Consider the following 140,098-nt stretch of genomic DNA (forward strand, 5'->3'; position numbering starts at 1 on the left):
GCAGCACTTACCTGACTTGTTGCTGCTGCTGCTGCTGTGGTGGTGGTGGTGCTGAAGCTGCAGGGGAAGCAGTTTTCAGCAGAGCCGTAAATCACGCTGAGCCCAGCAGAGTCACACTTATTCACACCCCCCTCTCTCATTCATTCACACCAATACATAGAGCTGAGCAGTGAGCGGGGAGGAGCGTCTGGAGGAAGGACGGGGCTGGGCTAAAGCTGAGACTCAGGCAGAGCACAAAGCAAAATCCACTTCAGGCCAGCATAGAAGGAGCAGAAAAACAGCCTGCGTAAAGGCAACTGGAAACAGAGAAGATGAGAGAGGGAAAAGAGGGAGAGCAAGAGAAATCCACCTCTAAATCTGTACACGTCATCTGATCATTTAATATAGAAACAAACAAGTGCAAACCAGACACAAACAATTTAATGACAAGTAATGATAGGGAGGAGGGACCGAAGCATTTTGCAAGGCAAGAACAATACTGAGCCATTAGGACATATTGGATAAAATCCTGGTCCTGCTGCAGTTGATGGGACTTTTGCCATTGTAGACACATCTTACTGTCACTGACGTGTTGATCATATGGCAGCGTAAGCTGATGTAAGTGTAGTAGGGTTTGCAAGTTTGTATTTTGAATTATAGCAAGGATATGTCTGTGCTACAAGCACTCCAGCAGCATAGCGGCCACTTGCTACAGAAGGGGTTTTCCCCCTGCTACAGTAAATCCACCTTCTCAAGAGGTGGTAGCTAGCTTGAGGGAAGAATTCTCCCATTGACCTAGCTACATCTACAGTGGGAGGGAGGGTAGGCTGACCTCACTATATTGCACAGGACGTGACAGAGGCACAGGACGTGATAGAGGTAGGGGCTTTTATAGTGACTAAGGCCCCAGTCCATGCTGGTAGACACCTGTTTGTTTGGCTGCCATTTGCAGGAATGGGGTATGGCTACACTAGAGAGTTTAGTGCGCCACTGTAAGCTCTCTAATGTAGCTGCTCTAAGAGGAGAGCTTTCTCCCATCATATCAGCTGCTGGGTTGTGAACCTTGACAGAAAAGCTACACATATAATAAACTACACGTTACCTGTTCCAGATGAATGGATCCTGGTCGAATCACAGCACCACTAATGGTGGGATGACCTCTGAGACCACTTTCCACTCGGCTTCCCAATAACTCAGTTCCAGCTTTCGTCACTCAGGTATCTTTATTCATTATACAGCAGTGATCTGCTGATTAGATTCAAATGAGCGGGGTGCGGGGGGGGGGGGGGGGAGGGAGAGATGAATGCAGGGTACATCACATCTCCAAAGTTACATAGTAACCCTCTCCCTTTATATACATTACATATCTCATTGCATTCACTATACATTGCATACTTTTTGGATTGGATTGGTTACTTCGCAGGAACCAATCCCTGTGCAGCATGTGCTGTCCATGTACTGCCCATATTTCAACTTTCTCTTTACCTGATGTCTACATTCCTAACTTATTATGTCCCTCGTTATCTAGCTCATAGTAAATAGTTCCCTGGGTGTTCTCCCTCTTCTCTTAGTTGGCTCAGACATTCTGTCTTTTTAGCCTATTGACATATTTACTTATCTTATTTAGCACAAACATTCTGTTTTCAACCCGATGATTCATTTATATCCCTAATTCTATCTCCCAAAAAATGAGGCCTCCCTCCATGTGTTAATTACTCATGTCAGGCCAGCCCTCCGCTATAATAATAGATTAGACATTGATCCCTTGACTAGAAAATGAAATTTTTAATCATTTTATAATCTTGACCATTGAACATATTTTTGCAAATTTTGGGAGACTATATTAAGGCTGAATATGAAGTGTAAGTTTCTTGGAATGATAGTGAAGTATCTCTGTTCTAAAATGTAGTGTTTGAGACGGGGCGGCCCTAGACTAGCTGCAAGCAACTGGCGCCCTAGGCGAACCATGCAATCGGCGCCCCCAAACCCCAAGGGCAGATCTAGGCTGAGGTTTTTAGTAAATGGGAAACATTTTGCCCCTTTTTTCCTTTTAATTTTTTTTAAGCTTTAGACAGAGGCTTAATTATTCGGTTTGTCTGTCCATCCGTCTGTCCAACCAATGTTTCTGAGATCAGATAAAATAGAGACACAAAATTTTCAGAATAGATTTGTACATGACAGCTAGATGATATTTCAGTCCGATTTCAAATAAAAATGCATTAAAAATGTTAATTATAATTTTTATTATTACAAATCCAAAATCATCCATTATGCTATCCTGCTTAAACTGCCATTACCACCACATCCAATATAAAAAGAAATAAGAAAACTCTTCAATGAACTTTAACCTGTATTTACAAAACACTCCGAATAAAAAACACTCTGTGCTCTTAAAACATGACTTTTCTTGCTTTAAGTTTTGAAAATTCAGTCACTAGTTCTTTTAGATCCAGTTTACCAGCTATTTCATGCTCTATTGACATTGTGGCAAGTCCAACAAGTCTCTCTTGCACCATTATTGAACACAGATATGTTTTTATCAATTTTAACTTTGAGAAGCTACGTTCCCCACTAGTAGGGTTACCATTCGTCTGGATTCCCCCAGACATGTCCGGCTTTTTGAGCTAAAAATAGCGTCCAGGGGGAATTTGTAAATGTCCGGACTCCCCCCCCCCCACATGCAGAGCGCGCGCGGCTAACAGGGCAGCCAGCCGGATGGTGCCACTTACATGGGGCTCCGACAGCCAGAGAGAGCCCCTCCTCCGCTTTCCCTGCAGCAGAGATCACTCCGTCCCTCCCTCCCTCCCTGCATTCGCAGATCGCCTCCCGCAGTCTGGAGCTCCTCCCCCGCTCCTGCTGCCCAGCATGCCGGGACAAGCAGCTCAGGCCGTTCCTGAGCAAGTTCACAGAGACGTTAGGCGAAGGCCAACAACAAGGGGGCCAGGGGGTCGGAGAAGGGGCGGGGAGGTTTTGGAGGGGGCAGTCAAGAGACGGGGGGGTCGGGAGTTCGGGGGAGGGCTTTTGGGGGGGAGTGGATAAGGTTTTGGGCAGTCAGGGTACAGGTAGGGGGTAGGCTCCTGGGGGGCAGTTAGGGTGGGGGGGTCTTAGGAGGGGGCAGTTAGGGGACAAGGAACAGGGAGGCTTAGGTAGGGGGTGGAGTTCTGGAGGGCAGTTAGGAGCAGGGGTCCCAGGAGGGGGCAGTCAGGGGACAAAGAGCGGGGGGGTATTTGGGAGTTCTGGGGGGGGGCTGTCAGGGGGCAGGAGTGGGGAGAGGGATCGGAGCAGTCAGGGGACAGGGAGCAGAGGGGTTTAGATGGATCGGGAGGTCTGGGGGGGGCTGTCAGGGGGTGGGGAGTGGTTGGATGGGGTGTGGGAGTCCCAGGGGTCTGTCTGGGGGTGGGGTGTGGATAAGGGTTGGGGCAGTCAGGGTACAGGTAGGGGGTAGGGTCCTAGGGGGCCAGTTAGGATGGGGGAGGGTCTCAGGAGGGGGCAGTCAGGGGACAAGAGGCAGGGAGGCTTAGGTAGGGGGTGGAGTCCTGGGGGGCAGTTAGGGGCAGGGGTCCCAGGAGGGGGCAGTCAGGGGACAAGGAGCGTGGGGAGGGTTGGGGGTTCTGAGGGGGGTGGGAAGTGGGAGGGGCAGGGCAGGGCTAGGGCAGGACGGGGGCTGGGCTAGGGCGGGGCTCCTCCCGTCCTCTTTTTTGCTTGCTGAAATATGGTAACCCTACCCACTAGCTACGGAAACTGGCAAAGTTAAAACAATGTGTAGAGCTATAAAAATGTTTGGAAAACTGTCTGAGTTTATTTTCACAAACAAACTTCAGTACTTCTTCAGGAGTGGAATGTTTCTTAAGTTGTCTTGAAAAAGCCTGAAGCTCACTACACAAATCTGTAACATCAATGTCTTTTGAATTTTCATGAGTCAATGCCGACTCCAGTTTTATACAAAATTCTCTTATCTGTTTTGCTGTTTTCTTTTGCAAGCTGTGGATATCATATAGAAAGCCAAATACTGACTCTAGCTGCTGCATCTGTTGAAATCTTTCGTCAACTGAGTGAATAGCAATATCAAGGACTGCAAAGTAGAAATTCACTTTGACCCTTTGTTTTGGGTTCTGAATGGGTGTGTCTCGTCCTTCATATGAAAACTGCTGTTTCTTTTGCCGAATGCAAACTGGCTCTGGTTCAAATTCTGTCGGAAAGTCTATTTCTTCAGCAAGCTTGAGAGAATCTACCAGTGTTCTTTTGAACCCTTCATCACTTCTGAATTCCTCCAGAAAATTTTTAGTTTGCTGCAGTTTTTGAATAGCAGAATGTATGTTCAAGTTCTTTTCCTGAAGCTGCTTACTAGTGAGGTTAATCTCAAAAAGGATATTATACCACAAAATGAGTGATGTCACAAATTTGAACTTGGAAAGGCCATTTGCAAGAGCTTCTGCATCTGAACGTGCCGTATTGCCAGATGATCCAGTAAAGGTAGTATCAGAAATTTCAATTAGGGTATCAAAAATGTTTCCAAGTTCATAGCAAAGAGGCTTCAAAGCATCAATGTGACTCTCCAATCTTGTCTGACTAAGTGGTTTAACAGTTAGAGAATTCACATGGTGAGTCAGAATCTCCCGACGGTGTGTTGTCTGAGAAAAACACATAAACACGTTGCACCAGGTCAAAGAAACTGCTTGCCTCCAAACAGCATTTAGCAGCAGCATTGACAACAAAATTCAGAGAATGCGCACTGCAAGGAACAAAAAAGGCCCTAGGATTGATTTCCATCCTTTTCCTTTGCACACCATTGTCTTTACCCTTCATATTACTCCCATTATCATAGCCTTGGCCATGTAAGTTTTCAACAGATAATGACATTGTTTCAAGCTCTTGAAGAATAGCTTCAGTCATAAATGCTCAAGTTGTCTCCTTCAGTGGTATGAAACCCAAAAAATGTTCCTTTATGAGCACTTCAATATTATCTTTTTCTGCAGACTTTTCCATATCCACAAAACAAATGATCGTCATTTGTTCAACATGACTCACATCTGGCGTAGAGTCCAGTATTATTGAAAAGTATTTTGCAGAATGGGCAGCTTCTACAATTTTCTTTTTAATGGCATTTGCTAGGATTTGAATCAGTTCATTCTGCATATTTTTTTCCTAAGTCATGAACCTGTGTTTCATGATCAGTTATTTCACGTAGATGCTCCTTCATGACTGGATCAAACAAAGCTAAGTATTCAACAAATTTTAAAAGGTTTCCATTACCTGGAGTGTATAATTTTTTATTTCTACCACGGCCGCGGAATGCTAAATTTTGCCCACTGAGAACTGTCACTAAAGCAATCAGGCGCTCTAATATTTGTTGCCAATATTCTTCTTTTTCCTTGATCACGTAAATTTTCTTTGTTTAGTTTTTCCTTTTTTCAATCGTAATTCAAGTTCTTTCCAATTTTGAAAACATTCCAAATGTTCTGTACTTCTTTCATGTGAAGAGAGAATTGAAGATATGTTTTTCCAGTCCTTTGAACCATTTTCAGTAAGTAATGTACCAATTGCTTGATTTCTAAACAACTTGTAGCAAAAGCAAAACACAGAGTCCTTCGACACTGAATATTGTAACCAGTTTCGATGAATTTCTTCCCCATTAATGAGTTTCCTCTTGTAATGCTGAGGAGAGAATTTTCTTTTATTTCCATCCTTAGGGAAGGGAAATTCATGAACTTGTTCGGGTCCATGTTCCATGAGAATTTGCTGCACACCGTGATCAGATCTGGGCCATGAAGCTGGGTCCCCATATTGTAACTTGTTTGTAATTTCCTTATCCTTTCTTCCTTCTACTTCATTTACTTCAATTTCTGTATGGGTCTCTGAAGGTGAATATATTCCATATCAGTCTGATGCTGTGAGCTGCCTTCATCTAGAAGTAAGTTTCCATCATCTTGATGTTCCAAACTGCTTCCAAGCGGATGTGAGCTAACCTCCTCTCCAAGTAAAATTCCTTCATCTGGATGCTGTGAACTGCTTCTTTATTTGGATTAAAGAGAAGATATTTCAGGAAGGATCCCTGCTGTTTTGCTTGGTCCTTTTCCTTCTCAGCCTTTCATTTACGATACTCAGCTCCTGAGGGTTTTCTTTTTCCTCTTTCTGCCCTGGGGCATTTGAAAATTGCCATGTACTGTGCTCCCGACTGCAAGCATTATAGTGTTAAGGATGGCTGACACAACACATGGTTGGCAATTTAAACCACATTGCAGCCATCCCAACACGTCTTTTCACTGTTTAAAGGTTCAATGATTAGTAACATACACTCACTTACCTATTAAAATAGTTAGTTATAGCGTTTACATGGAAACAAAATGACCTTTTTTGACGTTATAACCTGACACCGGTTGTTTGGAAAGTAATCCCCTTCCTCACGGTTACCCGCTTGGAGTGTGATGTCATCACTTTCCTAGTCTATTAAGCATTAACGCTGTTACTTTTCTTTTATGGACCTTATTTATTACATGTGAACCAGTCATAATAAAGAAAAATTCATAATTATACAGCCCGATCATAACGCTAAGGTTTAATACCACTTAAAGCTACTCACATTTTGGATTTATAATGCTGAAAGATGTTATTCTTTATTCTTTGGCACCAAGAAACACAATTTTCCACAGTATTCGCTCGATTCTTAACCATCTACCTGCGATGTGTGTTAAAATGACCGTTTGACATGTATCAACTCGCGATATCTCTGCTCTACATGAATTTCCGGCTATGCGACCTTGATGTATATTTGAGTTAGGTGTCACTAGCATTGCAGCTCTTGCTGCTGGTGGATGTGTTGCATTGTGGCTGAGTTATTGCTTATCAAAATTGCGGAGTGGGTCATCTTGACCCTACGTTGCAAATTGAAAAAAAAATTAGCTAAAATATTATTTATTTTTGCAGTAAATAAAAGATTTGACATTAATAAATTCTCAGAAATGTAGAGAAATGAATTATAATTCATATTCCCTCCATACGCACACGGGAATTGAAATAATGACATCCTCGTTATTTTATTTGTATTTTTTTTTCATTTTTTCATTTTTTGTTTCTTTTTTTTTTAAATTTGATTTTCCCCCCTCAAATTTGGTGACCCATTTAACTTGGCACCTTAGGCGACTGCCTAGTTTGCCTATATGGATGGGCCACCCTGATTTGAGACCATTATTGTCAAATGTTATGGGTTGGTGAGAATATCTTTTATTGGACCAACTTCTGTTAGTGAAAGAAACAAGATTTTGAGCTTACACAGAGCTCGTTGTCACAGCTAAATACGAGATGGAACAGATTGTTTAGCATAAGAAGTTAACACATATTCTAAGGCCTGATCTACAGGGCGGTGGGGGGGCAAATCGACCTAAGATATGCAACTTCAGCTACGAGAATAGCATAGCTGAAGTTGACGTATTTTAGGTCGACTCACCTCGCGTCCTCACGGCGCAGGGTCAATTGCCGCTGCTCCCCCGTCGACTCCGCTTCCGCCTCTCGTCGCGGTGGAGTACAGGAGTCAATGGCAGAGCGATCGGGGATCGATCACTACCCACTGATTTGGCAGATAGTGTAGACGTACCCTTAGAGACTGGTCAAGGTGAAGTGGCCCATTAGCAGCTCTGCAGTCAGAGGACAAAAAATGGGGGTTAGTGATTTACAGATTGTTGTAGTAAATCATAAATCCACATGTTGTGATAGGCATGTGTAGGACCCATGGATCTTGAATGGTGTATTGTGGGGGTACTAATCCTGGTAGCAGTGGAGCTATGTCTGCTGGTTTTACATCTGTTGTTATTGCAGAGTCTGGTGCTTCTTTGAGTTGGTGGGTCCTGGTCTGTGGGGAGCTTGCTTCTGATGATGAGCTTGGTGAGGTTGGGGGTTTGTTTGAAGGCCAGAAGAGGGGATTCGGGAAAGATTTCTTTCAGGATGAGTATGCGTTTTAGTTGTTTAATGATACCCCGTGTCACGTGTTATGGGTTGGTTTTTTTAATATGGGAGAGAGAAATGTTCAGCATTGGTATAGTACATTTATTTAATAAGTGAAGTATTGACATAGCTCTAGACATTGGAAAATAGGGGCACTCTGATCAATGCCTTTGATGTGATTAAGGCTAAATGATTCACCAGAACAGTACCTCAGAGGAAGTTATTCCTGTTGAAACTCAGAGCATCATCTTCTAATCCCTAAAGTGTGTGTACTAGCCAGGATGAAACTTTTTGTAGGAGCTATTTGTCCTCCATTATGTTTGTCAAAAAAGTGACAATCTGACCTTCTGCTCTGACCAAGCATTACCAACAAAAGGAAGGGGACAAGAGCTGAACCACGAAAAGCTCCAAAGCCATGCATTACAACCTTAACCTTTTTGGGGTTTGTGGGAGGCTAACTTTGGAAGTATTAGTGACCTGATACTGTCCCTACTCTCTCGCATGTTCCCCTTTACTGCTGTTACTTGTCCCCCCCTCCCCGCCCACACACACATATTGCTCCACATTGGGGGGCAGGAGCATTCAATGGTGCCACTCAGAGGCTGGACTGAGTGTCACAGGTGTGCCAGGCTTTAACTTGGGCTGTCAGGGTGCTACATGAGCCTCCATCTGTGTACTCAGGAGCTTTATTTGGCTACAACAGGGACCACCATGGAATTAGGAAGGGAAAATAAATGGCTTACAAGGAGCCACTTTTCAGAGTAGCAGCCGTGTTAGTCTGTATCCGCAAAAATAACAGGAGTACTTGTGGCACCTTAGAGACTAACAAATTTATTAGAGCATAAGCTTTCGTGGGCTACAACCCACTTCTTCGGATGCATATCAGGAGCCACTTGCCAGTTTACCTGAAACAGCAAGGTTGGATCTAGGCTCCTGTATCTCTCCAACTCCTCCTACTCCTTTCCTCTTCCCTGACTTCACAGGGGCTACTGACATGCTTAGAGTGAAGTATGTGCAAAAGTGTTTTGATGGATCAGGTCCTTAGAATGCATGTTTAGTTTTCTATTCCTAAAGTTAACAGTATTGGCGAGTAGCGTCCCCTTCATATGCCAATAGGAGTTGTGTGCATTTTTGCAGAGAGAATATACTTCATTCTCTTCATCTGAGTTTAATCTACTATCATTTAAATCTGAAATTGGCAGAATCTAGCACTATCACCTAAATTACCCAAAACCCAAATTCACACAGCTACAGCATATGACTCATGTTTGAAATCTTGCCAAGAGATGGGAGGGTATTTTTCAGGTTATTTGTATGCACAGCTTTTAGTCAAGATCTTTCTAAGCACTTTAAGATTTCCAAAAAAGTGTAAGTCACACAATGGTGTAGAGTGCCAACATATGGGGAGATGCATGTGAGGGGGAGAAATAGAAGTTAAGGGTGCTCAGCATTTACTGCAGATTATTGAAACAGGTAAATTAGATTTGTAAAATTATTTCTCTGTTTATGCTGTTTGTTTCCTTTTTAAATTTCTTTCAGTCTGGACATGTCAGTTTCACTTTTGTTTATAGTCACTTCTGCTGTCAGGTTCACAGTGCTGCAGTGTTTGAGCTGTAAGGTGAAATTTTTTTTTTTTTTTTTTAATTTTTCTAGTGGTAGATTCAGATTCAGTACGGTCTCTTTGGCTTCCATTCACTGACATCGCCCTTCCGGTTTTGTTTTGTTTTGTTTTTGTTAAAGGGGTCAGAAGATGGGGCTGAGTGACAGAATTTTCAGATTTTTACCAAGGTCTTCACTGTGCTACTCAGGGCCCCAGTTATTTTCTAGGTATAGTCAGGTAGACTTGAGTTTGCTGTGATTTTTAAAATATTATGCTACAGTATTGATTTTTTTTTTAAACTGAGAAATAGATTTTCACTGTAAGCTCAAATACTGGTCAATGGACCCAACACTGATCTCATGTCAGTTTTATACTAGTGTAGCTACACTGAATTCAGTAGTTATTCCTGATTAATACCAAGGTAAGTGAACTAAGAATCTGGCCCAGTATTTACTGCATATCATTTACATATAGGTGTATGCATGTATTGGTCAGCAATGGTGTATTTTTTTCAGCTGTAGCATGAACAGGAAAGTGCAGTATTTTTCTTTGTAGTATTAATGGGAAGTAGTCACTGTCACAAATACACATGATAATTTGTAATACTGATCCCTATCTGTTACTGATACTGGGCCAAATCCTGAGTTCATTACTGAGTCCATCCTTAGTGTGTGGAATGGGCATTTGCCAGAGTACTGATGAACTAAAATCAAAGTGAAGGCTTAAGGGTTTTGCCCATGGAATTTTTAGCAATTATTAATTACTTGTATTACAGTAGCACCTAGGATCAGTTCCCCATGCTAGTTTTGTGTACATATATACTGTATTATACATAAATAAAATGAACTGTTCTGCAGTTTGTTACATGAAATATACCGACTTGAAAAGATAAAGAATTTTTCCAGTGTCTTTCTGCCACAATAGTTGAGGAAAAGGTTGCCTTGTATCTGGAGAATTGAAGATGAGAAAATATTATTGTACGTACTGGCTCCATGTTGCTGTTTAGCCAAGTGCACGCTGTTTTTTAGGGGAGGTATAAGTTGTGCATTTAAGTTAATTATTAAAAAGCTGAGTTTTGGTCATTTAAAGACAATTTACTAAAAATAAAAGAAATCTTTCTATTTCAAATGAGATTTGTTGTCAAGGCAACAAAGGGACTGCAGATAGCAAGAATTCTATGAATCCTGTAGCATTTTGTCAGGCCAAGTACGTCAGCAGCGTCCAGCCCTTCTGTGGATTCTGAGAAGTGATTACTACTCTCATAGGTAGTCCCTCTGTGGAGCTGACTGTGACTAGCTTTCCTCTTCTGAGCAATTATTGTTTCATGCTTTTCTAAATAAGAAAAGGAATGAGCCATTTTCTTACTAGATGTTATGAGCAGTGTGTCCCATAATGGATGATTTTCAAGAAGCCTCAATGTTAGTGGTTCTAATGTGGAGAGAAGGCTGTGGAATTACTTACAAGAGATAAAATAGGAACAAAAAGGAGAAAAGAGGTGTCAGTAATGACTGGGCTTTGCATTTTGAGGTTCTTGATTTTTCTCAAATGAGCTAGTGCTGCGGCAAAATAGTCAAATATGGCAGGGGGGGAAAATCCCACCCACTGAACACCTTTCATCCAGGACACCAAAAATCCCTGGGAGAGAACCTTCTCAAGAAGAGCCAGAGAGATACTTCCCCCGGTCTTGCTCAGGAATTAAAAGTAAAAGTAGGGAGGGTGCAATTTGGTTATTTTACACTGTGCTCAATCTAAGGGGAAAAGTGTGTGCAAGTGCCTTAAGCATGCAAGCATGGTGCAAACACCTATAGCCTAGTGGACTGAGTACAGTACTAGGAGACCAGGATTCCATTCCAGACTATTTGACTGATTCCCTGCCTGACCTTGAGCAAGTTACTTAAATTCTTTGTGCCTCAGTTTCCCCTGTAAAATGGGGATGATAAAACCTAGCTCTTTTCATCATTAGAGCTTAAAGTGCTTTACAAAGGTTATTAGTAGCATTCTTCCCATTTTACAGATGGGGAAACTGAGGCATGGGGAAGAAAATGACTTGCCCAAGCTCACCTAGCAGGCTAATGGAAGAACCAGGACTTGAACCCAGGTTCTCTAACATCTTGTCTAGTGACGTATCTACTAAGCTACAGTAGCTTTACATAAACTACTATTTGAAGTACTTTAGGGCAGGGGTTCTCAACCTTTTTCTCTCAGCCTCTCCCCTCCCGCAACATGCTATAAAAACTCCACGGTCCAGCTGTGCCACAACAACTCATTTTCTGCATATAAAAGCCAGGGCCAGCATTAGGGGGAACTGCAAAGCTAAGTTGCTCAGGCTTTGGTTTCAGCCCCGGGTGGTGGTGCTCAGGGCCCCAGGCTTCAGCCCCATGCGGTGGGACTTTGGCTTTCTGCCCTGGGCCCCAGTGAGTCTAACACTGGCCCTGCTAGGAGGACCCCCTGAAACCTGCTTGTGGCCCTCCAGGTGGCCCCAGACCCCTGGCTGGGAACCACTGCTTTAGCGTACTCTCTGAAGTGCTTCTCATCCACATACAAAAGTGTGTAGAACTAAACCAGTTAGAGAACTGTTTGGAATAGATAGTGCATTTAACAGGCCTGGGACTGGTTCAATCTAAACCATTTCAGTGTCAGTGTGGACATGAAAAAGCCAAAACAGTTCACCTTGTCCTCCCACTGCTGTCCTCCAGTGGCCTGATGGCCTTTTGAAATCTCCCAGAACACACTGCGTTTGGGAACTGTAGGACATTGTGACAGAATACACTCCTGTATTCACACCCTACACACTATTGTAATAATCTTTGCACAAGGAATGCCTTGTAAGGTATCATTTTAAAATGCATAATTTGCTAGTCAGTATTGTCCTGATAAAATATATGTGGCAACATTGCTTGTGAAGTTATATGATTTTTCCTGTATGATATTAACACGTTTGAAACCCCAAAGCCCTGCCCAGGCAGAAGTCAGGTCTGTCCTAAACAAAGGAAGGAATGTGTGCTTACCTTAATTTGCATTTAAGCAGTAAACAGAATCATCAAGCAGGAAGGGAAAACAAAGAACGCTCAAAACAGGTGAAAAAAGCCAGCAGGGAACATCCTTCCACATAGACTCTTTGTCTCCTAGTTCCCAGCTGGAAATACTTTTCAAAGAGGAAGAGGAGACTATAAAAAGGAGCAAACACCCCAAAAGGAAAAAGCTATTGGAGTTTGGGGGAGGGGTCCAGACCTGAAGAGTTAGGTCAGTAACCTTGCTGGAAGCATATGGTGAGGAATTTTGCTTTAATCTAATATAGTTTGTTAAGTTAGGCACTAGTAAGCATTGTGTCTTTATTTTTCTTGTAACCATTTCTGACTTTTATGCCTCATTACTTGTACTCACTTAAAGTTTCTCTTTGTAGTTAATAAACTTGTTTTACTGTTTTATCTAATCCAATGTGTTCAAGTTGAAGTGTCTGGGTAACTCTATTTAAGATAATAAGATGGTGTATTATTCCCTTAACGGAATAATGGACTTAATATATTTCTATGGTCCAGGAGAGGGCAGTACAGGACATACATTTCTGGGGTTAAATCCGGGAGTGGAGGTGTGTTGGGGTCACCCTGCAGTATAACCAAGTCTGGTGAGGCCAGGGTGTAACTGGCAGGCTGCAGTTACACACAAATACTCAGGGTGTGACTTGCATGCTGGAAGGCTGTTTGTGAGTGGCCCAGGAGGGAGCTACTTCAGCAAGGCATTGTAAGGCACCCAAGGTTGCAGGGCAGAGGTGACGCAGCCCCCCACTGGTCTGAATTGTACCCTGGTATGTAACAGACACATACCTAGAGGGCATTGTAACTTGAAAAGGTTTAGAATAGCTGTAGTATGGATGTAGGACAAACCTGTAATTGTTCTTAAACTAAAGCAGTATGGCTAGAGTGGATGCAATGAACAGTTTTTGCTTAAATCAGTCCTGCAAGTTGAATTACAAACAGTTCAGTTACCTATTGTACAACTAGCTAAAGGTATGTGCCCCAAAAGATGAAAGAGCAAAGCAGAGGAGTATAATTCACCATAAAGAATGGCCATTGCTGCCAGAGTTCTTTCAAAATGAGATGAGATCTGCTTAACAGAACAGGATCTTGTTTTTGAAAAAAAAAAAAAAAAAAAAAGCTGCCCCACACAGCAAAGGAAAAAAGAGAATGAAAGAAAGCAATAAGGCATGTCAAAATATCTTTAAAGAAAGATTTCTCCCTACAGCAAAGCGTTTTCCTCATTGGGACTTATTAAAATATAGACATTTTCTGCAAAAGAAAAAGAAATGAAAAAAGCACACCATCAAAGCAGAATCTTGAGCAGTTTCATTCTGAGAGTGCTCCTCTCTAATTAAGATTGCCTGGTGAGGAACACATCCCTTTAAAGGTTTCATACCAAATATCTTCTGCATATGTAGGAACTAAATGTTAAATAAATCACACTGATTTCCCTAATGAAAGAAATCTGGCTTTCTTATTTTGAAGAAGGCTGTATAAAAGGAACTGAGAGTTACCATCTGCAACTAATTAGTTTGTGTTAGTATCTAAATCACAGAAGCCAAGTTTCTAAAATTAGAAATGCAATAGAATAATGTAAAAAGAGCAAGTCTACCCCCAACCCCCTCCCCAAACCTGTGGTGACTGTCCACCTCCATATCAGGGAATGTGGTGTGCCGCCTCCACCAAGCATAATGTAAACTGTATGAGTCTGTTTCTCCTATTTCCCCCCCCCCCCAATCCCACCTCCCTGAGATCTGATTTGTATGCAGAGGAGACCCTCCTCTTTGTGTTCATCTCTTCTTAGAGGGAAGTGGGAGCCAGATGCCTCCACAGCATCATTGCTCCCTTCTCTGGATGTTGTACATGTCTGTCTGTAGGTCCAGACAGGAAGGAAGAGGGGGTAAGCAATGGGTAGGATCTGGGGTGAACATAGGGTGACCAGATGTCCCGATTTTATAGGGCCAATCCCGATATTTGGGGTTTTGTCTTTTATAGGCTCCTATTACCCCCCACCCTGACCCAATTTTTCACATTTGCTGTCTGTCACCCTAGATGAACACACTTTGTACCCCCCACCAACAGAAATTCATGGCTCTTGGAGAAGTCGCTGCAGAAGATGGGAGTATTTGACAGGATATAAGGGAACATGGAGAGGCCTCTTCTTGACAACAAAAAGGGCCAGAGTCTCAACCAGGTTTATATGGCACTCAGCAGCCACTGTTGGAAGGGCATTCCCTACTGGCACATCTGCACCAAAGCCAGTCCCTGCTCCTCTTCCTTATCTTCCTGGTTTCAGGGGCATGTTGAGGAAGAGAGAGGACATGTCAGGGATGGGGTACAAGAGAGCACTGCTGTACTGACATAAGGTCCATTAAGGATCCTGCATGAGTGATGCACATCAGAGCTGCCTGGAAGTAGCTCTGAGTAGGAATGGCCCTTGGACTCAGGGAACTATATGGCACTGCCCCCTGCCCACGACCTGTGGTCTGGCACTGGAGACAATCAATCCCTGTGTCTACAAACCCATCTAAAATAATAGTGGTTTTACTGGATGCCTGGGGGAAATGAGCAGTAAGATGTTTCCAAACTTCCCCTCCTTCAGACCCTCTCTCCCCACCTTTCCTTCCTTGCTTCCTTCTCCTCTGTGTTGTTGGTATTTATAGTTTCTATTTTGCATTTGGTGTGAAGGACTGTGGGCCCAATCATTGCTCCACCGGAAGAAAGGTTTGCAGGATCAAAGTCCCTGCACCTGAAAGGTACACTAAATGAATGGCATTAATGAACCTTTTAAACTACAAGTTAACTAGAGGAAGGCCATTTCTTTACAATAACATCTTCAAAAAGGCTCAGTCAAACCAATGGGCTTCCTATAGGATGAGGAAAAGGAAGGCAATAAAAGGGTGGATTTAAAAGGAAAGTATAGAGTGCTTATTAGCTCCTAAACATCCATGAGATGAAAGTGCTTGGTGCTCTCAGGTATTAGAGCCTGGACTGACATTAGTGTTCAATATTCATGCAGTAACCAAGTAACAAGTCAAGCCAAGAAAGAAAAAAGCACAGCAGTACAGCCAATTAGAAATTCTTTTCCTCTTCCATAAAAGGTTGCTTATATTAATGATGGAGACATCATGATGCGAAGAATAAGAACAATTTGATAGGCACTGAGGGTGAAATTCACCTTGGTGCAGAGGGCCAGCATAAAATAAAAATATAAATAAATTAATGGAGATATCCTATCTCCTAGAACTGGAAAGGACCTTGAAAGGTCATTGAGTCCAGCCCCCTGCCTTCACTAGCAGGACCAAGTACTGATTTTGCCCCAGATCCCTAAGTGGCCCCCTCAAGGATTGAACTTACAACCCTAGGTTTAGCAGGCCAATGCTCAAACCACATGAGGACTATACATCATTTAAACCCTATTTTGATCTTAGTACTGCATAGGGCTTGTGTTGACCTTCTGCACTGGAGTAAATTTCAGCCAGTTATCTATTTAAAACATTGCTGTTTCTAGGGCTTGTCCCTGTAACCTTTTCCCATGAAAACAATTCTTAGGGAAACAGTCCCACTAAATTCAGTGGAACTTCTTGCATGAGTAAGGTTGGCCCCAATCCTGCAGTGAGACCTATCTGAGTGACATGGTATGTCCGCACAGAATTTATTGCAGGACTGGGCCTTTGGTTACCTTTGCCTTTTGCTTCAAAATAATGCCCAAATAGTACAACGTTACACACAAGAGTGATGAGGTTAACATTGCAATTTAAATGCATTTTAATGTATTGGTTTTCATTAATTTTACTCATTAGAATTCTTAGATCTGTTTTGGTCGAAACAAGCTGGTGGTATTATCTTATTTCATACTTACTATTTCTAAGACTCGTACCAGAAAAATGTCCGCAATTTAAGTTGCTGACATGGGCAAGTGATTTTGTGCACAAAGAAGTTTCAGGAATTGGAGATGTTCTCATTTAGATGGCCTAAAATGAAATACTGAAGACTTCAAATAACAGATAACATCCAAGACCTTTTCAAACAACTGTATGCTAAGCACTATTGCAGACAGTTATAAAAGACATCAATCACTGGATATTACTAAACAAACATGTGGTCTGATGGTGCAACGAAAGTTGAGGGTGTTCATCATCTTGAAAAATCAAGCCCATGTGCAACAAGATTCTTCACATGCAAAATAAACATTTTTAGGTCAAATTCCTTTTTCCATGCAATATGCTGGATACAGTCTTGAAGGCATGTGTGATTAACCACATCTGGCTAAATTTGAGATTGAAAATTGGAAGAATGTGGCTTACCCAAAGGAAAACGCTGATGCCTTTCTTTCATATTTTGTTGCAGGCAGATGCCTGTTAGCTCAATATAATTTGGACCTACAGAACAAGAACAAATTGCCCACATCAAAATATGCTTTGCTCCCATATCCATCCCCAAATTAAGTGACTAATTCTTTTGTTGAATATATATTACCTGTTTTGGAAAAAAGTAATTAGGAGTGTGAAATATTCCCCCATTATTTAAATTAAAAAAATATTATATACACCTCTACCCCGATATAACGCTGTCCTCGGGAGCCAAAAAATCTTACTGCATTATAGATGAAACCGCGTTATATCGAACTTGCTTTGATCCGCCGGAGTGCGCAGCCCTGCCCCCCCACCCGGAGCGCTGCTTTACCGTGTTATATCCAAATTCGTGTTATATCGGGTCACGTTATATCAGGGTAGAGGTGTAGTTATTTAAGAGAGGAGGAAAACGAACCTAAAACATTTCTTAATTTGTTAAATGGCTTTTTTTTTTTCCAGGTTGAAATAGTGGCTGGGAAGAGTAGAGACAGTGCTCTAGAATTCTAGTTTGTTTTTAAAATAACTTTATTTACATAATTATGATGACTATACACAAATTCTAGAAAATCTGTGCAACCAAATATGGATAGACTTGTGTGTCTCTCTCTCTCTCTCACACACACACACACACACACACCGGTTCTTTTTTATTCTTCAGGATGAAATGGGCTATAAAAATGTAAGATACTATTTATTATTGCTATTATTTATAACTGAAAACAATAAAAATGAAATAGGATGTTGTCTCTGCTCATATAGCAGATCATGAAACAGTTAGAAGGACCATAGAAATATCTGACAACCCAACCATAGGTAAAATGTGCTCACTATTAAATCTGAGCTTTATAATAACTCTGAATAAAACAGTTCTTCCTCAGAGGCAAAAATAGCATAATTAGCACCTTGCAGTAAGAGCATATACACATCTTGGATAGAGTGGAAACTTATCCTCTTCCTGGGGTTTGACCTTAATGTTAAATTAAATAACAGCAAAAATAGCTTGGTTGTGCCTAGCGTGAAATCCTGGCTCTATTGATGTATTATTATTATTTTATTATTTGTATTACAGTAGTACTTAGGAGCCCTGGTCATGGATCGGGACCCCACTGTGCTAGGTGTTGTACAAACATAGAACAAAAAAAGATGGGTCCTGCCCCGAGGAGCTTACAATCTCTGTGTAAAACAAGCTGGATACAGACATATGGGGGACTACAAGGAAACAATGAGGCAATTTTGGTCACCATGATAGGCAGTCTAACTGTTGTAGAGCCAGGATTTCATCATAGAATTTTCTTGGCTTCTCTCTTCCCCTATATCCATCTGCCTGAGAGAGATACAGTCTAACCCCTCTTCTACCAGAGCAGACAAAATTGATCTAACCTCAGACTGACTCAGCAAAAATACTACTTCATCTCTATAGCATGCTCAAGCATTTGATATCAATATGACTAGGCTTGGCAGAGCAATTTTTTTTTTTTATATTTTCAACAGATATCTGTTTATTTTTAAGCATTTAGTTTTATCTGTTTAAATTTTCAAAGTTGGGAGAAATGGGGGGGGGGGCAGACAATTATTTAATGACAGTAGACGTTGAGATTCAAAAAATTAAAACTTTATTGCCGTTAGCTGCAAGTTAACAACATAATATGTAAAAATATACAAAGTCAATATTCTTAAATCAAACCCTAATAAGTTATCTAGCATTGCTTATTATTATTATTATTGCTTATTATCAAAGGAAATATATTATTTGTCTGTTAATGTGTGTGTGTGTGTGTGTGTGCAGTGAAATCAACAGTTACTGACATTTGTCCATAAAAATCTAATCCTTCCAAGCCTAAGGATGACCCACCCAGTCTGGCCCGTCGGAGCAGGCTGCGGCCATGCTGCCCAGCCTGCCGGAGCAGCTCCAGCCAGGCCAGAGACATCCTCCCCAGATAAGGGATGGGGAGAGTGTGGGGGTCCCGGGCTAGGGGTGAGGTCATGGGGGGGTGGTCACAGGGGTTACTCCCCTGACTCCCAGCTTCTCTCCCCGCAAAAATTTCCCCACCAGTTGCTGTCCCGGCCCGTCGGGGTAAGCAGCTGGTGCACCGGAACACTTTGTTTACTTAGGTTTACCTCCGTGCCTGCGGGCGCTTGAGGTAAACAAACCATCTCGGCCTACCAGTGGCTTATCCTGATGGCCCGGGAGCCAAAGTTTGCTGACCTCTGAATTATAGGGTCGGCTTATGAAAGGGTTATAAAAAAATTCCATTTTTACTTATCCATTTTGGGGGGGTCGGCTTATAAACGAACCGGCTTATGATCAAGTCTATACGGTAAGTAAATATCTCTAAACTCTCATACAGACAACAAAGCAAAAACCTCATGAACAACACACATCCCATCCTCCGATTTCATATGGCTTCATAATGCTGCAATGAACACAACCATTCAAAGAGTACAGCTTTACCTCTAATAATGTAGGATAGAGAGAAGGATAGTAGAGTTCTGACTTAGCAGGAACAAATAGTAGAAAAGTAGAAGCTGGAAACCTTCCAAACGGAAAACTAACAGTCAGCTCCCAATTTTAAAAACTATTTTTGCTGACTGGTGTTATGTCTTTAGAAATAAAAACTCTGAACTACTCTGTAACATCTTGATATATACACCCTTGGGAAAGCACAGAACTGATAGTTTGGAAGTTTTACCTGAGTAAGGCCTGCAGGAGTAAGACCCATAAATAAATCTCCAACCACAAATGGTTACCATGCTGATTTTTAAAAAAAAAACATTATTTAGTAATGATTTATTATTTCTCATTGGGAATTTACTTACATACACCAATGTAACCTTTTACCTTAATCCTTTCTATATCTCCTCTCTTTCCTTTTGTCCCGCCAAAATGACAGAAACTCATCTATGCAGTTCACAGCCAATTCGTGACTTAGAAGAAGCTAACAAAAATAATAGTCTTGTGACTAGACAGCATATTTATAAAATTTGTATATGCAGATCAAACAAATTCACTAAAATATAGATACCTTAGACCCCTAAGTATAACTAAGATAGCTAATGAGGCAAACTAATTGCTTACTGAGTAGAAACAACATTTCTGCAGGCAGAGTGATGCTTTTGCACACGATTAAATATTCCTACACCAGTGGCCCTCTAATATCCTGCCACTCATTCACAAACTATATCACAACAATCTAGAAGACTTTAAATGATGAGGTGAACAAATAGTATTTGCTCCTGTTCATTTTTTCACTACACATACCAAACAGGTGCTGTTTCTTCCATCTGTTATCTGAATTAATAATTGAACTGTTAACTCAGAAAGTGCTTTCTCAGGGGCATTCTTTTTTTTTTTTTTCCAACCATTCCTAGAGCTATTACCATATATATTCTTCTTCAAGTGATTGCCCACATGGATTCCACTTCTGGTGTGCATGCGCCCCATGCACACAACATTGGTTTTTTTGGCCAGCAACGTTTTGTGGGACCATGCCTGCACCCTGGATGCTCTCTCACACACACACACCTCTATCCAAGAACATAAAGGGTGGAGCAGGCCCAACCATCCCTTGATTCCTTCTTACTGCCGTGTTTGTAAGAGAGAATCCTTGGCAGTGTCCGCTTCTCGTGCACACTGTGCAACTCAAATCCTTTTTGTATACATAGTTAATTAGTACACCGCTACCTCGATATAACACGGCCTGATATAACACGAATTTGGATATAACGCAGTAAAGCAGTGCTCCGGGGGGGCGGGGCTGCGCATTCCAGTGGATCAAAGCAAGTTCGATATAATGCGGTTTCACCTATAACGCGGTAAGATTTTGGGGCTCCCGAGGATAGCTAGATTCTTAAAGGGCCTCATTCATGTGTCCTCCCCAGGCTGGGAGCTCCCTCCTACATGGGATCTTAATATAGTTTGATCTGGGTTATTGGGTCCTCCCTTTGAGGCCCTGGAAGTATTTTGTAAATAGACTGAACATCCACTGTCTATGAGGTCACTGCTTCTGAATCACTAGATGTGGAATACATATTGACAATCACTCGAAAAAGAGAAAAATGTTATGTACCCCACGGTAACTGGTTATTTGAGATGTGTTATCCACATGAATTTCATGACCCCCTTCCTTCTGACTACTACAGAGTCATATACACCTAGATTCTGTATTGGCAAAGGAACTGAGGGACAGTTGGAGCTGCTTTTCCCTTTATGCCCTCAGATAGGGGCGGGGAGGCAGGGCATGAGAGCATCCAGTAGACACTGCTGGCCAAAAGAATTTGATCTCATGGGGCGCGTGTGCAACAGAAGTGGAATCTGTGCACAACACTTCTCAAAAAAACCCAACACAGTGACAATGGGGTAAGAAACTTTGTATGAGCAATTTTAGTATCTAAAGCAATGTCAAATTGAAGTTCAGGACTAGAGATGTAGTTGCCTTAATTATGAATATAATTGTTTGACCAACTCAAAACTGCTTTCCAAATTTTCTTGGGAAGATTATTTGTAACTGTATATTTCTATTACAAAATATATTCTGACTGCATTTATCCAAAATAAAGCCATTTGCAAGAGGCTGAGCTATCTAGTCCTAGAGTAGTCCCAATTTCTGGATTCTATATGATAGGAGAAAAGCACATGCTAATAATTATTAGCCTTATACTGTTTTGGTCTTTTAATATTTCTGCTAGAAATATTACAAACTACAGATACTACCAACATCTTTTATTGATCTGGTAAATCTCTGATGTTGCCGTGAATACTGTAGAAAAGCACTTTCTTAATTTAATTTAATTTCCATTGCCATCTGGAATTGCAGAAGCAACTAGCAGAGCACTCCAAAATTGTAAAACTCTTGAACAAAAGATGGGCAAACTATTACCCATCAAACCCTCAATGTCCTTTCTTCATCCATCATTTCCATCTTGTTTGAATTAGGTTTTAGCCAGCTGTCTCTCATCCAAAGGATGACGTTCACCCTCATAAAGGATATCTATCCAGGTCAAGACTGAGGCACACACATGGAAAGAATTTTAAAATGGAGATATACCTATGTCATAGAGCTGGAAGGGACCCTGAAAGGTCATCAAGTCCAGCCCCCTGCCTTCACTAGCAGGACCAAGTACTGATTTTTGCCCCAGATCCCTAAGTGGTCCCCTCAAGGATTGAACTCACAACACTGGGTTTAGCGGGCTAATGCTCAAACCACTGAGCTATCCCTCCCCCCTTTTTGTAATCAGCATGTTTTATGGACAAAAAGCTTGATCCACTGACTATTTAGGTCCATGGAAGGACTCTCATTGACTTCAACTGTTGTTGGACCAGGCTCAAATAAAAGCTGTTTGTTGCTAGGGCTAACATCTGCCTCTTTAAATTAGCACTAACTTTACTTTAATAAGAAGCAGAAGAAGATCAAAGTTGAACTAAATTCCTTTGGTGATAAATTTGTGCCATTAGCTGTATCTAAAATGGTGGCATGTGATGGTAATCCATAGTAACGCTTCCTTTTTCAGTTTAAAATTAAACTCTGAGAAATCAAATGCTATAAAGCCTTGCAAATACTTGCCTATACAAAGATTTATATCTGACGTATTTCCACTTAGGAGAATATCTAAACAGAGTACAGTATGCGTTGAACACATTTCTGCCAGAAATCTTTGATATTCAAAGAGTAGGTGTAACAAGCTGTGGGAACCAAGAAAAATATTGCAATGCTGTCAAGAGTAAGCGTAGACATTTTATACGCGCTAAACTAAAAAGAAAGGCCTTACATTTAGAATAATTTGCTGACGCAACACTCAAACAGAGCAGTAATTTAGATAGATAGTGATGTTTCCTCTACTACCCAACTTCTCTTCTGCTAAAAGAAAGCTAAACCTTTTAATCATTGAACTGCTGTGATGTACAAACAGGTGGTAAATAAAAGGATGGTTTGAGGTGCTGATTCTTCTGAAAAAATCTTCTGCCTGTGCACTGCCAAAGCCAGGATATGGATCCTGGGCCTAATTCTGGCCTCCTTCTGCTGTTTTGTGCTGCTCCATCTCCAGCAGAATAAAGGAGCCAGAGGCTGGTTTTACTGACTATCTAGAAACTCCACTTGTGGCATAGGGCCAGCACAACAGCTTTATGCCGCTCGACTGCAAAGGTGGCATAAAGCCCCCTTCATCCCCAGTTCAGAATATCTGCCAGTATCTCCACAGAAGGTCAACCTAGTCAGAGAGTTAATCAAGCCTGGCCTGCAAAAACAAAAACTCACTCTTTGTAAAAATGCAATGTAAAAATATCAATCCCACATTTATTTAAGAGAAAAGGAATAACACTTTTGTTGGGAACCCTCTTTTGACGTTTTATTTTTTAACTTAAACATCTTTCAGCTCAAATGAATAATAAACCCTGATTTTATAGCAAAACTAGGGGCTTAGTAAATAAAAACAAATTACAACCAAAGCAAATAGAGATGGAACTGAATGAAAGACTACATTTTGAATTTAAAATGTTTCTAGTATAAAATAAAATGATGTTTGAACCAGGCAGGAAAAAAATTGACTCAAGGAGAGTAGTAAATATTCACATTCATTGGGACCCAGCCATACTGTGATTATACACACACAACTTTCATTGATTTCTTCTTGGTTCCAATTCAAGTCAATGTCTGTTAAATGTGTAAGGACTGAAGGCATGACCCCCTTTATGCTATTAATAGAATCACATTGTGGGGTCCATTAAGGCGGATTTGACAAAGTGTGCCTCACAAGCATTCTAATTAGCAATGTAAAATTCTAGCAAGGCTCCCACAGAATCCCATTGGTTGTCTTCACTACAGGGGGAAAAAAACCCTCTTTAAGAGATATTAAAAGAGTAGTTAATGGAGACTGGCCTCACTTGTCCTTGCAATGATTTTTCACAGCCACACACCCACATTGTTTTTGGCAGAACCATTCTGGTGTGCTCTTGAGACATGTATCCTGTTAAACTCTGTAGTATTTCTGGAAGCAAGTGCTCCTGGGAAACTTGAATATAGGTTGATTTGTTCTGGGGTGATCGATTGGAAGAACCGGCTAAGTTGTAAAACACCTGGAGCAACTATTGGGTTGCAGATGCATGGTGTTGTATCTGCATTGCAAGTACCTAGGGTAAAGCCGACAGACCCTGATCGAACCTGGGGCCTCTGGCGCTTAAAGCATGAGCCAAAAGCCAACTGGTTGTTAGCTAAGGCTGTAGAGTAAACTCAATCTCTCTCTCTAATTGGTCTCGGTGCCACTAGATGGGACAGAACACCACACCCAGGAGGTGGTGTGGGTTACATACTTTCTCTAGCTAAGGAAGCACATCCCGAGCTTCAGAGACTTCCCAGTTGAAATCCCGGACGAGCCCCCACTCGTAACGTTGACAGACCCCGGTCATCGGCAGGCAGGATCAAACTTGGGGCCTCTGGAACTTAAAGCATGAGTCTCTACCGCATGAGCTAAAAGCCAGCTGGCTGTTAGTTATGGCTGTAGAGCAGATTCAATCTCTCTAATTGGTCTTGGTGCTTCTAGATGGGACAGAACACCACACCCAGGAGGTGTGTGGGTTACACTTGCACAATGGGGTCCTGGCCTCTAGGTGCTACCAAAAGACAAATAAGTAATAATTAGCATGTTCTTTTCATTGGAATCATGTTACGGGTTATGCAGTATCATAACATGCTCTGTTTAACAGTTTGGGATGGGACTAAGAACCGCTAGCCTTGTGAATCAATTTTCAAAGCAATTCTTAGAAATCATTCATACTTATGGAAACGTCCCCCAAAATATTCTGCTAAGTCTGTGGTTTAGTATTAAAATATGTAGGGGATGCAAGTTTAGTACATGGATCTTTTTTGCCTAGGCCAGTAGAGCCCTGCCACATTGCAGTAAAGATGATTTTAAATTTTGGGAAGAGGTGGCCTCTCACAGTGGATGAAATTCAATCCAGCATAAGGTCCTCTGCATAACATAAACTCTGCAGTTGGGCTGTATAAATGGGCTGTGCTGTGGCCTAACATACAGCCTTCTGCATCTTGAGTGGGTTTCTCCAATGAATTTAAATATGCCAGCAGTGAGGCTAGTTCCAAATGGTTCAGCACAAATGGGATTTTTGGGGCTCAAGCCATGCCACCTGTGGCTATATAATCTAGGGTTGTCAATCCCCCCCAGAATGTGCAGTCACCATTCTAGTCCATACACTGGGATAACAGCAATGGAGGAGCTATGTTGTAGCCTGGAGCCCACTGCATGTTGGGGACCGAATACCATACTTTCTGCTCCCACTTAGTTCCCCAAACAGTTACACAGACTTCTTGTGGGGAGGTGTGAATTCCATCCCATATGGGCTCTTCATGCCAGTCGATTCAGAGTTGTGTTACCTGCTGTGCAGAAAACAAGCACTGTACCCTTCCGCTTAGACTGTAAATGCCATGGGACAAATTTTACTCTCAAACACGTATGTGTAACCCTGATGAAGCAATGGGGTTTTAGATTCTCTAAATCACATTTTTGTACTTTATATTAACATATTGTCCCATCCATTCTGTCTTCTCCATAAAGCCATGCCTTTTGCTACTAACAAGAAGTATTTATCCCACTCCAGCATTCAGCTGTGTCACAAATGCTAACTTATATTTTCTGAAGAAATGTGGTTTCATGAGAGTAAATTGGAATTATTATCTAAGGAAAGGCTTAAAGGGAAAAGCCAAGGTCTAACAAATGAGAGGAAGAGGTAGTACTTAGAAGCCCAACCAAACACGCTGTGGAGCAAGGTTAGAGTTGGTAAAGGAAACCCGCCTCTGCAAAACCGCAGCAGACAGAGATGGTTTCCATTCTTATGAAGTTAAATATGATGAATAATTACATGTTTAATTTTTCACAATACACATAACTAGCAGAACTAACACAATTACTGAAGTATCATCACATTAATATTGCATAATTAAAAGGAAAATTGACATCCCAAAAATACAGTTAAAAATTGATGTATTACTTCATTTTGAACTCTGACTACATATGGCACTCCTACTGTTAAAAGCTCAGGAACAGTTGTCTGTTTTCAGTCTGTTAAAGAATATTAATCTGAAAGAACTGGTATTGACCTATTTTAGAAAAAAATAAGATAATGAATAGTAAAGAAAATGAATATCAAGAAAATTCTCTCTTGAAACAGGTCATTATTCAACTTTGATTGATTTTCCTGGTTAGACATTATGAAATTAATAGATGTTTCAATAATGTTATCCAAGTATTCAAAATAATGTATTTTAATGATGCATGATTATATTCTTGATGAATATACTGGCTAATACTCTGAAAATGCAGAACTTTATTGCAAACACCACAAATATTAACTGTAGTAAGGTATACGTTTTGTTATAATTTATAAATATTGGCATCCTGTCAATTTCTATACCTCCACCCCTTCACATAACTTTATCAGCATTTCATTTAAGACTCAATGTCCAAGGATTTGTAATTCACCTACAAAAATTCATTCTGAAGTGAAGCTTCAGATTCACTATTGCTGTTCAGAAGAGACTGAACCCTCAACAACCACTGGATTCTGCACTCTTCATTTTTCAAGAGGTGCCTAGAACAGATAACTTAAAAAAATCCCAAGAAGAATTTGTATTATTTTAGTTTTCCTGACAGTGTTTTAGCAGAATCCAGGCACACATTCATAAAGGACCTTAGGACATGTAGACCAGCATTGAGAAACAAAAAAATCTTTAACTTTTTCTTGTAGCCCCAAATCATGTTTACACTGTTCCATCACCACTTTTTTTAAATCCTTGTTGTTTAGGAGCCATAACCATAACCAAAGGAATAAAAGCCAAAGTCCTTGCTTTGGTGAGTTTATGCACCACGGACCCAATCCTGCTTGCACTGAAATCACTGTCAAAACTCCCATTAACTTCAGTGGGAGCAAGAGCCAGTGTAATTTTGCAAACTGCCACCATCACAAATTGCAGTTACCGACAAGGGTGGATGTGCTGTTTTACTGCCTCTGCCTTTCACCATCCTCTAGTCCAGCAGGGGTAGCAAGTTGCGACAGATGGGTGGGGGACACTTCCAAGTCTCCTTTAGCAGCGCCATACCTCAGCCCAGATGGGGAAGCGCTGCTGTGTCTAGGCACTGGGAGGCACCAGGGCCGGCTCCAGGCACCAGCTTAACAAGCAGGTGCTTGGGGCGGCCAAGGGAGAGGGGCGGCACCTGTGGCAATTCGGGGGCGGCAGGTCCCTCACTCCCTCTAGGAGCGAAGGACCTGCCACTGAACTGCCGCCGCCGGTCGCGGCTTTTTATTTATTTTTTTCCCCAATTGCCGGCGATCGCGATTGCGGCTTTTTTTTTTTTTGCTTGGGGCGGCAGAAATGCTGGAGCCAGCCCTGGGAGGCACCACGCCTCTAAGAACTCAGCCCTGGGAAGCGAGCGCTGAGCGGCACCGTCCTGCGGAGGGGGGGACCCCGCTGACCCCCACCCCCAATTTTGCTGCAGCCCCTCTGCAGACAGCTCGCCCTGCCCTGGTAACTGTCACCCGAGTCCCTAGCCCTCGCCAGGGCAGAGGCTTCACTGGATATTACTGAGCATGCTCAGTTCCAGCCAAGCAGCAACTTCTGACGGGCATGACAGCAACAGACACGGGCCTGCGGCGGGTACCACTGAGCGCTGCTCGCCGGACGGGCTAGGATGGGAAGTCGCCGTGGGGGCGGGGCCCGCTGAAGAGCCCTGCGTGGGGGCGGGGCTGGGCCGAGCTCTCCCTTTGTGGGCGGGGCCGCGGCTGCCGTTGGGCCGGATGGGAGGCTGGGAGCGGGAGTTTTGAACGCTGGTGCGGGCGGCTCGAGATGCAGCGCTGCCGGGGTCCCTGGGCCACCTGCCCGGAGCAGGAGGAGCCGGTGAGCAGCTCCCCGCGCGTTGTTCCGTGAGGCTGCCCAGTGCTTGGAGCCTGCCGAGCCGGGTCCCGGGCCGCTTCCCTCCGGCAAGTGCGTGAGGAGCGAGCCGGCACCCCCAGGCCAGCACCCGGCGGGGGAGTGAGGCAGGGCCGCAGCTGGTGCCGAGCGTGCGCTTACGAACTGAGCATGCTCAGTAACGTCAGCTGAAGCCGCCGCTCTGACTGCCCTCGTTGGGGATTGCAGCTGTTCCCTGCTGCTCAGAGGGGAACAGTCTGTGCGGGGGCAGCCTGGCTGCGAGGGGGGCTGAGGGGCACAGTCAGGGTAGGAGCGCTGCCAGATGGAGTCCGAGGGGAGCCCCCGCCGGGCTAGGGAGGGTCCCGGGGGAGTTACCCGGCCGGGCTGAGCCTTCTACAGGGGGTGCAAAAAATAGGGTGTGGGGGGCAGCGGGGCTTTCCCCCCTCCCTTCCCCTCCCCGGCAGGACGGTGCCGCTGAGCTCCCACTTCCCAGGGCTGTGTTCTGAGAGGCGTAATGCCTCCCGGTGCCTAGACACAGCATGCGTCTGACGAAGTGGGTATTCACCCAGGAAAGCTTATGCTCCAATACGTCTCATAAGGTGCCACAGGATTCTTTGCTGCTTTATACACAGCAGCGCTTCCCTTCTGGTATGATGCATTGAGCTGCAAAAGCAGACTTGATTCAGAGAAATATTTCACATGCCACCCCCTTCGAAAATTATTATAATTTTACTTATTTTAATGTTTTAAAATAATTCCTTAGCCACTTATATGTCTGCATAAAGCCTTATAGCCGTTTACAAATCTGTCTCAGCTGCTCTTTTCACTGCCTGAATTGGACTACCTTTTTCTTGTAATCGACTGTAAATCTAGTTTTGCTCCTTTAAATTATTTACTTTTAAAAATGCTATCTTGCTTACTCTTAGCACTTAGAATGATAGATAGCAAAATTCTGACAAGTGTACACCCAACCATCACAATTTATAACCCCTCAGCTGGATTAAAGCATAAGCTAACTAAACTACAGTTTAGGACCTCGCAAAATGAGGGGCCTCTAAAAAAGAAAAAACTGACTCCATTTCAAATTTTATCAAAATCGGATGATAAATAAAGGAGATACGGGGAAAAAAGAGTCTCTCTAAAGATAGACACTTTTGTTCAAATATGATAAAAATATACACATCTGGCTACACAAATACTCTTACCTTACCCTTCACTAATTGTTCATTATTGACAGGTGGGAGGCCAGGGCTGAGAAAAAAACATAATTGCACTTGTAAAATTTGTATTCCTACAAGTAAGTCTGCTATCAGTCTCCTAAGGCAGCATTTTGTTGGCCAGCTGCTACTGGTAAAATTCTGACCGTGATTTCATAACTTATTTAAATAAATAATCTCACTGTCGATAGAATCGGGGGAAAATGTGAGGTCGGAGACGGCAGTGTCGTGAAGCAATCCTGCCAAGCTCATACTTGTATGGGACTCGTCCTAGGAGTGGGTTCTAGGCCACGAAAGCTTATGCTCAAATAAATTTGTTAGTCTCTAAGGTGCCACAAGGACTCCTCGTTGTTTTTGCTGACTAACACGGCTACCGCTCTGAAACCTGTCATGTATAGCGTCCCCCTTGGCTGGTAATAGCCGGAAGGGGGCTATTTTGTTTACGGTCCAGCATGCTCAGTCGTATAGTGCCTTCGCTCCTGTTTTTCTTCATTTTCTTAAGTGTTAGTGTGTTCTTTCTTTTGATCTGTACATACATACCATTGTGTATTTTAGTGCACACGCCGCTTTCTGCTTCATGCGCTATCCATGCTTCACATGACTGAGTTTGCAGGTGATTATCTTATGGACTTGGGTCGAGTGGATCTTGAGGAGGATACATTTGTGTTGGCTTCCCCCCATCAGTTTCGGGAACCTTAACAGTAAATATCAGAGAGTGCTGATGAAAGGATAAATAGAGGGTTTTGAGAGAAGTGAAGGAAGATGTGCATATATATCAAAATATTCTGAGTACTTGGTGAGCAAGTAATTTCAAACTATGTGCATATATGATTTATAGGCTATTAAAGCCTATAATATTCATTATATTTGCTTGAATATAGGCTAGTTTTTTTCACTTTCTCGATGCCATTTCTAGAGATTACCAGTCTTTCTGATAAATTATTTTTCTCTTTCACGCATATAGCTTGTTGTCACTCTGTGTCCGAGGTGTTTACTCGAGATTAATTAGTGGTCCTGGGGGAGACTGAGGATAGAAAAGCGAACGCGAAGAGAGATGTCTGCTTAGAAAATGCTGCAAGAAAATCGATCTGCCCTAAGCATTCTGTGCATTGAAACTCCATAGGTTATCATTTGAGGACATTATCAATGACTTTGCTCTCCAAAAATCATGAAAGAAAATGTTTTAAATTTCAATGTTAAAATTAATGTGATGTGCAGACAGACATACTGCAGGTTGTACTGATTCCATTAAGTAAGCTCGTCTGTGTAACTAACTGCTTTTGTGTTGCTGTAGATATAAAGTTTTCATATCTACTAATTAAGAAATCATAGACAAAAATGTGTTAATTTGAAACAATTTTATAATGCAAACAGGCATATTGCAAGACATGTTTTAGATTTTTATTCTATTTTTGCAACTTTGCTGTTGTATATATGCAACTATAAAGCTTTCGTGTTTATATATTCAATTTCCTTTCTGTGAAAATAATAAAATAATTTTTGTTTTAATGGTATGGGGCCTCTTACACTTGACATAGCTTAGGCCTCAGAATGTCATAATCCAGCCCTGCCTGGACCAGAGGACAGGAAAGGTGAGAGGTAGCACATTGTGACAAGGCTGCAAAAAAGAACACCAATCAATGTCAGTAACTGCTGCTGTTAGCAAATTGTGATGGTAGCAGTTTGTAACAACCCCTGTGCAGCCTGCTGAACGGAGTTGGTCTGATCATAGGGTCCTGCCCTGGTCCTATCCCCTTTCTGCCCACGTAACTTGCCTGTTTGGCGGGAGGCCACAGACCTGCGATTGTCTTGCACTTAGTCTGTGCCACCTTAGGACGGAAGAATCCCATGCACTGTTACAGACTAGGGACCGACTAGGGACTAGGGACCGAATGGCTAGGAAGCAGTTCTGCAGAAAAGGACCTAGGGGTTACAGTGGACAAGAAGCTGGATATGAGTCAACAGTGTGCCCTTGTTGCCAAGAAGGCTAACGGCATTTTGGGCTGTATAAGTAGGGGCATTGCCAGCAGATCGAGGGACGTGATCGTTCCCCTCTATTCGACATTGGTGAGGCCTCATCTGGAGTACTGTGTCCAGTTTTGGGCCCCACACTACAAGAAGGATGTGGAAAAATTGGAAAGAGTCCAGCAGAGGGCAACAAAACTGATTAGGGGGCTGGAGCACATGACTTATGAGGAGAGGCTGAGGGAACTGAGATTGTTTAGTCTGCAGAAGAATGAGGGGGGATTTGATAGCTGCTTTCAACTACCTGAAAGGGGTTTCCAAAGAGGATGGATCTAGACTGTTCTCAGTGGTACCTGATGACAGAAGGAGTAATGGTCTCAAGTTGCAGTTGGGGAGGTTTAGGTTGGATATTAGGAAAAACTTTTTCACTAGGAGGGTGGTGAAGCACTGGAATGGGTTACCTAGGGAGGTGGTGGAATCTCCTTCCTTAGAGGTTTTTAAGGTCAGGCTTGACAAAGCCCTGGCTGGGATGATTTAGTTGGGAATTGGTCCTGCTTTGAGCAGGGGGTTGTACTAGATGACCTCCTGGGGTCCCTTCCAACCCTGATATTCTACGATTCTGTGATTAATAATAGGAGAAAGAACTGTGTCACTGGCTTAACTCTTTCCATCTGAGAACTATGGCCCTGTCTCATGAAAAATAAAATGGGTGGGTCTTGTAACATGGACCTTATCCCCAGCGATCTACAACATACTGTTAACCAAACATGAGTAAATGACGTTAGCCAGCTTACTGTCCCCTGAGCCATCTAGCCCCATACCAAGCTATGATAGTTGCCCTTGTTGACAGTCTCCATAGTGAGACCAATGTTTGCGCAATGAGGCAGGACAGCGGTTAGGCCACTTGTGTGCTAAGACCACAGCCTATCATGCTGACCAATGTTGTCTCATTGTTCCTTGTGGCCCCTCTTAATCTATCTGTATCCATCTGTTGTCTATTGTATTATACTTAGCTTGTAGTTTGCAGTTTTGTAGATGTATTGGTCCCAGGATTACCCACTTCATTTGAAAAGGTTTCTTGCAACATGTGTTAATCCCTTATGCTTAACAATTTGTCCTACTTTGTATTTAGCTGTGGTGCTCTGGTTACCTTTCCCAGACCTCAAGAAGAGATCTCTGAAGCTCAACAGCTTGTCTCTTCCTCCAACAGAAGTTGGTCTTAATAGAAAATATTACCTCACCCACCTTGTCTCTCTCATTTAGATTGTAAGCTCTTTGGGGCAGAGGATTCCTTTGTGTGGAATCCTGTTCAGCAGTTAGTACATTGGGATCCTGGTCCATGACTAGGGCTCCTAAATAATAATAGTAGTAACAAACACCTTCATTCTCAGACATTTTCATTCCATGACAAGGATGAAACATACTGATGGAATGATGCGGGACCCCTTTCTCATGTAGGGACTTTTGTGCTTTACCTGTGTTGATGGATGCGTATATGACTTTGGTTTCCCATGCTGTCAGTCTGCCATGCTAAAATTTAAATCCACTTAAAATCAATATAACTTCAAATTAGCAATGTTTTAAAAGGAATTAATTGATACTTATGACAAAAAATAACTTATTCATGACAATTTACTTAATCTATTCAGCCATATTTGAATTGCCTGAAGTCAAATTCAGTTGCTTAATATTTACTTGGATAGGAGAGTGCAGGTCCTATTTGTTATCCTATGTATTAATTCATAATCTTAAAATCATTCTCATCAGGATTCAGAATTCAACACTTATTCACGTGATCAATGTCATTGAAATCAGCGGGGGCAACCGTGGGGACACTAGTGGATATAAGGCTCAGCAACTGATGACATTTTTAAGTACTATCCCAATGAAATCAATGGGATTACTCATGCTATTAATATTAAGCAAGTGTGTAAGTGTTTGCAGAATCGGGGCCTTGGATTACACACTAGTTGGGGCTGGGACCTCCTTTTTATTAAACACACACACATAATACCTAGCAGAATCAAGTCCTGAGGGGGCACTACAGCAATATTACCACAATAACAAAAATTCTATTGCATTGGCTAGAGCAGTATCCGTTTTATAACTCTGTAAATGGATATACTTTGAATTTCAGAGCACACTGCAAGATGCCCACTATTTGTGTGGGTTGCCACTGCAGGTGGATTTTGATAAGGGTTGAGCACGTGGAGATGGAGAGGAGTTTAATTTTATTTTTGTAAATTACGGCAGGATGTGTGTATAGAGTGTTGGATAGGTGTCCCTTATTTTTTAACATACATCTAAATACAGTAAAGATCAATTGCTGTTGGAGCCAAACACCAGTACTTTTATGAGTTGCAAACAGGGAGGAATCCCATTTTTCTAATACTATGTACTTCAAGAATTCTCCCAGATAGGGAGGCAGTCTGATCTAATGGTTAGGTCACAGGACTTGGCATCAAGAGGCTTGGGTTTTATTGTCAGTTGTGCCCTTGATTTGATTTGCACTTACTCTCTCTCATTTTCCCCATCTGTAATATGGGGCCCATACTTGTACTCACTTCTAAAGTGCTTTGTGAGATACAGATGAAAAACATTATGTAGGTGCAAGGTACTATTATTGGACCACTAAGATTCTGTGCGTGGAGGAAGCAAAAGGGTAATCAGAACATGGTAATGCATTTTGTCATGATAAAAACAGTTAGCACTTCAGTACAAAAGCTTCACAGCAAGAAACTAGTTGTCGGAAATAAATTATTGCAGTGCTATCATCTAGATTAAACATGTTTTATTATTTTATTGCAAAATTCTGTAGAAGAGATACTCTAAAGCAGGAGTCTCAAACTCAAATGACCACGAGGGCCACATGAGGGCTAGTTCATTGGCCCGAGGGCCTCATCACTGACACACACCCCCTTGCTGTCCCCGGCCCTGCCCCCACTCCACCCCTTCCATGAGGCCCCGCCTCTTCCCACCCCTTCCCTGCCTCCATTCCAACCCCTTCCCCGAAGTCCCCACTCCAACTCCGCCCCCTCCCTGCCCCCAGAGGGTGCATGAGGGGTGTGGCGGGGGCTCAGGGCAGGGAGTTGAGGTGCAGCAGGGGGTTGGGGTGCAGGCAGGGGGCTCAGGGTGCAGAAGGGGTGTGGGATGCAGCGGGGGCTCAGGGCAGGAAGTTGGGGTGCAGGAGGGGTGTGGGATGTGGCAGGGGGCTCAGGGCAGGGGGTTGGGGTTCAGGCAGGGGGCTCAGGGCAGGGGATTGGGATGCAGAAGGGGTGTGGGATGCAGCAGGGGGCTCAGGGCAGGGAGTTGGGGTGCAGCCAGGGGGTTGGGTGCAGAAGGGGTGTGGGATGCAGCAGGGGGATCAGGGCAGGGAGTTGGGGTGCAGCCAGGGGTTGGGGTGCAGGCAGGGGGCTCAGGGCAGGGAGTTGGGGTGCAGAAGGGGTATGGGATGCAGCAGGGGGCTCAGGACAGGGGGTTGGGGTGCAGAAAGGGGGATCAGGGCAGGGAGTTGGGTTGCAGAAGGGGTGTGGGATGCAGCAGGGGGCTCAGGGCAGGGGGTTGGGGTGCAGGCAGGGGGTTGAGGTGCAGGCAGGGGGCTCAGGGCAGGAAGTTGGGGGGCGGGATGCAGGAGGGCTTCGGGCTCCGGGGTGGCAGCAGCGCACACCGGGGCCAGGGCAGGCTGCCGGTCCCGGCCCCACTCCCGCTCCCGCTCCGCTCCACGAAATAGCTGGAACCATGTCCCTGCGGCCCCTGGGGGAGGGGAACGCAGGGCTCCACACGCTGCTTGCCGCTCCTCCAGGTACCTCCCCCGAAACTCCCATTGGCCGCGGTTCCCCGTTCCCGGCCAATGGGAGCTGCGGGGGGGCGTGCCTGGAAGACAGGGCAACACATGGACGGAGCCCTCTGCTTCTCTCTCCCCCCCCCCCCAAGACCTCCCCCTCCGGCCGCAGGGACGTGATGCCAGCCGGCGCAGGGCTCGAGGGGGGCAATCCCGTGGGTGTAGTTTGCCCACCCCTGGCCTGGAGGTAGGCCGGGGTGGTGGGCGCAGGCCGCTCGGCGGGCCACAGGAAATGGCCCGCGTGCCGCGTGTTTGAGACCCCTGCTCTAAAGTGTATAAAAAGCCATTGCAAAGAACTGCATGCATTTTTAAAAATTATTTGCTTCCAAATTGTGGAACATATGAATTGTTAATAAATGATTTACTGATGTAAACAGCACTTGTACTCTGGCTTAGACCAAAAGTTGAGATACCGAGAACCCATCTATTTACAGTATATGATATATAGTAGCTATTGTGGTATAGATGATTTTTTGTCCACTAAAAGCTTAGTAAATTAACTTCTCCATTCCAACTGATTTCTATGGCTTTTTTTCCAGGAATGATTATAAATGTAACGTTTAAAAGTCTTTCAATTAAGGGAAAAAAGCCCATTGCTTTAGCCCTGAAATGCTCCAAGAATGTTGTGATAGCAGTTCTGTAGCTAAGAGTGACTTGGGCATTCTTTATAAATATAGTCAATTTATATTTTATAATCCATAGCTGCTTTTATTTTGGTGAGACTCCATGGCCCTGTCAACACTGGGAAACTTTCTAGAATTTTGCACCAAAAGTAGGAATGCTAAGAAACCACTAACGAGGATAAGGCCCTGGGAACTTGTGGCAGCTTAAGTGTCAGGGCCGGCTCCAGGCACCAGCCCAGCAAGCAGCCAAGGGGAAGGGGCGGCACGTCGGGCTGTTCGGCGGCAATTCGGCAGCGGGTCCCTCTCGGAGGGAAGCACCTGCCGCCGAATTCCCGCCGAAGAAGAAAGCGGCGCGGTGGAGCTGCCGCCGGAGTGCCGCCGATCGCAATTGCGATCGCGGCTTTTTTTTTTTTTTTTCCCCCCGCCGCTTGGGGCGGCAAAAACCCTGGAGCCGGTCCTGTTAAGTGTAACCTGCAAAGGGAAACCTGCTTTGAGAAGAGTTAGGTCTTGTCTACAGGGAGATGCTATTGTGAAGTAAGCGAGGGTGTGAATTTAAAGGGCAGTAGTTATGCTGTAATAGCTTCCCACATGGATATTTCTGCACTAAATGCCTGTGTACACTTTAGTTTAATTCACTTGTAAAGTGGATTAAGCTAAACCTCACACAAGCACTCTTAGTGTGAAATAAGTGTCCACAGGGAAGCTATTGCAGACTACCCATTGTGGGCTATTTCCCCCTATAGACAATCCTTTAGAATAGAGTGCTTAAAATGGCTGTGCCTGTCTGGATCCCCGTCCATGCTATTGCTACCAGTGATGGAACTGAATTGGTGAAATTAACAATTGGAGAAACTTGTTGGCATAAAAAGACTAATGTACTGGTAAACTCAGCCTTTGATTAAATGATGGTCTGCCAGTCCTCTCAATGGCATGCTATTACTTTCAGAGGGAAGCTCGGTAAGATTTAGAAAAGATCAAGCAATCCTTTGCCAATAAAAGGAACCCAAGTGATTCCCAAATTAGGCCACTAAATCACTCCTCTAATCGATTTGTTGTCTCTCTTTAGTCATCTAGGGCTACTCTGAAAAAACTGGTGAGTGTTTGCACTTTGCCTGTTCCAGAGTTATACTGAAGCTGGCAATGATAGGAAACACAATAGTGTGGGGATGGATGTAAGTAATGTATGGCTATTCCACTCCTGGGGAAGATCCCAAGTTCAACTGAACGTGAGGAGCACTTCCAACCAGCATGCTGAAGAACTGCATAGCATAAGCAGTCACCACAACTGTTCTGAGTCCTAAATACCCTATCACAAAGATTTTTTTTTTTTTTTTAACAAAATTTGCCTCAAAATATCTTATTAATTTCTGTCTTTCCCTCTGCCCATCTTAACAGACTTGCCCAAGCAGACACAAGTTCAGGGCGTTCTACAGCAGGGCTTGGAAAACCCACTTACTGAGAGAAGGAGAAATTTTGCCCGAGCAAGTGGACTGACTGTGGTTAGGAAGCTACTGACTCTTTAGAATGGGACAGGAAAGGAGTATAGTGGTCTGTGAACCACTGCTCTGTTAACAGGATTGAAGACAGAGGAAAGGAGTAATGGGAGCTGCTCCCTTTTTTAAAGCTGGGAGGCGGGAGACAGAGATTCTGAGATGCTGATACCTTTAAAAATAGGGAAAGCGGGGCTTCTGGAGTGTAGCGGTGAGAGAGGAGTGCCAGCTGGAAGATTGAGGGCCTTCTGTACAGCAGGAGAAAAGCCTAGCCAGAAGCAACCAAAGAGCTCTGCAAAAAAAGGTGGGTCGTGGTAGTGGTTGCCAAGCAAGTTTACCCTAAACTGCATGTTTGCTTCCTGAATTAGGAGACATCTGGGAGGAGGCCCTTCCCCATTTCAGCTGATGTTCTTTGCCAGAAGTAAGGGCTCACCATCCTCTCTCCTTGCCATTTTTACTCCCGCTAGCTGGAGGGCAGTAGACTCCCGTGTGAGAGAGAGAGCAGGACAGAGGGAGATCATGAGTGGGAGGAGGAGATAATGAATGTGGGATATGGAATGAATTGGGGAGGGAGGATAATAAATGATGGAGGGGATAGAGTAAGGAGAAGGGAATGGAAGAAACCTGCTTTCCCCCCCCCCCCCGCAGTGAAGGTGGGCTGTTGTCAAATTTACTGAAAAAGGAAATTTCTCCAAACTCCCAACCTCTGCAGGGTTGTGAGAAGCAGCTGGTGCACCTTTTAATTCTACCCTTTTTGAGAGGAATCCATTGCTTGCTGCCAGGAGCAGGCATCTTAAGGTTTTCAGTCTTTTAAACAAGACAAATTAATTGTACCACAAAACCTCAATTATTTGCTAACATACACCTCTACCCCGATATAACGCAACCCGATATAACACGAATTCGGATATAACGCAGTAAAGCAGTGCTCCAGGGGGGCGGGGCTGCACACTCCAGTGGATCAAAGCAAGTTCAATATAACACGGTTTCACTTATAACGCGGTAAGATTTTTTGGCTCCCGAGGACAGCGTTATATCGAGGTAGAGGTATCGTTTGTTTATTCCACAGGGCACTGGGTAGTTGCCCAGTGGAATAAACACACCCATTCAATACAAACCTGCCCCATTGCTTCATAGTCCAGAAGTAATTTATGCCCCCACCATCAATTGAGATCAAGACACACTGCTGTAACCCAGTGATACTCAGACCTCAGTGGTTCAGGAGCCAAATTAGCAATCAACATTACCCAAAAGAGCCACAGTAATGTTGAATTGATTGTTTCATTTACTATTTTTACATACATATATATATATTTTTTTTCTCACAGAAAAATGGCTGACCAAGTATTATTATTTTATCAACGACAATTGATTAATAACATAGTAAAAACATCCTGACTGGATAATAATTAAATCAGAGTTTCAATATCATGTGCTGCAAAGAGTTGCAGGAGACACATTAAAGAGCTGCTTGTAGCTCGCAAGCCTCAATCTGAGTACCACTGCTCTAACCTGATGCACGATACAACCTCCTTCACTACAATAGCAAATTGATAGCCTATACAACCAGTAACCGAAAGAAAAAGTAACTGTGATGGTCTGTAGCAGTTGGAGTGAAGAAAGAGACCTGATTCTGATCAGTGCTACCTTTTACAAACAGCCATCTTCTGACTAGTGCTAGCCCATTTAATGACAGGACTGGCTGAGAGGGGCCAACTGCCAATGGCAATCTGCTGTGTGTTATACATCCTCCTGTTTCCTTGCTCCCCAACATTGTGCTAGCTGTGAGACCTGGCTTCCTTTAACATTAATTCTCCTCTATATTAATATGAATAGTTGACAGATTTTAATTTGCAAACCAAGAAGGTATAGTGCAAGTAACCCTTGCAGATTTTCAATTTTTTGGAAGGTAATATGGAAAGTTAACTAAAATTCATATTTCCCACAAGATCTTAAGTATAATGCACAGAGAATATTTCCCCACCTTCCAAAATAGCAAGGTAATATATTTCATGCTGTATTTCAGTGGTAGGTGAGATAATATTTTATAATATATACGTAGCTTCCTTCTGGAGGAAAAGAGCTTTATAAATATTAATTCATCTGTCAGAGAGAATGCACTTTTTGTAGGTTAATCTTTAAACTATTACAAGCTAATTGAAATCTGATTTTTAGTTCACTTTAATAAGCATTAAATTCATATCCTATTTAAACAAAGGACAGTAGCATCCTGCAGTCTACATTTTTACATATTCAGGTGTATTTGAACTCTTTAGCTACATTTACCAAAAAGTGGATGTCACTATTGATTATATCCCCTTCAAGATGACCAAAGAAGGGGAAAAAAATATTTTAGTTAATTTCAAATCTTTCCCATCTCTTTTAGTTGTACTGTGTTCCCCTTAATACACAGATGCTCCACTGAAAAACATTTTTTAAGTGGAATGTTTAAAAGTTTTATACTCTGTAAGTATTGTTTAATTAGGGCTCACAACACCTATATCAAGGGTGGGCAAACTTTTTGGCCTGAGGGCCACATTGGGGTGCGAAACTGTATGGAGGGCCGGGTAGGGAAGGCTGTGCCTCCACAAACAGCCTGGCCCCCACCCCATATCTGACCCCTCCCACCTCCCGCCCCCTGACTGCCTCCCTCAGAGCCCCCCACCCATCCAACCCCCCCGCTCCTTGTCACCTGACCGCCCCCTCCCGTGACCCCCACCCCTAACCGCCCCCCCCCCGGGACTCCACCTGCTATCTAACCCCCCTGTTCCCCGTCCCCTGCCCCCCCCAGAACCTCTGCCCTATCCAACCGCCCGCTGTTCCCCATCCCCTGACTGCCGCCTGAAGAACATCCGTCCCATCCAACCGCCTCCTGCTCCCTGTCCCCTGACTGCCCCCCAGAACCCCCTGCCCCTTTTCCAACCCCGTGGCTGCGGGGGAGCGAGAACAGTGGGGGAAGGGCCCAGGGCTAGCCTTCTGGGCCAGGAGCTCAGGGGATGGGCAGGACCGTCCCGTGTGCCGTAGTTTGCCCACCTCTGACCTATATGATGTAGAGAAACATCATTATTTTACAAATGGGGTGACTGAAGCATATATGTTAAGTAACTTTCAGATCATACAGTGAGTCAATGTCAGTACCTGAATTAGAGTTCACCCTAATTTTCTGGTTGAATGCATAATCCAGTATGCACCAGTTCATTCCAGTATTCTCTTTTATATATGAAAAAATATACTCATTTCAAATACTGAAATAGTCTTACTGACTGTGTAGTGATTAAAGACCTAGGGTACCACACGCTTTCAATGATCTAGTAAATACTTAGTTCTTCTAAAAAATACTTAATGCAATTTCTGTAGTAACAATGAGGAGTACTTGTGGCACCTTAGAGACTAACAAATTTATTTGGGCATAAGCTTTCATGTTGTTTTTGCTGATACAGACTAACATGGCTACCACTCTGAATTTCTGTACTGTTATTAATTGGATTTTATTGTAGTTCTACAATATTTGGTCTCTTGACAATCTTGTATGTATCTTGATATCTAGGAATGCAGCATTCAAGAAAAGATTGACTTTGAAATCCGCATGCGAGAGGGAATCCGTAAACTGCTTGCAGTGAGCACCCAAAAAGACCAAGTGCTGCATGCAGTTAAAAACCTGATGGTTTGCAATGCTCGCGTTCTTGCCTACAAGACAGAACTACAGAAACAAAAAGAGGAACCAGTCACGTACAGAATAGGAGGAAGGTGAGTAACAATCTTGAGTGTTTCGTTACAAATTGAGAATTCAATGGCAAGCTCTAGGTTGTGATTTAAAAAAATAAAATAAAACAGTTTAGGTAATTGTTAGTGTTGTATCAGGAGGCTTACCCAGAAAATTGGATCTAGTACTGGCTTGTCCTCCTCTCTCCCCCCTCCCCCCCAAACAAAACCCAAAACAAAAACCTACAGCAACTTGATCTTTGCATTGTACTGGAGCATTAAATCTGCATTTCATAACCTCATTTCAAGCTACTGGGTTTGGTATTTTAGAAAATGTAAATTGAGGTAATTTGTTCTCTACTAAAACATATTATGGGCATTATCCATTAGTGTTCAAGATGTAAGTGTGGGATACCCTGATGGGCATGTTTTCTACAAGAGAAGTTTACATTGAACATGTGCAGAGATATCAGGTTAGGTGTGTGAAGGAACAAAGCATGGAAAACCTTATGGGTAAGCCCCTACTTGAATTGCAGGATGATTGTCAAAAAATTGCAGCTGAGTTGTGGACAAACCATGTAAAATTGCAGAAAAGTAATAATGGACCTTATTACTTTTCCGCTGTCGGCCACCTGGGGCTGAGAGTGAGGGCTCGGGGCTGACAGCGGGAATACGGGGCTGACGGCAGGGGCTCCTGCTCTCCGTCCCGGGGTGGCTGGGGCTCCCACTGTCAGCTCCACACACAGTGGAAGACTAATATTGTGGAATCCTCAATATTGCAAGCTAAGTAGGGCTTTACTTATGAGAATATCTCCAAACCAGCATACCTTTATTTCTAGTTTTCAATCTTTTACTCTTTCTAAATCAGCGGTTCTCAAACTTTTGTACTGGTGACCCTTTTCACACAGCAAGCCTCTGAGTGCGACCCCCCGTTATAAATTATTTAACACCTTTATAAATGCTAGAGGCAAAGCATGGTTTGGGTTGGAAGCTGACAGCTCGCGACCCCCCCATGTAATAACTTTGCGACCCCCTGAGGGGTCTTGACCCCCAGTTTGAGAACCCCTGTTCTAAATGTACTTTAATGATAGATGGTACACAGTGGTTAATTGGTACCCTCTGCTGGCCATTTTAGTTAACTACATCATAGTAATCAAAATACACAATTCTTCACAAACATGAAGACAAATGCTTGGTTGAAAATATGCCCAAATTATAACTGCTGGGTGAGTTAAAGCATAACCAGCTTACTTGTATAATGTTGCTCTGCAAAAGGGAATAGAACTTGTATGCAATATGGAGACTATAGCTACCATTTCTTTCAGATTATCATTTTAATGAAGTATTATGTAGCAATTCAGTGCAGAATCTCTTCAAGCAACTATGGGCTTAGTCCCAATGTATCCATAGCAACAAACTTCTAACATTTTGCATCTAGAAATGTTGCCTTTTGGGGAGAAAGCTACAGAATTTTATTTTGTGGCCAGATTAACCCTGATGATTAAAGCTAATTTTTAAAATTATTGCATATGCACATAACCACAGTACATTTTATGGCATCATCAAACTTTTACCAGTTATATTGCTTTTTCAAAATAAGTTAAAGACTTATATGACATTCTTTTCTTTCTCCATCACCAAAAGCAGAAAGACCAAATATTTATGCTGACTCTTAGATCTGTAGGCTTTTGATACCATTGACTACAAGGTAATGGTTAGGGTAGCTAAATACCTATGATGTTAACAAAATTAAATAAAAAAATGGACTTTTGTATTTAAATCAGATGTTTTTGATATTTTAATAGTTTTTTTTTAAAGAATGTTTAAAATGAAATTTGAATTTAATACAAAATATTGTAAGGTCTAAACTTATTACAATCTCTTAAAATATGCTGACTCCATGAGCCTCTATCAAAAACTTTGAGTTAAAGGCTGCTTTTCTATATAAAGAAAGATATTTCCCCCCTTAATTCTAGATTTTGAGGTCAAGCTTTATAAATATGGCACAGTAGGTCAGTCTAACTAACTTAAGAGACTGTCTTATTGTCAAGAGACTTAGGCGAGTAGGAAATTAAGCTTCGATCACTTTCATTTAGGAATATTTAAAAATTTTCCCCAACTGACCTGAAATAATCAGTTAAATTAGCTGACTATAGTTAATCCTACGGTTTAATAAATCATTTAGTTGTAAATGCGAAACCTGGTTTGATAAGAGAAATTTATGGATCCAAAACATTTAAGATTGTGTTGTTTAATAAAAATACATTTTATATGCTGTTTCGTATGTTTAATTAAATTCAAGTTACTATCCTAATGCAGCTTGACACAAATCTTGAGCAAAACATTAATTATTTAGTAAATAATCAATGTCGTTCACCATTTTCTGACATACTGAAATGTACAAGTAATGAGAATCTGAAAATATTAAACTATATAATTGCTTAAATAAATGTATATAGTTATAGTGTATCCTCCTAGGTAGCAAAAAGATGTACCAAATCTAGTGTAAAGGCTTTATTTACTTGTAAATCAACATGTCATAATGGCTATATCAACCAATGAGAATGCACCATTCTTTAGACAATAACTGACATACAAATGGAAAAGTTGATTAAAATACATTAGTTAACTTGATTCTTTCCATTAGGTGATTTAAACCAATCCACCTTGGTAGTGGTGATACATTTGCAGATCAAAGCATAGATTCTTGGAGATACATTTGTGTCTATGCTGTTTTTTGTTGTTGTTGTTTTTTTTTTTTTTTCCCCCCTCAGTGATTTAGAGAACAGTACTGGATGGCTGCTTGTCTACCCAAAAAGCTCTCTTTGACAGGGACTGTATAGAGTTCTGTCTCATCCCCGTTCAGCGGGCACCAGAAACCATTAGCTTTGTGTTGCAGTGCCATCAGTATTCTGACAACATTTGGGGCAGGTCTACACTTAAAGAGTTGCAATGTCGCAGCTGCACTGGTGCAGCTGTCGTGCATTAGTGAAGACATTACTGCGCCGACAGGAGAGCATTTGCCATCAGTATAGTTAATCCACCTTCGCAAGAGTCAGTAGAAGCTCTCCCATCGACATAATGCTGTCTACACAGGGGGTTAGGTCGGCATAACTACGTCGCTCAGGCGAGTGGATTTTTCACACCCGAGTGATATAAGTATACCAATATAGTATAGACCAGGCCTTGGATTTTGTCCCTGCTTTGTTGAATGGTCATAATATAGTGGATCATCTGTTCCAGTGTCTGACATTTGGTTGAGATTCAATCCAGATAACACTGGTGGTGTCTGAGGGTTATGGGAGGCAATTGGTTGTAATTGTGGAAGTGACTTCTGCCCTCGCAAATGAGTGGTGTGCTCACCTCTTCTTACTTAGATTTACAGTCTGGTGTCCTAGCTGCTTCTGGATGCCCAGATATCAGTAGTGACTAGGAACTGTTAACTTAACTTGGCCAGGAGATAGGAAAGGTTGCAAATGGATGTGGGGCTCACTACTGTTCATTCCTTTGTTACCTCCGGATTGGTCCATTCCAATATGATTTACATGGGACTACTTTGAAGACATCTTGGAAAATTTAGTTAGTACAGAATATAGCTGGCCACATATTTAGTGGTGGTGGTGGTTCTCTCAGGGAACACTCCATACCAGTGCTTCAGAGATTGTATTGGCTCCTGATTTGTTTCTAGGTTCATTTCAAGGTGTATTGATTAGAGTTTTTCCCTTATCAAAACCTCAGGTAATCTGCATATTAATTATCACCCTGAAAACACAACACTTGGCAATAAGAACTTCTGTTAGTCGAGGAGGAAATGTTTATCTCTCCAACTTTTAATACAACAAATGGAGAAAGTAAATTATAGTCTCTTCGTGTGTGTGTGTGTGTGGAGGAAAGGGAGAAGCAATAGGCATAACTAGATTCTCTTGGAGTTGGAAAATGCAGGGAAGACAGATCTGCTCACTTACCCTTTAATGTCCAGTTTATACGGTTTAAGGATCCAATCCTCTGTGAAATTAGGGAAGTTTACAATATCTTCCGTCAAGAATACGCAGAGCCCAACAACTTAAGCGTGGGCGCCTCTACATCCAAAGGTAGCCAAATTCTTCTTTAAAGAAAAGCATCTGGGACTGAGCATGTGTGAAACTTTAATCTTAAACCTATTCAACTGTGGAAGTTTTAAAAACTGCTAATGTTGTTCAAAAGCTTGCTTTTAGAGGTAAAAGTACATTATTCCAAGCCTTCTGTTTCTTTTGGCAGGTGTTCAGATGTTCGGACTAAAGAGCGTGCAGCATGTAGAGGAAAGGTTGCCATATCAGGTACACAACTAGGTGACCGTTTCATTTTGTTGTAAATGTAGAAAAATCTAACAAATTATATATATTAGCAGTTCTCAAGCATTACAAAGTATATATGATTGGACAGTTTTTTTCATTTGGCCAAATATACAAACAAGGTGGGATTTTAAAAAATGCCTAATTGATTTAGGAGCATAAGCCATTGCCTTTCAGTGGAACTTGTGCTCTTTAGTAATTTGGGGGCTTTTGAAAACCCCATCCAAGATCTTCCTACTACTTTGAAGGACTTTCATATTATGGAATGCTTTTGTATCTGCCTAAATGCTTAAACACATTTGAAAGGTAAATATATTCATTTACTCAAAAATAAATGTGTTAAAGTCTTGGGATAAAAATTTGAAAAGTGCCCAAATCCTTTTGAAAGTGAATAGGATTTGTGTTAGGTGCTTTTAAAAATGTTTTCCGTGATCCCTCATAGCCCAACTTCTACATGATCCTATCATGAGATCTGTAGGATCTTATAATATAATATAGTAGACATTTGTTTGCAGCAACACCTTGTAAGAGCAACCGCTGCTTACGAGCAACATTTCCCCTGGGAACACTTTCCCTGTTGTGAATTGTCAACACTCCCCATAACAGCAACAGCCACTTAAGGCTGGTCCACACTAACCCCCCACTTCGAACTAAGATACGCAACTTCAGCTACGTTATTCACGTAGCTGAAGTCGAACTATCTTCATTCGAACTTACCGCGGGTCCACACGCGGCAGGCAGGCTCCCCCGTCGACTCCGCGTACTCCTCTCGCGGAGCAGGAGTACCGGCGTCGACGGCGAGCACTTCCGGGATCGATTTATCGCGTCTAGACAAGACGCGATAAATCGATCCCAGAAGATTGATTGCTTACCGCCGGACCCGGAGGTAAGTATAGACGTACCCTTAGGAGCAACATAGCAAAAGGGCACCAATATGTTGCTACTAATGAGCGTTTACTGTAATAATACTTAACTTTTATTTAGCACTTCATCAGTACATCTCAAAGTGCTTCACAATCCTTTATTTATTCTCACAACACTCCTATGGGGTAGGGAAGTATTATTATCCTCAATTTACAGATACACCATTGATTTTTGACATGATTTGACACAAGATAAGTAAGGAAACTACAGGGAAACTGAAATGTTAGATTCCAAATGTATCTTTCAAAATTTTATGATAGGAATTGAGGTTCTTCCGACTTGATGAATCAAGTGTTCACTTCCTGAATACATTTTTTAAAAGGTTATACTGTAGGTTCTGCACCTAAACAAGCACGTGTACATGTTGGGCCAGCTTTAGCCTTTATGTAAACATGTGCTACTCTGTTGACCTTATACCATGACTAAGGCTATGATTTTGGCACAGGTATTTTTATTAAGTCATGAACAGGACATGGGCAATGAACAATAAATTACGGATTTATTGAAGCCACTGCCATGGGGCTGAAGCCGGAGCCCTGAAGCCGGAGCCCCGAAGCTGGAGCCCAAGTGTCGCAGGGCTGAATCATTGAAATTTTCAGGAAGTCAGAGAGGTCTCATAAAGTCACGGATTCCGTGACTGACTTGTAGCCTTAACCACGACTGAGGTTGGTTCATAGTGTAGTTGCTGATGGTGCCCGCAAAAATCTGGTAGACATTGACAATGCTTTTTTTTAATTCACTGCTTAAATGAGCAATAAACACCAAAAAAACACAAGTTAAAATGACTCTATTTTTTATTACAGAGAGAAAGTTTTAAAGTAAGTTAAATTTGTCTCTTCTTTTTTGGGGTGTGTGAAATATGCTGTTCTGTCACCAAGGCTTAATGGAATCTTGTAATAATTTTGTTGGATGCTAGGGCACATAGAATAGACTCAGAAGGGTGGCAGCTTTATCTCAGCATGGAGTGGGGAATACATTCATTATCCATAATTTTTCTTGCTCTTATATTGTTTTCACGCATTTAAATCCCCCTTGCATGAATAAACTATGTAATTTATCTGTTTTACCAATTACTTTGTCAGCAGACAATAAATTAAATGTTGATCAAAAAGCATAACTGTAATTTAAAGGTCTGTTTTTATAATGATCTATAAATAAAATGTCAAAAGGAATCATTGGATTTAAAACTGATTAATTGTACTACATGAATGTATCTAATTTAAATCCATATGGTTTTACAGCTAATTGTAACTGAAATTAAAATGTGTGAAAATTGATCCGAATTTTTGATAAATGGTTTATAAGTATCATGTTAAACTTGTTCAAGTAATTGAGTGTCTATATCCTGATGACTTTTTCTGATTAAGGCGTAAATTTTTCATCTTTCATGATGTAGAAGGAGGCATACAAAAGTACTTTTAATTGTTAGCCAACGTCGTTTTTTAGAGCATTAAAGCAGTCATTCATGACTTTCCATGGTTAAAGTTTCAAAAACTTTTCTACTGTAACTCCATTTCCATATATTTTATAACTTTCAGACCTTTGTCTTTTAAGGCTGAAATTTTCCATGCTCATTTTTTTTTTTTTTTTTTTTTAATTTGAGAGATTCCTGTAGCTTTTTGAATTAATAAAAGGAAAATGGACAAAAATACTTTTCTTATTTTAAAAACCGTTACTTTTAGTCCTCTAGAATGACTTTTTGAAACTGAAAGGAAATTTCAGAATGTGTCTTGGCTTAGTTTGACGTATTTGGCATTGATTTTTAAAAGTTAGGATCATCTAAAATTGTATATTCACCATCCACTGTATCAGGTGTAGCCGTGTTAGGCTGTATCCACAAAAACAAGAAGAAGTCTGGTGGCACCTTAAAGACTAAAAGAAAATTCATCAGGTCTCCTGTACACACTTAAAAATAGATGAGCCTGTAAGCTCCACCATTGTGACACTTAATATAGTGAATCTTGCCTAAATGTAAATATTTGTATTTAATGTAACTCCTGAAACTGTTTCTACAGTTATTCTGGTTCATGTTCTTGTGTCCCTCTACCACAACCATAGATTTTTCCAGTGTTGGGCACATGATATGGCCTGATCTGTAATCCTGGTGAGATCTTTCCTGGTGCACAGTTCCTCCAGGAGCCAGCAGACCAATAGATTTTCTGTGGTTTGCAGTTCACCTCAGTCATATGTGTCTGGGTAGTTGGAATAGCTCCACTTCTGCATATTGACTTTTGACCTGCCAGCTCTTGTTCGGAGGTGATTGAAACATCTGCAGGTTAACCAATCCTTTTCTGCACCTATGGGAAGGTGTTTGGCAATGTCGTTGTGCATTTGACATCCTCATTGAGTATTTTGAGCCACGTGAGCCACATTTCCACTTGTGTAGCTGTCAGTGACTTTTTAAGTGGTTCTGTTGCAGTTAGGAAGCTTTTCCGAGATTTCAGGCAACTAACTGCTGTGACCATGAAGCAGATGTCTGGTATCTTCAACCTGTTGCAATCATTCTATTTTGCTTGTAATTGCTCTCCTAATAGCCACAGAAGCAGTTCCAGCAAGCACAAGAAGGCTGCTCACTGTTTGTTTTAGGCATCATATGATGTAGCAGTAGCTGTTAATTCAGCACATGGTCCAGGTTCTTCGTGTGAGCCGATCTTTCCCACAGTGGACGTGCATATTCAGCTGTCGAATAGCAAAGTGCAAGTGCAGTGGCTGTTAGTGTTGCTGGGTTGGTTCCCCATTTTGAATTTGCAAGCTTCCTGAGTATGTTGTTCCAGGTGCCACAAGTACTCCTGTTATTTTTGCCTGTTGTCTTCTTCATGTGTGCCTTGAAGGAGAGAGTGCCGTATAGTGTCACTCCAAGATAGACAGGATTTCAGTGTTGAGTAACCGATACCCCATTCCAGATGATGTTGTGCTGTATATTGGCCTCAGATGCTGAGGATGGAAGAGACTCACTTGTGTTTTGGCTGTGTTGGCATGCAACTGGTTCTTAGTGTAATAGACTGAGAGCCCAGACGGTGCCGATATTAAAGTAGCTTACATCAGGGTGAGATCCTTGGCTGGGGCAGCAACACATAGATCGTCGGCATAGATAAAACTTCTTGTGCCGAGATGGAACAGTTGATCATTCGTGTAGATGTTGAAGAGTATCTGCAAGAGTATGCTCGCTTGTGGTAGGCCATTTTCTTTTGCTGCCATAAGTTCTGCTTCCTGTGTAGTTCAATGTAAGAACATCAGTGCTCTAGTAGAGATTGTATCAGTTATTCAAAGTGTTGTATTTTTTAGAGAGGAGCCTTCAGTAATTTATTGTGTCCTATCCTGCTGATAGGACAACAAACATAGTGCCTGTTACCATATCCTTTTCAAGGCCATCTTTGTAGTATTGACTGATGTTTAGTACTTTGCCGGTGCATAATTTTCCTGGGTAGAATCCACCTTACTCTGGGATTGGTTGCTTTTCAACATGTGGTGATAGATGATTTGAGATGTGATGCTTGTACAGTTTGCAGAGGTGATAATAGTGATATAAGCCTGAATTTCTTCGGCTCCACTGCATCCTTCTGTGGCTTTAGGAGTGCCGCAACACATGCTCATTGCTTTGTGTGTAGCTGAGCACGTTAAACAACTTAAGTAACCGGTTCTTTGTTGCTGCTTCGAAGTGTTTGATTTGGTCAGTCCGAATGTCAGCTAGTCTGGTGGCTAGATTCTCTAAAGCTGTAAATCCTGCTGAACACCTGTGACTACAATATAACCAAAGAATTTCTATGCTTGCAGACCAACTCAGTCGTCAGCATAACCGATTGACTGTACCTGAACATCAAAGCAGTCGTCAATGTCATTCAAAATGGTCCTCATCAAGACAGCACTGACAATAATATCAGCAAATGTCAAAGGGCTCTGGTGTGCCAAACACGACCTGGTAGCCAAAACGTGCACAGACTACAATTGTCAAGAACTGGTCTCTGCACTAATGGAGGAAAAATGGAAGTCATGGCAGAATCTTATTGCAAGTACGGATATGACCCATAGCAGTAAGAGAGCATGGATTACCATTTGGAAGCTTAACAACGACCCAAGAAAGGCAGAGCAACACTACAACATTCTTGCAGACCAGGTCATACACCAACTCTTAGAAAATAGCAGGGCACCAAACAGACAACCCAAATTGCGGCTTGAGTAGCAAGAAGAGCAGGAAATTTATAATTTTGAGGCACAATGGAAAACGACCGAATTAACCTCCAGAATAACGCCCTCAAGAATGGCAAAGCTGCTGGTCTAGATAACTTTCGTACTGAACAAACACTTTGGACCAGCAGTAAGGTTGTTACAATTAAAACAACAAGAAACCTTGGATGAAAAATCCTCTGGGAATAACTGACTAATGGAATTTGCTGAAGAAGTATCTGTGTACTTTTTCTGTATACTTTCTGTACAGACCAATTCCACAACCAGTAAAGTTCCTATATAAAAATAATGTGTTAAAGATTTTTAATGAAAACCAGCATATTTGCACTAATGCCGTTCACAATCCCAAGTCACCTAATATATTGCATACTCTTTATACAGTTGCTGTATTGAACTTCTGGAGCCAACTTTGTTTTATGGAGTTCGCTTCATGTGACATGTATTTGAGGAATAAATCTATAAATAACAATAGGCACTGCTGTCTGCCAGTGTCAGATATAATTGAACTTAACGGGATAGATGAACTAATATGTTTGTTTAAAGAAATACCAACTCCATTATTAGTTACCGACAGCAAGTGACTTAGAAGAATTAAGCTGCTCTGCCTTTAGCCCTTTAATATGGTTATAAAGTAAAAGGTAACCTTTTCTTTTAACTAAAAAGTAGGGTTGTCAAGTGATTAAAAAAATTAATCGCGATTAATCGCACCATTTCTTTAAATATTTTTGGGTGTTTTCTACATTTTCAAATATACTGATTTCAATTACAACACAGAATACAAAGTGTACAGTGCTCACTTAATATTTATGTTTGATTACAAGTATTTGCAGTGTAAAAAAACGAAAGAAATAGTATTTTTCAATTCACCTAATAGAAGAACTGTAGTGCAATCTCTTTATCATGAAAGTTGAACTTACAAATGTAGAATTATGTACAAAAAAACTTTCATTCAAACATAAAACAATGTAAAATTTTAGAGCCTACAAGTCCACTCAGCCCTACTTCTTGGTTCAGCCAATTGCTCAGACAAACAAGTTTGTTTAAATTAGCAGGAGATAATGCTACCCACTTCTTGTTTACAATGTCACCTGAAAGTGAGAACAGGTGTTCTCATGGCACTGTTGTAAACGGCATCGCAAGATATTTATGTGCCAGATGTGCTAAAGATTCACATGTCCCTTCATGCTTCAACCACCATTCCAGAAGACATGGGTCCATGCTGATGACGGGTTCTGCTCGATAACGATCCAAAGCAGTGCGGACCGACGCATGTTCATTTTCATTATCTGAGTCAGATGCCACCAGCAGAAGGTGGATTTTATTTTTTGGTAGTTCAGGTTCTGTAGTTTCCACGTCGGAGTGTTGCTCTTTTAAGACTTCTGAAAGCATGCTCCATACCTCATCCCTCTCAGATTTTGGAAGGCACTTCAGATTCTTAAACCTTGGGTCAAATGCTGTAGCTATCTTTAGAAATCTCACATTGGTACCTTCTTTGCGTTTTGTGTAATCTGTGGTGAAAGTGTTCTTAAAATGAACATGTGCTGGGTCATCATCCGAGATTGCTATAACAGGAAATATATGGCAGAATGTGGGTAAAACAGAACAGGGGACATACAATTCTCCCCCAAGGTGTTCAGTCAGAAATTTAATTAACACATTATTTTTTTTAATGAGCATCGTCAGCATGGAAGCATGTCCTCTGGAATGGTGGCCGAAGCATGAAGGGGCATATGAATGTTTAGCATATCTGTCACGTAAATACCTTGCAATGCCAGCTACAAAAGTGTCATGCAAATGCCTGTTCTCACTTTCTGGTGACATTGTAAAGAAGAGGGCAGCAATATCTCCCTTAAATGTAAACAAACTTGTTTTAGCGATTGGCTGAATGAGAAGTAGGACTGAGTGGACTTGTAGGCTCTGAAGTTTTACATTGTTTTGAGTGCAGTTATGTAACAAAAAAATTCTACATTTGTAAGTTTCACTTTCACAACAAAGAGATTGCAAGAAAGTGCTTGTATGAGGTGAATTGAAAGACTATTTCTTTTGTTTATCATTTTTACAGTGCAAATATTTGTAAGCAAAAATAATATACACTTTAATTTCAATTACAACACAGAATACAATATATATGAAAATGTAGAAAAACATCCAAAATATTTAATAAATTTCAATTGGTATTCTATTATTTAACAGTGCAATTAAAACTGTGACAAATCGTGATTAATTTTTTTAATTATGCTTAATTTTTTTGAGTTATCGCGTGAGTTAACTGCGATTAATTGACAGCCCTTCTAAAAAGCTTTTTTTAAATTTGTGTGTCAGCTAAGGTGATCCAAACTTGGTACGTAATTGCAAGTGGTATTTGCTCAATGACTGGGAAGGCAAGAAAAAGCACTTGCCGCACAAACTTCTCCAAGTTAGCCTTAAATATAGAGGGGTTGTCTTTCTTGTAGCAAAATGAGTGGTTCCGAGCACAAACATAGCAAGAGTATTTCACTTAACATGTCTTCACTGTAAAATGGACTTAAATATCACTCAGAGCCACGTTCCAGCAGCCACCCGGAGATGTTATTTCAGATTCTTAAATAAGTTTATAAATTATGCTGGGATAAAGAACATTTCTAAAGGAGAATGACACTTCATATTGAACTAGTTAAATTATGAAGTTTCTTTTGGCACTAGTGGTAGCGATTGAATTAGTTATGCTATTTGTTGGATAGAAAGAGTAGGCCCTACTATGGCCAGAAATAGAACGGTAGAAAAACAGACCAGAAATATTCTGTGTTTTATTTGGACTGCAGGTCTACACTGTTGCTTATAACTTAATTTTTCCTTTTCTTCTTCAGATATTCGCATACCATTAATGTGGAAAGGCTCTGATCACTTCAACAATAAAGAAAGTATGTTAGATTTTATTGAACTGTTATATAAACAGGTAATGTTAATCAAAGTTTAAACTGGACATGGAGTTGAGACCCTCCTTTTCACCTATTTTTTTGAGAGAGTTTTGCAGGACTATGTACTATCTGCACTACTGCACAGAAGCCCTTACCCTGAAGGTAGTGGTGGTAGCCGTTTAAAATAGGTTAGAATTATGCAGTTTCTATTCATTTAAATTGCTACTACTGAGAAAGTGGTGCTGTGGAGAAGCTTGGGCATATATGAGCTGAATGAAACTCTAATACTATAGGTTAGGTGGGTGCTGGAGATCCTTTTGAGAGAGAAAGATTGAAACTTCAGAGGAAGAAATAGAAAAGTGGCACCAAGTTGACTAATAGCTGAAAAAAATCGGAATAAACTTCTTGTATCTTTTTGCCTGAGTTTGAAAGAGTATTTGGTGGGAGATGCCTTTGCCAGAGAAGAATTTAAATGAAAGTTCTGTCTGTTGGCATTGAGTGGATTATTTGGTAGTCTTCACAAATACATGTACTTTGCTATGTAATGGAGATTAACCCTAAATCTGTTCCAGCTGTCACCAGGCATTGATTTCACTTTGATTTTTCAATAGGGTCAAAGGGGCTTAGTATGGCAAAATACTCTAATCCATGAGTGCATTCATAATACAGTATGCACTCTGGTGTTCAGCTGTTTTGTTTTAAATCAATCCTATTGAGCACAAATACTTTTTATTAAAGTTTCTGAAATTATTAGCAAATATTATAAATGCCTGTAGAAAGGAATGCTTGAGTAGAGGTTGAAATTAATTTTTTTTTCTAGAAATGTTGCTCTACAGATGCAGCAGGTTTGATGGTTCAACTACAAAATGCATAACACTCTAGAATGTATAATTTATGATTACAAGAATTCTTTGATAACGCATCATAGAGTCAAGTTAAATTTCATTTGAAACTCATTTCAGTGTCTTCATTTACAGGAAACCTTTAACGTTGTGTTACATAACATCTCTGCTAAAACGTTTCTTTGGTTCTTCCCAGGATCACAGCGCTATGCAATTTTTTGCTTATTCAAAATGGGAGCTGAGGTTTTTGATACAGACATGGTTATTGTGGATAAAGCAATAACTGATATCTGTTTTGAAAATGTAACCATATTGTGAGTATCAATTTTTGTTGAACGAAGTAAACGTGTTAACTTTTGTGTTTTCTTATGAAAAAAGACATGATGTGATATGTACATAGGTCTTGATCCAACAGCTACTGAAATAAATGGAAGTTCTTCGGATGACTTGGATGGGTGTTGAATCCATCTCTTTACCCAAGGAATTTGGGCTCCTGTATAGTGATGCTATATTTAGCTGGATCACTATATGCCGTTTCCATTGTGTCATATTCAGAAATGTCTTATTGTGATTTAAATGAGTGGGGCTGCTGTGTGTGTGTGAAATTAAATTAATGCATTGAAACTGAAAGTATACAGAGCTTCATGTAAACAAGAAACATTAATACTTAAAATGTTGGATGCAAGGTATTGAAAAACAAACAAACTCCCTGCTTGATCATCCACTGCACCTTCATGAGCCTGTGCCACAGCCACCATCCTTCTCCTTGTGAAAACTGGACAGGAAGTTATTAATTCCCCATTAAAGGTGGAGGAGGAATTGGGCTTGTATTCCTTTGTGTGTTTTTAATGTATAAAGAAAGGTTGTGAGGCACTTAAGTTTTTTTTCCTTGTTGTTTTTAATTAGAAATTTGAGTCATATCTACCCTGGAAGCTCTCTGGTAACTCAAGAACTAGTTAAAACAAAAGTTGATAGACTGAAAACTGAGAAGTTGAGAAGGAAAGGGACTTTTAAACAGACTTTAAGAATGTTTTTTGTTAACCCCTGTTCAAATGAATATTTAAGGCAAAGATTTAACTCCACCCCTTAAAGGGTAGGAGAGCTAACAATAGACCCGCAGTAAGTCTTGCAGCAAACCACGGAAGACTATTTTGATATTCCTGATGTTTCTAAGGTTAAAGAATTTTTATAAAATCTTTATCTTTCTAAAGCATAAAAAAAGTAGAAAGGGCAACAAACTATTTAAAAAATATTTGTAGATCCTCTTAAGTCAACCCCTTAATTGCCCAGGTTTCTGTCTAACAACTTGAGAGAACATTTCAATCCACTCAGCTGTTGTTGATACATATAGCAAAGGCACATTAGAGAATGCAGGGCCCTTGGAGAAACTAATCCAAAGGCATAGTTTAAACCAAACAATTTCAGTGTGTTAAGAATATTTATTTTCTTTTATTATACACTTTTTCCTATTTATGCAGTTCATTTTCTACAAATCTAGACTTCTCGTAACCATCACTTAGAAATCTGTTTTTTAAAAAATTGAAATTTGATAATGAATAGAAATGCCACTTTTTAGCATTCTGGCAATCTAATGGAATTCTTTACCTTAATGAACAGTATACATTATTGTAGCTTCATTTTGTACTCGATTAATTCACAAATTATCCAAAAAAAATTGTTTTCAGTGATGAAGCGGGGCCAGACTTCCAAGTAAAGTTTGAAGTGTATAGTTGCTGTACAGACCAATCTCCAACTATAACAAACACTCCTAAGAAGCTAGCCAAGAAGCTTAAGACATCGATTGGTAAAGCTACTGGAAAGAAAATCAACTCTTTGCTAGAAGAAGACAACCCTGAATCCTTTTCATTCACTGACCCAATCATACCGTAAGCTATTTTTTCTTAATTGTGTTTCTTGTAGGCTAAAATATCTTGTAGAACTTTAGGAAATTGCTAAGATATGAGTATTTCAATATATGTCCATGTGGAACACAATTTTCATTTCAAGTGAAAATCAGAATGCAGGAGTGAATTCACATCATGTACATCAGCCTTGGGTCCTGATTCTGACCTTAAATACATGAACAGGTATTACCTCATCACCACACTGCTACAAAAATCTACTATTGTTTACAAGCTACATAATCAATTTCTTTTTTAAACAGACATGAGAAAACATACATGGTAGTAATCAGCAGGTGGAACACCACAACTGCACACTTTGCAGTGTGGAATAGTTGACAAATATTTTGACTGAGGTTTTCAAATTGGGGTGTTTAAAGTTAAGCCCCATAATCTATATAAATAGAAGTGGCCTGATTTTCAAAGGTACACAATACCTTCTGTTCTCTTTGACTTTAGTGGGATTTGTGGGTGCCAAGCACACTTGATACACTTTAATACTGCTGTTTGAAATCTTAATTCTTTAATATTAAATGGAAAAAAACTATTAATGTAATGATTAGACTTTTTAAGGTGGGAAAAATCTATGAGGCCCTCTAGTCCACCTTTTGTGCAGTACTCAGTACTGTCCCTACTGACTATACGAGTGCCTTATCTAACATATTGTGAATAGGGCTGCCTATTAATCACAGTTAACTCATGCGATTAACTAAAAAAAATTAATGGCAATTAAAAAAATTAATCGTGATCAATTGCAGTTTTAATCATACTGTTAAACAATAGAATACCAATTGAAATGTATTAAATATTTTTGGATGTTTTTCTACATTTTCAAATGTATTTATTTTGATTACAACACAGAATACAAAGTGTACAGTGCTCACTTTATATTATTATTTTTGATTACTAATATTTGCACTGTAAAAATGATAAACAGAAGAAATAATATTTTTCAATTCACCTCATACAAGTACTGTAGTGCAATCTCTTTATTGTGAAAGTGCAACTTACAAACATAGATTTTTTTGTTTGTTTATATAACTGTATTCAAAAACAAAACAATGTAAAACTTTAGAGCCTATAAGTCCACTCAGTCGTACTTCTTGTTCAGCCAATTGCCAAGACAAATAAGTTTGTTTACATTTACGAGAGATAATGCTGCCCGCTTCTTATTTACAATGTCATGTGAAAGTGAGAACAGGCATTTGCATGGCACTTTTGTAGCTGGCATTGCAAGGTATTTACGTGACATATATGCTAAACATTCGTATGCCTCTTCATTCTTCAGCCACCATATCAGAGGACATGCTGACGACGCTCGTTAAAAAAATAATGCATTAATTAAGTTTATGACTGAACTCCTTGGGGGAGAATTATATGTCTCCGGCTCTGTTTTACCCGCATTCTGCCATATATTTCCTGTTATAGCAGTCTCAGATGATGACCCAGCACATGTTCATTTTAAGAACACTTTCACTGCAGATTTGACAAAATGCAAAAAGGTACCAATGTGAAATTTCTAAAGATAGATAGAGCACTTTACCCAAAGTTTAAGAATCTGAAGTGCCTTCCAAAATCTGAGAGGGACGAAGTGTGGAGCATGCTTTCAGAAGTCTCTCGTGGAAACTACAGAACCCAAACGACCAAAAAGGAAAATCAACCTTCTGCTGGTGGCATCTGATTCAGACGATGAACATGCGCAGTTCTGCACTGCTTTGGATCATTGTCTAACAGATCCTGTCGTCAGCATGGATGCATGTCCTCTGGAACGGTGGTTGAAGCATAAAGGGATGTAAGAATCTTTAGCATATCTGGAATGTAAATATCTTGCGACAGCAGCTATAACAGTGCCATACGAACACCAGTTCTCACTTTCAGATGACATTGTAAACAAGAAGTAGGCAGCATTATCTCCTGCAAATGTAAACAAACTTGTTTGTCTGAGCAATTGGCTGTACAAGAAGAAGGACTGAGTGGACTTTCTAGGCTCTAAAGTTTTACATTGTTTGTTTTATTTTTGAAAGCAATTATTTTTTGTACATAATTCTACATTTGTAAGTTCATCTTTCATGATAAAGAGATTGCACTACAGTCCTTGTATTAGGTGAATTGAAAAATACTATTGCTTTTGTTTTTTTTACCATACAAATATTTGTAATAAAAATAAATATAAAATGAGCACTGTACACTTCATATTCTGTGTTGTAATTGAAGCAAAATATTTGAAAATGTAGAAAACATCCAAAAATATTTAAATAGTTTTCTATTATTAATTTTTTTAATCACTTGAAAGCCCTAATCGTGAATAGTGTATTTAGTGATGGAGCTTCTGCATCTTACCTTGGTTCCTGTTCCATATTTGAACTATTCTTACTAATAAAAACCTTTTTTTCTGGTACTCCTAATTATCCTTCTCTGTATCACAGTACTTGTTCTTTCAGATGTGTAAACTCTAATTACGTAAGCTCCTTTTCCCCAAGCCATACACCTGCAGCTCTGTTTTTTTTCTTATACAGAACTCCTCAAGCTTTTTATAGCTGTACTCTAAATATTTCATATCTTTAATATTTTATACTGAGGCAGCCAGCACTGTACACAGTTCACTATCATATATGTTTATGCTACAGTGACTTAGAAAAAGGGTATATTACCTCCCTATTTTCCCAACATTCTGTTCTACTCTGTTGTATGTTGGAAGAAACAAAGTAAAATGTACTAGATTTTTCTATTAGAAAGATTGCTCTTTTATCCTCTCTGCATTATTATCTCCACTCTGCATTCATGCACCAGTGTCCAAAGTCTCTTTTGTTGTTGTTTCCATAGTATATGCTTATAGCAGCTTTTCTGCCCACTTGCTGTAAAACACAAGTGTGTGCAATATCTAAGGCATTAAATGCTTACTAGCCACTTGGCAGGAGCTTACTTAATTGAATTTGGCACAGAACAGTATTTTCTTCGAGCGATGGTCTCTATTGTATTCCACTGAAGGTTATGCGCATGTGCCCGGAGCCAGAACTTTTGAAAGTAGTGTTGTTCAGCATGTGCCCTTCTATTGCCTCGTGGTTTTGCCCGAGGTGATAAAGGGCGGGATGGACCGCCAGCGTCTCCAGTTCCTTCTCACTGCCGCATGGTCCAAGTCAGAGCTTTTGTTGCTCTCTTGTCCTTAATGACTCATTTTCAACAGATTTTAGAAAAATTGATTTTGGCCTCATTCATAGTTATGGTTTCATTTATTTATTTATTTTTATAAGTACTTTCTAGTTTCATAGTAGCTGATAGGATTAAGGACTTGGACTGCAGCTTCAGCGGTTTTCCTGCCAAACAATCCCTCCTCCCCACCCAACCATGCCTGGGTACTGGATTAGACCAAAGATGCCAGGATTCAAAACATATGCTTTCTGCCCTCGCTCATTTTCCATCAGTGATGAACACCAGTGCTGTTTGGAGGAGTCCCACATTGTGTCCAGGTGTAGTATCTGCCTCTCCTTCCTTGCCCATATGTGGGAAAGCCAAGTTCTTTGACTCAAAAAGCACTTAATGGAGGCTGCCATGGGGCCAAAATTGGATCCTAGCCAGCGAATCCCCCTGTACATCAGCCTGAGCAACCTAAAAGCCCTCCCTGTACCGCGGAACCTCCATTCGGCTCTGCTGGTATCAGTGCTGCGGACCCCGTGCTGAGGCCCAGTCATGAGTCCCAGCTTCCCGTGAACCGTCGGTTCTGAGACAGATGCCCTTACCAGTTCTGGTCCCATCGACAGACTGGATACTACTGATGCCTGGGAGACTCGGAAGTGTTCCTGGCCCCCATGAGCTATTCGCCTTGCAGGGACTGAGGTCTCCCCGTGCTCTGATGTGCTCACCTTCTGAGAGGGCCCCTTCCTCCCCCACTACTTCTGCCACATGCTACCCATGCTACTGTGACACACCCTGTTCCAATGGCTCTATCGGCAACGCCATTTGTGGAGGTCTCCAATTCGGAGGATATGAACATTTGACGCAGCCCGCCACTCCCACTCTCGAAGCACAACTACCGAAGGGTTCTGATGGCACCGTGGCAGTTCCCCACTTTGTCTTACCCATGGAGCTGGTACCCTGCTCCTTGTGCACAAGCTCAACCACAGCAAGATCAACCACGTTGGCCATATTGGAGCTCATGGCCTCGGTATTCGCCTTCAGAGCGGTCCTGTTTGCCTCAAGAGGACTCCCCCATCTCATCCCCACAACCTTCGTCCGGCAGACATTCAGAAATGGGGTTAGATGACACACTGATTTGCCCGGTTCAGACGGTACTGGTGAATATGGAGAGACTCCCTTTGTTGTCTCCAGATGCTGCCAGTCATCGACAACTTCCTCCCCACCAGAGGACTGCCGACAGTTTCAAGAGCTGCTACAGAGGATAGCCAATGGTTTTGAGATCCCACTAAGAGAGCTGTAGAACAGTCAACATCAGTTACTAGACATTCTGCATGCATCGGTACTGGCAAGGGTGGCTCTACCAATCAACGAGGCCATTCTTCAACCAGCACGCACCCTGTGGCATACCCTGGCCACGTGTGCACCACCAAGGTGGCTGAGAAAGGTTACTACGTCCCCACTAAGGTATCAGAATTTCTATTTTCACATCCTCCGCCAAACTCCTTGGTGATACAGGCTGTGTGGGAGCAAACCAAACAACAGCACCCATGCTCCATCCTGGCAGACAGGGAAGGTAAGACCTTATGGGTCGAAAGGTCTTCTCCTCGGCTGGACTACAGCTATGGCTGCAAAGGGTCTACTCTTCTATACACCAATCTTTGGACACTATACTCTGCATCCCACTGGAAGTCATCTCCTTACCACTGGGATGCCCTTCTTCGCCAAGCTGACCCAACACAATAGCAGACTCAAGCACTCAAATCCACGGATGCTACACCTGAAAGCTTGGTTTTTGGACGGACACCTCCATTAGCATGAGACTGCTCATTAGCAGTGCAAGAAGTCCTCTCCACTGGCCGAAAGGACTCCACGAGATGCTCCTATCAGGCCAAATGGGTGTTTCACTTCCTGGGCCCAACGGCAAGGCTGTGGGCATCCCAAAGCTCTTAGATTATTTCCTCTATCTGAAAACCTCAGGACTCACTCTCAGCACCATCAAAGTTCATGAAGCTGCCATTAGCGCCTTCCACTCTCCAGTGGATGGGCATTTGATTTTTACCCACCCCTTGACTGCCCGATTCTGGAAGGGCATTTTATATAAATACCTGCCCGTTCAACCTATCGCTGCCCAATGGGACCTCAACCTAGTCCTTACCTCATTTATGAGCCCCCACTTGAACCATTGGCCTTTTGCTCTTTTTTTCTCTTCTCCATGAAAGTCCCTTTCCTTGTTGCCATTACCTCAGTGGGGGGAGGGGTGGTTGAACTGGGAGCCTTGATAGCAGACCCCCCTTTCGCTACATTCCATAAAGAAAAGGTCTAATTCTGATTGCATCCCAAGTTCCTACCAAAGGTGGTTTCCTGATTCCACCTCAACCGACACATACATCTACCTGTCGTCTTCCCCAAACCACATGCCTCTAATGAGGAATGACGACTTCATTCCCTTGATGTGTGTAAAGCCCTGGTCTTTTGCCTTCAGAGGACAAAGCCATTCCAGAAGTCTCCAAGGCTATTTGTCACCATAGCAGAGAGAATTAAAGGGCAGGTCATTTCCATCCAGAGAATCTCTAAATGGGTCTCCGGGTGTATTATGCGCTGCTATCAATTGTTGGGATGCTTCCTTCCAGGTTGGATACAGGCCCATTCAATGAGAGCGCAAGTATCAACCGCAGCTGCACTCCACGACATGCCCCTTGCAGATATATGTAAGGTAGCCATGTGGAGTTTGGTACACACCTTTTCCTCCCACTACGCTCTAGTATGTGGTTCCACGACAGACGCCTCATTCGGTACAGTGAGCCTCCATTCTACAGTTCCGTCATCTTCCTCACATCCTCCTCCTAGCTAGACACTGCTTGTCAATCACCCTCAGTGGAATACCATAGGGACCATCACTTGAAGAAGAAGGGGAGGTTACTTGCCTGTATCTGGAGGTTATTTGAGGTGTGCGGTCCATATCTGTATTCCAATCCCACCCTCCTTCCCCTCTACTGTGAATCTGATAAATCTGTGGTGGAGAAGGAACTGGAGATGGTGGCAGTCCGTCCCGCCCTTTATTGTCTTGGGCGAAACCACAAAGCAATACGGGGCACATGTGCGGACCACTGAACACTACTACTTTCAAAAGCTCCGGGTGCATGGCACTTGCACATAACCCTCAGTGAAATACAGATAGGGACCACACATCTCGAGGAACCTCCAGTCTCCAGTCTCCCACATTTTTCATAGGAATTGGCTAGCCTCTTAAAGTGTTATTAGAAGTCTGAAGAGGCAACATCGATAGCAAATACAAAAATCTGGTTGGTAACAATTTTAATCACATTAGTTCTAGCCTTTCTTCTGTTCCAGGTCCTGAACTATTGTTCTCAGAAATGGGACACAAATTTATTTAAATTATTACTTGAGTATCTGAAACCCCTAAACACCAACCAAACATTTATCCAACACTTGTTTTAAAAAGAACTCTAGTGGCTAAGGCAGTGAGAGGATTTAGGCATGTTCATTTAGCTGCTTCAACTTTATTGTCGTCAATGGTTTTGAGTAGGCCTGTGTTGGAGTAATGGGTTAATTTAGAAAGAAATATGTTGCAGAGGGTCTGGTGATTAGCTCAGCTAGATGCATTTGCCATGTATCCAAGTTAAGCAGAGACATCCCTTCACTGGCTTTGTTTTGTTTTTAGGTGTAGCAAATAAATTAGTTGTTAGCCATATTTACCTGCATATGGTTTACAGCTTTCAAAGAGAAAAGTAACAGCAAACCATCTAAAAGTAGCCCTCTTCTCTCCTGAGCTCTCTCTCTTCACTCCTGGTGACTAAGAGCCTCCTGAGATAGATTCTCCTATCTTTCTTTTGGGAGGAGAGATGCCCTTCAACATGTTAATGGAAGGGGATGGGGGGGGGGGGTAGGAGAGGAGTAAATGGAATGTTAACGTTAAAAATGTAAATATTCAAATAATGAAATGAGAAAGTTTCTTCTTAGGTAACACTGACATCATACACATATACTATGGATTACTGTTTCCACTATTAACTTTTTTCTTACGCTGTAAATGAGATGTGACCAAATTAGTGTCACTGTAGCTCGGTTGGTACTAGCAAAACTGAATTTGAAGTGTTACATGCTATTAACAGTAACATTTGGGGACTGACAAATCACAGCCACTCATCCCAAAAAAAAAAACAGTTTTAATTTCAGTTGCACACACTATCACTTAAATATTTTAGTTAAAAGCTTCTTTATCTAATGGTAATTTATCAAATTTTGCTTCCCATCTTTCCTTGAGAGATGCCACTTCCAACCTATATCATTTAGTAGTGACTCTTGCATCTTTAACAGGCCTAATGGAAAAGCCGTCAATAGATTTTTTTTTCAAGGTGGCTACCTGTGACGTTCTGGGGAACAACTGTGTTATAGCAGCTGGTTGTGGATAACTTTTAGAGAATCTTTGCTTGATATTTATTTATTTAGAGTTTGATATTTTAGCAGTTTGTGCTTGTTTTTCTGTTTAGGTGCTTTGAAAGAATTGTAAAATAATCCAGATGAAATCCAGTAGCTAACTCAAAATTAAACCACAACCCTCCCCTAGCCAAAAGGGAAAACTTTCCTCATCAGAAACTCCTGTACACCTGTCTCTCTTCAAAAGCCTACATAAGGTGGGCATATTTATTCTAGACTTCTAATTTCTTTATTTAGTCAGTATGTTCTCAGCCTTGTAACTCTTTAAGATGCCTAATGACTAAATGTTTTAATAGCATGCTTGGGTTTGTTAATTTCAATTTTGGCTGCTTCAGTATCTTTTTCATTCTAGCCATTTTTGGTTTTTCACCCCAATTTCCTCCTCAATGTGGCCTCTACTGAATTCCAGAGCAAATAAGGCCTCACTTTGGAGAAGTCATTCAGGTTTCCATGTTCACCAAGGGCTTTGTGGACATATTTCTTGTTATGTATGGACTGGCATACGGTTCCTGCCCACTTGGTATCAGCTTCCACTTGTCTTCTTGTGCTTGGGAGGAAGCCTAGCTACAGTGTCCTATTTTTGAATCGGAGGATCCTCCTGTTTTGTAATCCAGTCATTCTGCTCCTGAAAGGATAATCTTACTTGCTTGTGGCATTTTTGCAGTTAACTGTTTGTTTTTTTACTATTTTAAAGTCTGGTATGTCTTCATCTTCTCTCATTTTGGGTTGGGTTGAAGGAATCACCCTATGGGTTGGTCTTCAGGATAAACATCTGGCACGTTAGACTTCCTTGGATTAGTTTTGACTCCCTAATACTTTACCCAGACTCAGATCAGCGAACTAATATGTGGGTTTCTAATATAGGTTTTAATCTTCAGAAACGGGTGGGTGGCATCCGAAATGAACAAATGTCCATTGATAGGAAAGGTGGTCATGTGGTTAAGGAACAGGACTAAGAGTCAGAGCATCTGGATACTAACCTCTGTGTCTCTATTCCCTTATCAGTATATAGGTATGTTCCTCTACCTCACAAATGTTGTGAATATGACTTGATAAAGCACTTTGAGGTTGTTAGATGGAAGGTTGCTATAGAACGGCAGAATACTATTCCATAAGTGACATTTGACCAAGAATGGTTAGATGTGACCACAAAGAAACTGAAATATAAGACAGTCAGCTAATTATCTCAAATGTATAGACAAAACACTGTCAGCAATGCTGATTAGCCCATTATCAGCCCATTATTTTTTAAATTAAAACTTTTGGAAATGATATTGAAGTTGGCTGAAAGGAATGACTGTTAAATTTTAGAAAACATTACTGTAAAACATATTTTAAAAATGAAGTCGTTGTTTTCTTTGGCAAAGTTACTGCTATGATTAGTCATGCTTGATGTAACTTGAAAATCAGTACAAAAATTTATGAGAAGAAACTAAACTGTATACAGTTTAAATAGCACAGTCACAGATGATTGATTTATACATTTATATTTGGTACCTAGTTATGGATAATCTTTTGCTTGGGGACAGTTTCACATTGCATACGTGTATGCTGACACTTTTGCGTTCAGGCATGTAAGGATTCCCCCCCTCCCACCCCACCTCTTAATAGGTTATACAACAATAATACTTGACACACACAATGCCAGTATCACAAGCCTCTCAACACTGCCATGAGGTAGTTGAGTATTAGAATGGAGGCACTACCTCCTTGCCAGCTATGTTTCCTTTTTTGGCTTCCTCTCCTACAGGTAGGGATAGGGCAGGGCAGCTCGTGCTTCTTCTTTGGAGCCTGTTTCCGCAATGCCATTAGGAAAAACATTAAAAACATATTAATATACTTTAGTAAGAGTAGAAGGTGATGGGAGAGCAAAACTTTAAGTATCTTTTAATCTAATTTTGCTTTCTGTCCTTTTCCCCTATTACCCAATAGTCTTACTTTGTACTGAAGATATTTTAAGGGTATGATGCTAAAGCTATTAGTGTGAATAGTGAGTGGTATTGAGCAGTTTTCTTGTGAACTTCACTTAGTTTAAACTCATTAGCTAAGGGGAATAAGTATTACATTGCTGGGCTATAAATCTGTTAATCTGTCTGAAGTGTATTTGAAAAAAGATTAAACATGAACAAAGTTTGTACTAGGTCATTTCAAGAGCAGCATTCCACATGCACTATGCTGAATTCTAATTATGATTTCCCCCCCCCACACACACACACACTAGATAAAAGCCAGAACAAAAACTTAATGTTCTGAGGTTTGTAAGTGCAATTTGTCAAATGATCCATCTACACTATAAAACTTACTGTCAATGCTTTCATTACCACATAGCCTGGTCTTTCTGTATAGAAAGAATCAAACTGTTATACCAATATTACAAAACCATATTACAGTCCTGCTAGAACATGTGATTTGGTCCCCGCTATAAAGGCAAACCAAAGCATAGAACACAGAGCTCTATAAAACTTTTTTTTTTTAAAGAGATATGCCCTTAGAATAACATAAGAAAACCGACCAGGCTAAGCACTAAATATATTCTGAAACATAATGGCATATGGGTCACAAAAGTCAACAAAATAGTTTTTCAAACAAGATGTTTGTTCCAACGAATAAATGTGAATAAATGTGAAATAAAAATAAAAGAGAATACCCAAGTTAGTTTTAGTGTAAATGGAGAACAGAACATGTCAGTCACAAAACCCCTGCCTCTCCTTTAATCCTTTAATGGCAACGGGTGATACAATTAAAATCCTTCAATCAGTGATTCAGAGTGGCTATTTCCAAGCAATGTGAATACATGATAAACAGAAATATTCTTAAAAAGGTACACAAACTATTTTGTGGGAACAATACCACAAAGAGTTAAAACAGGCATACGCTGACTCTTGGTGATTAGCTAAACGTTGTGGTTATTAACAAGTGCTGCCTGGCAGTTAACATATTTAGATACGGTGGGATGGTTATCTCTAGGACTGTCTAGACTCCTTTTAATAACTTCCTGAGAAAAGTCATGTAGAAATATTTAAACCTTGCCTTGTTTTTCACAATCAGTGGTGCAAAATACAGTTTGCTGGCACATACCACTTTGGGGTTGGAGAGTGCTGAGGACAATTTCAGGACCCACAACCTTACCATTACAGGAAATGGTAAGTACATAGGGTCCCAATTTAAGGAAGTGTGTTTTTTTAAAAAAAAGCTAGTAAAATCATGTATCTCCATTTTTAGTAAACTAAAAGGCTTATAAGATTTAGATTATTTTTATTGGTACTTAATATGTGGCAACTTTAAATAAAATATTTTCAACTGTTTAAAAATAAACATCTACGTGTAACTTACTAAATTGAAAAAAGACTTGTAAAACTTCTCTTTTAAAGTTCAGATCCAAATTTAATGCATCACATGTATGGGCAACATTTTTACCCACATTAATATCTTCTGATCACTTATAAGGGAAGATTCAATACTTGTGGGGATTTTGTGGTCTGAATACTATACTCTGTAGGTGTGGAAATGCTTTTAGTGTCATAAATGGTAGGTAGGATCATGTATTGCTGTGAATAAAGCAGTTGTAGAAGGGATGCAAGGGAGAAATGCTCTGTGTATACAGGCAGACTGTAGCAAGAGTGTTTCCCCTAAATAGATATAAGTAATTTCCATGTTAGGTGTATGAGGAAGCCTGGGTATATGGGAAAATGTCTGGCTATTGGATAAAATGCTTATTCCAAAACAAGTGATGTGCTTCAGAAGTATATTCGAACTCAAAAGAGAAGTAATTCCTATTGCAGATGGTTAAACAGTATCCAGAGAAGGGAGATGAACTGCACGAGAGACGGACATCCCCTACTTCTGCACCCTGGCCTTCAGTGTGTATACATACACGCTACTCATGTCTACTTCACAATATGTCTACTACAATATTTTAACATTTAACTCTTTAAAAAATTAACTTGTTATAATTCATATTTTTCCTATTTCCTACCCTTCATTTAACTTTTTATCTTGTTATATTTTTCTTTTTGCTTATTTCCACGTGTTGTTTTGAGCTCTTCTAAACCTGATTGTTCCTTCCTTTTTAAACCCACTCTATGGTTTGTTTTCTTTCTTCTTCCCTTCAATCTCACTTTAGTTTGATTTTTAGCTTTAGTTTGATTTCCCTTGCTGTCCCAGGTCTCCAGAATCTCGTCAGTATCTCTATATCTCTCCACCCCAAAATCCACTTAACTGACTGTCCAGTCACTCGGCCCCAAGTGCATTTGTTCCGTCCACAATACTACCTCACTGCAATGACTCCTGCACCATCTCCCCCAGTATACAGTCTTGCAGTGGCTGGGAATAGAGTATCCAGGAACTGGTTCCAGGAGCTGCATCTCCCTCTCCCCTTACAAAGGTCTCGCACAGCCGCTGAGAGTTTTCTCTGCCATTTTCATTCCAATTCCTATAGCTGTATAGAAATTCTCTCCTTTCCTCACAAGAAAGGAACAGTGTCATGGGAAAGAGAGCTTTTTCTTCCTCTGTAGGCAGAAGGAGAGGCGGTAAACAGAGTAGAGGCTCAAACGCCATTAGGTCTTTTAGACACCGATTCAACACCTCAGTTAAGCACATGCGTAAGTGCTTTATTGTACTGGGGGTCCTAATTAAAAGTTCTTTTCAGCAAGAGTTCTTGCCCCTAGGTAGATCCCAGCATTGAGACAGCACAAGTAACTACTAGCAGCCTCAGATCTAGCGTGCTAACCTGGGGCTGCTGAAAACATGGCAGCAGGTAATATATAAAACCCTGGACTTCTTACTTTATTTTGTTTTAGCTCATGGTATCTTTATCTGATACAAGTTTACAGCTTTCCCCCAAAGAAAACTTCATTCTTTTAGCTTTTTTATTGAAAAGAGGTAAGATGATATCTTGTATTTCCAGGCTTATTACATTTAATAATTCAATTTTTTCTCTAGATATATATCATGTCCTCTGAGAGTCTTTTCACACTTGCACCCTACAGTTGCAGCCCAACAAAGATCAATATTTTAGACTCTTCTTTCCTTAGATTCCATTTTATGTTGACCATAACTTAGTATCACAACCTACCTTGGTCTGTAAGTCAAGAACTGCAACTTGACATAATAGGGATTTCTTTGATCTATAATAAGCATTTCTGAAATGGTGCTGAATGGCCAGTCAATGGAACACTAGAATATCTGGGTCTAAACTAAATAAGAAAGGACCAATTATGTTGCAGAGATGAGGGGAATACTACTATACCTGAAAAATGCCTTAGAATATCAGATGAAATTTCTGACTACAGAAGACTATACAGTAGAAATTAATAGGAATACAAATCACAAACTGTAGGAATACAAATGTTAGCTATGATTATACTTCTGCCCTTGTATTCAGGAATAGGATGTTAAGTGCACAGCACTGAGGAAGAGGCAACTAAATCCAGTACAACAGTAATGAGAGGCTAGCTAGCCATACATAAATTGGTCATATGACATGAGAAAGGCATAGAAAAGCAGTTTCTTGGTACCTTAAGTGGTTTCTTCTTGGAACCTGTTGTGGAAAGCACAAGATGAGAAATTACTATAAACTTAGTCCAAAATAACATAGAAGTTCGTTTAAGAAATAATTATACCTGAGCCCCTAAAGAATAATGATCACAATTTAATTAAGCTCCACATTCTTCCAAGAGAGGCTGTACCAATAGCTAGCCCTATTATAGCATATTTTAGGAATTTGCATTTTTTTAAAAAAGTGAGTTAAAAGTGAGGAAATGAAGTAGGTCTAAATGATCTAAGAATTTTAAACATACCATAATAGTCATAAAAGGCATGTGTACTTCTTAACAAAAAATGAACCAGAAAGGTAAGAAAAACTATTATAATTAAATTGTAATGTTCAAAAGATCAATCAAGTCATATGCATCTTCTTCAAAAAATGGAAATCCAACCCAGGTGAAGCCTATAGAAAGGAGCATCCACATGTCAGATAAAAGGTGAGGTGAATATTAGAAAGATTAAGAGAATTTGATGATGAAATAGCCAAAATATACACCCTGTAAAATTTTTCAGTATATCAGGAGGGAGTCTGTGTCTGGCTGCATGTGGCTACCAAGGAGTGAGAACAGGGAGATGATTTTTGTATCACTCTTCATCCCAGAGGCTACTGGGGAGATACTTCTCTTGGATAGTAAAGGTGATGCACTGTCTGCCATTAAGGTGTTAGGAAGAGGTGCTGGAACAAATCATTAAACACAACTAGTCACCAGGACCAGACAGCATTCATCCAAGAGTTCTGATAGTACTTAAGGATGAAGTGCCTGAATTGCTAGAAAAAATATGCAATCTCTTGTTAAAATTAGCTGCTATATTGAATGAGTGGAGGCTAGCAAATGTATTTATTTTCAAAGAAGGTGCTAGTGGTGATCCTGAGAATTAGAGCAGTGAGCCTAACTTAAATATTGGCTAAATTGTTTGAAAAGATAATTAAAGATACCCATAAAATACTTCTGAACATAAGAACAAACCAGCATGACTACTGTCAAGAATGGTGCCTCTCCGATCTACTGCTTTTTGTAGACCTGTCAGTCATAGAAAAGAGAGATGTAAAGTGAAGAAATAGGACAAACTCCTATTTTCAGTCTTTGCTTATATGAAAAGATTTACTTCTTTAATATGTTCTTAAGTTAAAAGGTATGCAGATCCCTAATCTGTGAGTTTATGGTCAATGGTCATAACTTTATAATTTTTCTTTTAGAGGAGTCGTCGTTCTGGTTTCCCTTATATGGAAGCATGTGTTGTCGTTTAGTTGCTCAGCCATTCTGCATGGCCAAGGATGTGATGTCAGGATTTCTTAATCAGCAGGTAAAAAGAGTTTACTTGATTTATATCCTCTAATCTCCAATGTTCCCTCTAAATTTTCTGCAAACTCCACTGAGCAGTACATTTTTGTCGTTGGAGAAGTTTACACTTTTGCTTACACTGAACTAATGAATCACTGTGTTGCTACTACTATATATATGCCATGTTTTAAGTTACTCTTTTTTTTTTTGGCTGACTCCAAATGCAGCTACCTCCCTCCGCCCCCCTGGGTCCTGCTCCCCTGACTGACAGCATACCCAGCCACACATACCCTGATGCCTGTTTATTTGGCTGACACTGTCCCGACTCACCAGTGCTATTAGCAGCTCCAGCAGGATCAGGAAGAACCAGTCCTTGCCCATCTTGGAAATCAGGAACTTTTGGCATCTCATGATGCAGACTACAGGGAGAGAACAGGAGCCTGAATACCTGTGGGGGACACTGGAGGTTGCAGAAACTCCTGGGGCAGTGGTGGGAAGGGTGAGCTCACAGGTGGAAACGGCGAGTCCTTCCTGTTCAGTCCCATGGAGTCAGAGGGCTCCTGGAGGCAGGATCAATCCCACCACCAGGGCTGGAGAGGTTGCACCCCCTTATTTTCTGGAGTTTCTTGACAGGGGAAGGAGGGAGTGGAATGCCTTGGGAATATTTGTGACAGGGAATTTTGGGGAGATCAGGGGAGAGTCAATTTGGTAAGTTGGGGGGGGGGGTTCCTTGGGGTTGGGGAAGGTGAGGGGATACCCAGAAGGGATGTGACCGGAGGAGTCAGAGATAAAATTCCTGGGGCACTGGTCCTTCCTGGAGTATTATGATGGGAGTAGGTTCCAGGAGGCAGGGTTCCCAGGAAGAATAACAGAGGATTACCCCCCCCCCCCCATGCTCCCAGAGGAGTGGGGGTCTCTGGGACCTGGAGGGAGATGACCAATTCTACAGGCTTGGGGGGAGGGGAGATAGGAGGAACTCACCACCCACCTGCAGAGCGGAGGAAGGAGCTAGTGACACGCTGCAGCCACCAGGGGAGCAAAACCTCACAGCCTCTTACCTTGCCACAGCCCAGCAGTCACCTGGTCTGTAGCTGGCCCACCTGCCATCACATTTGCTGTGGGCAGCTGAGTGGCTCAGTTTGTGTACATGTATTGTATATTCAAGACAGCTGTGCAGCCATGCATGCGTGCAATTTACAGGGAATGTTGCTCATATTAACAATTGACTTTCAGTGGTATTAAAAAGTGAATAGTTTCCTCTGGTGGTATCTTGAGGACTGGTATCTCTTACTCTAAGTATGAGGGAAGCTGTTATCTTGTGGTGGCTGCTATTAAACACTGATCTTTTAATGGCAATCACTGTGTGGCTAAGAGTAAGATAATCAAATGTTTCCTCAGTGGGATTATTAGTAAAACAGCCTAGATTGCTGCATAAAGACCAATTAATTGTAAGTGTCTAGCTGGTATGAAAATTGGTATGTATAGCTGCATGTCTAATTTTTAAAGTCATAATTTTTAAAATGAGAGGACATTCCTTTGCTCCCTTCCTGTAACCAGCTAAGTTAGTGTAGCCATTAAAGTTTTCTTCTAATGGTAGATTCCATTAGAAATAAAATTACTCTTTTTTCCTTATCGGCCAACCAGCACATTCCATGTTCCAAGAGTACCATGAGACACTATTATTGGCAAAACTGTAAAACACTAAAGGGAGGTTCAGCTAAACAAACATCTGGCTTGGCTGAATGTTACTAATAATTAAGTCCTTGAGTCACACAATAAAATATTCTGCAGGAGCCATTCCTTTATGACAATGTGTTGTGCGCAGCTCTGATCTTACAGTCTGATGTCTGAATAGTTCACAAGATGGACTCCATTAGATGTAACCCATAGAAATTCAATAGAACTTTGAGTAATCCATAAATTAGGTTGTTGTTAAGGTAATGTATGACTAGCAACTTACTGAATATTTCTCCCTTTTAGCAAATGGTAGGAAGCCTGACTAACTGGAGGAGGCTGTACTGTGTACTAAGAGGTGGTAAACTCTTTTGTTATTATACACCCGAAGAAATTGAAGCTAAAGTGGAGCCAGCTTTGACAGTTTCCATCAACAAGGTAAATTTAACAGTTTTTCACATAGTCTAATTTGGGTCCCAAGCTGACAAGCTGCAAAGTACTCTGCAAGAAGCATGTGTGAGGGGTATGCCTTGTTTCACTATTAAGGGCACTACAAATTTAAGTCAACCTAAGTTATGTCAATTTACAGCCGTCGCAGTAATTAAATCACTTTTGCATGTCCACACTACGCTCCTTGGTTCGGCAGTGTGCATCCTCACTAGTAGTGCTTGCATCGATGCAGAGAACAGTGCACTGTGGGTAGCTATCCCACTGTGCAACTTGCCACCATATAGCGCAGGATGTTTTGCGAAGGGTTTCAATGCCTTATGGGGACAAACGAGTTGTGCAGTGGTAACTGGGAACATGGTTTCAACACCCCATGATAGAGTTTTCTCCATCCCATAATTCTATCAGCATCCCATAATGTTTCACACCTCTTTTCAAAAGCCCCCCAAACCTGCGTGTCTGACATCTATGTGAGAAGCATGGATCCTGCACAGCTCTGCACTATTGTGACGAGCATTACGAGCACAACACGCCTGATCCTGAAGTATTTGCAGAGCCTCCAGGGGAGCTGCGGGGAACATGACAATTCCTTAGAGGCTAGCTTGCTGTGGGACATAGAAACAATTCAAGGTTATTGTTGGCATTCACAGAGTAGTTGCAGACCATGGAGCACTAGTTCTGGTCCCGAGAAACAAGCACTGACTGGTGGGATCACATCTTTATGCAGGTATGGGATGAGGAGTAGTGGCTGCAGAACTTTCGGATGCGCACGGCCACATTCTTGGAATTGTGTGCAGAGATCATCCCAGCTCTCCAGCACAGCGACACCAAAATGAGAGCTGCATTGATAGTGAAGAAGTGAGTGGCAATTGCTGTGTGGAAGTTTGCAATGCCAGATTGCTACTGATCAGTCGGGAATCAATTTGGAGTTGGGAAATCCACTGTAGGGGTCGCTGTGATGCAAGTGTGCAGGGCCATTAATCACATCTTGTTACAAAGTACTGTGACTCTGGGCAATGTGCAGGACATAGTGGATGGTTTTGCAGCAAAGGGGTGTACATACTGCGGTGGGCTACAATAGATGGCACGCATATCCCTATTTTGGCACCAGACCACCTTGCCACCAAGTACATCAACAAAAAGGGCTACTTTTCTATAGTATTGCAATCACTGGTGGATTACCAGGGATGTTTTACCAACATCAACACGGGATGGTCAGGGAAGGCGCATTACGTACACATCTTTAAGAACACAAGCCTGTTCAGAATGCTGCAAGCAGGGACTTTCTTTCCAGACGAGAGGTTTACCATTGGGGATGTTGAAATGCCAATAGTGATTCTGGGAGACCCAGCCTACCCCTTACTCTCATGGTTTGTGAAGCCGTACACCAGACACCTCGACAGCAGCAAGAAGCGCTTCAACTACAGGCTCAGCATGTGCAGAATGACAGTTTGAATGTATCTTTGGCCATTTGAAAGGCCATTGGAACATGTCGTCATGCTTCTTCCTTAGCCTTATCTGGCTGAGCTGCTCCACTAGTGTGGATGGAGAGAGACAATGCACAGAAGTACTACTGTGAGTGTATTCACAAGATAAATGGAAACTTGGTATACTGAACTCACTCCCCTTGATCCATGCAAGTTACAAGCACTACATTCTCATTTCTCCTTGGGCTTCATAGAGCACAGCAGTAGTCCCAGCCATGGTGAGTATGGCTTGGGAGGAAGGGGGTGAGTTGGGACAATAAGGGGGGGAGGGGTAGCTCACGGGCATGAATATATGCAGATAGGGCAATTGAACTGAATACAGGCACAGTTTTCCACAGGTGGAGATCATTTTAGCCGATCTCTCACTCCTGAGGGTAACAGAAACTGAATTGGAACAGCTCTTGCAGACTGGGTTCATATTCTGCTAGCCTGTGTGCTGCAATGGTGCCTGGTGAAGTAATTACTGAGTGGTGTGGGAAAGTGTCTTACTGTGGCGGAAGAAATAATGCAGCTCTCCCCAGAAACCTTCAGAAGAGGATTGCAAACTATCCCCAGGAAAGTTTCCTCGAGATCTCTATCCCAGTGCACATAAACAAACTATTCTTCAGGGCCCCTTCTGCCTAACTGCACAGGGGAATGAGAAGCAGAAAGCGAATCTACGTCTATTGGTTATTTCACTACCTCTTCTAGCATGATTAAAAAAGTAAATGAACAGATGTGTTCCTGCAATATCAAAACAAACTGCATACTTCCCCTCCATCAGGCTCACCATGCTGGACTGTAGGGACTGGCTTTACTGCTCTGGAGTCAAAAACACGTCCTGCCTCATGCCACTAGATCCCCCGATCGCCTGTCCCCCATACTCTGCCTCCTCCTCCTCCTCCTTCCTCATGCAACACCACCTCCCCACTGTTCACTCTGGGGCCTGTGACTGCAGCTCCCCCAAAATATCGTGGTGGTGGGGTTTCCACCGAGGTTGGCATGCAGCTCTTTGTAAAAGTGGCATGTGTTCAGCTCCACACCAGAGTGACTGTTAGCTTCCCTTGCCTTCTGGTACACCAGCCACAGCTCCTTGGCTTTCATGTGGCAGAGCTGCAGATCCCTGCTATAGCCCTTCTCCCCCACACCTCGAGCGATCTGCTCATACATATTGATGTTTCTACTGCTGGATCAGAGCTGTGCCTGCAAAGCCTCTTCTCCCCACAGAACCAGGAGATCCAACATCTCCTGTGTACTCCATGCAGCAGTGCCTCTGCAACATGGAGCCGGCATGGTGAACTGGGCAGTTGCTAGGTGGGCTCTCCATCTCGAGCAAACTGGAAACGGAATTTCAAAAATTTGTGGGGCTTTAAAAGGGGAGGGGCGTGTACCTGGCCACTGGGCAGCAGAGTTCAACATGGTGACCAGAGTGGTCATGGTGGGGCATTGTGGGATAGCTCCTGGACGCCACTAAAGATGTAAGTAGCTCAGAGTCTACACTGACACTCCATTGACCTAAGTGCTATGTCTCTTGCAGAGGTGGACTTAAGTCAGCATAGTGAGTGAGTTACATTGGTGGGAGCAAAATTTTAGTGTAGACACTTACAGAGTTAAGTTGATGTACGCTGCCTTGCGTCAACCTAGCTTGGTAGTGTAGACCAGGCCTAAACAACCCCTTGTAGCTGATCCAGGAGTGGCATGTAAGTTCTTAGCAATGGACATAGGCTCCTTCTGCTGTACTAGAGATGGGTCAAACCAACACAAATCCTCAAGGAGGAAAAAAAAGCCTTTTTCCTTTAGAAAAACTGATACATTTTGACAGTTTTTAAGTTACACATGAGGCATCATGGAAATCTGCAGGGTATGTAGGCAATGTTCTCTTAGACTTTTGTCCCCAGATCTGTGGAATTTCTGCAATTTTATTTTAATTGTTCATTATGTTCTTCTTCGAGTGCTTGCTCATATCGATTCCAATTAGGTGTGCGCGCACCGCGTGCACGATCGTCGGAGAATTTTCTACCCTAGCAACACCTGGTGGGTCGGCTGTGGAGCCCCCTGGAGTGGCGCCTTCATGGCGCTGGATATATACCCCAGCCGACCCAGCGCCCCCTCAGTTCCTTCTTACCGCCCCTGACGGTCGTTGGAACTGTGGAGCGCGGCATAGCTGTTCTCCACTCTCCCTAGCTTATCCTGTTAATTCTGTAGATAGTTGTAGTTATAGTTGTTGTATAGTGTTAGTTATTCATCTTAGTTTTTTAATAGTTGTAAATAGTTAGCGGGGGTTAAGGGGGTTGTTCTCCCCCCTTTTCCCCCCAGCGCATAGCCGGGCTCATGCCCAAGGCTCCTGGCTTTAAGCCGTGCGCGTCCTGCGCTAAGCCTATGCCTACAAGTGATCCGCACGACTCGTGTCTGAAGTGTCTAGGAGAGTCCCATCAGACAGATAAGTGTAAGATCTGTAAGGCCTTCAGACCGAGAACCAAAAAGGAGCGGGACTTTAGGCTTAGGCAGCTCCTCATGGAGGCGGCACTTAGCCCGGATCCTCCCTCGGCGCGTCCAGCCCCGGCACCGAGCGCCTCGGTGCGCAGCGCCCCTGTGGCACCGACCGGTACTGCACCGCGGGCAGAGTCGGACAAGGCCTCACGGCACCGGCCTCCTTCGGCACCGCACCTGCCACAGGGGCCTCGGCGCCGGTCCTTGTCTCCGGGACACAAGAAATCCCGCAAGGCGCAGGAGACTGCTGTCCTGAAGACGCCGGCTCCCCCGGTGCCGGGGGTAGAGCCGCGTCCGCCTTTGGACCGCCAGAAGCAAGTGCCTGCTACACCGTCGACTCCGGCACCGCGGCCGTTGAGTCCAGTGCGGACTGGATCACCACCTCGGTCGGTGGTGGAGCCTTGTCTTCCGTCCACCCCAGAGACCTTAGCGACGGCGAGAGACCTTATTGCTCTCACGGAGCCGGCACCGCCCCAACCACTGGCACCGTCGACTCCTCGCGCAGTGCAATCCAGGGGCAAGCCTGCCCTGGTGCGCCCGCCGTCTCAGGACGTGGACTCACGCCACCGCTCCAGGTCTCGGAGCAGGTCCCGACGCCGCTCGCAGTCCCGGCGCTGACTATCGCCTTGGCACCGGTCGTACTCGCGGCCAAGATCCTCTTCACGGCACCACTCTACGTCTCGGCACCGTCACGATCATCGGTACCGATTGGACTCCAGACGTAGTTCTCGGCACCGGTACGAGCGCCGCTCGAGTTCGAGGGGCCGCTCCCGGTACCATGTCTACTCGCGGTCGTTGTCGTCGTCTAGGTCCAGATCCGGATCTCGGCACCGACATGGCCACCGGCACCGATCCCGGTACCGCTCACCGGCACCGCGCAGGGACCGATCACCTCCGGACCGGCACCGATCGGCACCGTATCACCCTGAGCCGATTTCGACGCGTTCGGCACCGCCTTGGCCCTCGAGATCAGCGTCTCGCTCCTCCGATGGGGCCTCGAGATCGGCATACCCTCCTCAGGGTCAGGCTGCTGCGGCTGACTTGGGCCACTGGCAGGAGGTGGCGGAGGACCCTGCACAGGGACCTACGCACTGGTCGTTCTGGACCCCGTGGGCGTATCACCAGGCGCAGGGGGCTCCACCATCAGCCTCTCGCTCAGCACGCTCTGAGCCCAGGGTCCCGGAGGCCACCATCTCCCGTCCTCCCCCAGGGGGCATGGAGGCTCCTGTGCCTACACCACCTGAGGCCCTGGACCCAGGGGCAGGCGATGCTCCGCTTCAGGGACCCTTGGAGCAGGACCCGCCATTAGACCCCTTGCCACCTGAGGCATCCTCCTCATCTTCCCCAGATGAGGCGGTGGCGGGCACAACAGCTTCAGGCCCGCCCCCGATAGATCTTCGTGCCCACCAGGACCTATTACGTAGGGTGGCGCGTAATATGGACCTCCAGGCGGAGGAGATAGTAGAGGTGCAGGACCCGGTGGTGAGCATCCTCTCGGCTGATGCCCCATCCAGGGTGGCATTGCCTCTGATTCGGACGATTCAGGCTAATGCCACTACAATATGGCAAACTCCTGCCTCTATTCCACCCACAGCCAGAGGGGTGGAAAGGAAGTACTTCGTCCCTTCCAAGGACTATGAGTACCTATATACTCATCCCCAACCGTGTTCACTAGTGGTGTCATCGGTGAACGCAAGGGAGCGTCACGGCCAGCAGGCTGCAGCGCCCAAATCGAAGGACGCTAAGCGCTTCGATTTGTTTGGGCGTAAGGTGTATTCAGCGGGAGGGCTACAACTCAGAGCGGCTAACCAGCAGGCGCTCTTGAGCCGCTACAACTTTAATTCATGGAACTCTATGGGGAAATTTAAAGAGTTGGTTCCCCAGGACTCAAGGGAAGAGTTCGGGGCCTTAGTGGAGGAGGGTAAGAAGGTGGCGAGGACCTCCTTACAAGCCTCCTTGGACATAGCGGACTCGGCCGCGAGGACGCTGGCCTCAGGTATCGCCATGCGGCGAGTCTCCTGGCTCCAGGTCTCGGGCTTGCCGCCGGAACTGCAGCAGACCCTGCAGGATTTACCCTTTGAGGGCCACGGGCTGTTCTCGGAGAAGACAGACTCTCGGCTGCAGAGCCTCAAGGACTCGAGAACGATCATGCGCTCCCTGGGGATGCATGTCCCAGGGCCCCAGCGCAGACCCTTTAGGCCCCAGACTCAAAGGTTCTACCCTCCCCCGCCTCGTCCGAGACAGGACTTCGCCAGAAGGCGGGGCCGAGGTGGTAGGCGAAGGTCGACCGGCCCTCAACCCGGTCAGAACCAGGGGCCGCCTAGGCCACCTTCAGGCCCTAGGCAGAACTTTTGAAGGTGCGGTCGAGGACGGCGCCCAAGCCACTACCCAGGATCCAGCTCCCTCCTTTCGGGATCGCCTCTCCCGTTTCCACCGTGCTTGGTCCCTTATAACCTCGGACCGTTGGGTCCTTCGCACGGTGGAGAGGGGATACGCTCTCCAGTTTTCTTCGTTTCCCCCCCTCCCACCCCCCCTCCCCGTCCCTCTTCAGGGACCCTTCTCACGAGCATCTCCTTACACAGGAGGTTTTTGGGCTCCTCTCTATGGGGGCCATAGAGGAGGTTCCGCCAGAGTTAAGGGGCAGGGGGTTTTATTCCCGCTACTTCCTGATCCCCAAGTCAAAAGGGGGTCTGCGACCCATCTTAGACTTACGCGGACTCAACAAATTCATAGTAACGTTGAAGTTCCGCATGGTATCATTGGGGACCATTATCCCTTCCCTGGATCCTGGAGACTGGTTCGCCGCCCTCGACATGAAGGACACATATTTTCATATAGCGATCTATCCGCCTCACAGGCGCTTCCTGCGATTTATGGTAAACAAGGTGCACTACCAATTTGCAGTCCTTCCCTTCGGCTTGTCCTCAGCTCCCAGAGTGTTCACAAAATGTATGGCTGTCGTGGCAGCATACCTTCGTCGACAAGGGATACAGGTGTTCCCGTACTTAGACGACTGGCTGGTACGCGGCCGCACCAGAGAGCAAGTTCAAGCTGAGGTCCACATAATAGTACAAACATTCCACGAGTTGGGCATTCTACTCAACAAAGAGAAGTCCACTCTAGAGCCAACCCAGAGGATAGAATTTATTGGGGCAGTTCTAGACTCCAGACGTGCCCGAGCTATTCTACCAGACAATCGCTTTCATACCGTCACAAGCGTCATTCGAGGGCTCAGGGCCTTTCCGATTACCACAATAAGGACGTGCCTTGCCCTGTTGGGTCACATGGCCTCTTGTACTTATGTAACCAGACACGCCAGACTTCGACTTCACCCACTGCAGGCCTGGATATCGTCAACGTACCGCCCTCATCAACACATCCTAAACATGGTGGTCACGATCCCGACCTCGGTCCTGGCCTCTCTCACCTGGTGGCTGGACCGCAAGGCGGTTTGCGTAGGAGTGCCGTTCCATGCCCCTCAACCCTCCCTGCACCTGGTTACGGACGCCTCATCTCTAGGTTGGGGCACTCACCTCGGGGAGCACCATACCCAGGGAATGTGGACCACACCCCAACTTCCTCGGTCTTCTCTAACCCGATGGTCGTTAGATTCCTCAAGGGCTTAGACCGACTGTACCCACAGCAACGCCAGCCCGTTCTGACGTGGGATCTCACCCTGGTTCTCTCAAAGCTCACAGGGCCTCCGTTTGAGCCATTGGCTACCTGTTCACTCCTGTACTTATCCTGGAAGACAGCCTTCCTTGTAGCCATCACCTCAGCAAGGCACATTTCTGAACTCAGGGCGCTTACGTCCGAGCCCCCATACACTGTTTTCCATAAGGACAAGGTGCAGCTTCGCCCCCACCCTGCCTTTCTTCCCAAGGTAGTCTCACCTTTTCACGTGAACCAGGATATATTTCTCCCGGTCTTCCATCCTAAGCCGCACGCTACTCGCCAAGACCAGCGTTTGCATTCTTTGGACGTACGCAGGGCCCTGGCTTTCTATATTGACCGTACAAAGCCGTTTAGGAAGACGACACAACTGTTCGTTGCAGTGGCCGCCCGGATGAAAGGCTCACCGGTCTCCTCACAATGCCCGTCCTCTTGGATCACGTCCTGTATTCGTGCTTGCTACGACCTGGCCGGCGCCCCGACGCCGCGCCTCACCGCTCACTCCACGAGGGCCCAGGCCTCCTCGACTGCCTTCCTGGCTCAAGTCCCGATCCAGGACATTTGTAGAGCTGCAGTTTGGTCGTCAGTCCACACATTTGCCGCTCACTATGCGCTGGTCCAGCAATCCAGAGACGATGCTGCATTCGGATCAGCGGTTCTGCACACAGCAATGTCTCACTCCGACCCCACCACCTAGGTAAGGCTTGGGAGTCACCTAATTGGAATCGATATGAGCAAGCACTCGAAGAAGAAAAGACGGTTACTCACGGTTGTAACTGTTCTTCGAGATGTGTTGCTCATATCCATTCCAAACCCGCCCCCCTTCCCCACTGTCGGAGTAGCCGGCAAGAAGGAACTGAGGGGGCGCTGGGTCGGCTGGGGTATATATCCAGCGCCATGAAGGCGCCACTCCAGGGGGCTCCACAGCCGACCCACCGGGTGTTGCTAGGGTAGAAAATTCTCCGACGATCGTGCACGCGGCGCGCGCACACCTAATTGGAATGGATATGAGCAACACATCTCGAAGAACAACAGTTACATCGGTGAGTAACCGTCTTTTACTTGGCCTTACTCTTAATCATAATGAGCGTTAATCAGAAATATTTTAGCTTTTTAAAATAAACTCCTTTTGCTAATAATGATCCAAAATTTTATATAAAACCTATGTTAACTTACAAACTATGCAAAAGGACTTCAGTACTTTAAAGATGGCACCATTTCTACCATCATTTAAAGATATCATATTTAAAATTAACAAATAGCTCTATCCGAATACATCTCTATCTCGATATAATGCTGTCCTCAGGAGCCAAAAAATCTTACCGCATTATAGGTGAAACCGCATTATATCGAACTTCCTTTGATCCACCAGAGTGCGCAGCCCTGCTCCCCCGGAGCACTGCTTTACCGCGTTATATCCAAATTCGTGATGTATAGGGTCGTGTTATATCGGGGTAGTGGTGTAATCAAAGGTATAGAATATTTGCCGTGTTATTTCCACAGAAGGCCTTTCCAGTGATTGCTACAGTGAATCTGTGCTTTCACAGGATGTTTGTGGTACAATACTCATAAGTGCTGAAAGATTGCAGTTAACACCTCATAGAGATGAATAGAGCGAGTTAACATTTTTTCCTGTTGACCTAGTTGCAGATTCTGAGCACATCTATGTAAGCAAATTGAATGTGTTGGGAGATGGTATTACAACACAAGTTGGTCTTGACTCTGAATCCTTGTCCAATCTATCATAAAACATGTTTTTAAAATGTTCACTTTAACCAGCACCAGCACATTACTGTAGCCAGGGCAAGCTGTAAGATTTTATTTTAACTTGTTGAGGTGAAGCCTTAACAGAAAGGGCACCCTTTCTAATAGTGTTGAATTTTTAACAAAGCTGTTTCGAGTATTTGAGTTAAATAGGTGTTTTTAAAAAAAAACATGATACAGATTTAAACAACCTGACTAAAAGTCACTTACTCTTTCAATCAGGTTTAATTGCATGGCTTCTCTAATGTCGTAGTTCTACCACCCTCCAGTTGTTCATAATGCCATTCAGGGGAAAATATATTAATAGAATTTATAACATTAAAAAAGCAGCAAAAATATTTTAGACTCTTTCAGACAACCCTTATAGCTTTTCTTTGTAGATCACCATTTTAGTCTATAGCCTAGTTTTGTATTTTTTGCAAGTCAGAGATTTTTTGTCATTTAAAACTACAGCATTCTATTAAGGTGATTGTTCTCCCTGAAGTTATAAATACACTTACAACCTAAAATCCATTTTCATGGTTTTGCCAGGAATTGGTCCACATGTTTGATGCAGATTCTCGTCGAAGATAATATGTATGCGATACATGAATCCATGGCCTTTTTTATGAAAATGTCAGACACTTATGGTTGCTGTATATAAGCTGCTAGAGAGAATGAAGAAAAGGAATCTATCTTCAGTTAAATTAAAAGCAAATAAATTCACAGTTCAAAACACATATGAGTGCCTTTCTACTTAAACTGTCTACTGAAAATATTTTTTTAATGCCAATAGATGTATACTGAGTTTTGTCTAGAAATGTCTGGATATCAGATCCTTAAATGCGCAAAAATCAATCTAACAATACTCATTTTTACCTCCCCTCCCTGTTGTATGGAAATAGCAATTTAAAAAATAAGATTTAGGGAAAACTTCTAAAGTTGACATTCAAGCTAAAATCTCCTCTAGTTGCTAAGATACATAGCATTTTTTATTCTTAGTGCTGGATGTGATCTCTTACCCTTATTCTTTCAAAGATGGTTTATCTTTAAAATGAATGAACTTGACATAGCCTTACAAGAAACTAGCCATAGAAATATTCACATCAACAGAACTATTCCCTTCCCCCTCTGAATCCAAACTTGAAGTAGCCCTTAACTTGAAAGTCATCACTTCAACTTCAAATGACTTCAGTGCAAACATTGTTGAGCAGGAATGTCTCAACACTTGCAAAACAGGCGTCATAGAACCTATTATGTTGCCAAATAAATACCACTGAAGCACTTTATGTTGCATAAGCAACTAGAGCAAGAAGCAATCTTTCCTTGTAACCAAGGAAGTTTGCCGGAGTCAAATCTGAGTAAGGACCTTTGGATTTACCCTTTAAAAATATAACTTGAAAATATGATAGTGTCTCCTTTTGACTTGACGTGATAATTAACATATCCTTGGGGCCAGGCTTTTCAATTGTGCTAACTTGGACATGCTCGTCATGAGTTGCTCATGCTCAAAGGTGCCCACATTTTCATACTGTGTCCAGTACCAGGTCTGCTGGGGAGTTCTACTCAGGACTGTTGTCACAAAGGAAAATCTCTGGGAAATTAATTTTGTTGGAGCCTAATTCCTGGGAGCTATAGGCATAGGAGCACCTTCCAGTACAATAGCTCCGCAACCTCACAGCAGCATCTCTGTCCTTCCAGCCAGTTGGCAGGCCCTTTCTCTTCTAGGTCTTACTAGGAATCTGATCCATTCTTTCTTCTCTGTGGCTTCCCCCCCCCCCTTTCAGTTCAACATGCACATGAGGGGACCCTACCACTGGCCCGATGAAAGCAGATTTGCCCAGTTCACTCCCTCATCTCATGCACACCAGCTCTGCTTCCTTCCACACTACTGATTGTTCAGGCTCTGCAGGCCCAGCTCAACTGAAACTTCTAAAATGTAAAAGCCGGAACGATGGCATCAACTAACTCTGTTTCTCCTGCTGGACCCTCTTCCCCAGTGCATCCTATGACTGCTCTCCTGCTGGTTCCCCACACCTGTCCTCACATTTTTAGTGACGTGCCTCCAGCCCATCGGCACAGCCTTGAACACATTCCTATTTTCCTCTTACCTAAAGGTATTTCCTATGACCTGGGGTTGTCATGTATCTCAGTGATGCTTTTAGTCCAAGGCCATCTCTTTGTACCACCTAAGTCTGTCTCCTGCATCATGGCTAGTCCTGGTGGGGACCCTTCTTTTTTGTCTATCTTTTATTCCTCCAGTCTGTTCCCCCTTCATTTACTCTGAACTAGTCCTCACTGAGAAAGCAAGAGTTGGGGTGGGGGAAGGAAAGGTTTGTGGAAGAAGAGTGCAAAACCCTCCTGGCAAAGTTCATTCTCTTCAGTTATCAGAGAAAGGGTTATTAATGGCAGGGTAGATTATTCAAGCCAGACTCCCTACCCAAATTGATTGTGGGAGGGGTACCAATATGTTGTCACAAAAATAGTGTGTGTTGAAAAGGACACAACCTCTTGACTTTTCTTGACCCCTAAAGTGGACTAATATCTCTTACCTGATCAATAAAATCCCTGTGGCAGACGTCGCCACAGTTTGGGATCTTGGGAGTAAGAAGCTTAAATCACCTTTGTGGGACTGATTCCTCTTCCACAGTCCTGATTGTGGCCATCTCCCCTGTGGTTAGATCTACAGTCTTGCTACCTGGCTAACAGCCTTGGTAAGCAGCAAAAAAACCCACATGAAGATACAGTGGGAATGCAAACATTAGTAAAATCCTTCCAAATCTCTGATCTTTATGATAATCCAAGTGGTATCAATCAATTCAGTTTTACAGTTGCTTGAAAGAATTTGTGGATTTGACCATGGGAAGCAGATCTCATATCCAGATCCCACATGATGGATCTTGCAACATAAATGTTCAAATTGTGTGGTTTTGCAACTATGCTTCAGGGCCAATTGGTACTCCACTGAGGGCTGGCTTGTCATGTGGTGCTGATTCCTTCTCCTTGTTTCTGGCTACTACATTGCTAAAAATACATCATGTGCTTTCCTAAAGTTCCTATTCTGCATAGGCATTTGCTGTAGTTGTCACATGGATATTATGTAATTACAAATGGGAGGGAGGTGGTTCAGAATGATGAAAGGGAGGGGAGATATCCATGAGCTAATCTGTAAAATGTGATCTTCACTATTAACAAGTTTGAGAGCATTGTTCTAAGTCTAATCATAATTCTCTGCCAACCTGAAACAAAACTAGGGGAAATTGTAGATTATTTTTGACATGACAGATAAAAACAGTTGATTTTAAAGCTATCTTTATCTGTTTCTGGATTAAAACTTGAATAAAAATGAACTGTGTGTCATAAATGATAAATTGTGTTTAATCTTAGAGTATACAAAGTTTCTAGACTATTTAGCATTTGTCTTGACTTCAGAAACTTAATTAGTTCTTGTGTTTTGAAATGGACCTTCTGAGCTAACCTTCATTGTCCTTCAGTTTTTTCACTATTGACTTTGGAGAGGAGTGGCATTGCTCCTTTAATGGAAGGCCCTCCCTTTTATAACAACCCTTCACATATGGACATTTCCTGGGAGAGGGGTACTGCCGGGCAAAGGAACTTTGGTTTTGGGACAGTGAGAAAGGGAAGTTCTAAGCTTTATCATACAATGTCATGGAATTTCCGTTTCTCTTCCTTACATTTCTCCACCCCTTCAAGAATGCATCATGCATACTTGGAGCACAAAACTGTCCCCAACAGGAGCAATACCAACTCCTCAGGACTTCCTACACATGAAACACTGAACTCAACCAGCATGATGGTCCTGGCCTTTACAAGGGCTGTAGCATAATTTGTTCAATAATTTTAACATTGTGAAAGGTAGGAACGCTATTGTATTATAACATGGTGCCGTATAGTACATTTTTGTATCTTTTTTTGGTGAAGATGTGCATGTAGTGTAATGCATCACTGGTAGGTAAACTGATCAGCTCGTTACTCTAATGGCATCTTGTATCACTACTTAAATACTCAAGTGTGAGGTATAGATTGTTGCTTGAGAATTTATCTCCTTAGAATAACAACATATTTGTGGAATAAACCTTGCAGCAAACATCATATAATAAACTTGTATAGGGTATGCTTGAAGTTCTTACCTGTCAAATGTTAATCTGTTTTATTTAATTTTTTGCCAGTATCTATGGTTACCTGAGTTAATGGGATGTTCAACACTTATGGATGAATTACTTCATCTCCTATTTTTAGACAGAAGAATTTAAATGAGCAAATCCATCAGATATGCTGCAAACAGCTGTGTTAGTATTTCAAATGGTTACCTCAGTAATGCATTTAAAAATCTGGGGAATGTTCTACAGAACAATCTTTGTTTTTCAGACTATCAGCACTAGGATTATTCCCATAGGACAAAATATATAACTTAATTTCTATAGTTCTACATTTGAAATCTGTAACTGGTGTTTAACATTAGTTTGAAATGGGTTGCAGGGAGGGGAGTTCAATCAGTTTGAAGTGAAAGAAGTTTAAAGGAGAAAGCAATGTCTCATTTCAGTGTAATCTAGATTTTTGCTTGTAAATGAAGTATGGTTAATGGCTATATTTTATTTCATGGAATGAGTGTGGGTACTGCAAAGCCGCATTATTGTCAAAGTGTGTGTTAGAATATTTTACTCTGCACCTTACAAGTTTTTTAGTCTCTTAAAATATTTTGGTATCTTACATTAGAAAAAATACTTATGATGACCTAACCTCTATTTTTAATCAGATTGCAACAAGTGCTATTTTGCACTGTAGTAACATCATATCAGGGAACCCACATATGATTAAAATACCATTTAGGTCCAGTCTAGATTTTGAAACTGTTTTAACCATGTCCCTGAACAGTGCAAAACCTTGGGCTGAGTAGTGCTGCAGCATAGTTCAAGAACACTATTAAAACAGCAAAGTCCTTTCTATACTGTTGGCTAGAACCTTGTTTTAGTTTATGCTATGGGACAATAGTATTTTAATTGGATCTAGCCAGAACTCACTAAATACGACTGTTACATACTCAAATATTTCATTTAAAGGAGCAGATGGATTTTTGGCATGAGGGCAAAATGTAAGACTTATAGTACTCAGAAGTTTGAATTTTTGAATATTGGAAATTTGTTCCATTAGATCTGTGTGAGTAACTTTCTATAAATGTCCCTTTCAACTTGGACTGGATAGTTTCCTTTTCCAAATTCCTGTAGCTATGGTATTTGACAAATGCCTTGATTTTCTGAAACTAAACTAAAATAGTTCCAGTTGAGAATGCACAACTGCAGCCAAAAGAAACGTCTTCCATTGTTGTTGTCCGAAAACTAAATACCATCTATAGAAATATGACCAGAATAATAATTGAGAAACACAATAACTTACTGTCTCTATTAAGTTATCAACTGAACTGTACTGAGGAAGGGTGAGCCACAGCAGGATGAACTGTTTAGGGAACAAATAACTTATAATATGTTTCCTTGGTGTATCTCTTAACATATACTGCATCAACTCAGCTTTATTGTCTTATCTTTTATATCGGTTACCTTTTCTTTTAATAATTATGTAAAAAATTAATTTGTATTGTCAGTTATTCTGTTTACCTTTTCATAAGTCCTCCCTCCACCCCCCCCCCAAAAACCCCCCCCAAAAACCCCACCACCAAACAAACTAAACCTACACTGGATAAATACCCTAATTTGTATCTGCCTGTGATGAACTGAAGATTTATGATTGGGTGGAACAATAACTGATTACCAGAGTCTCAATATTGTGACTCATAGGAAACCAGAATCCGTGCTGTGGATAAGGGCACCGAGAAAAGAATTAATAACTTTACTGTTATCAACCCTGTGGATGGAGAGGCTGTGACTCAACTTTTTGCAGCTGACAGCAGGGAAGAACTTCATAAGTGGATGGAAGCTTTCTGGCAGCATTTCTATGATCTTAGTAAGTATGCAGTTTTGGCAACATGTCCTTTTAGTGGTGTAGCTATGTAACATCAAAAGAAATGTTGAACAATCTGAACTGAAATTACATAATCTGTCACCTGTAATGAGAACAAAAATGTTCTCCATGAACACAGTAGGTAGTGTGTTCTCTGCCACTGAAAAATAGAGGTATTTTACTGAACCATAGTCAACTCCTCAGGGCGCTATGATTTTTAAATCATCCTATAAATGCCAATAAGCCCAGAAACATCCAGTCTGAATTTTCTCAGGAAATCAAAATAGACGTAGACTTCTTGTGTTTTCTGTGTGTATGTTTCAGAAGAGATTGGTCTGTTTAGCAGTTTAACTAGGTTATCTTTCAAAGGCCTGCTGGAGTCTCACCATTCTTCCCTCATCTGTAGTAGTAAAATATAGTTACTTATTTTATAGAATTCTGACATCATTTGAGAAAAATAGAAACGTTTGGGTATGAAGCATTAGAGGGAACCTGAGGATGCTGAGCTGATGGTTGGCCTTTGAAATTTATTGAAAACTTGTTTTGGATCAAAATTGGATTAACTATTGCAGAGAGAAAAGGTACATAATGACTTAGGCCCAACTATGTAGGATTATGGCACCCATGATTCAGCTTTTGCTCAGATAGCACTCTGGGTGAAGGAGTTGTCAGTCTTATAGAACTAAGCAGTCAGGGATGATTTGACTCCAGTGGTACCTCCTCTGTTTTGGTACCCCTCCTGACCATAAGGTTTTATACCTGGCATTTCCCGCCCCCACCTGGCACATGACTGTTTGCTTAGGGCTAATAAAAAAGTAGGTGGGGCTTTACTGCTCAAGAGACAAATGAGATAATTGGTGCCTTGTTCCCTAGTCTTGTTTTTCCAGTGGTGAAATGTTTCAGTGTGTTCACTTTTAGATTTCTAGAGGAAGCTCACTTACTGACATTGGCTAAACTGTGTGACTTCACTGTTCTTACTCTAGATAAAATATATGCTCTCTAGGTGTAGGACAGTGAAATCTCACTTGCCTTTTTAGTCTCTTTAAGTAGTATATTGTGTTGCTTGTTTAAACTTAACTCCAAATATTAACAAGATGAAGAGTGCAGAGGGATTGGTTAATCTTAAGGCAGGTCTACGCATAAGTCAAGACACCTCCCCTGAGCGACGCAAGTTATAGCGACCTAAGCGCTCCACACAGGTGCTATGTTGGTGGGAGACGATCTCCTGCTGATGTAGCTTCCGCCTCTCGTGGAGGTGGAGTAATTATGCCGATGGAAGAGCGTTCTCCCATCAGCATAGAGCGTCTTCACCAGACGTGCTACAGTGGCACAGCTGCACCGATGCTGTAGTGCTTCTAGTATAAAATTGCCCATAGTCTTCCCACTACTACACCTTTAAATGTAGCAAGTTAAATGCCTAAGTATATAAAGAATAGATACCATTTGATGGACTAAGTAAAAAATAAAAATAAAAAAAATTAGCTGGAGTCTGAAAATCATATTCTTCATCAGTTCATGGGGAAACTGAGCCAGGTGGATACAGAGTATCAGTATTGAATTGGGAACCACATCAATAAAATCGAAGAACTGGGGTTTTAGAAATTGGGTATTGTTCTGTAGTTTGTATTTCTTCTCTTATAGCTCTGTCTTGATTACAATAAGATATTCTATCAATTAGAAAAAACACAATGTAAAAACTAGAATATCCTCCTTATGTTAGATGGGGAGGGGTGAAAGGACTACTTTTCCCCCACATTATAGATAACATTAGAATACCAGTGGATTTTCTGAGACAATTTCTTGTAGTATGGGAAAAACTAGGTCACTTGGCATTCAAATGCCTGTTGTTCCTTGGTGGTTCTAAAATTCTCTTAAAACTAACGTGGTCAGAAAAGAAATGGGAGTGAGAGATTAGTTTGTAAAAAGCAATTTTACTGGCAGGGCCTATTTTCCTTAAGGTCAAAATCTATTAATAGAAACAGAGGTTTCCTTGGCTTTGGTTAACTGCTAAGAGGCTTTTCGTGCTCTGATAGCCAAGAAAATTATTAAAGTCAAAACTGCCAAGTATAACCATGGTATAACAGTAGGTTTGCTGTATACTGGATTCTTGTACTTTCAGATGAATAACTTGCATGAAGCTTCCTTGCTTTAAACTCTTACCTTTTATCTGATATTTGAAGACATGTAAACACTTATAGGCTTGTTTTTGAGGATTTTTGTGTGAATTATGGGGTTTTAGCCTTGCTATCTGATAGTACTGCTGGGTTGATTAAATTGGAGCTCTTAGCTTAATATCTGTTTATAATCTTTGTGTTAAGGGTTACGATGAAATTTCAGTTGAAAATACAGTATCTAGTGAGGACTGTTGCAACATTAAATATAGATACTGTCCAGATTTGCCTGTTATAGGTAGTTCACAAATGCAACCTAATGACTTCAAACGCTTTAAAAGGTGGAGTGTTTAAGTTCTAATCATTGTTCTCTTCCCTCTCAGGCCAGTGGAAACATTGTTGTGAAGAATTTATGAAAATTGAGATTATGTCACCACGGAAACCACCTTTGTTCTTGACAAAAGAGGCAACCTCAGTCTACCATGATATGAGTAAGTGGGATTTGTCTTTTCAAGCTGCAGGGTAACAGAAACAATGTTGTCTCTATTCAAATAGCTTCTGCTGTTTGGTGTTAAAATGCTGAATTTTTCAAAGGCAATTCAGATAATATAATGGAGCACCATAATTGCACACCAAGGAGTTCATATTAAATGAATAAAGAGGACAAAAATATTGAACACATTTTCATACCTTGAACAACAAAAAAATTCAATATGAGCTGTAATTAAGGAGCCCTGAAAACATTTAGACAAAAAAGCTGTCGCTAGAAATAAACACTCACCATAGAAATAGTTCAAAATCCAGAGGATTAAAATGTAATGGTTTTAAATAGTCCAGATTACAGACCAATCATGCCTTTAACTAGTTGCATTCAATTACCTGTTTTTTCCAAGTTATATAAGATCTACTTAGAACTTATTGTGTGGTTGCTGGCAACAACCTTGAAAAATAGACTTGTAAAAAATCTCTCTAAAATGTATTTGACCTGTACCAATGTTCAGACATCAATTTTTGCATAGTGAAATACAATGCAGAGGGATTATTTTAATAAAATATGTTATATAAATAGTTTTTATAGACTAGAAGTAGGTCACTCTATTTTAATGGATCTGATGTGGTATTGGCTGAAAAATATTTTATAGGGATAAGTTTAAATGTCTGATTGCCTGCTGCTTGATCTCCTGTCTGAATTGCAAAAATGCTCAAATTGACATGTGGGTCATTGAGTAATAATGCATCCGTGCATTAATTTAACAGTCTAAAAAGTCATATTTGAACTATGAATGCAGAGCAGAAAAACACTAAATCACATAAGACATATGAGGGTATATATTAAGTTTTGTAGCATGGTGCTGCAGATATTTAGAGACATCACTGAGGAATTTTAAGTGTTTCCTGACCAATTATGGCATTCATAAATAAATACAAATCCATAATCTAGATGCTAAGAATTTGTTAAAGTTATTTATGTAGGATCTGTGTGTGATGGGTTGTCACCCTGGGGTGCAGTCTGGGAGCCGTGAGAAACCTTTGCACCCCTCTGACCGTTCAGTTGTACTGGCCCTGCCCACACTGCTTCCCGGGTTGGGGGGACAGCCAGCCTCACCCAGGCCCTGTTATCACCCAACACAACAGCAGGTGGTGCTACACACCCAAACTGAGCTACCTGAGAGTGCTTTACCTAAGCCACCCAAGTACAAACAGCAGACTCCAGCCACCTCCCCAGGCACACACCGTGCTCCCCTCCCCCACCCCGGGAGTATAAACCCAAAATTATATCGTCTTGCACTGCACAGGGATCTGTACAGTGTAAACTCATTAATATGTCTGCCCCTCCCTCAATGTGGAGAGGAATATGCACACTTGTGGTAACCAAGCTGAGATTTTTCCCCAGACACTTCACACAAAAGGCACACTGGTTTAGATTAAAATAGAAACGCGTTTATTAACTACAAAAAGATAGATTTTATGTGATTATAAGTGATAGCAAACAGATCAAAGCAGATTACCTAGTAAATAAACAAAACTGCAAACTGAGCCTAAGATACTAGAAAGATAGGATATGAATTAGCAAATTCTCACCCTGGCTGACTGGCTGATGATATAAGCAGGCTTGCAGATTCTTAAGGAACAAGCTGCATTTGCTTTGCAGCTTGGGATCCCCGACCCCATTCCAAGTCCTTTTCTTTCGGAGCTTCTCTCAGATGTTGAGTTGTGGGGGAGTGAAGAACAACAGATGATGTCGCTCCCTGACTTACATAGCTTTAGCATATGGCTGGAACCCTTTGGTTCAAAAAGAGTTCCCAGCCCAGTTTGTGGGAAAAATACAGGCCCCCAAAATGGAGTCCAGAGTCTTGTGAGCTGGTCACATGCCCTTGCAGAGTCATAGCAGCCATTACTTACATATTGGCCGAAACGTTCACAGGAAGGCTCACTGGGTGAGAGATAAGTTTCTCCTAAGGCCTATTGTTCTTCCTAATTGCCCATTACCCTGAATGGGCTCTTCACAACCAGGTATTTAGATGGAAGCATCTTGCCTAGTGAGTGTCACCCAGGTGGGACTACATGTGACATACAGATACATAATCAATATTCATAACTTCAGATACAAAAATGATGCATGTATACAAATAGGATAATCCTATTCAGCAAATCATAACTTTTCCAATGACACCTTACATGTCCTGTCTTGTACAAAATGCATCATAATTATGCCATAATCATAGCAAAATAATATCACTATGAAGAATATGGGGTGCAGTGTCACACTGTGATATCTTTATGCTCTTATTGATGTTTTAGAGACAGAGGTAGCACAAGTGATACTGATCTACAAACAGGGAAATCAACAAACTATGCATATATTCTGGCTGATGCACTGTAAATTACATTACGGGGGGAGAAGGAATTGGACTGAGCTATCTTCAAGAATTTACTGAAGAAAAAACCTTGAGTGTAAAAGTGTCCTTTCGGGGTAAGGAGGGGGGTAGCACAAGAATATTTAATAGTTTTGACTTTTGCACACTTAAATATGTGAGATTTAGGTTTTTTTGCATTGATCTTTGTGCATAGATTCTGTACACCTTTGCTGAAATGAAATGTTTCAAGTAGTGTACAAGAACATTATTATAGCTAGATCTATTTCTAGTAATGCATTGCATTTTTTATTTTTCCACAAAAATAAATAAAAATTAAACTGTGACCACAGCCTACTAAGCGCATGAGTCCTAGAAACCGTGAAAAGCTTCTAGACCTTTTTCTGTAAACATGATAATCTTTTCCATTTCTAGACTGTTGTAGGTCTTAATGCTAGTCTAAGATTTGGGGCACATACTTTGCACAGTTTTGTATTCAATCAATTAATAACCACACTCAGGGTGAGTAAAATATTTAGGAACCATTTTAATCAGAGTTCATCTAATTTCTTCTAAAATTGTAGGTATTGATTCTCCAGTGAAACATGAAGGTTTAACAGATATCATACAAAGGAAAATTGAGGAGACTGATGGAGAGTTCCTGATTGGCCAACAGAAGGAGTCTGTACCTTCTGTATGGGCCCCATTATTTGATGGTTCTCACCAGATGCTTGTCCAGAAAAATATTGTGTTTCCAGATGCAAATAGTGAGATAGTAAGTCCTAATGATGGCAAAGGAAAGAAAAGAAGAGCTCCACTTCCACCGTCTGATAAGCTACCATACAGCTCAAAAACTCAGATGAGCACAGATCAGTTGGACAAGGAAAACTTGTGGAAGAAGCCTGCCATTGCACGTAGGACCTCTTCTTCTTTTGATGCCAAATTATCTTCCATGATGCATCAGTTGCAGAGGCCCATTGCTGCTCCTCGCAAACTGGTTCCTTGCAGGAAAAGCAGCTCAATTGACAGTGAAAATCCTCTCTCTTCAGTTACTGAGACAGAATCTGAAACCAAATCAGTGCCAGCTCCTAGACAGAAATCCATCAAAAAAATACTAGACCCTAGATCATGGTTGCAGTCACAGGTGTAACATTTAGTTTATAAAAGTGACCAACATATAAAGTTTACTAGTATTTGACATTTATCAGTGACCTGAGTCTTTGATAAGAACTGGGCCATTACAACTATTTTTAATATATATAATTCTAAGCCCATACTTTGTATTGCAATCTCAGCCCTGCTTGTCACTGTCAAGATCTAAAGAATTTCTCTAGCAAAGTATAAAGGGTAGTGTGTGTGTGTGTGTGTGTGTGTGTTGTAGAAGGGAACGTCTCCAAGATGTTTAAACCTTTGTCCTTCTCCACACTACATGCAGTATCTGAAATTTCTGTGCTACCCTTAAAGCATGGTCATGCTCTAAAAAGTAATTCCAAGGTTTGTTTCAGTGTCTCCATATCAGATGTGCTCAATTTATACATTAAGAAGTTTTTGAACAACTCTGCCAGCTCAGTCCGAGATCTACGAGATTTTTTTCTGGCTCGTACTGTCAGAATTTTTTTAAAAAATTATTTTCATTGCCCTTAAGTCTATTGCCCTAGATTTTTTTTATTCATACTTTTAGCTTGTCTTGTCAATTGCCTGCAATTTAACTTATATTTATAGCCATCAACTTCTATTTCCTTTCTATTATATATTGACTTTTTTATTGCTACTTTCACATCCCCCTTTTAATCAGGTTTTTTTAATTAAGTAAACTGTGTGTGTGTGTGTGTGTGTGTGTGTGTGTGTGTGAGAGAGAGAAAGAGAGACTGAGGAATTGTAGCAATTTGGGCATCTAGTAAAGTGTTCGTAAACTATTTAGTATTTTTTTCACATTACTTTTGACATTCTTCTTCTTAATCAATTTTGTTCATTTGCACTTAGGCAAACACTGCTTTTTATTTCAGTGATCAATTCATCTTTATCTGTCAGAATAAGGTCCAATATTTTTTTAAAGAAATTAGCATCTAATTGGTAAACTCCAAGGTCACTTTAGTACTGGCAGGATGAGTCCTCCAGGATTTATTCCCCCAGGCTGTAATCCCCCATGGTAAGGTCATTTTTTTTCTCTTCAGGTTGTAAATGCTTACATCCTGTTTTCTAGTCTGATTTGGCCTGTAGCTTCCCTCATGATTATTTAAGCTTGTGCTTTATGAGTGAAAACATTGATGAGTGAAAACATTCAAGAGCCTCTGCTTCCATGTTGTCAATTCTAAAACAGGGAATGTTGTCTTTGGTGTACAGCACCAACCCTCATCATCTTTCCAATATAGATTTAGCCAGTAACTAAGGGTATGTCTACACTTACCGTGGATTGACGCTGTGGCAATCGATCCACCAGGGGTCGATTTAGCGGGTCTAGTGTAGACAGCGCAATAAGTTGACCTAAGCTACGTCGACTCCAGCTACGTTATTCATGTAGCTGGAGTTGCGTAACTTAAGTCAACTTCACCCAGTAGTGTAGACCTGCCCTAACTTTCCAATCTGTGAATCCTCCCATCAGGTTTCAGTAATAACAACTATGCAATCTCATTACTCCTATTCAGACTATTTTTACCAAACAGAGATTTTTCCTCATTCTTAGAGAGGCAGACTCTCCTTGTTATCAAGGACTCAATGGTGGGTCAGAATGACCTGCTTATCACAGAAGTGGGGTGGAAAAAGGAAGACAGATGGAGAGATTCTTTAAAAAATGCATAGGTATTTATTTCACCATCAGTTGGCTTTAGTCACATTTTCCTCATAAGTTTTCAGGTCTTTGACTGTGCCCCAAGCATGCCCAAAGTTGTTTCTCCCTCTTCCCCATATGAGGAATTTATAGTCTCTTTAAGGAGTCAAGTCCTGCCATGTGTGCCCAATGTCCCAAATCCAGTATCTTCATTCCAGGTGCTTTTTTTTCTTCATTTTGATGGCACACTTTGACCTTAGAAATAAAGCTATTTCCAGGGAATAAAGTTGTAAACAAAACTTTTTGGTGCAGGAGAACAGAGGGGAGGGGACGGAAAATAACTTTAAACAATGTTTTGGGGGGCTTACTTATTAAGTTTTGTCCATAAAAGAGAACAAACATTTCAGTAATACACCTGAAACAAAGTTTTTGCAACATTACTATAGTTAAAAATCTAGATATGGAGAGGAAATGTTTATTTGTTCTTCTACATCAGGGGTAGGCAACCTCTGGCACGTGTGCCAAAGGCGGCACGTGAACTGATTTTCAGTGGCACTCTCACTGCCCGGGTCCTGGCCACTGGTCCGGGGGGCTCTGCATTTTAATTTAATTTTAAATGAAGCTTCTTAAACATTTTTAAAACCTTATTTACTTTACATACAACAATAGTTTAGTTATATATTATAGACTTATAGAAAGGGACATTTTAACATTTTTAGAAGGTATTACTGGCACGCGAAACCTTAAATTAGAGTGAATAAATGAAGACTCGGCACACCATTTCTGAAAGGTTGCCGACCCCTGTTCTATATTATGGATGGTTACATACTTGGTTACCAATACCGAAAAAGCTGCAAATTTCTCTTTATCATACATACACTTGCTAGAAATTTGACCTTCCTCTTTCTTCCCCCTTGCTTTTTCTGAGTTTCACTTAAATGTCTTGATTGGTTAGAATTGTAACATGAATGTTTGTTTACTTTTATTGCTTTTTGGTTTTAACATGTTGTTCAACACCTCAAACGCTCCAATGGTCCTTTAAAAATGCAATTATATTGTATTTTTAATTTCAGCATTTTACTGAAGTTTGGTAAGGTACTTTTTAAGATTTTTTGTCAGTTTATTTCCCAAGATGTGAATATATGGTACAAAATCCATGCTGAAGCTTTTATAACAGTAGTATTCTGGGTTGGAAAAATTGTAATCTGCTTTCTTGTTTACCTCTATCTTCCAAGTTGTTTGTTGAGGAATAAAGCATGTAGCAGAGGGATAGTATTACTTAAGTTGTCTGATACCTGAATGAATATAGTGGAATTCTCTTAATTGGCACTTCCTGGTACTCAGAAGACTATGCCAGTTCATTTATCTTGTCAGTTATGAGACTCATAATACATTGTAATGATATTTGCTTTTATTTCATGACTTGAACTAAAGGTAAGCAGTGCAGAAAGCATTAAAAAAACCCAAGTCTTATTTGATTAGCATCCATAACTGAACAGTAAAGCAACATGAAATAAATAAAGGTCCACAAAAGGGGAAATTTTTTAGCTAATACAAATTCACACATTTATTTCTGTGACTAGGTTTACTAGACAGCACCAGGCATGCAGCTTATCCACAGTCATTGAAATTCATTATCCTGTATTTTTGGGCACTCAAGCAGGGGTGCCATCTATCAGGGTGCCTATTACAACTCATTTGAAAACACTTGAACCTTTGTGTTTTAATGTATTGCCAAAACATTTTGAATGTAGCACAATGAAAAGAGAAATGGGTGAGTTTTATGCATCTCATTTGTCACTTAATCATATTTGTATTGTCTCAGCACTAAGTATTTTTTTTCAGGACCTTTAGCTTCATGCTTAGGCTATGTCTACGCTATGACACAGCTGCAGCACGATAGCGTAGACACTTCCTACATCAACAGAAGGGGGTTTTCCATCATTGTAGGTAATCCACCTCTCCGAGAGGCAGTACCCTAGGTCAACAGAAGAATTCATCCGTCCACCTAGCCATGTCTACACCAGGGGATTAGGTCAACCTAATTACGGTGCTCAGGGCTTAAGATTTTTCATAGCCCTGTGTGACATAGCAAGGTGTAGACCAGGCCTTAAAAATTAATCAGTTCATCCCAATCTAGAGTTAAAGAACAACCTGGTACAATTTTATGTTAATGCAATTTTTAAAAATTGTGTGGTTGAGACCTTGAGGACGGGTGCTGGAAATAGTCCACAAGCCCTATATACTGTGAACTACAATTTAGATGTCAATGATGGCACAACCTTTCATTTTGTAGAAATTTAGTAAAAGTGTTTCTTTACTGTGATGCTTGAACCACTGGCTATGAGAAGATTAATACGGTAGTAATCTCTTGTACTGTACAGAACTATTTTATGTGGTTTTTGTATGTAGGTGGAGCTAATTTTTGCAACTGTATCTTAGATGTTAGCTTAACATGTTTACATTTTTACTTGTATTATGATTTAATTTCATCTATGCTAATTGTTTTAATACTGAATAGGTATTTTATTTTGATTGAACATGTTTGGAATTACTGCTTTAGTGTTCAGTTGATTTATAATCTAATGTAAGCTGCTTTAATAGAAAAATACAGATTTGAAAATTAATGTATTGTGAAATGTTAGAGAAGGATCTTAATTGTTTGCTGCTAAAATGTGGATTGTTTGCAACTAGAACTGTACATCAAAGATAAAAACACATCTGCAATAAAAGGATTCTGTATTCTAATTTTCTTTAAACTGGACTATAATATGTAGTTTTAGGATTATAAAGAATGTGGCTCATGGCTTCTGTAAAATCAAAGAACTAATTTATGTTTAACTACCTCTTAGCAGACAGAACAGAATGTATAGTCTGAGTGCATCCACCTAGGCTAGCACTAACAATAGTAAACATCTTGACCTCAATCTAGTAATCAGAAGAGATGATAAAAATATCCACTAGCTAATGTTAATTGCAGTACTAATACCCTGGTATATCCATTATGTAGATATTTATAAACTAAGTTGGACATTATAACCTGACATTCATCTTGTTTGTAAAGGCATGTGCTAGTGCTATATTTCCCATGATGTCCTACTGCTTTCTTTATTCTGAGGGTATCCTATAAATAACACTGAGCAAACAAAGATTTAAAATAAGTATGCTTCTGAACCTGGCCTTCGAGACTTGTTTGGTGACTTTATTAGTGAACCACTGTCTTTATTAAAATTGTTACATTGTTTTCTTGGATGGAAAGTAAAAAATTACAGTTCTGTTCACTAAATGAAACCCTTCATGTAGCTCTGCTAATTTAAAGCAAAGTGCACTATGCAAATAGGGTGTACTTTTTGTCCTATTATAAAAGAAATGTAAAACTGTTACAAGGAGTTAAATATTTTAAAATTAAAATGTCTGAGTGATTTGAGTTAATGGAGAAAAAAGCCCATCATTCTCTCTCTCTCATATGAAGAAGCAGTGTTTTCCAGAAATTGCCATATTTTTCCCCGAAATGACTTCATTTCCAGAATCGCTGATCAGAGGGTGGGTGGGGCATGCAGGGCCACACCTCTAAGATTTCCTCCTGTAGACACCTGACTACTCCCCATAGCATAGGGCAGAGGTAATGCATGGGTGGGGCATATGACCTCCCAGATTTCTGCCTGGAGACACCTGACTCCTCCCCAGGGTGCAAGGCAGAGGCTGGCTTCTGTTGAGACTCGCCACCAACTTCTCCCCTCCTCACACAGACCTTAGCTCAGCAAAACCACCACCAAGCTTCCCTTGGGCAGATAGGGCACTTGGCAGCGGGGCACCAGGCTCCCTCGCCACGCTGCAGAGCGGACAACACTCACGCCTGTTCTCGCAGCATCCATAGCACCTCTCCACTGCTCACCTCCCCTACACACAGCTGCCTTTTGCCCCCTCCTTCCAGCACACAGCTGGCTCTAGGCTCTCAGTGCCCAGCATCTGTCCCCCACCTCCCCTGCACAGCTGGCTCCTGCCCCCTCCCCCTAGCACACAGCTGTCCTGGTTCTAGCCCTCAGGGCCTAGCATCTGTCCCCCATCCCCTGCACACAGCTGGCTCTAAAACTGACAATTTCCATAGTAAAAAGAAAATTTTAAGTGTCTGTAAACATTGTAATGTAGGCTACTGCATTTTCGTGCTGTAAAGGATTCATATTGCTCATGTTTGTCAATACATGCATTTTTTGTACTAATGTAATACATATCCGAAATACCCAAAATATACAGCTTTGAAAATCCAAAATTCTTCGAGTGATTGTTCATGTCCATTCCAAGCAGGTGTGTGCACACCGCGCGCACGCCAGCCGGAAGATTTTCCCTTAGCAGCATCCGTAGGGTCGGCCTGGGCGCCCCCTAGAGTGATGCTTCCATGGCGCCCAATATAGGGGCCTGCCGACCCTCCACCCCCTCAGTTCCTTCTTACCGCCAGTGACGGCTGGCTGGAACTTTGCTGCGCTCTTGCAGCAAGCCTAGCCGTGTCTCAGTTCGTGTATATAGTTCTGATTCTCATAGTTTTATAGTTAGTGTTAGTGTAAGTTAGTTAGTTAGCTGTTGGGGGGCTTCCCCCTCCCTCCCAACTCAACCCCTGTCCCCTCCTGGGGCATGCCCGGGTCCCCAGGGTTTAAACTCTGTGCGGTCTGCGGGAAGTTTATGCCGAAGAGTGACCCGCACTCTTCCTGCTTGAGGTGCCTCGGAGAGAGCCACCAAAGAGACCGGTGCCATATCTGCAAGGGATTCCATCTCTCTCAAAGATAGAGAACAGAGACTTAGAGTTCGCCTGATGGAGGCGGCCCTGCGGCCGCACGCGGACCCTGAACCCGCCGACCCGGCACCGAGCACCTCATCTTCGGTGCTCAGTGCTCCAGCACCACTAGTAAGAGAGAAGGCCCAATCTAAGGACTCCAGGCCCCAGCATCGGAGAGACTCGGGACATAGGAAGTCGGCCTCCATGCAGCACCGCTCACCATCCCCGGTGCCCGCGAAAAAGAAGAGGCTGGTAAGGGACCGGTCACCCTACCAGGACCTTAAAAGGCTGGCGTCCACAAGTGTGGTGGGACAAGCTGCGCCACTGGCACCTCCTCCCAAGGTCACGCTGACTCCTGCCCCTGTTGGGGTCCAGTCGAGTCCGGACCGATCCAGGTCCCCGGACCATTGCGAGGACGTGTGCCTCCCATTGACGCTGGAGGCATTCGAGGCAGCTTCAGACCTGATGAGCCTACCGGTGCCAGCCTCCCTGCATAGGAGGGAAGAGCCGCCAGTAACTGCCCGACCCCCGATCCAATCAAGGGGCAAGCCGACCATGATGGTGCCACAGACCCTGCCTCACGCCGTTCCGGCACTGCTGGCGCAGAGGGAAGTGCCTCCCCGGCCTCGCGGTACCACTCGCCGGTGACCATGGGTACTGCCCCCCCTTGGTCTTCATACTCAGAGACCTTGGAGTCGGAAGGGGAATCCTATCGCTCCAGTAGATCAAGGAGCCGGAGGTCAGCTTCACAGAGAAGTCAGCAACCTTACCCGGCACCATGGCAGCAGCAGTGGCAGCCGCCTTCCCAGTGGCCTTTCTGGACTCCCTGGGCATATCATCAGACCCAGGGGTAGGTGCACGGTCCACGCTCCAGGTCCGCGTTGGTAGCTCCGGCGCAATTGCCTCTACCAGCGGCACTGTCATCCGAGAGGGGTGTGCCACCTATTCAAAAGGATCTGGCACCGCCTCGTCAGATGCCAGCACCGATGGGGGCCATGTCTTTGATGCCACAGGCACTGCCCAGCACGCCTCGTCATTCAGCATCGACCCTGGTACCGGTCGTGGTGCCGCCCCTTCCATCAGCACTGGCCACGCAACCCGAGTACTGTATGCCGCAGGACCCTGCAGGAGCTGAGGGTAGCGAGGAAGGTTGTCTGCCTGTAACTTCCTCCTCTTCCCCACCGAATGAAGCGGTGGCGGGGAACTTCGACGGCACCGGCTCTGGAGGACAACTGGGTGCTTCAGCAACTGCTCAGACGAGCTGCCCAGAGCCTGGCTATTCAGGTTGAGGAGGTCAAGGTGGATGTAGACCCGGTAGTGGATATCTTAGCCCCCTCAGGCCCATCTAGGGTCGCTTTACCGTTAATCAAGACGGTAGTAGACAATTCCCGCACCCTATGGCAGACCCCAGCCTCTCTAGCCCCTACGGCCAAAAGGGCGGAGAGACAGCTCCATAGCCTAAAGGACTCCAAGGCTACTTTACGCTCGCTCGGCCTGCACACTCCGGCCACTCAGCGTAGACAATTTAGGCCGCAACCAGCCCCGCAGCCATATCAGCCCCAGAACCGCCCAGGGGCCCCGCGCAGGAGGAGTAGGAGTGGCAGGAGGAGGCAGTATCCGTCTGCCGGACAGTCCTCGGGCCAACCAAGGCCTCCATCGGGGCCTGGACCCCAAATTTGATGGTGCGGTCGAGGACGATCTACCAGTCAGGACCTTGGATCCTACCAATCTTACCTTCTCGTCCCGCCTATCCCCCTTCTACCATGCTTGGTCCCAAATCACATCGGACCGATGGGTGCTCCGTACGGTAGAGAGGGGATATTCCACCCAATTCTCCTCCCTACTGCCCCACCAGCCCCTCTCCCCATCCCTGTTCAGGGACCCCTCTCACGAGCAACTTCTCATTCAGGAAGTGCAGTCCCTCCTCGCTGTAGGGGCAGTGGAGGAAGTTCCTCAGGAACTCAGGGGCTGGGGGTTCTACTCCCGGTATTTCCTAATACCGAAGGTGAAAGGAGGCCTCAGACCCATTCTGGACCTGCGGCGTCTGAACAAGTTTGTGAAGAAACTCAAGTTCTGTATGGTGTCTCCGTCCTCCATCATTCCCTCCGTGGATCAAGGAGACTGGTATGCCGCCCTCAACTTGAAGGACGCGTACTTCCATATCGCAATAATACCTCAACACAGACGTCACCTCAGATTCGTGGTGAGCAACTCCCTTCTTCAGTTTGCAATCCTGCTGTTTGGTCTGTCAACGGCCCTGAGGGTCTTCAGAAAGTGCACAGCAGTTGTCGCAGCCTTCCTGCGCAAGCACCAAATTCAGGTGTTTCCCTACCTCGACGACTGGCTCATCAAGGGCCGCTCCAAGGTACAGGTGGAGCTTTATCAGGTGGTCTTTATCAGACAGACCTTCCTCGAGCTCAGCCTCCTGCTAAATGAGGCCAAGTCTACCCTGTCCAGCGAATAGAGTTCATAGGGGAAATCCTGGACTCGATGCAGGCCAGAGCATACCTCCCAGAGTCCAGGTTCTGGTCCATATCCGACATCCTTCTCGGTCTCAGGCGTTTTCCAACCACTACAGCAAGGAACTGCCTGAAGTTGCTGGGGCACATGGCTGTGAGCACCTATGTGGTGACTCATGCCAGGCTCAGACTGCGCCCGTTTCAGTCCTGGTTGGTGACGGTGTACCGACCAACCAGGGATGCGCTGGACTCCGTGGTGACGCTGCCCCGGGTGGTGCTAGACTCCCTCCGGTGGTGCCTCGACCCGCGGGAGGTTTGTGCAGGAGTGCTCTTTGCCAGCCCTCAGCCCTCCCTATCCTTGGTAACAGACGCTACGGACCTGGGGTTGGGGTCGCACCTGGGGGATCTCAGGACCCAGGGCCTTTAGTCCTCGGAGAACCTCACTTTGCACATCAACGTCAGGGAGCTGCAAGTGGTGCGTCTCGCCTGCCAGACTTTCAAATCCCACTTGGCAGGCAGGTGTGTTGCGTTTCTCACGGACAATACCTCGGCGATGTTCTATATCAACAAATAGGGGGGTGCACGCTCCTCTCCCCTGTGCCGGGAAGCCCTCGCACTATGAGACTTTTGCGTAGAGCATGCAATTCACCTGATGGCGTGCAGAACGGCCTAGCAGACACCCTTAGTTGATCGTTTCACGGTCACAAGTGGTCTCTCCTCCGGGATGTGGTATATTCAACCACAACGGTTGGGGCGCAGTCCAGGGTCACTCACGGATGCCTTCCTCCTCTCGTGGGAGGGTGGCCTGCTTTATGCTTTCCCACCGATCCCAATGGTCCACCGGGTACTCCTCAAGATTAGCAGGGATCGCACTCAAGTCATACTGATAGCGCCGGCGTGGCTGCGCCAACACTGGTTCGGGTCCACCTGGCCACCATCTCCGCATTTCACCCAGGGGCTGACGGTTTCTCACTTTTCGCGAGCCCACTGGTCAGTCACTTCCTCAAGCGCCTGGACAGACTCTTCCTGCATACGCGACAGCCTCTCCCGGCCTGGGACCTTAATTTGGTCCTCTCTGCCCTCACGGGGCCCCCCTTTGAGCCCTTGGCTACGTGCTCACTGCTGTATCTCTCCTAGAAAGTCCTGTTCCTTGTGGCTATCACCTCGGCTCAGAAAGTCTCAGAGCTCTAACGTCCAAGCCTCCCTACACTGCCTTTCATAAGGACAAGGTCCAACTCAGGCCACACCCGGCGTTCCTTCCTAAGGTGGTCTCCCAATTCCACATGGGCCAGGATGTTTTTCTCCCTGTGTTGTATCCTAAACCACACTCCTCCAGCCGGGACCATAGACTGCACTCCCTAGACGTTCGCAGGGCCCTGGGGTTCTATATCGAAAGAACCAAGCCATTCAGGAAATCAGTCCAACTCTTTGTGGCTGTGGCCGACAGGATGAAGGTACTCCCTGTCTCGTCACAGCGTATCTCCTCATGGATCACATTCGTGAGTGCTACGATCGGGCGAGGGTGCCCGCCCCGCCGATTACAGCCCACTCCACCAGGGCGCAGACCTCTTCTGTGGCATTCCTGGCTCAGATCCCGACCCAGGAGATATGCAGGGCAGCCACATGGTCCTCAATTCCAGGGCCGGCTCCAGGCACCAGCTTGCCAAGCAGGTGCTTGGGGCGGCCTCTCCGGAGAGGGGCGGCACGTCCAGCTATTCGGCAGCAATTCGGCGGATGGTCCCGCTCAGAGCGAAGGATCTCCCGTTGAATTGCCGCCGCAGATCGCGATCGCGGCTTTTTTTTGCGCGCTTGGGGTGGCAAAACCCTGGAGCCGGTCCTGCTCAATTCATACATTCACGTCGCACTATGCCATCACACACCAGGCCAGAGATGACGCAGCCTTCGGTCGTGCGGTGCTTCAATCTGTAGTGGACTCCGACCCCACCGCCTGAACTCCGTCTTGGGAGTCCCCTTCTTGGAATGGACATGAACAATCACTCAAAGAAGAAAAAACAATTACTCACCTTCTCGTAACTGTTGTTCTTCAAGATGTGTTGTTCATGTAAATTCCAATACCCACCCTCCTACCCCTCTGTCGGAATGCCGGCAAGAAGGAACTGAGGGGGTTGGGGGTCGGCAGGCCCCTATATTGGGCGCCATGGAGGCGCCACTCCAGGGGGCGCCCAGGCCAACTCTACAGACGCTGCTAAGGGAAAGAACCTGCTTGGAATGGACATGAACAACACATCTCGAAGAACAACAGTTATGAGAAGGTGCGTAATCGTTTTTTACTCTGTTTCCATTGCTGGAAAACACTGGCCCTATTCATATGGCATCTGCATCATATTCTATGGATGCAGTTGTAGGTCCATAAGCCATTTCAAGGCCTCCTCTGTGATGTGGATATCATCTAGTTGAGTTGGGGCTCTGCATTTTGATGGTTTGGACGTTCTTACCACAGTTGCACAAAGGGGAGTCCTTAATTTTCCATTTACGCAGCAAGTAGCCGCATCTTCCGTGGCTTGTTCAGATGCAGTTCAATGTGGTCCAAAGTCTGAGTGGCTACAACTGGATGGATGGCTTGCTGGGTCAGTAACAATGTGCTTATTTGGAATGGTAGATGCGGTCCAGACACTTTGCGATTCCCTGGCCTGATCCAGACACATGACGAGGTCACATGTGGTCCATAGTGGTTTTTGTGATTTCAGGTGGTATTGGGGTATGTTATCCATAACCTGCTGAGAAGCTCTGAGTAGTCTTCAGCGTGTTTAAGTTCATGCTATGGCTATATCTCGATGGGTAGCTGTAGGTTTGATGTTTGCTAATCCAGAAAGCCATGGGACAGGTATTGATTTTAAAGTTGCCATGATGATTTATATGGTCTGATGCAGCTGCCTATCCACAGTTGAGTACGGCAGCTTCTTCTCCACACTGGTGCACCGTACCGAATACACCAGGCCAAGGCTGATGTTCATAGCACCAAAGCAGTTGATCCCTAGCTTGTTCCTGCTCAGTTTTGAATAATATTGTACTCCTGGGGGAATTCTGCGCCAAAAAATCAAAAATTCTGCAACAAAAAATTGTATATTCTGCACACACTATTTTCAAATTCTGCATATTTTATTTGTCAAAATAACATAATATAATCACAACAATTTCAATTATTATTGGTCATTTATTTCACAATACAGTAACTCCCCACTTAACGTCCTCTTGCTTAACGTTGTTTCGATCTTATGTCCCTGCCCAATTACAGAACATGCTCCATTTAAAGTTGTGCAATGCTTTATTATAACATTTGGCTTCCTGCTTTGTCCACAGCTGGCAGCCCCCCCATCAGCTCCCCTACGCCCCCCCCCACACCCACACACACAGTGCTCCCGCCTGCCGGCAGACCCCACAGATCAGCACCTTCCGCCCACGGCAATCAGCTGGTTTGCGGCATTCAGGGGGGAGGAAGGAGAACTCGGCATGCCTCCCCCCTCCCTCCCTTGCCTCCTGCCTGTGGCAATCAGCTGGCTTGCAGTGTTCAGGAGGGAGAGGGAGCCTGCACACCATGTCCTCACTCCTCCCCACTCCCCTCCTGAATGCTGCAAGCCAGCTGATTGCCACAGGCAGGAGGCAGGGGAGGGAGGGGGGAGGAGCGAGGACGTGGCATACAGAGTAAAGGGGGAGGGGAGGAAGAAGAGGCGGGTTAAGGGTGGGGACTTGGGGGAAGAGGTGGAGTGGGCGGGCCGAGGGTTGAGCCCCCAGCCCCTGGTGCTTGCAGAGTAGGGGAAGCTGCCGCTGCTGCTGCACAATGTGCTTTTCCTAGCCTACAGCACCTTCAGCCTCCTTGCCTGCCTCATTGTCTCCAGTGCCAGTGGGCTGTGCCTCTGTGGGGTAAAGCGGGGGCACCTCCCAACTATAGTACTGTACTATATGGCAAAAAAAAATTTCCCTGGAACCTAACCCTCCCATTTACATTCATTCTTATAGGGAAATTGGATTCGCTTACATCGTTTCACTTAGTCGCATTTTTCAGGAACACAACTACAACGTTAAGTGAGGAGTTACTGTACTTGTCAGCAAATATGTCTGTAACGATACAGACAACAAAAAAGATTCCGGATTTTTTTTTGACAAATAGATCCCTTACTAGGCATATTAATACATAACTCTGAGTAATAATTCATTTAAACTACACTAAAGAACCGTATTTCCCGCACCCCTCAGAAGTAGTGCAAAGGCTTAGGAGAGTCAGGGGTAATGGAGGAGCTGAGGGAGAGGGAAGTAATTGCTGGGAAGAAGCCTGGGTGTGAACAGTATGGAACATGTTTTTTGGGGGGCGGGGAGGGATTGTTAGGGAGCTTCCCCGTGCAAACCCTGGCTGACCCCTAGCCTCTCTCATTCAGTGAGGCACGTCTGCCCCGTCACCATGTGTCCTTGCACCCCCTGTCCACATGTGTCCCTCTACACCCACTCAGACACCCACTCCCCCATCCCCATGTGGCCCTGCATCCCCTCCCACTGTATCCATATGTCTCTGTGCCCCCACTCAGCCACACCCTGTTCCTATGTGGTCCTGCACCCCTGCCCCATCGCCAGGTGGCCCTGCACCTCCACTCCTATTTAGTTTATGGCCTAGTCTGTCCTCCCCCACTAGTCCGTATGAGCCCCTGTCTGTGACCAGCCAGCAGTCCCATGCTGTCTGTCTCTCCATAACCCCTGTCTCCTGACCTGGCCCGACAGGTACTGTGAAGAAGGTACTGCAGGTTCTTTCTCTTCCCTAGCTGGCTGGGAGCTGCTGCTCTGTTCTATCACCACAACACCTTCTGGTGGGCAAAAGGCGGAACTGCAGCAACTTTCTGGCGGAAGCTTTTTTCTGCACAAAAAAATTAAAATATGCATGGCTCATTAATTATGTGTGCATGCAGTGGCCCAGAATTCCCCCAGGAGTAATATTGACCTGAATCTTTGCTTTAGAGCAGTAGTGGGCAACATGCGGGCTGCATGTGGCTCATCAGGGTAATCTGATTGCGGGCCATGAGACATTTTGCGGACATTGACCATCGCCTCCCGCAGCTCCCAGTGGCCGCAGTTTGCAGTTCCCGGCCAATGGGAGCTGTGGGAAGTGGCAGCCAGCACGGCCCACCGCTTCCTGCAGCTCCCATTGGCTGGGAAGGGTGAACTGTGGCCACTGGGAGCTGCGGGTGGGGGGAGGGGGGGCAGGGGGGGAAGAGTGGCTGCAGACGGTCAAAGTCAGCAAAATGTCTTGCGGCCCGCAATCAGATTACCCTGATGGGCCGCAGGTTGCCCACCACTGCTTTAGAGGCTACTTTTTTGAGGCGGTCATGAAAGATTAGTGTGCCTTCAAGAATGACACAGAGATATGTTGTCTTTGGGTCATAATGCACAGTTTCACCATAAAACTTGACGGCGTGTTTTGTATCATTTCTGTTGTCAAGGCAGAAAGTAAAGACTACCTATTTGCTCAGATTTGGTCTCAGCCGCCTCTTTTGGAAGGCACTCCTCCATGATTTTAAGATCAGATGTAAGGGTCACTTCAAGTTCTTTAAAGCTATGGGCCTAAGTTGCCAGTGCCAAATCATCTACATATGCAAACTTCTGCTCTAGAATATCATTAATAATTGCAAAGTAAGGCAATACAATTGAGTGATTTAATGAATCATGTTGCAACTAAAGTTGCTGCAGTTTGCTTTAAGGGAACATATCAAAATAAAATGATCTATTACTATAACCATTACCAAAATTGTTATATTGAGTTCTTCCGTCTGTGTATTATATATTCACATAATCTGTCTGCAAGACATCAAAATAAATTGCTTCTCAAGGAGAAAACATCTTTCAACATTTTTATATATAGATAGTTTTCTACATATTCTTATGTACATCCCCAAGACAACACCATAGTAACTTGTGAAATGTCTTTTATACTGTAAATGCAGTGTAGTTGTAGCTGTGTTGGTATTAGAGGATATTAGAGAGACAAGGTGGGTGAGAAAATATCTTTTATTGGACCAACTTCTATTGGTGAGAGAGAAGCAGCAGGTTTCGATTTAGTGGGTCTAATGAAGACCCACTAAATTGACGGCAGAGCACTCTCCAATTGACTCCAGTACTCCAGCTTCATGAGAAGAGTAAGGTAAATAGACAGGAGAGCGTCTCCCGTCGACGCAGCACAGTGAAGATGCCGTCATAAGTCGGCCTAAGCTATGTCAATTCCAGCTACGTTGTTCACATAGCTGGAGTAGCGTAACTTAGGTCGACTTACCCCAGTAGTGAAGACAAGCCCTAAGTTTGGCGTTTATTAATACAAACTTGAAAGCAATTTAATTGCCAGACGTGCATAATGCGAATCCATCAACTTTGAGACTTGATTGCCAATGTACTCAAATGCCAGTTTCTTTTTCTTACTGAACAATGAAGACATTGGACATTTTTCCCTGTAAGACCAATTTCTTTCCTTTCCCTTTTAAAAAAAAAATAAAAATTATAAGGCCAGTCCCTCAGCTAGTATAAAGTGTGTAGCTCCACCAAAATTAATAGAACTACACTGATTTTTGTTAGTTGAGAATCTGTCCCATAAGTTCTTCGAGTGCTTACTCATGTCCATTCTATGCTGGGTGTGAGTATGTGCGTGCACCATTGCCGAAGATTTTTCCCTTAGTGGGAAATCCCACCAGGCGCTTCTAAAGAGAATTGCAACTAACCTGGGTCTAGAAGTTGAGGAGCTCAAGGAATCATTGACATTCTGGCTGCAGGAGCACCATCTAAGGTAGGCCTACCCATTAATGAAGCTGTAATGGGTCCAGTCAGAGCCCTGTGGCAGACCCCATCTTCTCTCCCTCCCACTTCGAAGAGGGCTGAAAAGAAATATTATGTACCAGCCAAAGGGTACCTATCCTCTCATCCTGCTCTTGGGTCCCTAGTTGTATTGACAGCCAGTGAGTGGGATAGCCAGGGCCAAGCAAGTGCTACCCCAAAACAAAAGGACACATAAACTTGATCTGTTTGGGAGAAAAAATTATTCAACGGGTAGACTACAGCTGCATATCTCAAACCAGCAAGCCCTTCTGGGGAGATACAATTACAACTTGTAGGACTCCCTGTCAAAATGTAAAGACTTGTTGCCTCAGGACTTCTCTGCCCTTTTAGAGGAGGGAAAGAATATTGCCAGAGCCTCACACCAGGCATCACAAGACGCAGAAGCCAGAACGATGGCCTCTGCATTGGCCATGAGGCAATGCTCTTGGCTGCAGTCCTCTGGACTACCTCAGGAGATCCAGTAGTCGATTCAGGACATCCCCTTTGAGGGTTCCTCATTGTTTTTGGAGAAAATGGACACACAGCTCCATGGCCTGAAGGACTCAAGGGCTACTCTCCAGCCCCTTTGAGGAAGCATTTCAGGCCTCAACAGCCGGCCTGCTGCTCGGCTCCACCACCAAGGAGGACCTATTCAAGAGAAGGAACAGAGGTTATAGACACCATCAACTGCTTACATTCACCTCAGCCTCCCTGCCGGGGTCACATAGGTAGAGCCCTGCAAATCCATGGGTATCCATGGACCATTTTTGCAGACCATTTTGAATCCGCGCAGGCCTCTAAATATAGGATCTCAAAGGTGGGGAAGCAGCAATTTCATCGTTCCATCCCCCCAGTGGGCAGTAGGTCAGTTTTCTCTCATGAGATGACAATTCGCTTTCTTAAAGGGTTAGAGAGGCTTTACCATCAGGTTCACGAACTGATTCCACCATGGGATTTAAACTCAGTCCTACTGAAACTCACAAACGCTCCCTTTGAGATGCTAGCTTTGTGCCCTCTGTTGCTTCTCTTCTGGAAGGTCATCTTCCTGATAGTGATTACCTCAGCTAGAAGGGTGTCTGAAATCAGCATCCTTAAGTCAGAACCACAGTACACGGTGTTCTTCAAGGACAAGGTTCACCTGCGCCCCCATCTGGCCTTCCTGCCAAAGGTGGTCTTGCAGTTCCATAGCAACCAAGCCATTTTCCTGCCACTGTTCTTCCCGAAGCCACACAAGGATTCAGAAGAGCGGCGGCTTGACTCATTGGATGTTAGGCACACACTCACCTTCTACATTGAGAGGACTAAACCGTTCTGCAGGTCCACGCAACTCTTTGTGGCAATAGCAGAGAAGATGAAAGGCCTCCTGGTTTCAGCCCAGAGAAGCTCATCCTGGATAACCTCCTGCATTTAGGCATGCTATGCGCAGGCGAACATTCCACCTCTGGCCATCTTGACCACTCATTCCACAAGAGCCCAGGTCTCTTCAGCAGCGTTTCTGGCCCAGGTCCGGATCCAAGATATCTGCAGGGCCGCAACCTGGTCGTCAGTACATTCCTCTCACTATGCCTTCACTAAGGCTAAGAGTCTGTCACAGAGGTCACGTATTCTGCGACTTTCTGGGACCTCCGTGACTTCTGCAGTGACCAGTGCAGCTGAACCAGGGGCCACCTGAGTAGCTTGGGCAGCCCGTGGGCCAGCTGCACCGGCCACTGCTGAGGCAGTCTCAGGCGACCCTGCCAACCCCCCACCCCCAGCAGCAGCAAGAGTTTGGGTGTGGGAGGGGGCTCAGGGCTGGGGTAGGGGGTTGGGGTGAGGGCTCTGAGCGGCGTTTATCTCGGGTCTCCCTGGAAGAGGCGACATGTTCCTCCCTTGGCTCCTAGGTGAAGGTGTGGCCAGGTAGCTCTGTATACTGTCTCCACCTACAGGCGCCGCCCCCGCAGCTCTCATTGGCCGTGGTTCCTGGCCAATGGGAGCTGTGGAGCCAGCACTCAGGGCGGAGGCAGCGTGCAGAGCCTTCCTGGACGTGCCTCCGCCTAGGAGGCGATGGACATGTTACCACTTCCAGGGAGCTACGCGGAGCCAGGTAGGGAGCCTGCCAGCCCCACCAACCCTCCCCCCACAGCAGCAGCGGGAGTCCTGGGCTGTGTGCCGCCATCCACCCCACCCCCTCGAGCACCTGTGTCACCCTTGGGCCGCCCCCCTCCAGAGCACCCAAGATTTAGTCGGGTAAGTCATGGACAGGTCACGGGGCCATGAATTTTTGAATAGGCTTGATATGATGTCAGCTTTAAGACAGCTGGGTTGCAAACCATGTGTCCATGAACTCTGAGCCCCTTATACCAGCACATAAGCACACAGCACCAGAGGGCGCTAGAGCAGCCTGACAGATACCAGTGAGGGAAAAATCTTGGGCAATGGATCATGCAGTGCGTGCACACCTAATGCAGAATGGACATGAGCAATACATCTTGAAAAACAACAGTTATGGAAAGATTAGTAACCGTTTGGTTTTTTCCCCTTATTTGTGGAGGTCTAGTATCTTCTTTTCCTTTGCTTGTTAATTCTGTTTATCTGGAGATGCTAAACACTGCCTTTGTAGGAGTTTCCTTTTTAAATTGCAAAGTATCAGTTCTGTGCAAACTATATATTTTTTTGTGCTGCTTCAGAGGGTTAAATTGTTGCTGACTGCTAGCTTGAAGATATTGCTACAAGGAGTTATGTCCCTGGTGAGCATGGGAAATTGTTTTCCTGGCCTTACTTGAGGTTTCCATTAAGTATGATTCATTGGCATGGAATGTCTTGGAGCTGTGGAGAAGAACCAGTAAGATGAGGAAATCCGTACTCTTAGCTTTGAACTAGCCTCAGTAGGCTCTGTAAACAACTGGTGCTTTGATAGTCATAAGGCAACAGTAGCCAATTGGAGTTATAGGTCATCTGTTCCTCTGTGTAGTTCATCTGGGGCATGAGTGAGGAGCCAGCTTCTCATGATCAAGCAAAAGCAATACAGTAGAAACTCAGAGTTAAACACCAGAGTCATGAACTGACTGGTCAACCACACACCTCATTTGGAACTGGAAGCATGCAATCAGGCAGCAGCAGAGACTTCCCCCCCCCCCCCCCCAAAAAAAAGCAAATTCAGTACAGTACTGGGTTAAACGTAAACTACTAAAAAATATACAGGGAAGGTTAAAAAAAAAAGATTTGACAAGGTAAGGAAACTGTTTCTGTACTTGTTTCATTTAAATTAAGATGTTTAAAAGCAGCATTTTTCTTCTGCATAATAAAAGTTTCAAAGCTGTTATTAAGTCAATGTTCAGTTGTAAACTTCTGAAAGAACAACCATAACTTTTTGTTCAGAGTTCCGAATAACCTCCATTCCCGAGGTGTTCGTAACTCTGAGGTTCTACTGTACACAATATTCATGAAGGACTTCTAGACTCTTGTAACAGGACCAAACTCTTTGTTTGGGGGGGGGGGGAAATAAAGTCTGAACCAGTAGCTCATCAAGGATTATTTTTTGTAGGGGGGCATCATTGTGGTACATGCTGTACAAATGCATAGCAAGAGACAGTCCCTGCCTTGAAAAACTTACCACAGAATCTGCTTTCAGTCTTGAAACTAGCTCATTGCCCATCTTGCTATATTGGACTCAATGTTGTGGCACTTTACCTTTGCATTACTTCATGCAATTGAAGACCCCCAGTTCTGGAACCTGACCACAGGAGTCAGGTCTCAAATTAATTTAAAGTAGGATTGGAGTACAGGATTAAAACATGAGTTCCTGCTGGCTGCAAAATTTGCCCGTGCACCAGTAACGACAGTTCTGTGCATCCACCACAAGTAGGTCCTAAAAACTATTCAAATCTAGTCTGTGGCATAAGGATTAATTAGAATGGGAATAAAGAGGTGTGAAAATACTGGACAGCTGAGTACTTTGATCCATCTACTATAATGAACTAAATTAGGAAGGGATTTAAAATATATGCACACTACTCCCTTACCTCTTATAAAACATGAAGTGGGTTAGCCATTAGATCAGGTATTGCTCCTTCATCAGCATAATGAAAGCCATATTAATGTCCCATAACAAGGGGTTTCCAAACTCTGATCCTTGGTGTTGTGATGGTCTGCAGAGAGCTAGCTAGTCATAGGGTATTTGCTCCTTACTTCCAGCTGCTAAAGCGCTTTAAAAGACAACTAAAAATGCTGTAAATATATTGGTATTACTTTTCCATAACTGGTTTAGTTGCCACAAGGATGTTAGGTGATGGTGAGCAGGAAAGAAGATGGTACACAGAATCACAATTGAGAGGGGAGGAAGCCTAAGAAAAGCTCTGCAGTAAAATTGGTGCAAATTATCACTGCTCTACAGCCAAAATGCTTCTGAAATAAATGTAGTCAAACTTTACTAATTCTGGGTCACTGAGAACAAAAATTATGCTTAAAATTGTTGATTGGCTCTAGTTTTCAAGATATGCTATTGGGTCAGTATATACGACCCTTGACTTGGGAATGGCGGAGGATAAGTGAGTTATAAAGGGAAGGGATCTCAATTTAAACCAGAAATGACTAAAATATATCTTTGACTGGATCTATGAATAAATCTATGACTGGGTTTGGACAGTACTTGCTTTTTAGGCAAAACAATGAATGATGCAATCTGAAGCTGGTATTGCGTCATACATGATATGAATTGCATCATGTTATTCCTAGAAGTCATGGATGATGCAATCATAACGAAGCTTACATCACTCTGCTGAACAAATTGCCCTATATCAGCTCTAGAAATCATACAGTGTCGTGCTCTCTTATTTGTCAGTGTTTGATTTTGCAAAGGGACACATTTCTGTTTAGCCAAAGTGAGCAGAGATGCCTCGTACTTGTGTGAACAGTGCAGATAATTTCTGCTATGTTTGTGGTGAAGTGACTTTTGCATCACAAAAGCGCAGTATAACCACTATGGTTAAGAAAGCCTATCACCTTTATTTTGGCTGCAAAATTGGAGATCAGGACAAGAGGTGGGCCCCACACATATGCTGCAACACTTGTGCAACAAATCTTCGCCAGTGGTTGAACAGGAAAAGGAAATCTATGCCTTTTGCAGTGCCAATGATTTGGAGAGAGCCAACAGATCATACCAGCAATTGTTACTTCTGCATGGTGCCTCCAGTCGGGAAAGGTGTGTCAAAGAAGAAAAAGTGGACTGTGCATTATCCAAACATTCCATCAGCTATACGCCCAGTACCCCACGGAGAAGGACTGCCGGTTCCTGATGCACCAGAATCCTTCTCACTTGAGTCAGACGAGGAAGAGGAAGAGGATGAAACTTCTGGTCCTGAACCATCAATGTCACAGGACCCACATTTTCTCCCATCCTCCTCCTCTGAACCATACCTCATAACACAAGGTGAACTGAATGACCGTGTCAGGGATTTGGAACTACCCAAGAGTAAGGCAGAGCTGTTGGGCTCCAGACTACAGCAGTGGAATCTCCTGGCAGGTGATGTTAGGGTTTCCATGTTCCGTGACCGTCAAAAGGATCTTGTCCCATTCTTCTTCATGGAAGGTGATCTTGTATCCTGCAACAACATCGATGGTGTGATGGCAGACCTCAACATCGTTCACGATCCAGATGTGTGGAGACTGTTCATTGATTCATCGAAGACGAGTCTTAAAGCTGTTTTACTGCATAATGGCAATGTTTTGCCATCAATTCCAGTTGGTCATGCAGTCCATATGAAGGAAACCTATGACAACATGAAACAACTTTTGAGGTGCATAAACTATGACCAACATCAGTGGCAGCTTTGTGGCGATTTGAAGGTTGTTGCTCTCTTGCTTGGTCTGCAGACTGGATACACAAAGTACTGCTGTTTTCTCTGCGAATGGGATAGTCGTGCAAGAGATTCCCACTACATCAAGAAAGATTGGCCACTCCGACAGTCATTGGAGCCTGGGAGGAAAAGTGTTCAGCATCCACCACTTGTTGAATCAAGGAAGATTTTGTTACCACCCTTATACATCAAGCTGGGTCTGATGAAGAACTTTGTCAAGGCCATTGACAAAACACAAGCAGCTTTCAAGTACCTCCGTGGAAAATTTCCAAGGTTAAGTGAAGCTAAGATAAAGGAAGGTGTCTTTGTTGGTCCTCAGATTCGTGAACTTCTTCGAGATGATGCATTTGACCATGCACTGCATGGCAAGGAAAAGACGGCCTGGAAAGCCTTCCAGTTAGTGGCAATAAATTTTCTCGGAAACAACAAGGCAGACAACTACAGGTTGTTGGTGGAAAACCTCCTCAAGGCATACAAAAGCCTTGGTTGCAACATGTCACTAAAGATACATTTTTTGCACTCTCATCTAGATTTTTTTCTACCGAACTGCGGAGCAGTGAGCGACGAGCACGGCGAGCGATTTCACCAGGACATTGCAACAATGGAGAAACGCTATCAGGGCAAATGGAGCCCATCAATGCTTGCAGACTATTGCTGGACAGTGACAAGAGATGCTCCATTTAATGAATACAAGAGACAAGCCAAGAAGCGCCGGATAGACACTGAATAGGACTAAACTATGTACAGAATAGTTTTTTGCCTTTTGTTTCATAATAAATTTTATTTATATAACCCTTTTGCTGATTTTTAAAGTGTTACATAAACAGGACAGGTGAAATATTATCATGTAAAGCAACCATAAACACATGAAAAGACCTAGGTTTACAATTTATGATTAAAACTCTACTATCTACACAATATACATAGACATAAAATGTAACAACTTAAATATCTTAGAAACAGTAGCCAATCAGTTGTTTTAATTGTCATATTTGAATTCAGCACATCAAAATACATAATAAATAGCACATTTTATCTCTGAAGCAGACGACTTCTCAAAAATTGTAGACCAGTGTTATTGAAGAACGCCTAACAAACGTAAGATCTTCCAAAATCTAAGCACCAAGAACTGAGTGACAGCATGTCTGATTTAATTCTGGAAAGCTGAAAAAGTTGCCAAATTAACTCTAAGGTGGTAGTCTAAAGTAGACAGATATTTAGAAAATCATTAAGTACATTTTGTACAGGCCATGTGAAAAGTTTAATGCAGCTGGTGTCATAGTTTTTTCTTTTTTATATTATACCCCTCTCTGCTAGACTCCATTCTAGTAGGTAAGAGGACTTGAAATAACTCTTATTTCGCTGTAGGACACAGTAAGTGGAGGCAAGAGTCTGAAGATAACTGTCGATCAACCTCACCACCCTCTTCTGTGACAAGCACATCTATCCTTGATCCATTCCCTTTACACTTTGGCCATTATTATTAAGTCTAACTTGGCCCATTGTAGCTGACAGTGCTGGTCATCCGTCTCTGAAAGGCCACACAATTTGTCTGACAACAACATTTACCTTTAAGAGAAACATGACTGAGTGCACGTCATGCTGGAACAGGGGTGGGCAAACAGGCCTGTGGGCCAGATCCAGCATGCCAGCCATTTTAATCCGGCCCTTGAGCTCCCACTGGGGAGTGGGGCCTGGGGCTTTCCCTGCTCCGGCGCTCCAGCCAGGGAGCAGGGTCAGGGGCCGCGCCACACGGCTCCCGGAAGCAGCGGCATGGCCCCCCTCCAGCTCCTACGTGTTGGGGCAGCCGGGGGCTCTGCTCTGCACACTGTCCCCGCCCCAAGTGCCACCCCTGCAGGCCCCATTGGCCGGCAACTTCAGCCAATGGGAGCTGCAGGGGCGGTGCCTGCGGACAGGGCAGTGTGCAGAGCCGCCTGGCCTCATCTCCATGTAGGAGCCGGAGAAGGGACATGCCGCTGCTTCCAGGAGATGTTTGAGGTAAGTGCCCCCCGGAGCCTGCACTCCTGAGCCTCTCCCCATGCCCCTGCCCCAGTCCTGATCCCCCTCCTGCCCTCCAAACCCCTTGATCCCAGCCCAGAGCACCCTCCTGCACCCCAAACACCCAGGGCCGGTGCAAGGAAGTTTCGCGCCCTAGGCAAAACTTCCACCTTGCGCCCCCCCCCCAGCGGCAGCTAACCCAGCCCCCCACCCAGGGAGCCCGCCACCCCCCCACGCCCGGGGAGCCCCCCAGCAGCTACCCCCCCCTCTGCAGCAGCTAACCCCGCCCAGGGAGACCTCCCCTCCGTGGAAGCTAACCCTGCCTGGGGAGCCCGCCTCCATGGCAGCTAACCCCACCTGGGGAGACTCCCCCCCCCCCCTCTGCGGCAGCTAACCCCGCCTGGGGAGCCCGCCCCAGCTCACCTCGGCTCCGCCTCCTCCGCTGAGCACGCCTGCACCGCTCTAATTCTCCTCCCCTCGCAGGCTTGCGGCGCCGATTGGAGGAGACTTAGAGCGGGGGCTGTGTGCTCAGCGGAGGAGGCAGAGTGGAGGTGATCTGGGGCGGGGAGCAGTTCCCCTGTGCGCCCGCCCCCCCCCCGTTACTGTGGGCGGCCCTCCCCCCGCCCCCCCCCCCCCCCCCCCCGCCCAGCTCACCTCCACTCCACCTCCTCGCCTGAGCGGGCTTTTAGGCACCCCCAACCACTAGGCGGCCGCCTAGTTTGCCTAAATGGTTGCACCGGCCCTGCAAACACCTCATCCCCAGCCCCATGCCATAGTCCGCACCCCCAGCCGGAGTCCTCACCCCACCACACCCCACTCCCTCGCCCCAGCCCAGAGCCCCCTCCCGCACCCTGAACTCCTCAGTTCTGACCCCACCCCGGAGCCCGCACCCCCAACCAGAGCTCTCACCCCCTCCCACACCCCAACCCCAATTTTGTGAGCATTCGTGGCCCGCCATACACTTTCTATACCCAGATGTTGCCCTCTGGCCAAAAAATTTGCCCACCCCTGTACTGGAGGTTAATGGATAATAATGGTATGGACCCTGATTCTCAAAATGGCCTCACTGTCCCCTTTTTACAGGTCTAATTTTGCTCTCACAATTAATTGTGGGCACAAGTGATACCACAGACCTCTAGCATTTCGATTTTTAAGTACTGGCAGTTGCATGTACTATTAACAGCGGGTGCAAAATTGTGTCTTTGGAAGCAGAGACTGCTTTTAAAAATCAGGGCACAGTTAAGTCCTATTGCTTGGGTCTGCTCAAACTGGGAGTGATTAGACAATGACAACTTAGAATGTCATCAGAGTTTGTTACAATATTTTTTTCCATGCAAGAGATGTAAAATAGTAATTCTACTCAATAAACAAGTTGTCAAATGTGATTAGTTAATGGACTGTAATCATGTACTAGAATAAAGGTAAGGAAATGGTAAATACTAAGTGAAAATACATATTTAAATAAAAGCCATAGGGAAGGGAGGAATTGAAATGTCACTTTAAAAATTCTCATGGCAGGAGAGATCTCACTATTGATGCTGAAATGGGCTATTTACAATTTGTATGATTAGCTGTAGATCATGAATTAAAAGAAAACACTATTAATAATCATGCTTTTTAAATTAAAGATGCATTGATTATTAATATGATACACTTAGATCCGTCTGGGGATCAGGTTAACACACGGTTCCTTAACCATAAGTAGAGCTTCCCATGTAAACTGATATTTAGTGGTAAAAGCCTGTCAAAATTAAGGTCAAGATTTACTGGCAAGTATTAAGCTCCAAAAGCCTGAAATTTTATCTCCATATTTCTAGCCATCAGCTTTGTAATTCTCCGTATCATTCTTAGTCAATTTCATATTAAGAAACAGGACAGGGCTGAGGGACAGAAATAGGGCTCTTCAGTTAAATATTTATTTGCCAAAAGCCTAATTTTTTTGGCCAGTAAATACTAACAAGGCCTAAATGTAATTAGTGTGAATGTTTATTGTAGTTCAAAGAGTTAATTAGCTCGTTTCTTTCATCAAATAATAAACATATCTTCCTCATAGTACAACCAGGCCTTGTGGTTTCTGAGAAACCTCAAGCAATCCTGCAGTGGCATCTGCTGAAAGTTGAAATCCCTGCAGAGAGAAGTCTTATAAAATATTGCAGGGAAACTTACATCAGAATGTATCGTTTCTGGCAAGGAATAATTTCTCAAGAAACTCCACACTTTTTAGCTGCCCCAACTATAGAAGTTTAATTCTCCATTTGGGAGTTACAGGGAGGAAAAAACTTTAAAAAGGGTTATTGGCTGCCACACAGTCATAAAGAATTACCATGACTTAAACACATTTTCGTTTATGTAAATCCAGGACATTACTTTGCTGCATCTGGAAGTATTCTAAGCTGCTTCATTCTTCTTTCTGTGTAGCCTCATTTAGTTAGCATTAGGCTCCAAAATAACATGAGATTAAAAAGTAAAGTTTAACAGGAAATAGGGCCTAAATTTTTAAAGATATTTAGGCATCATTCTGCTGAGTGTTGCAAGGCCTAGGTGATGTAGGCGCTTAAGTCACTTCTGAAAATAAAACTTAGGCTTTGCAACACTGAGCAGAGTAACACCTGAGATACTATGGTGACTGGCATCGTGGAATGCCGTACGCACATAAAACATAGAGATTTAGGTTCAAAATCTATTCAGCCGCTTCCACTTGTAGAACCAAACCTTGCAGTCTCTAGGCAAAACTCTTACAGATATCTTGAAGATCATCTCCCCAAACCCTATGGAAGAGTCCTCTTCACTTTCCCCAGGGTGCATGCATTTCAGTGCTTCAGAGCTTGTGATAGAATTTGTGGGTAAGCTCTGTCTTAATCAGTAAGTGCTATTTAGGGAAACAATGTATGGATTCAAAATTATTTGACCTCCTTACATCTCGACCAATCCAGTTGTAAAAGTAGTTAAAAGCTGCCTCTAAATGAAAAACAGATGCTGTTTCGGAGTAGAACTATCAACCGTTAATAAATAGAAAACAAAACAAAACCTCAAGTTGAAGCCACTAGAAAGTAGGACCAATAGTTCAGTTTTATCTGAATAACTTCTGTCTCCTACAGTGAACAGAAGCCGAAGTTTCAGAGGAAAATGCAAAAATTGCCAGTCCAGTGACTTCGAGATTCATTTTATGGTGGTGCACATGGGGGCCATAGGGTGCACGTAAATGCTAGGAATGCTATATAGAACTTGAACTGCTTTTGCATATGTGGGTGTAGTAAAATGAAAAGTGATCATCTGTGTGCATCTCACTCCATCATTCTTAGTTTCCAAAAACAAAGCCCACTGCTGAGAAACATTTAATATCCTTTTATTGAGTAGGTTTGTACAACACCCTGATCCCACACTCCTACCTTAGAGGTCCATTCCTTTACCACTGAAGAGGATGGGACTTTGGACTTTTAGACAGCCACACGTGGAGAGGGTGGTGGTGGTGGCCGTTTTAGACTGGCTTTGCAGATCAGATCTGGTCTGATTTTGTCGACAAGTTAAATGGATTTGGCTGATCTCAATGTGTTTGCTAAAGAAAAAACATCTCACAATTTATAATTGGTAAAACTTATTTTGGGGAGACCCACCTGTGGGATAGCACTTGACTGAGTCACTATACCGGACTGTGTGGGAAAACTTAATCCTTTCTATCCATTGCTCTATCTAATATTGTTGACCTCTTGCTTTCTTAAAAAGTAAATTGAAGCAAATTGGCTGATCTGCTTTCACTAATTCTTTCCTCCTCACTTATTATTCAACTGAGAGCATATTTTTGTAATCAAGTTATAAAATCCTTCCACGAAGGGTTTATAATGGAAAAGCAGACTGACCCTTAGCTATAGTGGAACTCAACAGTGCCTGCTCTTTAAATTTGGCTATTGTGTGATGCTTTCTTGAAAGAATTAAAATATGAAGTGTTTTAGAAAACACTTCATGAAATATTTTTCCAAAGGCTTTTTGTTTGTTCAAGGAAGGACGATGTACACAATGCCATCTTGTGGCCAAATGGTTCTATGTGTCTGCTGTTCAGAAAGGGAGCGAAAACATTTCAGGCTGTTCCCATGGAAGTGGAGTATGTATACTTTAACGCTGCACAATGTGAGTGCGTGCCAGATAAGATTAGAAACAAATGTTTATAGTCTTTATATTTGAAGCGCTGTACACAAGAGGACAGATTTCATGTTCATCATTATGCAAAAATTAGACAAACCCAGAACCTTTTATCAAAGGCCTCACCATCAGCAGGCCTCAACTTTGGCTATTTGGAACTGTAGATCCCAGGCACAAACCTCCCCAGCTATTGACTTTGAAAACCCAAAACCAGAATGAGTCTCCCCCCCCCCCCCGCTCTGAAAAGAAAAAGCCCTGCCATTTCTGTAGCTTTATCTAGCCTCTAGATTAATTTCTCAGAGTTTAAAGTGATGCGAGTTTAGGACTAGGTTAAGGGGGAAATACAAATGCAAACCATGCTCGCTTGCGTCATTTTTGCGACGTCCAACATTAAGGTATCTTAAAGCAGCCTGATTTTCAGAAGTTGCTGAGTACCCACTCATGGAAAAACAGAAACCTCTCAGCTGTCTTAGATTGGGCTCCCAAAAACAGAGGCATCCAAAATCATTAACCACTTTTGAAAATTGATGCCTCCAATCTACAAATGAGACCTCAAAAGGCCTGTGGAGATCAGCTAGAACAAAACCTCTAAATCCAGTTCAGGTCTTGATACCAACTTAATTCTAAGCAATCATCTCTGTAGTGCTCTAAACAAAAATCCTGCATCTGGCTATCCCTGGATTTTGGAGAAGTTGAGATGCACACCTGAAACTTTTGGCCATGTTCATTTTACTGTGCAGATGATGGAACAAAACTGTGCATGTCCACCATCAGCTGAGCTGAGACATATGGTCCCATATCTCTTCACTTGAAATTTGGGAATGTTAATATGTCTTTTTAAGAAAATAATTGCTGAAAGAGTGACATGCTTTACATTGGAGAACAACCAGACGCTTGGCAAGTCATATAAACATTTGAGAAGGGTTAGAAAACACATCGCTGCATTTCTACTTCCATCTCTTGTGGCTAAACACTTCAGTACAGATGAACATGCACTAATGACATCTCAGTCTGTGAAAAGTAACACTGCTGTGGAACAGATGCTTAGAGAAGCAAAAAAAAAAAAAAAAAAAAAAAAAACACACACACACACACAAAAACCCCTCAAAACAAAATACAGTTTTAGATCTGAAATCTCTGGGAACTACTATTCTGCATTTAAAACCAAAATACACTTTGCTTCCCAAGAAATCTGTGCAGCACATTTTAAAATCACATTGGTGATGAGCACCAGCACAAGGTGCTGACCTCCTGTAGCACCCATTGAAGTCAGTGGCATTGGGTTCACACTGACTTAGCTAAAACAAGAACAGAAACTTCTTACATATTACAGTACAGCTTTTAAAATGTTGTGTTTTTTAAATGTGTGTGTTAAGTCATACGGGCCTGCTGCAGATCTACAGCATGAGTGTCATTGACTGACAACTGTCAGTCAAAGGTGTGATCCCCAGTCTTCAACATTCAACTCTGGCAGATCTTTTTGGATTTCTTTCACCTGTTCCATCCCATGCTGGGATGGGTGTGTGCTATCTCTTCTTCTTCAAACTACTCTGCAACTATGGGTGGACAGCACTGCCTCATCGCAGGTCTGATCCAAAGCCTATCACAGTCAGTGGAGAGACTCCCATTGTTTTCAGTGGGCTCTGGATCAGAGTCTGTTACCTTCCTGGCTACTGCTGGGAATGAAAACTAAGCAGGAGATAGTAGAGTGCAGCCAGCTAAGGATTCCTGGCTGACTCACCAAAGCTTTTCCAATGCATTTGCTGCTGGAAGCTGAAATGGTTTAAACTCTCTATATGGAGATCTCCACTGATCTGAGGGAGAGAGCAGGAGTGGGCATAAAGGTCGCCCTCTTGCTGGGCAGCAGAAGGACTAGAATATGGGGACATCTATAGTTGTTCTCATTGCTCTAAGGATTACAATGACTCACATTCTGCCATGTTGTATAGTATTGTTCTCACTTCCTTGCTTGTAATGTATCCCTAAAGGTAGTTGTGCAACTACTGGCAATATATACTCTTGGAAACCTACCATAGGCACCATTTAAAAATATCAACATTTGCCACTCAGTAGTGATTGTTTTTTACATTAGAAATTCAAATCTTGTCTAGGCTGCTTTTCCTCCAAGACTGTAGATGTCTGGAAAATAAGTAAGATTATGACATCAACAAGGGAATAAAACCTGAGCAATTGAGAAGAGAAACAATATTTATGCAGGATGCTTAGTACTCGTTTAGGTTTTTTTTACTGGCTTAACTCAAACACCTAACAAACTGTTGAGAGAAAAACGTTTCTAGTGAAAGATTCAACTCCCCACCCTTTTAGCTGAGGACTGACAACTTCCACTCTACTTTTCTGGTCTTCTAAGGAAAGACCTTCTAAGGTCTGCAGCAAAAACAGAGAAGACCAGATTTGATACTTGCAATTAAAGTAAAAACCAAGCAGCACCTCCAGCTGTTCTCCATATATATATATATATATATATATATATATATATAATCTTTTTTTGGGGGGGGGGAGAAGGGATGAAAGGAAGAGAAGGTTTAACTTATTTCAGGTTCTCTCTATACATCAGATGAAATGAAAAAACGGCACACAGAATTTTTCCTGCTTTGCAGGTAATGTTTAACAAAAAATGTTAATAGCTGTTATCTATGTAACTGAACTCTTATATTGTAGCTCTGTAATTTGGTGTCTATCAGCCTTCTTTAATGTATAATTTATGCTTATATAACTACTCTGTTTTGGTACAACACTCAAAATTACAACTAGAAAAATTTGTATGCTACTTTAACTACTTTTTATGGAAAGTATTACTTGCATCTTACTTTAAAGTCTTGGAGCCTGGGGAAGAACGTTATGGACCACAAAATCTTGCAGGGTAGTTAATTTCTGTCTGAGATGGTTTCTCTGCTATTTTAAAAAGTGCCATCAAGAGCATTACTATTTCCTTTGGTTAGCTGCCAGCTGAATAGTATGTGATTGAAACACATTCTTGTGCTTTCATTAACGCAACCAAAATAGCAAACATTGGAGCTAAAAGTTGAACTAACTCTACAGTACATGTAAATGAGGTCACATAATAACCCTGTCTCCTTATGCATTAAGTTAATATCATGATTTGAATGAGTGATTCAGTCAATCAGTTTAAGGAAAAGTTGATCTATATTTAAAAAAATGCATTGGGCTGATTTTACATTCCTATGCCACTGAGCAACTCACGGCAGGGTAAAAAAATACCAACAGTTCTCATGAACACATTCTATCACATTAACCAGCTTTGACAAGCTTGTTGATACATCTGCCTATATCCCATCTTTTGTCTCCTAATGCTCCTCATTTGCTCTGCTAATTTCATCTGCCTTCATCCTCCCTTTGTCGCCTCCCATTCACGATTGTCCCTTTTTCACTCCACTTCCGAGGCCTAGAACAGCCCAATCTCTCATAGGGCACTTAGCCACTCATGTACCTCCTTCATGTTCCTTATGAAAATTCACTGCGTTTGGCCTAGTTTTCCACCACTCAACTCCATTGTGGCAGTCCCAGTGGCTGACCAAAATCAAGCAAACATCCAAGAATTCAATTAAAACCTTGGCAATTTCCCCCTCGCTGGTCTACTTTTGAAATGCCCTTGGCGACAGGCAACTATTGGGGCTACAAATTGTTTCTTGTGGCCAGTCCATGTCCCTTTGCTGCCACCTGGTGGCCTTTCAAATGAGCAGACACAGAGGCACATGCACACCTGGACCAAATCCTCCTTTACTGGCCAGCCGAAGCCACACAGCATATGCACCCTTGAAACCAGAGCCCCCCTGGCCAGGGCAAAGTGGGGCTTCCCTTGGCTATGATATGTATGTAGTCAGGAAGGGAGAATGACAACGGACATCTTGGTGTTGGATAGAAACCCAGAAGTGGCCCACATGTGAGTGAGCAGCTGCTGCCACCATGATGCCTCCCTGGGGTGTACAGGTACAGCAGCTCCCAGTGCCTGCTGTATCCAGCCAGTACCTTTTCTCCCCTCCCCCTGGAGATACTGCTGCTGCTACCACCAATCTGTGCCCTCCCTACCCCCACTGCATGTCTGGCTGGCAGAACCTCGCCCCCTCAACCCCTACCCCTGGCTGCCCCATGTGGTGATGGCTGTGGATAGTTTTGGCAAGATCCAGATTGGGTTTGGTGTAAAAACCAAGCACAGCTATGGTGAATGAGGGAGAGAGGCTGCAGCCCCTAGCCCTGGGGATGCCTTCTCCTCTGTGATCTGGGGGGCAGGGGGCCTGTGCAGAGGGCCCGGGGAGGGACCGGGCTTGGTATTTGCTGCAGTGAAGTGATGGCAGCCTAAAATCAGCATGTGCATGCATACGCTCTCTCTCTCTCTCACAAACAGCTTTCCAATAATTCTTCACTACACACATTATTTTGTCACCGCGTTAATTCTCCCTTCCCCCCGACACACACATTGCCCTTATTCATTGTAATGTCGGTATCAACTAAATTGTGACTTCTTCAGGGCTAGGGACCTTACTATTACATGTATTACATCAGTGGTTTTCAACCAGGGGTCGGGGGCACCCTGGGCGGGGGGCAGCAAGCAGGTTTCAGGCGATCCGCCCGGCATGGCCAGTGTTAGACTCTCTACAGCCCAGGAAAGGAAGCCGAAGCCCCACCATACAGGACTGCAGCCTGGGGCCCTGAGCCCTACCACCCCGGGCTGAAGTTGAAGCCTGAGCAACTTAGCATTATGGGGCCCCCTGTGGGGTGGGGCCTCCTGTGGGGTGGGGCCCCAGGCAATTGCCCAGCTTGCTACCCCTTAATGCCAGCCCTGGCTTTTATATGCAGAGAAACAGTTGTGACCCAGCTGGGCCGTGGAGTTTTTATAGCATGTTGCGGAAGCCTCAGAAAGCAAAAGGTTGAGAACCACTGCATTACATCATAGACAGTGCATGGTTCAGGCTAGGTGAGTGCTCATAAATGCCTCTTGATGCCTTGAAAAGCACTGACTGGCTTCCTTGCTAGAAAAGAAATCTTTATACAGTGACTGTAATAATCAATCTTGCTGCACTTATATCAGCCCCAAAAGGTGGCACGGAAGCAAATATGTGCTGGCGAGATGTCCCTGGGGAAATCCACCCAGTGCAGAAGGCTGGCATGAGGCCCCTGCATCACTTCAATTCTCAAAATGAAGCATCTCTGGGCCACAAACAGTGCATAGACCTTGTGCTGGTCCACAACATGGGTGAATCTCACCCTCAAGTTGTTCCTGTTCTGAACGTCATCTTTTTATCACGGCACTGTTTATTTTAAATGATCTGTGTAGAAAAATATTTCCCTGCATTCAGGAAAAGTAAGCAGTGTGCAAATCAGCAAAAATGTCTTTCACTTCTACTCTGTAGCAACCTGCATGGAACTTGGAGGCAGGAACACAGGTTGCAAGAGAGAAGCGTTTGGAGGCGGCACAGGCGTCAGGAGGAAGTCAGTCTGTTTGCACTGAATGCTAGCTGCAGTTCCAGCACCTCTGTAAATAGGTCTCTTATTAAAGAACCAATTTAGTTTTAGAAACATGGTGTCCTCGTGGTATTACCCAGCAAGTGGTACAAGAAACATGGTGGCACTGGTCAATCTAGTTAAAGCCACAGCAAGGAGAGAATGGTCATCAGGAAAACAAGGCATCACCTAGAAAGAGAGCAAATAGGCAGCATGGAAGGAATCACACCACCCGGAATGCTAACAATGGATTTCCAGACAAGAAACCTTGCACAAGCATGGAGGAGAAGGAAGGAAGAATTGATTCTGTATACAGAGCTGATCATGGGGATAAAGATGAAAAAAATGAAGGTAAAGCTTTTTTACTATCTCGTTGGGGAAAAGGATGAGTGAGAGAGACATTGTTGTCAGGAATAATGCCTGAAACATTGGGACAGCTGACAAAGGTGTTTGAGTATAGTGACCCCAGACAGAAAGAGACTTCAGAGAACTGCTGTTAGTTTTACCCAAAATGAAGAAAAAGAAGAGGGAATAGATAAATTAGAGCTGAGAATTCCGGTAACTTTGGAGACATCAAAGATTTCTAATTAGAGACAGCATAATTTGTGAGACATGTCGTTACAGGAGAGAACAAGAGCAATAGATCTAGCCCTAGAGAAATGCCTCTAAATAGCAAGGGCAGCTGAACCATCATGGGAAAGCTTCAGAACAATGATACCCAGTGCACTTCAGTTTACCTGTGAAATTATCCTGCCTGCCTGCATAGAATTAAATCAAAAGGAGGCTGTGGGGAGGGGGCGCAAACAGGAAATGAAACTGACCAGGATAAAGTGTAGTCCATAGGGGTCCTTGAAGAAACATTGGGGAAGCTATTGATTGGGGAATAATTCCTACTTGGCTTCAACTAGTAGAGCAAGGTTTACTTTTCCTGTCCCTGAGCCCAGGATCAAAGGAGATACTAAAACCTAAAGTGATGTTGGCTTAGGGAAGAAGTGGGTGATGGTTGAGTGAGTTGCTGGGGGCTACCCAGAGAGTGTAAATGTGCCCTGGCAGGGATGCAAGGAGACCCAGAGAGCATGCTGCAGCAGAGCAGGTGCTCTCTCCCAACGCAGAGGTGGAGGTAACTGGGCTGACTAGAACTCACCAAAGCTTGCAAGGAAAGATTAAGATTTAGGTTAGCAGAAATATGCATATGGGCCTGTTGTTTTGTTCTTCCATCATAGCTGCAGGCCTGCTGCACAGCAGCCCATTCACTGGCTTTCATTTGGGGGAGCTGCATTTCACTTGTCCAACAGCTCTGCATTCCCTCTACTGCTGTACATAGTCCAGTTACTCAGGTCTAATGCAGATGGAGTATGTCTATCTCTTAGGGCTGTCGATTAATCGCAGTTAACTCACGCAATTAACTCAAAAAAATTAATCGCGATTAATCGCAGTTTTAATCGCACTGTTAATCAATAGAATACCAACTGAAATTTATGAAATATTTTTGGATGTTTTTCTATATTTTCAAATATATTGGTTTTAATTACAACACAGAATACAGAGTGTACAGTGCTCACTTTATATTATTATTTCTGATTACAAATATTTGCACTGTAAAAATGACAAACAAAAGAAATAGTCTTTTTCAATTCATCTCATACAAGTACTGTAGTGCAATTTCTTTATTGTAAAAGTGCAACTTACAAATGTAGATTTTTTTTGTTACATAACTGCATTCAAAAACAAAACAATGTAAAACTTTAGAGCCTACAAGTCCACTCAGTCCTACTTCTTGTTCAGCCAATCGCTAAGACAAACAAGTTTGTTTACATTTACAGGAGATAATGCTGCCCATTTCTTATTTATGTAAGGGGACTATTGTCCCCCTTACTAAAACTCAGTGGGGGCGTTTTGGTTGGCTAGCTCCCAGTACTAAAAGGGGAAGGGTCGGTGGGTAATCAGGACCCTGAGACTGACAGTTGCCTGAGACTGACAGTCCCCAGGAACAATGGGGAGAGGCCAATGCTCCAGGTCAGCCTGATTGACAGGGCGGGCAGGCTAATCAGGGAGTCAGGAGGCCAGGGTGGGTCCCGTCCTCTGTGTGAGTTGGAATTGCCTGGGTCAGACAGAGTGGGGCCGAGCTAAGGAGAAAGCAGGGGCCCAAGCTGAGCTGGGGAGCAGAGCTGTGCCAGATCCAGAGGGACCAGAGGCACAGCCCAGAGAGAGCAGACCCTGTGCTAGGAGCAGAGCTGCAGCCCCAAAGCCAGAGGCACAGCCCAGAGAGAGCAGACCCTGTGCTGGGAGCAGGGCTGGAGCAACCAGAGCCAGCAGGACCAGAGAAGCAGCCCAGGGAGCTGGAGGCAGAGCAGCAGCAGTGCTGAGGCAGAGTGAAGCTGGAGCTGAGTCAGAGTGGTGGAGCTGGGGCTGGAGCAGTCTGGAGCCAGGTGTGGTGAGCAGCTGGGGAGAGCCAAGGGGGGACCCTGGGCAAAGGGCCCAGCGCAGAAAGACATCCCCAGCCAACGGTCCTTGCAGGCCAGACTGGGAGGGGGATCTTAACCTGACGGGGGGCTGACGCTGGGAAGAAGGGTTCCACCACCCAAAGCCAGAGGTGTGGGGCCACCACCAGAGCAAGTGTCCAACCCGCAGCATCCCTGCAGCACAGCCAGGGCCTGAGAAGGAAATCTGGGACCTACAAGGAACAGACTGCGAAGTGCCCTGATGTCCAGAGACACTGTTTGTAATGTTCCCTGCCACAGAGTGGGGTGATGTGTTTTCCTTTAACCTTTCCCATTTTTCCTTATTCCTTTTAAACTAATTGCTGATTAAATAAATTATATTTGCTTTAAATCATATGTAAATATCAGTGGGTCAGGGAAGTGTCCAGTGCAGAGAGAGTACCCCGGAGTGGGGACACCCTAGCCCCTGTCCTAGGTGACCACAGCAAGGTTGGGGGTCGAGCCCCCCAGGAATCCTGGGCCCAGCCCTGTTGGGGTTACAAGGACTCTGCCAGACAGGAGAGTGGAAGGGGAGTCCTCAAGGCCAGGGAGGCCTCTGGGTAAAGGAAGTGGGAGCGAGAACTCAGATCCTTCCGCTAGCCCATTTCACCGGGGTAGTGCAGAAGCCAGGAAAGTTCCCCACAATAGTGGGACCATTCCCCCACTTACATTTACAATGCCACCAGAAAGTAAGAACAGGCATTCACATGGGACTTTTGTAGCCAGCATTGTAAGGTATTTATATGCCAGATATGCTAAACATTCGTATGCCCCTTCATGCTTCGGCCACCATTCCAGAGGACATGCTTCCATGCTGATGATGCTCATTAAAAAACGAATGCATTAATTAAATTTCTGACTGAACTCCTTGGGGGAGAATTGTATGTCTCTGGCTCTATTTTACCCACATTCTGCCATATATTTCATGTTGTAGCAGTCTTGGATGATGACTCAGCACATGTTGTTCATTTTAAGAACACTTTCACTGCAGATTTGACAAAATGCAAAGAAGGTACCAATGTGAGATTTCTAAAGATAGCTACAGCACTTGACCCGAGGTTTAAGAATCTGAAGTGCCTTCCAAAATCTGAGGGACGAGGTATGGAGCAAAGCTTTCAGAAGTCTTAAAAGAGCAACACTCTGATGCAGAAACTACAGAACCCGAACCACCAAAAAAGAAAATCCTCCTTCTGCTGGTGGCATCTGACTCAGATGATGAAAATGCACATGCATCGGTCTGCACTGCTTTGGACTGTTATCGAGCAGAACCCGTCATCAGCATGGACTCATGTCCTCTGGAATGGTAGTTGAAGCATGAAGGGGCATATTAATCTTTAGCGCATATGGCATGTAAATATCTTGCGACGCCAGCTATAACAGTGCCATGCAAACACCCGTTCTCTCAGACATTGTGAACAAGAAGCGGGCAGCATTATCTCCTGCAAATGTAAACAAATTTGTTTGTCTGAGCGATTGGCTGAACAAGAAATAGGACTGAGTGGACTTGTAGTCTCTAAAGTTTTATATTGTTTTATTTTTGAATGCAGTTATTTTTTTGTACATAATGCTACATTTGTAAGTTCAACTTTAATGATAAAGAGATTGCACTATAGTACTTGTATTAGGTGAATCGAAAAATACTATTTCTTTTGTGTTTTACAGTGCAAATATTTGTAATAAAAATTAAATATAAAGTGAGCACTGTACACTTTGTATTCTGTATTATAATTGAAATAATATATTTGAACATGTAGAAAACATCCAAAAATATTTAAATACATGGTATTCTATTATTGTCTAACAGGGCGATTAATCACAATTAATATTCTAATAGCGCGATTAATTTTGTTAATTGCTTGACAGTCCTACTATCTATCTATCTATATACATTTAACTAGAACAAAATATTATTCATAATGAAAAACATTTTCTTCTAAATTCAGAACTACCAATGGAAATGGATGCTATGTATCAACAGTGTTTCTTTAGGCTATTTTCTTTGGTGGTAGGAGACTTGCTTATTTGTTTAATTTAAAACTGGTCTGAAATTTGGCATATAAATGACAATTGGCTTAACTAGCTTTAATTTGGGACCAGAGCCTCAGCAGGTGTAACTTGACATAGGATCATTGATCACAAAGACCTCTGTGTATCCACTACTATTGACCTCAATGAGGCCATGCCAATTTAGACCAGCTGAGTATCTGGGCCTTGGTGTTTTTAGAATGTTTTGTTGTTATGCATTAAGCAAGAAAAGTATTGATTTTGATGATACCTGTCCCCTGTGAACTGAATTGAACTTCCAACTCATTTCACATAGATAGGCTAGGAGGTGGTAAAGACTTCCAGTCACTACTGACCTGGGCCAAGCTTAGCCTTGTGACCTATGCTTGCAGCTTGCTCCATGCATGTCAATTTCATGAAGTCAATGGCTCCACAGAGTACCTGGGACTACCTATGTGGTTCTCAATGTGGGACTCAATCCCTTGAGCAGCCTGTTCCCCAGCTGTCCTCCCACATTGGCAGCCTTGGTGACATGCTCTACAGAGAGGCCAAGGAATATAAGGCAGACTAGCCTCTTGCCTCAAAAACCAGCCCGTATCCATGAGAGCTGAAGTCTAACAGTGGGACAGCGTGGGGAAGCTTACCACAGTACATTCAGTACATTATGTGTGTTCCATAGAGGGTAGAGTGAGGGAAATCTGGCACCTTTCACAAAGAGCTAAGTTAAATTGAAAGAAACAATGTTGAAACAGCAGCCCAGTAAAAACCATGTGGGTTTGTGTGTGTCTTTGTGTTCTGATGAGCATTAAAACTCCCTTGTAGAGAGAATATTGCAATACAAATGACTCACATGCATCATCTGACACTGTAATCACATCATAACTGTTTTATTAACATTGTGTGGTGGCCAATAGACCTGACACAAACCAGTGGAAGGTACTTTGGTTTTCTAGGTAATGATTGGATCTCAGTCACATGGGCCATTGTGAATTCAGTGGACATTATGGGTCTTTTGTTTTGTTTGTATTAGACCGGATTACATACTATACATTTTAAAACAAGGCATTGGCCTTGTTTGGCCAGCCCTAGGCAAGCCTAAATCATCCACTAAATATTCTGCCTCTTGTTTTGTAACCAAATATTTTGTAAATCTGAGCAGAAGATTTACAAAATCTTTTTGTGCTGTTTGTTCCTTGCCTACTTGGAATGGAGGGAAGGGGTGGATTGAAACCCTTGCCTCTTACTTACGAGGTCAAGTGTTTTAATCACGAGCAAAAAATCGCCTGCTGTAGTCCTCAGCTGTGTGTGTGTGAGTGCCTGCCAACTATAATTAGAAACAAATGGCTTTATTTCTCATTTTACAGCTCTGTGGACATTTATAAAAGCAGCTTTTTTGCAAGCCAAAGAAGCCCCCAAAACTGTAATCAGTGTGTACTGTCTGTCACCCCATACAGTTATAGGTGCCAGGCTGCTGATTTCATGGCATTAGGTGGCACTAGTGCTGAGCACCCCGTTCCCTATGCTAGAGCTGCTGCAGGCACAAGGCAAGGAGCAGCCGAATCTTGCCCCTGGCGAAGTCAACAGCAGGACTCCTGCTGATGCCAGTCGTGTAGGATCAGCCCTCAGAGCAACGCTAGTCCTGCTATTAGAGTTGCAAGTAACAAATTAATTCACTTATTTATTTTCTGTCCCTGTGACCAGAAATAGCGGGGGGCAAAAGGTGTTCTCCTAACCCCATGCCAGAGATCGCTGCTGGTGGAGGGTGTTCCCTTCTGCCCTCTAACAGGAGATAGATGTGGAAGGGTGTTCACTCCAGCCCTAGGACAGGGGGAGGAGGAAGAAGCCATGTTCAGGCCTGAGAGGCTGTGTGGAGCACAGTTGGGTTGGTGAACAGAGGCGAAGAAGAAGGAACACACCCTCTACGTGCAGGGAACAGCAACGGAGGGGGAGGGAGATAGCAGTTGCTGGGTTTATGATGGCCAAAATTCTCCATGCCCAGGGATAACTTCCTATAGTTAAATATTGCAAGAGCACCTAGCGGCCTTAATCAGGCCAGGTCTCCATTGTGCTAGGTGCTGTACAGATAAATAGCAAGTGGAAGTCCCTGCCCTGGAGCATTTAGAACTGGTGAGACAAACTAGTTGGCCAGACGAGAAGGAGTGGGATGTGGTGAGGGTTAACACAAAGTATCAAAACTGCAATTCTGAGCTGATGGAGCGCTGCACTGCAGACAAAAGACATCTTCCCACACAATGCAGCTACTGCAGATGTTAAGAGCCTTCCTGCCTTTGGGAGGAACAACAATCTAAGCACTAATCTGGACTGTAACACACTGCTACCGACTCTGGCGCATCCTGGTTAATGGTGCAGAGCCTCTTGCTTTAATGAACTGCTCATTCATTGTTGGGTTGTACTCTAAAATGTCACTGTCAAGTACTTGATTGTTTTTCCTTACACCACTGTGTTTGTAATCCCCTGGTGGAATAAAGAATGCTTCACTCTACAAAGAATGTCCATTCCCAATTTACTCACATTGATTTCCCCCATCCCTTGTGCTTGTATTTCTAAAAACGCTTGAGGCAATATTGTCCAGTGGAATATGGTCTATGACGAGAGACAGGAACTCCACTGTGCTAATCCCATTTCCATATACGAGACGCTGTTTGACTATAGACAAGTCACCTAATGCACCCATGCCTCAGTTTCCCCATCTACAGCACGGGAACAGTGCTGTAATGCTGGTTGCTGTGCCTCACAGTGTCTCATTAATGTTTCTAGAATGCTAAACTTCATTGAAATTCATTGTGTTTGGGTGTTTACTAGAGTTCTAATTAGCTGCCAAGTTATTTCAGCTGCCAGGCCCTTTCATGCACTAACCATAACTAAGTTGACTTGTTTCAGAGTAGCAGCCATGTTAGTCTGTATCAACAAAAACAACGCGGAATCCTTGTGGCACCTTAGAGACTAACAAATTCATTTGGGCATAAGCTTTCATGGACTAGAACCCACTTCATCAGATCTATGGAGTGGAAAATACAGGAGCAGGTACAAATACATGAAAAGATGGGAGTTGCCTTACCAAGTGTCTTGTCTCCTAGTTGACTAGTTTTCTTACTCTGATGAGGAACGATCCAAGAGGAGAAAGGAATGGGTAACTTTGTAAATGTTCTCACCAAGTACTGTATTGGGTATGGAAAGCAGAGTGGAAGGATGGTTCGGGCACTAGGCTGGGACTCAGAAGTCATAGGGTCAATTCCAAACTCCACCACGGAGTTCCAAGTTACTTAATCCCAGACTTCTAAAGGTATTTGGGCACCTGCAAATCTGGTTGTTAGCTGCCTGAATACCTGTGATGATCTTACTCCTTGTGCCTCAGTTCTCCATCCCCAAAATGGGGATAATGGTACTTCTCTACTTTACAGGGGTGTGGAAAGACTGACCACATTAAAGACTGAGTAGTGCTCAGATGCTATGGTAAAAGGCAGCAGCAAGAGAGTCCAGGTGAGGAAAATGCACAGGAATGGGGAAGGTGACAGCACCGGAAAGGAGTGACTTGGTGGGAGGCTTGCACAGAGAAAAGGGAAGGGAAAGTGCTAGTGGTAGAGAGAGCTGGAAGGAGACTCAAAGAGGGAGAAGAATCTGTCTGTTGTCCACAGAAGGGGAGTGAAGATATAAAGAGACACAGTAAGAAGAAAGTTGATTAAGTAGGTGGCAGTGCCTGTGCCTAATATCAGTCCTGTGAAGGGTTAATGTAGCTTTGTGGTTTCCTTTCTTAGTGGTGTATCAGTATGTGCTCCAAACCAGCCTCCTTTCTTCATGTCAGAGTCTGAAATACACAACTGATATGCATTCTTAGCCAAAAGAAATGTTTAAGCTAAATTGTTGTTTCAACGCAGCTTACTTTCCTTATACAGCCAAGAAGGGTTTTTTTTTTTATAGTTTTAGGGCAAGATACTCAGATGATGTAAAGATGATGCAACTCTCTTGGAGCTATGCTGACTTTGATTTCTTTTAATTCTCCTTTTTTCATATTCATTTAGGAAAATAAAAACAAGATTTCACTTCCTTCCACCTGTGGCCTCTTCTCCCTGTTGCAAACTTTAATCGTTTCCCTTCTTGTGTTATGTGCGGCGCTCAGCTCATCCTCACTCTGTTTAATTTACATTCTTACGGATGCACTAGCAACATTAGTGTCCATGCTTCTCTGGGAATAGGTTTGTTAATCACTCTTCGTTAGTGCTGCGGCAGCAGAGCACTAAGCACTGGAGGCCCTAAATAAATAGGTGGTATTGTTTGCTTTTCCATCTCGCGGGGATAGAGTAATAAAAAGTATTTCGAATTCCCAACCTCGCTATTTTTAGACAGAATAAATTTGGCACTTAAAGTACTGAACATCATCCCTTTTATTGACTTGATACCAGACATCAGGTTTCACTGTATAAATATCAGTACAAAATGCATTTGATGGGTGGGATTCGTTTCAGACCATCACTGCCAAGTGACTCAGTTTAGTCACAGAAACCTCACTGCCTTCTGTGGTATTTGAGGAATTTCAAAGAAAAGTGGGAACAATTTCCAAAAATTCTCCCAGAGGGGTGCTCCATGAGTCAGAGGACTGGAGGCAGCGGAGAAATGAACATCAGCTCACTAGTCAGAAGGTCCTGAGTTCTCAGCCCAGGTCTGCCTGTGATTTGCTGGGTGAATGGGGGCTAGTCAGTTCACCTCTCAGCCTCAGTTTCCCTATTTGTAAATAGAGATAATGATCTCCCTCTACCTTATAGGTAAGATTAATTCATTAGTATTTATAAGGCCCTATATAAATTCCAACATAAAATGCTGTTAATTTTGCACAGTCATATAAGTGGTCTGAGGGGATATTACTTTAAGAACATTAGTTTTAAGTAAACCTTAGAAAAGCAGAATAAAATCTGCACTTTTCTGAAAAGGCACCCAAGTAGCTGAGCCCCACAGAGAGCCTGGCATCTTCCCTTTGCACACATTCTCAGATGTGCACCACAGAATATCATCATTTGTTTCATACATCGACGTCTCTGATGCCACATGTGATTTGTCATGGCATGGACTTTTACTTTTTTCAAGCTAGTGCTCAGACTTCAGGCTGTGGGTGGATGAGATATGTCTGGGGACCCTTGCTAAGGCAGCATCTAAGGGCACTGAGCTAGCTGGCTGGCACGTGCAATCAGACCCTGAGCACTGTATGCGGGTGCAAGGATCTGAGAGCTGGCAGTACCTTGGCAGTACCTTGCAGGATGGGACCCTTTGTAAAGACAGAGGAATGATTGCCTTGAGTCTGCTAAGTGTCTAATCAAGGATTTGTAAAATTCTTAAGTATATGGCCATAAAGGCAGCTGGAAAGCAGCCCAGCCGCTGTGTGATTAAGAGGAAGGTATTCTACTTTTGCAGTAATTGATAACATGAGACTGTTATGGATGGATAACAAATGTTATATTTTTCTTATTTTCTCTGTGTGGGAAAAACAAAGGTGGTTTGGCGGTTGCTTCATTAATTTTTTAGCACTCGTATTGTTGTATCGTCACCTACCTCTTACGTACTTTTCACCCATAGATCTACACAGGAGATTAAGTATTATCACCATTCCATAGATAGGGAAACCGAAGCACAGACGCGAGGTGACTTGGCCAAAGTAACACAGCAATGTCATCAGCAGAGACAGGTCTCTTGATTCCCAGTCTAGTGCCCTATTATCTGGACCACACTGCCAGCCCAATGTGAAGTCTTCAAGTTGGACTTCCTGGGTTTCTCAGGACCCTTTAGAGGGGATCCCATCACCACCGGGTGCACATGGTAAGGGAAGTGCATCTATCTACCAAGGAATCTCATGAGGCTTGCAGGGGCATCCCTCCTGTAGGCCCTATGCTTGTGAGACCATAGGAGATTGGGCATTATGTGGAAGAACACATCTCATGGGTGTTGCTGCAGTCAAGTGCCTGAAGAGAACCTGGAGCAGGGTTAGTTGGGAAAGCTGATGGGAAGCGTACTACTGGTGAGGTGTCACAGGGCTGGAGTACTAGCCCTTCTCCGGCTTCTGCAGCTAACAAACAGCCTATATGGTTTGCTACAGTGGGACTCCCCTTTGATAATCTCCAGCAGGTGCATCAGGTGGAGATGGCAGACAGAAGACTTCAACCTTCACAGAGGCCAGGCATCTTGTTTAAAAGGCACTTCAGCTGAGCTGAATGAAATGCTTTTGATAGCTAAGTGGAAAATGCATGGCCAGATACTGCAGCTCTGTTTTAGTGTAGTTTGACTAGATTGTAAGCTATTTGGGACAGGGACTATCTCTTTGTGTGTCTGTACAGCACCTAGCACAATAGGCCTGATCCTGAGTGCAGTCTGGGATTGTCCTTGTTCTTCTGAACCAGTTTAAAAAAAACTTTACTGCAGGGAGGAGTGTTTAACTTAATTTCCAATTAACTTCTGAAGTGGCTAATTCTTTTTCAAGATGTCTATAAAAAGATCATCAGCCAAAGCAGTTGCAGGCCCGGTCCTTTTATATGCCAGAAAGAAGGGTCAAATTATTCAGCCAAAAATATATATATATATCCAAGGGACACTGGTTATAATGGCATTGAGCTCCCCATACAGGGGCTTTCCCACCACATTTCAAAGTCTCATTCCTCAGGTAAAACACTAGATGGAGTATGTAACATTTTTAACATTAAAAATGCTTCCATTAATGCAGGATAAACAGAGCTAGGAGAAAACAAGCACTAGGGGAATGCATATAAAAGTTAGGTATTATGATATCATAGGCCTAATTTTCACTGGCATTCATTTTGAGTCAGCTCTAAGGTATGTGGGAAGGTATCTTTGCCTCTCAGCTACAGAATGGGAGCAAAGCTACTCTGCAGCAGATTCTTCAGCCTCAGTGGATCTGCATAGTCACAGACCCAAGAATATATTAGAAAATAGTAGGGAGAGTTTGTTCTCATCATTTGGGTAGCATCCTCATTATTCTTAAAAATTCAGCACCTAAGGTGCTCTTCAGAGCAGAGGGACAATATCAAGGCTACACATAGTGACATTGACTGGCTCATAATACAAGTGCTGTTAGTGTCTCTTCCCCCCAGCATCCAATTCTTTGACACGTCTGATTCAGTTTCCCAAAAGCTGTCTAAGAACTCTCCCCCAACACTGTAAAGCTTCTCAGTCCCTCCCCACTATGCAAAGTTAAAAGTGGAGCATGGCAAGGGGCAGAAAAGGGCCTTCAACCAGGGATGGCCTGGAATTTACTGGAGGTGGTTTTTACGGGCCCAATATAAGGCATTTTCCATTTTTGAAAACGGTTTTGTTAATGGACACCACATTACAGTTTGTTTTATTAACATATTCATTTACATATTGTGGTTACATAAAGCCAGAGCTTAATTTAGGGTTGTACAAATACAAAGTAAAACTGCAGTGGGCATAATATGAGTACATGTAATTATAATACTGAAGATCAGAATGTCTGCATAGATTTTGGTGCAGTATTTTCTCAAGGAAGTTATACATGTCATGACTCATATTTCAGTGTTCAACATTATATAAACAAAAGTTGAAAACATTTGATTATAGGAAAATGACAATAATGCAAAGCTGTAGGCTTGAAGCATTAAGCAATAAAAGTATGCGGAGTTGCAGACTACCAGTCCAGGTCCATCTGGCCACGCAGCAGTCTGTAGCAGAAGACCAGCTCTGATGTAGTGGATAGATCAAGGCTATTCCTCAGTTTTGAATGGATATATCCAAAGTTTGAAGTTGCTTGCTGCAATTGCTGGACTCTGATGCAAGTACTTTTCCCAGTTTAAACCAGGTTTAAGCTGGTATTTACCAATGCCCTATCCTAAACTAGTTTTTCCTGGGAAATTGCCAACCCTGCCTTCAACAAAGGAAATTTTTAAAAACTCACCTTTTCATTTACTCTTTTCCTTTCTTTGCATTTTGCTTGCTTGAGGCTCCTCACACTCTAAGAAACACTGGGAATTAGCTAGTAGTTTCTTAAAGTAACTAAAGGGACAACAAAGATTGCATGTGATAAAATGACTGGGCATAGCATGGTCTTACCAGTAGCGTTCTCACACATTTTTTGGATACTATTGCAATGTTCATAGGCACAAACTACCAGACGCTTTGTTAAAAAGGAAGAACCTGAGAGCTCTTAGAAATAGACTCTGATGCTATTCCAGGCAGTACTTTGGCCTATGCTGGAAACTGCAACTAGTGGTATAAGACCCTCCTATCCCAGGATCTCACCCCATACCTGGCATGGTGGTGGTACTGGCTCCTGGGGTAGAACTCTGCAGGACCAGTGCATGGTAGAGCATTTGTGCCTCTAGAAACTTACCCAGTTCCAGGCTGTGGGGGGGATCATCAATGTGCGCTGGTCATTGATGCACTGAATAGACAATAATAAGGTTTCTAACACAATTATTCTTTATGTAAGATATCAAGCAGAAAGCCCACATCATTTAGAAAACAACCACCGCCCTGAATGCAATGCCCCTCATTCTAGCTCACCCTTCTGTGTGTGTGTGTGTGTGTTTTATCTGTGATTAGGTAGACAGCATCCTTCCCCACAGCTTCTCTCTGGTGGGGCTGTTGAAAATGTCTAAACATGCAGAGCCTTTTTATAACCTTCCAGTCTCCTCTGCCATGTGACCTCCTGATCAGCCTCAATAGCTGAGCACAGATCCCGATCAGCTGACTTCATTGCCAGGTGACCTCTCCCCTTGTAAACCAGTTCTTCTGAGTAGGTGCCCGCTTTC

General features: G+C 43.2%; 1 protein-coding gene across 1 annotated transcript; it reads left to right on the plus strand.

Moving 5' to 3' along the window:
* Nucleotides 1–27,736: 27,736 nt before the first annotated feature.
* RTKN2 (rhotekin 2) lies at nt 27,737–93,721 on the plus strand. The gene is made up of 12 exons (XM_065408413.1): nt 27,737–27,787; nt 40,483–40,682; nt 44,895–44,953; nt 52,924–52,977; nt 54,013–54,130; nt 55,502–55,702; nt 66,359–66,453; nt 70,053–70,159; nt 72,118–72,249; nt 87,443–87,608; nt 90,100–90,207; nt 93,156–93,721. Exons 1-12 carry the CDS (start codon nt 27,737–27,739, stop codon nt 93,719–93,721), a joined length of 1,857 nt encoding a protein of 618 aa, XP_065264485.1.
* The last annotated feature ends 46,377 nt before the right edge of the window (nt 93,722–140,098 follow it).

The sequence above is a fragment of the Emys orbicularis genome, chromosome 7 (genome assembly GCF_028017835.1).
Source record: "Emys orbicularis isolate rEmyOrb1 chromosome 7, rEmyOrb1.hap1, whole genome shotgun sequence".
Lineage (NCBI taxonomy): Eukaryota > Metazoa > Chordata > Testudines > Emydidae > Emys > Emys orbicularis.

Coding starts and splice junctions, on each gene's coding strand:
- RTKN2 (XM_065408413.1), top strand. CDS start 27,737: ATGCAGCGCTGCCGGGGTCCCTGGGCCACCTGCCCGGAGCAGGAGGAG. Junction 54,131..55,501: donor TTTGAAAATGTAACCATATT/GTGAGTATCAAT, acceptor AATTGTTTTCAG/TGATGAAGCGGGGCCAGACT. Junction 87,609..90,099: donor GCAGCATTTCTATGATCTTA/GTAAGTATGCAG, acceptor CTTCCCTCTCAG/GCCAGTGGAAACATTGTTGT.